Source organism: Dipodomys merriami, unplaced genomic scaffold, assembly GCF_024711535.1.
Source record: "Dipodomys merriami isolate MVZ:Mamm:240054 unplaced genomic scaffold, mDipMer1.0.p SCAF_19, whole genome shotgun sequence".
NCBI classification, from domain to species: domain Eukaryota; kingdom Metazoa; phylum Chordata; class Mammalia; order Rodentia; family Heteromyidae; genus Dipodomys; species Dipodomys merriami.
Genome location: NW_027203270.1, coordinates 25,650,427 through 25,772,322, shown reverse-complemented (window position 1 = coordinate 25,772,322; position 121,896 = coordinate 25,650,427). Strand labels below are relative to the sequence as shown.

At 46.8% G+C, this 121,896-nt stretch overlaps 9 protein-coding genes and 1 pseudogene across 16 annotated transcripts; 8 read left to right on the top strand and 2 right to left on the bottom strand.

Moving 5' to 3' along the window:
- The first annotated feature begins 2,327 nt into the window (after positions 1-2,327).
- Ramp2 (receptor activity modifying protein 2) lies at positions 2,328-4,454 on the top strand. Its single transcript, XM_070027974.1, has 4 exons — positions 2,328-2,703; positions 3,185-3,250; positions 3,723-3,831; positions 3,959-4,454. The coding sequence occupies exons 1-4, from the start codon at positions 2,343-2,345 to the stop codon at positions 4,212-4,214; spliced, it is 792 nt and encodes a 263-aa protein (XP_069884075.1). The 5' UTR covers positions 2,328-2,342; the 3' UTR covers positions 4,215-4,454.
- A 4,668-nt stretch (positions 4,455-9,122) lies between these two features.
- Positions 9,123-14,993, top strand: Vps25 (vacuolar protein sorting 25 homolog). Its single transcript, XM_070027975.1, has 6 exons — positions 9,123-9,226; positions 9,441-9,586; positions 11,217-11,270; positions 11,672-11,760; positions 12,788-12,863; positions 14,346-14,993. The coding sequence occupies exons 1-6, from the start codon at positions 9,174-9,176 to the stop codon at positions 14,456-14,458; spliced, it is 531 nt and encodes a 176-aa protein (XP_069884076.1). The 5' UTR covers positions 9,123-9,173; the 3' UTR covers positions 14,459-14,993.
- Positions 14,994-15,956: 963 nt separating this feature from the next.
- Positions 15,957-35,513, top strand: Wnk4 (WNK lysine deficient protein kinase 4). Of its 5 annotated transcripts, none has more exons than XM_070027964.1 (19): positions 15,957-16,617; positions 18,067-18,239; positions 19,152-19,372; positions 19,660-19,817; positions 20,370-20,458; positions 20,551-20,767; positions 23,168-23,432; positions 23,626-23,747; positions 23,956-24,014; positions 24,115-24,232; positions 24,455-24,571; positions 32,474-32,611; positions 33,095-33,146; positions 33,236-33,831; positions 33,932-33,992; positions 34,100-34,517; positions 34,606-34,805; positions 34,915-35,012; positions 35,158-35,513. In XM_070027964.1, exons 1-19 carry the CDS (start codon positions 16,003-16,005, stop codon positions 35,200-35,202), a joined length of 3,762 nt encoding a protein of 1,253 aa, XP_069884065.1. In that variant the 5' UTR covers positions 15,957-16,002; the 3' UTR covers positions 35,203-35,513. The 5 variants fall into 5 exon arrangements, with proteins under 5 accessions (XP_069884065.1, XP_069884067.1, XP_069884068.1 ...); XM_070027966.1 differs by having other exon boundaries at positions 33,233-33,831; positions 34,915-34,970; XM_070027967.1 differs by having other exon boundaries at positions 33,233-33,831; positions 34,915-34,970; positions 35,119-35,513.
- A 531-nt stretch (positions 35,514-36,044) lies between these two features.
- Positions 36,045-38,180, bottom strand: Coa3 (cytochrome c oxidase assembly factor 3). The gene is made up of 2 exons (XM_070027973.1): positions 37,922-38,180; positions 36,045-36,568 (listed from the first exon to the last, which is right to left on the bottom strand). The coding sequence occupies exons 1-2, from the start codon at positions 38,133-38,135 to the stop codon at positions 36,462-36,464; spliced, it is 321 nt and encodes a 106-aa protein (XP_069884074.1). The 5' UTR covers positions 38,136-38,180; the 3' UTR covers positions 36,045-36,461.
- Positions 38,181-38,221: 41 nt separating this feature from the next.
- On the top strand, positions 38,222-53,047 carry Cntd1 (cyclin N-terminal domain containing 1). Of its 2 annotated transcripts, none has more exons than XM_070027970.1 (7): positions 38,222-38,677; positions 45,933-46,008; positions 47,139-47,313; positions 48,345-48,507; positions 49,952-50,096; positions 51,319-51,415; positions 52,269-53,047. In XM_070027970.1, the coding sequence occupies exons 1-7, from the start codon at positions 38,509-38,511 to the stop codon at positions 52,434-52,436; spliced, it is 993 nt and encodes a 330-aa protein (XP_069884071.1). In that variant the 5' UTR covers positions 38,222-38,508; the 3' UTR covers positions 52,437-53,047. The 2 variants fall into 2 exon arrangements, with proteins under 2 accessions (XP_069884071.1, XP_069884073.1); XM_070027972.1 differs by lacking the exon at positions 38,222-38,677 and adding an exon at positions 45,705-45,709.
- A 19-nt stretch (positions 53,048-53,066) lies between these two features.
- On the bottom strand, positions 53,067-66,242 carry Becn1 (beclin 1). 2 transcript variants are annotated; one of them, XM_070027968.1, is made up of 12 exons: positions 66,106-66,242; positions 65,695-65,823; positions 63,659-63,726; positions 60,330-60,388; positions 59,583-59,673; positions 59,345-59,481; positions 59,002-59,196; positions 57,645-57,791; positions 56,356-56,505; positions 55,297-55,357; positions 54,636-54,778; positions 53,067-53,828 (listed from the first exon to the last, which is right to left on the bottom strand). In XM_070027968.1, the coding sequence occupies exons 2-12, from the start codon at positions 65,819-65,821 to the stop codon at positions 53,660-53,662; spliced, it is 1,347 nt and encodes a 448-aa protein (XP_069884069.1). In that variant the 5' UTR covers positions 65,822-65,823; positions 66,106-66,242; the 3' UTR covers positions 53,067-53,659. The 2 variants fall into 2 exon arrangements, with proteins under 2 accessions (XP_069884069.1, XP_069884070.1); XM_070027969.1 differs by lacking the exon at positions 59,002-59,196.
- Positions 66,243-72,745: 6,503 nt separating this feature from the next.
- Psme3 (proteasome activator subunit 3) lies at positions 72,746-82,355 on the top strand. Of its 2 annotated transcripts, none has more exons than XM_070027962.1 (11): positions 72,746-73,024; positions 73,721-73,753; positions 73,863-73,925; positions 74,104-74,208; positions 76,366-76,414; positions 77,629-77,741; positions 78,007-78,075; positions 78,217-78,284; positions 78,376-78,430; positions 78,538-78,624; positions 80,642-82,355. In XM_070027962.1, exons 1-11 carry the CDS (start codon positions 72,983-72,985, stop codon positions 80,720-80,722), a joined length of 765 nt encoding a protein of 254 aa, XP_069884063.1. In that variant the 5' UTR covers positions 72,746-72,982; the 3' UTR covers positions 80,723-82,355. The 2 variants fall into 2 exon arrangements, with proteins under 2 accessions (XP_069884063.1, XP_069884061.1); XM_070027960.1 differs by lacking the exon at positions 72,746-73,024 and adding an exon at positions 73,478-73,619.
- Positions 82,356-83,631: 1,276 nt separating this feature from the next.
- Positions 83,632-84,594, top strand: LOC138830968 (amine oxidase [copper-containing] 2-like; annotated as a pseudogene).
- Positions 84,595-90,661: 6,067 nt separating this feature from the next.
- LOC138830967 (amine oxidase [copper-containing] 3) lies at positions 90,662-99,883 on the top strand. Its single transcript, XM_070027959.1, has 4 exons — positions 90,662-92,496; positions 94,751-95,036; positions 95,483-95,612; positions 97,655-99,883. The coding sequence occupies exons 1-4, from the start codon at positions 90,897-90,899 to the stop codon at positions 97,928-97,930; spliced, it is 2,292 nt and encodes a 763-aa protein (XP_069884060.1). The 5' UTR covers positions 90,662-90,896; the 3' UTR covers positions 97,931-99,883.
- A 5,123-nt stretch (positions 99,884-105,006) lies between these two features.
- On the top strand, positions 105,007-113,360 carry LOC138830966 (amine oxidase [copper-containing] 3-like). The gene is made up of 4 exons (XM_070027958.1): positions 105,007-106,668; positions 107,545-107,830; positions 111,177-111,306; positions 111,826-113,360. Exons 1-4 carry the CDS (start codon positions 105,054-105,056, stop codon positions 112,099-112,101), a joined length of 2,307 nt encoding a protein of 768 aa, XP_069884059.1. The 5' UTR covers positions 105,007-105,053; the 3' UTR covers positions 112,102-113,360.
- Positions 113,361-121,896: the final 8,536 nt, after the last annotated feature.

Below are 121,896 nucleotides of genomic sequence, written 5' to 3'. Positions count from 1 at the left end.
CAAAGTGATAGAGCACTAGCCTTGAACACAAAGAAGCTCAAAGACAGTGTCCAAGCCCTGAGTTCAAGCCCCGCAATAGACCAAAAAACAAAAACACAGATTCACAGGTCTCAGCCTCCAAAGTAGCTAGGATTATAGGCATGAGCCATAGACACTAGCTTGTCTGTTCTTATTATCAATTTTCCCATACTTCCCCCAGCCCTAACTCATGATGGATTCCTATGCCTTTGACCCCATTAGTAGAAATGGCTTTCCATTGTTCCTTCCCCATTCCTCCCACCATATCATCCAGGAACCCCACTCATTCCTGCTTGAAAAAGGCAACCCTAGGTTGGAGGGAAGGGATAGATTTGGGTTCTAGCCTGGAGAGGCTCAGGGACCACCTGGCTCTTCTACACCATTGCAGGAATGACCCTTATCAGGAGGTCTTTGGGGACTCATGTTAATGGGCCATTTCCCCTCTCTACTTAATGTCTTGTTAACGCAGTCTCATGATTCTAGCTATGAAGGACCACAGGCTATCTGTAGCCAAGAGTCAAGAGCCTCAGATTCTAAGATGACAACTTTAAGAGCAATCATGAAAAATAATTTGTGGGGGACAGGAATCAGCAAACTGGGACAACAGCAGCAGCTGACTCCAAGGGTCAATGTCTGGGAGTAATTAGGAAAGTTTGGTGCTGACAGCTGTGTGTCTGGAGTTTGAACATCATGGCCAAATCAGCTCCTGGGTTCTTCAGGCTAATGAAGCATTGGCCCAGGGCACGGAGGCAGCTGGGCTGTGGAAGAAGGCAGGTCCCTGGGGGCCCAGGCTTAACTTTGAAGCTCCCCATCTTTGTGATCTTAGATAAGTCACTCAGGAAAGGGAGAGAAAAAAAAAGAAAAACCAGTTTTACATGAGAAGCCCATAAGGCAAAAAGTTGACTTTCCAAGTTGTAGAGCTGAGGAGTGGAAGGATAAAATTAGGACCCAGAGCTTCCAAATTCAAATCCTTGGCTCTTCCTATGGATCTTTAGCTTCCTCCTCCGTAAAGTGGTGATAATAATGTGTTCTTCCTGGGGATTGGGAATACAGAAAGTATCCCCATATACCTGGGTTCTATCCCTAGCAATTATAATTATAATTATAACAAGCCTGGTGCTGGTGGCTTATGCTTGCAATCCTGGCTACTCAAGAGACTGAGATCTAAGGATCAAGGTTCGAACCCAGCCAGCCAGCCTGGGCAAGATAAGTCTGTAAGACTTTATTTCCAATTAACCAGCAAAAAGCTAGAAATAGAGCTGTGGCTCAAATGGTAGAGCACCAGCCTTGAGCAAAAAAAAAAAAAAAAAAAAGCTAAAGAACAGCACTCAGGCTCTAAATTCAAGCCCCAGTACACACACACACACACACACACACACACACACACACACACACACACACACACACACACACACACACACACACACACACATTTTTTTTTTTTGGTTCAGTCGTGGGGCCTGAACTCTGGGCCTGGGAGCTGTCCCTCAGCTCTTCAGCTCAAGGCTAGCGCTCTACCACCTGAGCCACAGCGCCACTTCCAGCTTTTTTCTTATGTGGTGCTGAGGAATCGAACCCAGGGCCTCGAGCATGCAAGGCAAGTGCTCTACCACTGAGCCACCTTCCCAGCCCCCCCTCCCCCCCCCCCCCCCCCCCCCCCCACACACACACACATTTTTAAAAGCCAGCCCATCTCATACATGAAGTAGCACACTATTCTAAATCCCTCCCTTTTTTCTAACAACCTTAGTCCTGAAGAGTGTGGCAACCTTCCTCTTGGGAATGTACTCTTCTTAATTTGCGCCCCCCCCCCCCACCGCTGCACCGCCCCCCACATCAGAGTTGTGGGTCTAGGACCCAGGATGTGCCTGTAAAGGAGGGCTTTAAGGGAGGGTATTTAGACTTTGTTTACCCCTCTAACCCATTCTCCAGACGCTTTTTTTCCTCCGGCCTCCGTGGTGCTGGCTCCCCCTTCTCCCGGTTTTGGCAGGCAGGCTGACATCAGAGGGTGTTCCCAGGGAAAAGGAACTCTGAGTCGCGGGCCCAGCTCCAGGCGCCCCTTCCCCCACGGTTCAGGCCAGCTCAACCCCTGGCTTTAAGGTACCCCCTGAGAAGGTGAGAGGCCCTTAGGGTTCCCGCCCCTCCCACCTCCCCTCCAAGGCCGGGGAGCCCTGGACCCCGACCCCTCCCACCCAAGGGGAAGGGGACGACTAGACTCGGGGAGCCTCTGCTGAGACCTGGGACAGTCCGGGGCGCCACACGGTTGGGCCCAGAAAGTGGATCTCGGTTCTGGGGTTCCTAGGGGAGCTGTCCAGCCGCACGGGATGAACGGGATAAGAGCATGGGCCAACGCCCCCAAAGGCGGAGGGAGCCGCGGGCGCCAGGCGCGGGGAGCGGCGGCGACTCCCCCGCCAGCCCGCCGGCCCCGGGCGTCGCCCCCGCCCCCCACGTGGCCGCAGCCGTCCCAGCCCCTCCGAGGAAGCGGCGCGGCTTCCTGCGGCTCGGGCCGGGGATATAGGCGCCCCCGCCCGGGCCCGGCTCAGCGCTGCCCCGCTCCCCACCGACTTCGCCGCGCGATGGCTTCGCTCTGGGCGCAGGGCGCTGCGGGCGGCCCCCGACTCCCCGCGCTCCGCGCCGGGCTGCCGGCCGCGCTCCGCCTCCTCCTGCCGCTGCTGCTGCTGGGCGGTGAGCACGGCGTCCCGGACCCGGGTGGGAGGTGTGGGAGGCCCCCGGGGAGGGGGCGGGGAGGAGGCTGGATTGCTGAGGCCAGCACCGGGCCCCGGGGTGCGAGTGCGGACCGACGTGCGGAGCTGAGCTGTCCTTCAGACGGCCCCGGGGACCCCACCCCACCTCCGGGCGAGTGAAGGCTTGTGGCTCCCCACTTTGGAAAAGTTGGGGCACGGGCCAGGGCCTCGGGGAGAAGTCCTAGGAGGCCAGGGGTGGGCAAGGAGGGAGGGGGTGGGGGCCGGCAGCGAGAGGGAAGCAGCTGGTTCCAGCCCCCACCCCTAGACCCCCTTCTTGCCACTAAGTCACCCTTGGGCCCAGATGGATTGTTTCTCTCCCTCTACCAAGGTGGCCCAAACTTCCCAGGGGCTCAGCTCCTACCCTTTCAAGCAGGCCCAGACTCCCACCATCCCCACCCTTCCCTCCTAATTTCTTTCCACAGCTGTCTTGAATCCTCAGGACTCTCTGGCTCAGCCTTTACCCACCCTGGACAGCTTGATGTCAGAAGGTGGGTACCCCCAGACTATGGGAGGGTGACCACAGCCTTCTCTTGTGAAAGGCAAAAGGAGAGCCAGTTCAAAGGCAAGATCTCTTTCCCACAAGGGAGACCCAGCCCCAGTGGGTGCCCCCACTAAACTCCCTGTTCTCTTCTGGAGTTCTTTGTGATCTTTTCCTCCTCTTATTCCACAATGGTCCTAGCCTGGTTTGAGCTGGCCCTCCCCACATGGGGGCAAGAAGAACCAAGACAAGGTGTATGTATGGAAGAGCTTTTAAGGCTGGGATAGGAAGTGATGGGCACATGGAAGTCATTAAGGGCTACCAGATGCAGGAAGCTCTCCTCACCACAAATGTCTTGTTAGGGAAACTTATGTAGGGGCTCCCATAATTGAAGTCAGGGGCTTCACCTTGAAAGTACACGAGCCCGAGGATTTGGAGGGAGGGCCAGGGGTGTGATCATTGTGTAAAATCTGTACCCACAGGAAAGATGGTGGAGGATTATGAGACAAATGCTTTACACTGCTGGAACAATTATAAGACTCTAATGGACTCCATTGAAAAGGATTGGTGTGATTGGACCAAAATCAGCAGGTAGGGGCAGTCCTGGAAGTTGGCTCAGGCCAGGCCAGGGATTGGGCCTCCTCCTTGTGGGTGAATAGGGGACACTGCTCTCCCTAGACCCATTCCCTCGCTCACTCAAGTCCTCTACTGTCCTCAGGCCTTACAGTGACCTGCAGTATTGCTTAGAGTACAACGCAGAGGAGTTTGGCCTGGGTTTCCCCAATCCCTGGGCAGAGAGGTTCATCTTTAAGACTCACCTGATTCACTTTGCCAACTGCTCCCTGATGCAGCCCACCTTCTCTGATCCTCCTGAGGATGTACTCTTGGCCATGATCATAGCCCCCATCTGCCTCATCCCCTTCCTTGTCACTCTTGTGGTGTGGAGGAGTAAAGACAACGAGGCCCAGGCCTAATGTGGCACAAGCTTTTCAACGGTGATCTTTCTCCCCTTGCCAACAACGCCCCCCCCCCCCCCCCCCCCCGGCCCAGTTACATCCCCTTTCTGCCCTTCCCTCATCCCTGCTGCAGATCCTTGGATTGGTAGAAATGGAAGCCAGGTAGGATCATGGTATAATTATATTTTGTAATCTTCAAAATAAAAATTCTTTTTGTACAATGGCCCCTCCCTAGTGGGGCCTGTGTCCTTCCCATAATCCAGATCATTTCTTAAGACTTTCAACTCTGGAATATGGAGCTGGAAGCATCTAGATGTTCTCACTGTACTGTTCATTTCACCTACCTCCACCTCTACTGCACCCCTATACTCTTTCCTTGCAGGGAGGGGCCTTTCCTGCCCCTATCCAAACTCAGCTCCAGGAAATAAGCAGGAAAAGACTCCCTTCCGGTCTGGACTGCAGCTGGGGGATTGTAACTGGGGAGGTGTTTGGAGGCAGGGCAAGGGTGGAGTCTCTGCTGTGACTCCTGCAAGAAAGAAGAGAAGCTGCCCCTTCTTCGAGCCTCTTTATACTCTCAGATTCTGGGAAATGGACATCTGACTAGCAATGGTAATCCATCGCTAAGAACTTCAGGACCGAGGCCAAAGACATTGGGGGCAAGATTCACCACTCCACTTCCAGGTCTCTGGTCTTTATTCCCCATTGTCCTAAACGGGGTGTGGCCTGGAGCCTGGCTACACACTGCCCCCTGGTGTCCATTGAGGCCAACAACCATATGTGTATGTGATCTGGAAAAAGCTCAGGACTGAGGCATTAGACTTCGGTAGTGAGAACCAAGTTCCTAGTTGGTATATTAGCTTTTCCATTGCTTGTAACAACAACAAAAAAAAACCTGATAAAGGACAAAATATTACATTGGCTCATGGCCTCAGAGGGCTCAGTCCATGGTCACTTGGTTTTGTGATTTCTGGGCCATGGAGAGACAGAATATCATGCTAGGGAACATGTCAAAGCAGAGAGCTACTTACTTCATGATGGTTGGAAAGCAGAGAGAATGCACAAGAGGCTGTGGATAAGATAGGACCTTCAAGGGCATGCCCCTAGTGACCTACTAGTGACCATTAAGTATGAGCTCATCTATGGATAAAACAATGAAGTCAGTGCCCACATGATTCAATCGTCCATCATTAGCACCACTAGCTGGGGAGCAAGCCTTGAATACATGGCCCTTCTAGGGGGACATTTCATCTCAAAACCATACAGTTAGTGGAAAGTGATTACAGGGTTGGTATACGACAAAGGTTGTTTTTTTTTTTTTTTTTTTCTGGGCCGGGGCGCTCTCCCTCAGCTCTTGAGCTCAAAGCTAGCACTCTACCACTTGAGCCACAACGCCACTTCTGGTTTTCTGGTGGTTTATTGGAAATAAGAGTTTCATAGACTTTCCTGCCCGGGCTGGCTTTGAATCCTGATCCTCAAGTCTCAGCCTCCTGAGTAGATAGGATTACAGGTATGAGCCACCAGTGCTTGGCTTGACAAAACTTTTAATGGAGTGCATTCCTCTAAGGGAGAGAGTAGAAAGGGGGATGTGTTAGGATGCTATTGTAGTAATCCATACCAGAGAAAATGAATGCATGCACCAAGGAAGGAATGAATGGAAAATAATTATAAAGTAGGGGATATGATTTAAAGCAATAAAGGGAAAACTTGGGTATGAAGAGGAGGTGAGGAAATGAATGAATTAGGCTTTGAACTTGAGTTACTAGGACACAGATGGCAGCAATAGAAAAGGGTCATTAGGAGGAGGAGGAACTGGTCTAAAGAAAAGGATTTGTTCAAAGTAATTTAAAAATGGAACAAGTGGTCATGTCCTACAAAGATTTAGCAATGGATGTGGCTAGGGTGGAAAGAGATTGGATCTAGAAATGTAGGTTTGGGAGTCTGCTGCACAGAAATGGGATGTGAACCCATAGGAGGGATAAGAACTAAGAGAGAATGTGCATTGAAAAGAGGGTTTCAGTTTGACTCCTAGGAAATACCTTTAAAGAATGAAGGGGGGGTGCTTGTGGTAGAGTGCTTGCCTTGCATGCATGAGGCCCTGGGTTTGATTCCTTAGTACCACATAAGCAGAAAAAGCTGGAAGTGGCACTGTGGCTCAAGTGGTAGAGCACTAGCCTTGAGCTGAAGAGCTCAGAGACAGTGGCCAGGCCCAGAGTTTAGGTCTCACGACCGACCAAAAAAAAAAAAAAAAAAGGACCGAGCGAGCACTGATAGCTCATGCCTGTATCCTAGCTACTTAGGAGGCTGCTATCTGAGGATCAAAGTTCAAAGCCAGCCTGGGCAGGAAAGACCATGAGACTTCTATCTCCAATAAACCACCAGAAAACTGGAAGTGGCACTGTAGCTCCAGTGGTAAGCGCTCGCCTTGAGCTGAAGAGCTGAGGGACAGTGCCCAAGCCCAGAGTTCAAGCTCCATGATGAACAACAACAACAACAAAGAATGAAGGGGAAGCTGGTGTGGTGTCTCATGCCTAGAATCCCAGCATTCAGGAGGGTCATAAGGTTGAGACCAGCCTGGGCTTCATAATGAGACCCTGTCTCAAGAAACAAACAAACAAAAAGAATGAGAAGGGCAAATGAAAACAGAGGGAAAGATCAGAGAAACAGTAGCAGAAAGGATAAAATTATGTTATAGGAACAAAGGTAATGGTGATATCTGAATAACCATTGTCAATGTTCATTCATTCAGCAAATGTTTTTAGTTATATTGTGCACCATGAAGGAGGGAGGAAAAGGTTAAAGGATAGGAAAAAGAGGTGGAAGGTTGGGGATTCATAGGTATGTGTGCACGTGTGTGTATTCATGTATAGTGTGTGGACATATATGTGTGTGTATAGTGGTATGTGTGCCTGTGTGTGTATGTGTGTGCTGGTTGGAACTGGGACTTGAACTCGGGGCCTGTGTGCTGTCCTTTAATTTATTCACTCAAGGTTGGTGCTCTACCACTTGGGCCACACCTCCACTTCCAGCTTTTTTGCTGATTAATTGAAGGTAAGAAGTCTCTAGGATATGTTTGGCCTGGCTGGCTTTGACCTGGGATCCTCAGATCTCAGTCTCCTGATTGGCTAGGATTATAGGGTGAGCCACTGGCACCCAGCTGATATATATATATTTTTTAATTGTGAAAATACTGTACAGAGGGTTTACAATTACATGGGCAAGATAATGAGTACATTTCTTATCAAGCATTGTAGCCTCCTCCTTTGTTTCCCCTTCCTATCCCTTCCCATCCTCCGCTGGTCCCCCCACCCAACTCTCCCCCCATATATATTTTTGAATAGAGATATTCCCATGGTTGTAGCCTGAGAAAGAGAAACCAGGAGAAAGGGAAAGAGCTAAGATGATACAGAGGTCCTAGAAAAAGTTGGAAAGGAGAAACAAGAAGATGCACCAGGGGCTGGGAAGGTGGCTCAGTGGTAGAGCGCTTGCCTTGCATGCATGAGGCCCTGGGTTCGATTCCTCAGCAACACATAATCAGAAGAAAAAAAAAAGCCGGAAGTGGTGCTATGGCTCAAGTGGTAGCTGAAGAGCTGAGGGACAGCGCCTAGGCCCAGAGCTCAGGCCCCACAACTGGACCTCCCCCCCAAAAAAAGAAGATACACCAAAGATATGCCTTATGAAGAGACATTTCTTCTGTTGAAGCAAAATGAAAGAAGGAATAAAAGTGGAGAGTAATTTTTGAGGGCTACAATAAATATGGTGAAAGATGAGGACATTGAACGCCTGGCTTTACTCTCATAAAACAGGAATAAAAGTCACTTAGTAGGAAGTAGAGTGGTGGGGACAAGTGGAATGGCTTGATGAGGATGGAAAAAAATCTGAATAGTTAAATAGAGGGTCGTAAGAATCAATGAAAACAAACAGTCATGGTGTTGCCCGGAGAGTCTAGTAGTGAGATTAGACAGGGAGTCTAGGGCTCAGTAAACATCCATTGATCCTGCCCCCTATGCCTACACCTGGTCCCAGGATTTCTCCATGGCCAAGAGCTATGGCAACTAGCCAGCTGGTAGGCAAGCAAGAAGGTAGAATTGAGTAGTCTGGGCTGGATAAGAAGTCAGGACCTCGAGGAGTTCTTGGAGATAGATGGTAGCTCCAGATCTTTGGAGGGAAAGAGCCATTGCTAAGTGATACAAGCTACAAAATATGCTCCCATGGGTGCTGCAGAAGACTAAGAAATTGTAGAGTCAAAGGACATAGGAATGGAGGAGATTATGGGATCCTGAGAGTTTAAATGAAAAGATAAGTGGCCCAATCCAGTTTCAGTTAGTGTGGTGGCTCAAGCCCGTAATGCATAGGAGATGGGGAAACTAGTTCCATGCCAAGAGATTTCATTTCACTGGCTGGCCTCGGTTGTGCTTGCCTGTTATCCCCACTACAGGAGAAGCACAATGTTTGGATGCCGTGGCTTATTAACATCTCCAGAGACCCTGAAGAGGAAGCACCAAGAGGAGAATGGCAGCATAGGCTTGCCTGAGCCTAAAGGGAGACCCTTTATTGAACATAACCAATGCAAAAAAGAGGTTGGAGGCATGGCTCCAGTGGTACCGCACCTGTCTTGAGTTTAGTCCTCAGTACTGCCAGGGGCTGGGGGATAATAGTTAAAATTAATTAAATCCTAGGTCAGTGGAAACAACCATATCCTGGTGTCTGGAAACCTGGGTTCTACTTGCATTCCACGGCTCCCTCTTCTGAGGCTGAGTCAGAAGACTTTCCTGCCCCAGGCCTTTTCTACTCCACAGAGTAGAGAATTTTTTAGGATCATTGTAGGGTCGTTGAGGACAATGACAAGTCCCCAGACGGACCGTGCCATTCCTGAGACAGGGGCTCCGGAACCTTTCTGCCGTGCTTTCTTTCCGGAAGTATTGAAGTGGAGACAGGAAGTCCCTTGTCGGGAGGTTCCGGGTTTCCTGGGCTACTACGATGGCGATGAGTTTCGAGTGGCCGTGGCAGTATCGCTTCCCGCCCTTCTTTACGTGAGGCTCAGACCCCGAGAAGCCCCGCTGTGCCTCCCTCCCCTCCCCTCCCCTGGGCTCAGCTTTGAGGCTTTATTTGGGGAGGGGGAGAAAGGACCCGCCCGCCACCATCCTCAGTCTCTCGGGTTCTCCCCCAGACGCGTCCCTGGGCAAGTGCTCCCTCTCGTCTCTTCACGCCATCTAATTCTGCGCCCCGCTCCCCTTCACCTGGCAGGTTACAGCCGAACGTGGACACTCGGCAGAAGCAGCTGGCCGCCTGGTGCTCGCTGGTCCTGTCCTTCTGCCGCCTGCACAAACAGTCCAGCATGACGGTGATGGAAGCGCAGGAGAGCCCACTCTTCAACAACGTCAAGCTACAGCGTATCCTCCCTCCGGCTCTTCCACAGCCCACGCACTTTCCCACACGCTCAGACTTCACCCCTTCGCTCCTTCTCCCCATAGTAACAGATTCCTACCCAAGGAGAAAGAGCCAGTATGTGTAGCTGACATGCAGCGTGCAGTACCAAAACCTCTTGTCCCGAGTCATTGATGTGTTTGGCTTTTAGAACGTCTGCCCTGAAACCCAAGTTCCAGGCTTTCCAGCCCGAGCCTTTTTTAGGCTATTTGTATCTCCTGTCCTTCCTGTGTGAAACTCAGACCTGGTACTACCTTTAATAATTTTCCCCACCCATCTCACTTCATCCAGGAAGTAAGGATCATTTGTTTTTGTTGTCTGATTCATCCCTAAAATATCTGTGGAGAAAGGCTGAAGGACCAGTGAGAGGACAGGATGAGGGGAATAGTAATACCTTTAATTTTCCAAAGTTTTTTTTTTTTTTCTTATTGGGGGAAAAAAAAAATTGAGTCTAGTCTTTCACACTTGCCATGTCCCCTGCCCTTGTTTTGGAGATAGGATCTTGCTAACTTTAACCCAGCTGGCCTAGAACTTGAAATTCTCCTACTTGCATTGTAGCTGAGATTATAAGTTTACATTTATATGCCACATCTTCTAATTGAAATCTTTTTTTTCTTGTGTTCTGGTATTGGGGCTTGAACTCAGGGCCTGGGTGCTCACTCAAGGCTGGTGCTCTACCACTTGAGCTACCGCTCCACTTCCAGCTTTTTGCTGGTTAATTGGAGATAAGAGTCATAGACGTCCCTGTCCAGGCTGCCTTTGAATCATGATCCTCAGATCTAAGCATCCTGAATAGGTAGGATTATAAGTGTGAGCCACTGGTGCCCAGTGAAGCCTTTTTAAAAAATCTTTCTCCTGAGCCAGGCTTACACCTGTAATCCTAGCTATTCAGGAGGCTGAGATCTAAAGATCGAAGTTCAAAGCCAGCCTGGGCAAAAAAGTCCGGTAGACTCTTATCTCCAATTAACTACCAGACTGGCAGTGGTACTGTGGCTCAAGTGGTAGAGCGCTGGCCTTGAGCTGAAGAGATCAGGGACAGTGCCCAGGCCCAGAGTTCAGGCTCCATGACTGACAAAAAAAAATCTTTTTATATGTGTTTCTTGAGTGATATCATCAATGTTTTTATAAATATTTACTATGTTTTTCTACTTAGCTTCATCCTTTTGTATTTTAATAAAAATGTCTAAGCTTTAAAAAAAAAATCTTTCTCCCCACAACAGAAAATTTTAATTTCCATCTTTTTTTTTTCCCTTTGTCAGTTGTGGGACTTGAAACTCTGTGCCTGGGCAATGGCCCTGTGCTCTTCAGCTCAAGGTGAGCACTCTACCACTTGAGCCACTTCTGGTGGTTTAGTGGAGATAAGTCTTGCAGACTTTGCTGCCCGTGCTGGCTTTAAACCATTATCCTCAGATCTCAGCCTGCTGAGTAGGTAGGATTACAGGCGTGAGCCACTGTTGCCTGGCTAATTTCCATCTTGTTCAGAAACTTCATGCTTATGTGTGTGGAAAGGAAAGGGTAACTCATTCTCAACGTGCAAGTGACAGATTTTTATCTAATATAATTCATGTGTAAGTCATGCCCTTAACCTTAAACCAGGGAAGCTTCCTGTGGAATCAATTCAGATTGTATTAGAGGAACTGAGGAAAAAAGGTGGGTTCAGTTTCCCAGATTCTTTATTTTTCTTCCTAGTTGGGATTGTCTGTGGGCTGAATAAGTGTTTTCTCACTAATCACTTTTTTCTCTTCCCTGGCTTGAAGCCCGCAGCTTTTTGTACAATAGACAGCCCAATTCCTTGGTCTTCTTCCTCCCTCCCCTAAGTAGTACACAGAAATTGAAATCACTCTTAACTGTACCCTAAACCTGAAAAGAGGTGGGCAAAGGAAAATGAGAACTTAGTAAATAGGATAGTAAAATAGTAAAATAAATATTGACTCTTGATCTGAAAAGTCTCTTCCACTATGTCCCAAGTCTCTTCCACTATGTCCCACCTTGGTATTTACCTCTTGTCCCATTTTTAGAGCATGATGCTTTCATAAGTATCTGTTTTTCAGGGAACCTCGAATGGTTGGATAAGAACAAGTCTAGCTTCCTGATCATGTGGCGGAGGCCAGAAGAATGGGGGAAACTCATTTATCAGTGGGTGAGGCCATCCTGCTGCTAAGTACTAAGCAATGACCTATGGCAAAGGAGAATTTTATCTGTGCCCAACAGATACTTGATGTTCCCAGATCCAGACTTAACAAAGTGGGGAGGGGGCTGAAGGAGGAAGTGTAAATGTCCCAGAGTGACTCAATTTCTGTGGTTGCACAGAACCTCCCTTCTTTGCCTGTAGGAGGCCAAGGCTACATGAGGCTGTGTTTGGAGAATGCAGTACTGGGAACCATCATTGCTATTGTTGGCTGGAGCCTCTGGCCACAGGAGATAAATGGGGAAAGGAAGGGGGTAGGGGAGTAAGAAAAAAAAAAACAACAAAAACAACCTAGTGCCTTTCCCCTATTGTGCCTTTATAGGTCTGTCCACATAAGTGAGGTTTTCTGAACCAGTGTGGGTGTGGGGCCAGAACACTCTCCTAATTCCTCACCACCACCATCCCCAAATATTCCCAAGGGAATGCAGATGGGGGAGGAAGCATCAACAACCTAAATATAACAAATACACACCACCCATTCCTGAAAGGAAAACAACCAGAATGAGAGGTCACTCTTCAGACACGTGAAGAACTGTGGTTTAGAGGTTCCAAATGTGTGTGTACACATACAAATATAGTACCTGTAGGGTTTGTGGGTTTGGCGCCACTGCAGAGGTGACAGCCCTGGTTTGGGAATAGGTACCATCCTGGATTAAAAAAAAAAAAAAAAAGTGGAGTTGAGCAGGGTGCCAGTGGCTCATGCCTTGTATTCCTAGCTACTCAGGAGGCTGAGATCGAGATATCTTAGTTTCAAGCCAAACTGGAAAGAAAAGTTTGTGAGATTCCATCTCTAAAATAACCAGCAAAAAACCAGGCTGGAGGCATAGCTCAAATATTAGAGTGCTAGCCAAACAAGGTGCTGAGTTCAAATTCCAGTACCAGGGGAAAAAAAAGCAGGGGGGCGGTAGTGTTGGTGGGTTTTATGTTCTTCCAGGAGATCCTTGGTTCTTAATTTCTTCCTCATGTTTGATGTCCACAGGTTTCCAGGAGTGGCCAGAACAACTCAGTGTTTACCTTGTATGAACTAACCAATGGAGAAGACACAGAGGAAGAGGGTAATGCTTTTGTTTTCTTCCAATTTTATCATAATTCTCTCTCAAATTCTAGTTTAATTGATATTCTAACCATTTCTCTGTTTCTGAATTCCGTAATATAAAAGTTCTTAATCCATATCCAAAGATACCATAAACTGCCCACATTCACATGCAAAAATACTCTGGTTTTATTTGTGTGGGTGTATGTACTTTTTTTTTTGAGGGTAGAATTACAAGATTTTCAAGGTCCTGAGTGACCAATGAAAAGTTGAGAATTACTGCTATAGAAGCCCAGTTGAGGAACCAGTGCAGGGGATTAATCCTGAAATCTCATTTCTTGCTGACTCAGGCTCTCTTTCACCTTTGCTTCTTTTAGAGGCTCAAGATTTGTGGGTGTCAGCTGAAGAGATTGGGCCAATACCCCCAGCCCATTTAAATACTTTGGGTTCTGGCCAGGAAAGGATTTGTATATGCTTTGATTTTCACACAGTGTAAACACTTTCATAGTTCTTGGCTCCCTGACTCCTTATTCTAATCTGCAGAATCACTAAAAGTTCTAGTCTTCTCTGGAGTAATGTGACGGGGGTGTTTGTCAAGCCTTGGTTGCCCCAGCAGAGTTTAAAGTTCTTGGCTATTCCCCCACTTCCCTGCAGGCTTCTGCTTGCTACTTCACCATCACCCCATGACTTCAGCGCTGCAGCCTGGCCCAGCCCACCACTCAGGCTGAGTAAAACTGGAGGCTTCTCCAGAATGCAAACTTCCCTGACTTGAGCTGGGCTCTCAGAGGGGGTGAGGTGAGCAAGCCTGTTAGGGCTTGCCTACTGCCTGCCTCTCACATCTCTCCACAATATCTTACCGTATCTCCAGCTATTGGCCCTTGGCTCCTAGCCCTGTCCTTTTCAATTAGAAAGGACAGATACTGATACTGGACCTTAACAGTGTCCTAGCTAGAGGTGCTGGCTATACTTTTTGTTAGGACAGGTCCTCCTGATTTGTACAAATGTGCAGTTAAGTTCAGTGTCTACTAACAAGGCCCTAACCTCCCCAAAGCTGATTTCAGGATCCTTTTTCTTCTTCTCTCTCTCTCTCTCTCTCTCTCTCTCTCTGTCTCTCTCTCTGTGTGTGTGTGTGTGTGTGTGTGTGTGTGTGTGTGTGTGTGTGTGTGTTTTAAGGCTTCTTCTTGTGATCCTCAAAGCAGATGGAGATAATTCACCAGACACTAAAGGGAGTAAAGGGGAAGGACGTCTGTGAGCTATGGGGACTGAGGCTGCAGAATGAGGAAGGGGGAAATAAGCAGAGTTCATTTCATATTGAGTCAGGCCTTCTTCCATCCCAGACTCCCAAGGAGTCCCCAGGAGATGTGGGTAGTGGCTGCAGCAGTGTTAATGGCATACACATTTCCTAGCTGGGGAACATCTCAGCTTCCATTTTGACTATTTCCCTCAATCCCCCCCCCCCCCCAAGGTACTGAGTATCCCTGACTACCCATCTGTTCCTATCTAGAGTTCCATGGGCTGGATGAGGCGACCTTACTGAGAGCTCTGCAGGCCCTACAGCAGGAACATAAGGCTGAGATCATCACCATCAGCGATGGCCGAGGTGTGAAGTTCTTCTAGCGAAGACCTGTCTCTCCCTTACTACTTACCTCCCACCTTTCTAGGGCTTGCAAAAGGAGACAGACCTATTGTCTCTACAGACTGGATCTGTGACTCCTCTATACTCAAAGGGCTCCAGGCCTGAAGGCTGGGACCTAGGGATATGTTTCCCTTATCCTCCCTATGTATCTGTCCCTGGGATAGGTTAAGCCCAAGATGCCACAAAGAAAGGCTGTGCTTCTTGCCCTACCTCCCCTCCTATGGTAGACTGTCCCTGAAGTATAGTCTGTAAACCTGTCACTTTACATGTGTCTTCACACGTAAGTACCTAATACACACATGAGCCTGCACAAGCTTCTGTCTCCTCCCCTCCCTCCCCCTTAGCTGCTGTTGCCTCCCTTTATCAGGCTGGTGCTGGATCGTTCCTTCCTAGGGGTTGGGGGAAGCCCTGGCTGCAGGCAGCCTTCCAGGCAATATGAAAACAGGAGGCCCCAGAAGGGGGCTGGCAGTGAGAGGCAGGCCCACACTGATTTATGATATTAAAATCTCAACTCCCTCTGCCTGCCTAAATTACTGCTGGATTGGGTTGGGGAGGGCTGTGAACTGTTCCACCTGAATGAAACTCGGCCAAGGGGAGAGGAAGCCTAGGGCCTTTGAGAAGGAGAAGAGCCTCTGGGCCTAGGGGTTCGAGTGAGCCTGTGGTTTCACATGTGTTGGTGGGCTGTGTGGAGGAGTGCTGATGGAACACAGCTTGGGGACAGACTGCTTGCTCTGTGAACACACTTAATGGCTCCCCCATGGAAGTCCTGAACTATTCTCAAGCCCCTCCCTCCACCCATCTGATCTGGGTGGTGTAGTTGAGGCCAAGGAGAGTTGGGGAGGGGGGGGCGGCAAACCGGATATGGACTTTGGTTTATTGGAGACTTTGGCAAACAGAACGGGGAGGAAGGAGAACCCACAGTGAAAACAGCCACTCTGGCCAAGGCTAGGCTGTGGCTAAGAAGGGCAGAGCTGGTAGGTGGCCTGGGGCACAAGCACCCATCCGTGTGCAGTCCGGAGAGACCAAAGTCAGAAAACTGCCATTCCACTGACCTCTGTTCAGCTTGGGGCTACTCCAGCAGATTAGGACTGGGTAGTGCTGGCTTATCTAGGGTGTACAGGCCGGTGGTGGCCTCCCACTACACACCCCAGGACCATGGTCTGGGGGCCATGGCCACTGTTTCCTCTCCCTGCCGCAATGTCATCTTCCTGCCCTGAAACAGGTTTTGCAGACACAGTGCGGGAGGGAGGTGACGCCACCGCTTCACCACTCAGCTCTTGCGAGGCGGAAAGCGGGTTCTGGGCAGAGCAGGGCGCGTGGCGGCAGCAGAGGCTTGGGCTCTTGGCTGGCTCCGGGCAGGTCCTGGCTCCGAAAGGGCGGCCCTGAGGGGTGAGGGCGGGGCCGGGGGCGGGGTCCCGGGCCGCCCAGCCAGGGGTTGGGGCCCCAGCTGCTCAGCCAGAGCTGCGCACCCGATCGGTCCGCCAGTCCCGCCACCACTCCAGGCTGTGGTGCCCGGCCCTTCCCTATGCTAGCACCGAGGACCACAGAGACCACGGTCCCCATGTCCCAGACGGAGGCTGACCTGGCCCTGCGGCCTCTACAGCTCCTCGCCCCCTCGGGGCCGCCCCGCCTGGGACCCCCGCCTCGCCGCGCGCGCCGCTTCTCCGGGAAGGCAGAACCCCGGCCGCGCTCGTCCCGCCCTAGCCGCCGCAGCTCGGTCGACTTGGGTCTGCTGAGCTCTTGGTCTCAGCCAACCTCGCCCGTTCCGGAACCCCCCGATCCTCCGGACTCCGCTTGTCCGGGCCCCACGAAAAGCCCACCGCCCAGTTCCAAAGAGCCCCCTGAGGGCACGTGGACTGGAGGGAATTCTGTGGAGGCGACAGATCCCGTGCGCCCTGAACTCAAGGGATCTACAGGAGCCCCGGGGCTGGGGGAGCCCCCGAGGGTCCCAGACGCCGCGGCCCAGGAGCGGCGCCGCGAGCAGCAAGAAAAGGAGGACACAGAGACGCAGGCTGTGGCAACGTCCCCAGACGGCCGATACCTCAAATTTGACATCGAGATTGGACGTGGTTCCTTCAAGACCGTGTATCGAGGGCTAGACACCGACACCACGGTAGAGGTGGCCTGGTGTGAGCTGCAGGTGCGGCTGGGCGCCCCCTCAGTGGCACCTCCAGGGTTGGGACCCTGTGGAGGTATTAGGAAGGGAGACCGGGTCAACAGCATCAAGGGAAAGATGTATGTTTCTTGCCACCTGTCTTCCTGTCCTTGCAGGGATCAGCTGTCTGGCTCTGGGTGGGATCAAAAGGAGAAACCCAGGCAGACAGTATTTGGTGGCTCTTCCCCACCTTAGACTGTTCATGGTCGCATGAACATTCTCATTTCCAAGTCTTACAAATCCCGGAGAGTTGGAAAACAGGATGAGAAATTGGGTGGGAAAGCCAGTTTAGATCTGTGGGGAACTGGCCCCACCAGTTTCCTGCCCTAGGTACCTACTGTCTGTTTCTACCTCTCTCTTTCCCCTAAGTCCAGAAATTGCAACTTTGATCCTCTTGCTCTTCCTCCGTCCTCTTCGTAGACGAAGAGACTGGGATACTGCAGGCAGGAGCTGGGCCAGGGTCATTTCCACCTGCAGAAGGATTTTTCTTTTTGGGGGGGGGGGGCAGGTACTTGTGGCAGAATGGTGCTCTCCTAGGCCCCTTCTGGTGCAGACTTCTGGACTTCTCCACAGCTGCAGGGAGAGGGAGGACAGGAAACTCCAGCTCTGAGATCACTCCTGCTTCTACCCTCTGCCTACCTGAGCTGTCTCCTCCCAGATCCAAAGGCCTTAGCTAAGCTCTTGAACTTCAGAAAGATGGTGGTTGGGTCCTTCCTTCCATCGGGGAGCCAGAAAGTTCAGATCCAGCCTGGAGGACAAAGCCTGGGAGAAGAGTCCCTTCACTTTGGCCCTGGCACGGGTCTCAGCCCTTGCGCCTGCCAATGCCACGCCCCAGGCTGTAGGCCAGTCCAGGAGAAGCGGCCAATCTTGGGGAGGGGGGGAGGACAGGGAGGGAGCAGGACAGCCATGGGGGGAGGCGGTCTCTTAGTGCCTAGTTCTGGATCTTTTCTTTCTCTGTACCTTACTCCCCAATCCTCCGCCTTCTTTTTGAATCTACCAGTTCCTACTTTCTGGGGCCAACCCCTTGGCGGCCCCAATTCTCTGCCCGCGGTCCGCCTGCTGCCTGCCTGCCCGCTGCCGGCCCCCAGGCACCCCCCTCCTACCCCGCGGCCGGCCAGGACGGCCACAAAGGCGCTATTGAGTTCCAGGTTCCCGGACCGGGCTGCATAAAGACGCTTGTATCCAGAAAAGGTTCTAGGGGGCCGACCCTGGCCCAGCATGGGTGTATCTGTAGAGCAACCCAAAAGGACCAGGAGCTTGGGGATGTGCAGCCTTTCAGGGGAGTGATCTCATCAACTCGACCACATCGGTGGACTCCAATCCTCATCCTTCCGCAACCCCCCCCCCCCCCCCGCCCCTGCTCTACTCCTAGTCCCCAGCCCTTTCCTTGAGGGTCTGGGTCTGACGCACCCCCCCCCATTACCCATCCCACAGACTCGGAAACTATCTCGAGCAGAGCGGCAGCGCTTCTCGGAGGAGGTGGAGATGCTCAAGGGGCTGCAGCACCCCAACATTGTCCGCTTCTACGACTCCTGGAAGTCGGTACTGAGGGGCCAGGTTTGCATCGTGCTGGTCACGGAACTCATGACTTCGGGCACCCTCAAGACGTGAGCTCTGGCCTGGGTGGGTGGGAGAGGGTGGGACGTCTCTCCACTGCTTCCTAAACCGGTCCCAGTCTCCTCAAAACTCCTTATACCCCTTGTCTAAAATCAGTTTTACCATCCCCCTCCTATCAGATTGGCTGGATGGAGGGATGACAATGTTCACTCAGAATGGCAGTTGAAAACTGGGGTGTCTTAGCTCTGCCACTACCCCAAAACTGATCTCTCTTCCCACTGGGCTTCCACTCTATCCTTGGCCCCACCTTGCTGTCACCTCCTTGACCTAAGCAATTTTATGGGCTCTGCCCTTCCTAGATCTACCCCATCTTCCTGGAGATGAGGATCTTTTCCAGGGGCAAATCTGACCTTCTGACTTGCTCCTTAAAATCTCTGCAAGATTTCCCACAGTCCTGGGGATAAAGTCCACATTGGCTAACTTACAAAGTCCATAGGATCCTACTTCATCTTTCTTCAGCCTAAGTTCCAAACAAAGAATCCCCGGGCATTCCTCCCACCCAGCCTTGTCCCTTGCAACTGTCTGTGCCTTTGAGCATGGTGTCCCTTCCGCCTGGAAAGTCTCCATCCCGTCCCCTCTTCACCCTTGAACTTGTACTCCTCCTTCAAAACGGAAAAGTTATTTCCTCTGTGAAGCCCTCTCCCATGCTTGAGACAGTTAGTCATCCCTTCCTCTGTTCCCACAGCACCTTGGCTGTAGCCCTATCTGCAAATTTACACCAAAATAATTTTGTAACCCCATGTCTATCTACTCAATTACCCTACCCCCTTTCTCTCAAGGGCCCTGCAAAGACGTAGGTTAGAAAATTGAGGGCAAAGGATGCAGAGACAATGTCAAGAATGGGTCAGAGGGAACTTTCCAGCAGGGACCACAATGATCCTAGGTATGCTCCCCTCTCTTAGGTACTTGAGGCGGTTTCGAGAGATGAAGCCCCGGGTCCTTCAGCGCTGGAGTCGCCAGATCTTACGGGGCCTTCATTTCCTACACTCCCGGGTTCCTCCCATCCTGCACAGGGACCTCAAGTGCGACAATGTCTTCATCACCGGCCCCACAGGCTCTGTCAAAATCGGGGATCTGGGCCTGGCCACTCTTAAGCGTGCTTCCTTTGCCAAGAGCGTGATTGGTGCGTCCCTCCTGGAGGGTCCTTGCCGTTACTACATTCCTATACACCTGAGAACCTGGGACCCCCTTCCCTTCTGCAGGACCCCCTTCCCTTCTCCATTCATGGAACTAGGAGACCATAGGGATACTGAGAGGACCCCAATACACACTGTAAGGCCAGGGTTAGTCACTTGCACTCCAGAATTCCTGGGGTTTCCCCCTGGGCTGCCTGACCCATGGGATGCCCAAGTGGAGGGACCAGGCCTGAAGGAAGGCTCAGCAGCCTGAAGCCTGTTGTGGATTCTATAGGGACCCCGGAATTCATGGCCCCCGAGATGTACGAAGAAAAGTACGACGAGGCTGTGGACGTGTATGCATTTGGCATGTGCATGCTGGAGATGGCTACCTCAGAGTATCCCTATTCCGAGTGCCAGAATGCTGCACAAATCTACCGCAAGGTCACTTCGGTGAGAGGGGGTGGGGATTGGGCCCGGTGGAGGAAGGGATTCCAGATGCTTCTCCCGCTTTCTGCTCCAAGCAGCCAGCCCTGAATGCCTTTTACTGTTACAAAGATTGACTAGACACTGAGATACATTGGTGAACCCTGAAGAATTCAGGATGCACACTCATGCCTCCCTCCCCCAGTACAAGCTATTTTAGAAATAATAATAGTAATAATAATGTGTAGTGCTTCCAAGAGTTTATGATTGTTTTTGAACCCTAGTTTGTCCAATCCTTCGAGTTGCCCCTCGAAGTGAGCGTGGCAAAAGTTCTGCCCTGCGTTTTTGTTTTGTTTTTATTTTTGTTTCTTTAAGCAGGAGCCTTGTTTCAAGGTCACACTATGCCTGGAGACTGGGGTTTGAAATGAAATCTTCCATCCTAGTCGCCAAGCTTTGGCGACTTTTACTGCATTGCGGGGACGGTGGAGGTGTCAAGCTGAGAAAGTTGGGACACACAGAAGACCCGCGTGGCCTCTTACAATCCCCTCCTCTACCTCACCCCCACCCCCTTCCCCGCAGGGCACCAAGCCCAACAGTTTCTACAAAGTGAAGATGCCAGAGGTGAAGGAGATCATTGAAGGCTGCATTCGCACGGATAAGAATGAGAGGTGGGGTATAGGGATAGAGCTGGAGGGGGAAAGGGGTGGGAGAAAAAGGCATGGATGGAAACAGGCTCATCTCACTGTCCTGAGGTCCCCAGGTTCACCATCCAGGATCTCTTGGCCCATGCTTTCTTCCGCGAGGAGCGCGGCGTGCATGTGGAGCTGGCGGAGGAGGATGATGGCGAGAAGCCAGGCCTCAAGCTCTGGCTGCGGATGGAGGATGCGCGGCGTGGGGGGCGCCCGAGGGACAACCAGGCCATCGAGTTCCTGTTCCAGCTGGGTCGGGACGCGGCAGAGGAGGTGGCACAGGAGATGGTGAGTAGAAGACAGCTTTACGCTGTGGCCGATTGTGTAAAACGTTTATCCAAAACACCTCCATCGACCAGAACCGGACAGCCTGACGAGGTAGGGGCACTAGAATGGTTGTGAGGTCCCTCTACACCCTAATGGCACGCCTGCAGGTGTCCCCTCCTTCCCTCTGCCCATTCATCCACGCATGGGGCAGCGCAATATTCCTTGGCAGAGCCTGGAACCCTTCCACCTCTTTTGATTTACCTCCTGCTGATGTATTTATCCTAGATCGCTCTTCTAACCAATGTCTCTGTTGTTCCCTTTCTTTCTCCATCTCCCCCTTCTTTTTCTTCCTCCGTGATCAGAACCACGGAGGGCTAGGACTTCAAATAAAACCAGTTGCCAAGCGTTGGCAAGTTTCCGATTTCAACAAGCCTTCGCTTTAGAGTCAAAGTTAAAATACTTCTTTCCCTGTCACTGGGCCCTTGATTACAGCCCCAAGCCGTGGGTCTTGATTTTTTTTATACATTCCAGTCTTCCTTCTCCACTATACTGTAAACTCCCTAAAAGCAAAGAGTGTATTTTTTAAAATTGATTTTTCATGTACTCAGCTCACAATAGGAACTCATTAATAGCCAGATTTTCCAAGGCTTAAAAACACTTCCATGTGCATTTGATCATGGCTACCAATCCTTCATGGATGATAATTTTATTCCATTGATGAGGAAGCGCAAATTTATAGAGGTTGACTGTCTTGTCCAAGGTCTCAAGTGAATAATAAGTCACAAAGCTGGATTTAAACTCAAGTAATTCAGAGTTGAGATCCCATTACCCTGCCCCACTTGCTTGACTTACCCAACAAGGCTAGAGGTTGAAGTGAGTGAGAAGAGGAGACAATGGATGGATGCTGACATAAGTGGAGACAATATATGGGGAGGTAGAGGATGCTGGGACAGAAGCTTGGGACCTGGTTCAGGAAGGTCTTCAGTGGGGGAAGTGTGGGATTCTCAGTAGAGAACCTGAAATTTCGAGGGCAAAGATCATCAGTGATGGGTCAAGAACCTGAGAGTATGTTTGACTACTGGCCCAGTACTTATAATGGATTGTTACTTGGCACTATTGGCATTTTTGTTTGGGTAATATGCTGGATAGTGTAGGATGCTAGGAACAACCTCTCTCCTCCTCCTCCTCCTCTTCCTCCTCCCCCTCTTACCCTTCTTCCTCCTCCTCATTTTCTGCCAGGTCTGGATTTTGAACTCAAGGCCTTGTATTCTTCTGTTGCCTGGCTTTTACACTCAAGACTGGTGCTCTACCATTTGAACCATACCTTCACTTTACATCTGGCTTTTTGATGGTTAATTGGAGATAAGAGTCTCAGGGACTTTTCTGCCCAAAGAATTGCTTTGAACTGCAATCCTCAGATCTCAGCCTCCTGAGTATTTAGGATTACAGGATGAGACACTAGCACCCAGGACAGTAGCACCCAGCAGATGCTAGGTCCTGCCTAAAAGATTTGGTAGCACCTACCTTCTAGTTGTGGCAACTAGATATTGTCACCCCCATTCCCACATACATTGAAACCATTGATTTACTGTGTAATCATGAATTTGTCACTTAATTTTCTTTTCTCTAAAATGGGTGAATAACTATATAAGCCAGATGGGGCAGGTGCTTTACACCTGTAATCCCAGCACTCAGGAAGCTGAGGCAGGAAAATTGAGAGTCTGAGGCTAGACTAAGCTACACACCAAGATTCCATCTCCAAAAAAAAAAAAAAAGGACTATAACACAATGTTATTAACAGGATTTAATTATTCTTTCTTTTTTTGTTGTTGGTCATGGGGCTTGAACTCTGGGACTAGGAGCTGTCCCTCAGCTCTTCAGTTAAAGGCTAGCACTCTACCACTTGAGCACCACTTTGGCTTTATCTGTTTATGTGGTGCTGAGGAATCGAACCCAGGCAAAGCACTCTACCGCTGAGCCACCTTTCCAGCCCAGGATTTAATGATTCTAATGTTAGGAGTCACTAGTTAACCAAGATAATGGGAAATCAATGTGATCATTAACAAACCCTGCTACCAGTTTCCTTCTTCCTAAATCTGTATTTATTTTTATTTTCCTCCCAAACCTTGGAGGTCTCAAGGTGTCCTGACTTTTTTTTTGGGGGGGGGGTGTCCGGTCGTGGGGCCTGAACTCTGGGCCTGAGCACTGTCCCTCAGCTCTTTAGCTCAAGGCTAGTGCCCTACCACTTGAGCCACAGCGCCACTTCCGGCTTTTTTCTTTTTGCTTATGTGGTGCTGAGGAATCGAACCCAGGGCCTCATGCATGCAAGGCAAGTGCTCTACCACTGAGCCACCTTCCCAGCCCCAGGTGTCCTGATTTTTGAGGAGCTCCAAATTGTCTTCCTCACCTTCCTGATTCCAGGTAGCCCTGGGCTTGGTGTGTGAAGCTGATTATCAGCCAGTGGCTCGTGCAGTTCGTGAACGGGTTGCTGCCATCCAGCGAAAGCGTGAGAAGCTTCGAAAAGCTAGAGAGTTGGAGGCCCTCCCACCAGAGCCAGGGCCTCCACCAGCAACTGCCTCCATGGCTCCTGGTCCTTCCACTGCCTTCCCCACTGAGTCTGAGGAGCCAGAGGCAGACCAGCACCAGTCCTTCCTCTTCCGTCATGCCAGCTATTCATCTACCACCTGTAAGTTACCCAGACCTTGGGACTTGGATCCCAGAACATTCAGCCTCTGACACCTCACCAAAGTCTGACCTAGCAACACTGATACTTACCTTGACTTCCCTCTCAGGAAGAACTCTCCCACAGCTCTCTCCTTGCTCACTCAAGCCACCTCCAGGTCTATTTATTTATTCTGATCTGTTTCCTCCTTCATCAGCTGATTGTGAGACTGATGGCTACCTCAGCTCTTCTGGCTTCCTGGATGCCTCAGACCCTGCCCTTCAGCCCCCTGTGGTGGTGCCACCCAGCCCAGCGGAGTCCCATCTGTGCCTGCCCTCGGTGAGAAGGGGTTACGTGACAAGACAGTGACTATTATCATCCTGTGACACCTCTCCCCAAATCTGTCCTTATGTCCCTAAAAGTCTACCACTCTTGTCCTAATCTTCTCCAGATCTATCTCCCTAGTCCTCTGAGCATTCTTACCACCATCTCCTTGGATCCCAACAACTATTGTCCCCTGATCTCATGAACTCTTATCCTATTTCAGGGTTTTGCTTTGTCCATTCCACGATCTGGCCCTGGCAGTGACTTTTCTACTGGGGACAGGTATGTTCTGGTATGAGTTGGAGGGTACCAGAGTGGAACATAGGGAGTGCTGAGATCCCAGTGTCTAGTCAGGCATACCTATCTCCTTGCCCTTTTCTAGTTATGCCTCAGATGCAGCACCGGGCCTCAGTGACATGGGAGAAGGTATGGGACGGATGAGGAGACCTCCAGGGAAGAATCTCCGGCGCAGACCTCGATCCCGGCTTCGGGTCACTAGTGTAAGGAGGGGCAGAGGAGATGGAGAATAATCTACAGGGCCAGAAGGCAACTGTCAGGGGGAGGAGCAGTAGTATGTGTTGGTACCCAGTGAGGCAGCCTGTCTAATTTCTAGTACTGAACTTTTGGGGGTAGAGTCTACTCTCCAAGTCTGTTCTGGCCACCATTACACATGATGAAGACCGGGGCATTGACCTCCTCCTCTCCTGACTTTGACTCCGAAGGTCTCAGACCAGAATGACAGAGTGGTTGAATGCCAGCTTCAGACCCACAACAGCAAGATGGTGACCTTCCGGTTCGATCTGGATGGGGACAGCCCAGAAGAGATTGCAGCTGCCATGGTGAGAAGGAGAGAGATGAGAACATAGTAATTGGATACTGGACAAGCATTGCCACAAGATGTCCACTGAGGCAGGACCACCCCAATCCCATGGGTTTATAAAATACTCATTGACACCACTTAGAATGGTGAGACTGAAGATATTTCATCCTTGTTTGGGGGGAGATTTTCTGTTTATCCAGTTAAGTTTGGCTCCTCAGCTGGGAGCAATTTGAGACTGACATCGGTAGTGATAAGTGCTGTGTGTGTGAGGTGTTTGTAGAAATGTGATACTGTGGTTGAAGATAAAGGATTGGCCAGGACAGCAGGGGAAGGAGTGGGACTTTCCCACTCATCAGTCTTGATTCATGGGTAAGAGAAGTAGAAAAAGATTGTAAGAGCATGCCTATCCAGAAGTGTAGCATAAGACATTGCAAGTAGGGGGTGACTTGGATTATGGCACTGGAAAGACTTCATGAGAAACCACTGCCATTGGAAGTAAGGGCTGTTACAGGAAAGTATGGGAGGTATATATGGGCAGTTAGAGTGGACACAGATCATATAGTATCTTTTTTTTTTTACTCAACCACTTGAGCCACAGCACCACTCTGACTTTTTGATGTTTAATTGGAGATAAAAGTCTTTCCTGCCCATGCTGGTTTGAACCCTGATCCTCAGATTTCAGCTTCCTGACTAGCTAGGATTATAAATGTGAGCCACTAGCACCTAGCAACAGATCTTTTTTTTTTTGGGGGGGGGGGTCTGGACATGGGGCCTGAACTCTGGGCCTGGGTGCTGTCCCTCAGCTCTTCAGTTCAAGGCTAGGGCTCTACCACTTGAGCCACAGCACCATTTCTGGCGTTTTCTGCTTATGTGGTGCTGAGGAATCAAACCCAGGGCCTCATGCATGCAAGACAAGCGCTCTACCACTGAGCCACCTTCCCAGCCCTAGATCATTTATTATCTTAAGCATTAGGTGGAATGTAACATGATGAGAATAGGTTTTATAAAGACCATTCAGACATGGAACATGGGAGGGGATTGTCCATAGGGAATCCAGCTGGGAGGTGAACAAAAGAAGCCAGATGTAGATGTAGATGTGTTGAAGGAGAAAATGGATTATAGGGTCAGGAAAAGAAGGCAGGAATCTGAGGGCTGATTCAGGAAAATAAGTTGTTCTGTAATCTAGCAACCTATTGAAGTAGTACAGTACATATCCCAACAAATATTTGCTGAGTTGATATGATAAGGGGTTAAGAAGAGGGGACATCAAGGACGACTTTTAGTTTGGAAGAAGGAAGAGGAGTAAACCATCCAATGAGAAGGGCAATTGGAAAAGAAATTAGTCTTTTTCAGGGATCATAATGAGCTTGAGTAGTGGTTAGACAAGGTCCTTCACAGCGGTGGGATGTGAGTTGAGACAGAGATAAAGAGAAGTGGACTTAGAAGTTATTGATACAAGCCAGGTGCTGGTGGCTCATGCCTGTAATCCTAATCACTCTGAGGGTCTGGGTTCAAAGCCAGCCTAAGAAGGTAAGTCTGGGAGACTCTTATCTCCAATTAACAACCAGAAAACCGGAAGTGGTGCTGTGGCTTAAGTGGTAGAGCACTCACCTTGAGCTGAAGAACTCAGGTACAGCACCCAAGCCCAGAGTTCAAGCCCCACGACCGAAAAAAAAAAAAAGTTGTTGATACAGAATTGAGAGTGAAGAAACAGGACTGCAAGATCAGAGACATAGAGGATTTGAGATTGTCTCAGTGGATATTATCTGTTCTAGAAAGGGAAGAGCATAAGGGGCAACAAGGCAGCGAAGGACACAGAGATAGTGCCAGAAAGGTAGGAAGATGTTACTAAAAAACTGAGTAATTGGGCCTGGGAAGGTGGCTTAGTGGTAGAGTGCTTCCCTTGCATGCATGAGGCCCTGGGTTCGATTCCTTAGCACCACATAAGCAGAAAAAGCCGGAAGTGGCACTGTGGCTCAAGTGTAGAGTGCTAGCCTTGAGGTGAAGAGCTAAGGGACAGCACCCAGGCCCAGAGTTCAGGCTCCACCACAGACAACAAAAACAAAACAAAACTGAGGACTTTCAAGGAAGTGTCATATGGTAAGCTTGAACACTGGATTTTATTAGGTCTTTATGAACCAGGGGCCCATGGCTCATGCCTGTAATCCTAGCTACTCAAGGGTTGAGTTGTAAGGATCAGGGTTCAAAGACAGTCCAAGCAGATAAATCTGAGAGACTTTTTTTTTTTTTTTTTTTTTTTGTTGGTCGTGGGGCTTGAACTCTGGGCCTGGGCGCTGTCCCTCAGCTCTTCAGCTCAAGGTGAGCGCTCTACCACTTGAGCTACAGCACCACTTCCGGTTTTCTGGTGGTTTATTGGAGATAGGAGTCTCACGGTCTCTCCTGCCCGGGCTGGCTTTGAACCGCGATCCTCAGATCTCAGCCTCCTGAGTAGCTAGGATTACAGGCGTGAGCCACCAGCGCCCGGCGTGAGAGACTTTTATCTCCAATTAACCAGCAAAAAAGCTGGCAGTGGAGGTATATGGTGTAAGTGGTAGGGTGCCAACCTTGAGTGAAAAAGCTAAGCAAGAGTATGAAGCCCTGCTGGGAAGGTGGCTCAGTGGTAAAGCGCTTGCCTTGCATGCTTGAGGCCCTGGGTTCGATTCCTCAGCACCACATAAGCAGAAAAAAAAAAAGCCAGAAGTGGCACTGTGGCTCAAGTGGTAGAGTTATAGCCTTGAGCTGAAGAGCTGAGGGACAGTGCCCAGGCCTAGAGTTCAGGCCCTACGACTGGACCCCCCCAAAAAAGAAAAAGAGTATGAAGCCCTGAGTTCAAATTTTAGCACACACATATAGGTTTTTGTGAGTGGCCATTTCCAATAGAGTGGGGTAGTAGATACCAGCCTGTAGGGTGATGGGAGTAGAAAAGTATCAGACAGCTGTGTGCTGGAGGCTCATGTTTGTAATCCTAGCTACTCAGGAGGCTGAGAGCTGAGGACCGTGGTTCAGAGCCAGCCTGGGCAGGAAAGACCGTGAGACTCCTATCTCCAACAAACCACCAGAAAACTGAAAGTGGCACTTTAGCTCAAGTGGTAGAGCGCTCACCTTGAGCTGAATAGCTGAGGGACAGCGCCCAGGCCCAGAGCTCAAGCCCCAGGACCGACAAAAAAAAAAAAAAAAAATCACTCAGAAAAATCTGGATGTGGAGCTGTGGCTTAGCTGGTAGAGTGCTAGCCTTGAGGAAAAGAAGCTCAGGGACAGTGCCAGTGCCCTGAGTTAAATCCCCAGAACAGGCACAAAAAAAAGGAAAGAAAATAAAAAAAAACAAAAACCATGAGGCATCATCAGCTCTCTTAAATAGCTCCTCTATCACCTTATGTTTAGGACAAAAAAAAAAAAAAATAATGCACCTGACATTGGCTTATCACTTTCTTTCAAGCCTCTTGACTCTTTCAGAATCTTTCTTCCAGTAACACTGGTTTCAGAATGTTCTTCTAGAAAAGCTGAGTTCCAGCCTGCCTCTGCCTCCATCTGTTCAGGGATATCATCTCTTGAGTTTTCTGTCCATTCAGAACCTACACATCCTACGCAATCCTATCCTTGAACCCAGGATCCTTCCCCCTCTTCTCTGTCCTTACATCCACTCTTCTGAAGCAGTGTTCCTGAGATTTAGATCTGATCTTGATACTTTTCACCCTAAAATGTCTAGCCGCTACTTGTGGTTATACAGTGGGATTCAAATTACAAAGCAGGGTCTTAAAAAGCCAGAGCCCTTCCAGCATCTGATTTTCAGAATGTGCCATTCCTCAAATGTTTTAAAACTGTCTTCTGCTCTCCTCTCTTCTTTCTGATGAACAGAAGATAGATTAGACTTTCATTAATACCTGAGTTCAGATTTCAGTGCTAGGGATCAGACCTGAAGCCTTGCACATGCTAGGCAAGTACACTAGCACTGAGTTACATCCCCAGCCCCTCAGGCAAGTTTCCTAACCTCTTTGAGCCTCCATTGCTCATCAAATGATAATACTTGTTTTGCAGAGATGTTCTGATATAATACGGTATAATGCATGAGCAGTTCTACATGTGGTAGGTCCTCAATAAAAGGCTGCTTTTAAGGTTCAGCTTCAAAGACTGTCTGGTGAAAGTGTCAGATTCTGGGGCTAGGAAAGTGGCTCAGTGGTAGAGTGCTTGCCTTACATGCATGAGGCCCTGGGTTCGATTCCTCAGCACCACATAAGCAGAAAAAGCCAGAAGTGGCGCTGTGGCTCAAGTGGTAGAGTGCTAGCCTTGAGCTGAAGAGCTGAGGGACAGCGCCCAGGCCCAGAGCTCAGGCCCCATGACTGGCGAAAAAAAAAAAAAGAAAATAGTGTCAGATTCTGCCCTACCAGGGTTTGATCTGCTCTCTTACTGAAATAATAGCTTTTTTTTTTTTTTTTTTTTTTTTTGTCAGTCATGGGGCCTGAACTATGGGCCTGGGCGCTGTCCCTGAATTCTTCAGCTCAAGACAAGCACTACTTCTGCTTTTCTGGTGATTAATTGAAGATAAGAGTCTCATGGACTTTCCTGCCTGGGTTGGTTTTGAACCATGACCCTCAGATCTCAGCCTCCTGAGTAGCTAAGATTACAGGCATGAGCCACCAGTGTCTGGCAATAGCTTTTTTTTTTTTGGGTCCGGTCGTGGGGCCTGAACTCTGGGTCTGAGCGCTGTCCCTCAGCTCTTCAGTTCAAGGCTAGTGCTCTACCACTTGAGCCACAGCGCCACTTCCAGCTTTTTTCTTTTTGCTTATGTGGTGCTGAGGAATCGAACCCATGGCCTCAGGCATGCAAGGCAAGCGCTCTACCACTGAGCCAACTTTCCAGCCAGCTTTTTTTTTTAAATTTACTTATTTTTTTCTGGTCCTGGAGCTTGAACTCAGAAACTGGACACTGTCCCTGAGCTTCTTTTGCTCAAGGCTAGCACTCTACCACTTGAGCCACAGCACCACTTCTGGCTTTTTCTGTTTATATGGTACTGAGGAATGAACCTAGGGCTTCATGTATACTAGGCAAGCATTCTACCACTAAGCCACATTCCCAGCCCCTCATATTTTTTTTTTTCTTCCAGTATGGGAGTTTGAACCAGGGCCTTGCATTCACTAGGCAGGTGCTCTGTCACTTGAACCTCATCTCTGGTCCCTTTCTGCTGTTATTTTATTTATTTATTTATTGTAAAGAGGGGTTAGTTACATGAGTAAGGTAATGAGTACATTTCCTATCAAGCATTGTTACCCCTTCTTTGTGCTCTTGTTATATTTTCAAATAGGGTCTTGCTTTCTGCCTAGGTTGGCCTTGACCACAATCCTCCTATTTACAATTTCTTCAATGCTGTGTACCATCACATCCAGCTTTTTCTAATTGAAATAGGGTCTTGTGTACTTTTTGCCTGGGCTAGCCTCGAATTGAAATCTTCCTGATTATCTAGGAGCCTTCTGAGTGGCTAGCTTAGAAGTGTATGCTTCTATGGCCAGCTTACCTTTTTTTCTTTTGCCAGTCCTGGGGCTTGAACTCAGAGCCTGAGCGCTGTGGCTGAGCTCTTTCTCAAGACTAGCACTCAACCACTAAGCCACAGCTCCACTTCCAGCTTATGTGGTACTGAGGAATTGAACCCAAGGCTTCATGCATGCTAGACAAGCACTCTAACACTAAGCCACATTCCCAGCCCCATTAGCATTTTTTTTAATTTTAGAAAAATAAAAAAACATTATGAAATTTACCATTCTAACTATTTTTTTGGTGGTGCTGGTGTTTGAACTCAGGGCCTCAGAGTTGCTAGGCAGATGCATTATTACTTGAGTTATACATTTTTAAATGTATGGTTTTGTAGATTCAGCATATTCATATTGTAGTCAAATAGATCTCTAAGTTTTCATCTTGCAAATATGACATGCTAGGTCCAATAGTATTTCTAGTATTTTTTTTTTTGTCATGGGACTTGCAGTCTGGGCCTGGGTGCTGTCCCTTAATTCTTCAGCTCAAGGTGAGCACTCTATTACTTGAGCCACAACGTCACTTCCAGTTTTCTGGTGGTTTATTGGAGACAAGTGTTTCACGGACTTTCCTGCCTGGGCTGGCTTTGAACTGTGATCTTCAGATCTCAGTCTCCTGAGTAGAAAGGATTACAGGTGTGAGCCACTAGAGCCCAGCCTTATTTCTAGTATTTTTATACTCACCCTAGATAGGGTTCTTTTTTTTTTTTTTTTTTTTTTTTGTTGGTCGTGGGGCTTGAACTCTGGGCTTGGTCCCTGTCCCTGTGCTTTTCAGTTAAAGGCGAGCGCTCTACTGCCACAGCACCACTTACTTCCTGTTTTCTAGTGGTTTATTGGAGATAAGAGTCTCTTGGACTTTCTTGCCGGGGCTGGCTTTAAACCGAAATCCTCAGATTTCAGCCTCCTGAGTAGCTAGGATTACAGGCGTGAGCCACCAGCGCCCGGCTGGTAGGGTTCTTGTCTTACCTATCACAGGGTGACTTGCAGTATGTTATGTATTTGACTCTTCCATTAGATTTTGGGTTTCAAGAAGACTAGGACCTTGTTTCATGCTTCCACATATTTCATAGTACCTAGCATAATGCATGTCATAGAGTAGATATTCAGTGAGTATTCATGGAGGGTACCATTTATTTCCCTATTTTATTTTATTTATTGTATAAATAAAATTTTTATTGTTTAGGTGACCATTTGACTTTTGTTGATGTTATTAGTCATGGGGCTTGAACTCAGGGCTTGGGTAGTGTCTCTGAGCTCTTTTGCTCAAGGCTAGTGCTCTACCACTTTGAACCACAGCTCCACTTTCAGCTTTCTGGTGGTTAATTGGAGATAAATCTCATGGACTTTTCTGCCCAGGCTGGCTTTGAACCCTGATCCTCATATCTCAGCCTACTGAGTAGCTAGGGTTATAGGCGTGAGCCACGGGCACCAGGCATGTGTGCTGGTGCAAACCCTATGAGACCAGGAATTGTATCCAAAACCATGCAAGGCACCTGTAGAAAGAACTCAGGCTCTGGCTTTCTGTAGGCTTGGATTCAAATCCTGTGATCTTGGGCACCCTGAAATTAACTTTTTTGAGCCTTGGTTATCTCTAAAATGAGGGTGTTCATATAGATACCAGGAAGTTGTTGGTGTTAAAAGATGATACTTAAGGGGCTGGGAAGGTGGCTCAGTGGTAGAGTGCTTGCCTTGCATGCATGAGGCCCTGGATTGGATTCCTCAGCACCACATAAGCAGAAAAAGCTGGAAGTGGCATTGTGGCTCAAGTGGTAGAGCACTAGCTTTGAGCTGAATAGCTGAGGGATAGCGTCCAGGCCCAGAGTTCAGGCCCCAGACCAGAGGGGGGGAAAAAAAAGATGATACTTAAAGCATTGATATGTAGATACATTGTAGGAATGTTAGTTCCTTTCCTGCTAAGAACTACACAGCACACTGTCACACAACAGATATTTAAGTCAATACCTGTTTTAGGTTGGTAGTTGGCAGAAGGAGTGATATGAATTTTTTTTGTGTAAATATGTGTGTGTGTGTGTGTGTGTGTGTGTGTGTGTGTGTGTTGGTGTCTGAACTGCAACAGTCAGATCTCAGCTTCCCTAGTAGCTAGCATTCATTAACAAGTAGGAGCCACTGACATCCAGCTTTGATTCTTTGTTTGTGGTGTTGGGGATGTGCTTCAGGTTAAGCAAGAGCTCTTACCACTGAACTACATCCCTAACCCTTGGAACTCACCGTATAGCCCAGGCTGGCCTCAAACTTGAAATCCTCCTATTTCCTTAGTGCTGGAGATTACAGGTATATACTACCACACCTAGCTTGAATGGCTGCTTTTAGAGCAGGAGCAGATGGTAGAGATGAGTGAAATAACCAAGACTCCTCCCCATTCTGTTGATCCTTGCCAGGTATATAATGAGTTCATTTTGCCTTCTGAGCGAGATGGATTCCTGAGCCGGATCCGGGAGATTATCCAGCGAGTGGAAACCTTGCTGAAGAGAGACACTGGTGCCACCGAGGTTGCTGAAGATGCACTAACCCCCCAGGTCAGGCCTCTGGACATCTCCAGGAGAAACAGTTGCCCTCAACAGTTCTTGGAGTTGGATTGTTTCCTTTTCATCTCTGGAACTGTAAAACAGTGGCTATTACCCACTTTGGTCTAGAAAAATGTGTTGAATGCATACTTTCAGCTACTTATTTTGAAATAGTTTCAGACTTGCAGAGAAAAGTTGCAATCATCATAGAGAGAACTTCTGAATACCCTTTGCCCAGATTTGCCAACGGTGTTTTCTGACTAGCTTTTCTCTGTATGCATTCATGTTACCCTTCTAGATCACTTGAGAGCAAATTAGTAGGTCATATGCTCCTTTCACCCCTAAGTATTTCAGCATATATACTTGAGTTCCTTAACACTCACGTCTGGAGTCCTAAAGGCTCACAGGTCCTAGCTGAAGAATCCCAGCTTGAAACTTTCCATCTACGACTCAGTTTTTCCCTCTGTGACTGGGGGGTCCCTTTTTTCCCCTCAGGAGTCAGCATCACTGCCTGCCCTCCCAGGCTCCCTCCCTGACCCATCCAGTGGTATGTACTGAGTTCTAACCCTGCTGGGTTGCTGGGAAGGGTACAAGGTACGGAGGACTGGAATCTCAATACTCTTTCCTCCATAGCAGAACTCCAGAGCAGTACCTCCCTGGAACAGAGCTGGGCAGCCTTCTCCACCTCCCTATCTTCTCCTGGAACTCCTGTGTCTCCTGGAAACCCATTTTCCCCTGGAGCCCCCATCTTCCCAGTCCCTATGTTTCCTATCACTTCTCCACCTTGTCATTCTAGCCCCTCCCTATTTTCCCAGATCCCCCCTAGTCCCTTGCCACACCTCCCCAGCTCTCCACCTCCATTCTCTCCCAATGCATCTGAGTTTCCATATCCATCCTCTCCATATCCCCTGAATTCTCTCTCCACCAGTTCTCCACCTCCATTCTCTCCAGGTAGTTCTCAGGTCACTCTTAGTCCTTCTTTTCCTCTCTGTCCCTCTCCTCCACCACTCCCCTCCACCACAGCAGCCCCTCTCCTCTCCCTGGCTAGTGCCTTCTCTCTGGCTGTGATGACTGTGGCCCAGTCTCTGCTGGCCCCCTCCCCTGGACTTCTTTCCCAGGCTCCCCCATCTGTTCCTGGTCCTCTGCCTAGCCTGCCCCTTCCCTCTCCCCCTCCTTTTGCTCCTTATGGTCAGGAGAGCCTTTTACCCCAAACAGCTGAGATGGAGAATGAGGTGAGTAGGAAACCAAGTCCTCTTGACTTGATGTAGAGGGAGGGGGACTCAGTGGCTCCATTTTGGATTATTTCCCATCTCATGAATCCATATCTTGTAGGCTTCCCCAAATCCTGTTCAGCCACTCATGAGTGAAGGAAGACTAGCGCCCATCTCTGAAGGTGAGGCCTCTGATCAGTGACCAACTCCTGGCTATTACCCCCAACCTGCTTCCTATCTTTCCAGATTTCTCCCATCCTCCATGCCTCCCTTCCTTGTCTCCCTACAGAGGGAAAGCCCCAACTTGTTGGGCGTTTCCAAGTGACTTCATCCAAGGAACCAGCTGAGTCTCTTCTCCTTCAACCACCATCCCCAACTTTCTCCAGTTCTATAAAACTTCCAACCCCTCACCTGACCTCAGAGACCTCAGAGAGCTCAGACACAGAAGATAGCACTGGAGGCAGGCCAGAGACCAGGGAGGCTCTGGCTGAGAGTGACCGTGCAGCTGAGGGCCTGGGAGATGGAGTGGATGAGAATGGTGACTATGGGAAGGAACCTGGAGCTGGGTGCAGCTCCCCACCCCTGAGCCATCCCAGCCCAGTGTGGATGAACTACTCCTATAGCAGCCTGTGTCTGAGCAGTGAGGAGTCAGAGAGCAGTGGAGAGGATGAAGAATTCTGGGCTGAGCTGCAGAATCTTCGGCAAAAGTGAGTCTCGGTAGATGGCAGAGTAAGAGGTGAAACTGGGAGAACAAAGTATGTGGCCAGCCCTCTCATGGTCCTTGTGCACCCCTAGGCACTTGTCAGAAGTGGAAGCACTACAGACACTACAGAAAAAGGAAATTGAGGACCTGTATACCCGGCTTGGGAAGCAGCCCCCACCTGGTATCGTGGCTCCTGCTGCCATGCTCTCCAGCCGTCAGCGCCGCCTCTCCAAGGGCAGCTTCCCCACCTCCCGCCGCAACAGTCTGCAGCGCTCTGAGCCCCCTGGCCCTGGTGAGACTGCAGACACCTAGCTTCATCTACTGACTTGGTTTTCTTCCAGGCCCTACGGGGTCTGCCCCTTTCCCTCACTTAGTGCTCTCCCTCCCCATCCTGCTCCCAGGCATCATGCGAAGGAATTCTCTGAGTGGCAGCAGCACCGGCTCCCAGGAGCAGCGGGCAAGCAAGGGGGTGACATTCGCCGGGGATATTGGCAGGATGGTGAGGGCGGGCCCGAGAGAGGGAGAGCCCAGGGAATGGTAACCGGCAGCAGTTTCACCTTCCTCCCATCTTGGAGATTTCTTTAGCATTTTTTTTCCTCCTCTAGTGAAATCAGAACAGAAGCTATATGTCTCCTCCATACCAGGGCCCACCACGGCGCTTGTGCTCTCAGAGTCTGATGCTTTTCTGACCAACTCAATTCAGCAAGGAAGACCCCAGAACTGAGGGGGGAGAAAGTCAAAGGGTATGAAGAGTGTGGCTGTATTACACCGAAGACTCAAACATGTAAAAACGATTTCCTGTGTTGGAAGTGCCAGTTCTGCAGCCTACTGAATTCACCTGCAATCCCTTCCCCGGCCAAGGGTCAACCACTAAGCAATCCCACCCAAGCCTAGATGCTTCTTAAGGGCCCATTCCCAGCTGGGAGAGTAGGTGTACTCAATATCAGAATTAGCAGCAGACAATAAAAAAAATTACTGGAAATAAGGATGTGAGTCTATTAAGTCATGCCTTAGGAACTGGGAACAAAGACTTGTGGGTGTGAAGCAGGGAAAGACTTAGAAAGGATTCCTTCCACAATGGCAGACAAGGTGGAATCTGCCCAGCCTGCTGGCTTCCTGCCACCAAGTCATGAGGAAACTGTAAGGCCAATGATCCACTTGGCCAGGCTAAGATACCCTCCAGACCCAACTCTAGGTCTGTATAGGCAAGCACCAGTGAAAGTTAAAAGAATGAAAATTATTCATCTTAGTCTTCATCCCCCTAACTGGAGATGGGAAAAGGCACTGAAGTTAGCCTTAGAGTGTGTTCTTGAGGATAGAGGGCAGAAGAGTGACCTTCCTTCCCCTAGTTCAGTCTCAAACAGCCCAGTATTCTCTCTCTCAAATCAGGTGGAAAGATCTCACGGAAAAAGTAATTCTAGTTAAACATTTACAGCTACCTGGGGCAAGGCCACAACTGTAGCTACTGCCCATGGAGCTTTCCAGCATGAAGTGCCATGTGTCTCTCTCCACCCCCACACATTAGCTTGGCTTCAGGAGATATGACTCAGTTTATTATTCTTAACTTGACCCTGTCTTTCCCACTTTACACTCCAACCACTGCCCAAAAATTGCCACACCCACTCCCATTACAGTTGGGCCCCTGGGAGGAAAGGAGTAAATCACAAAGGCAGAAAGTTACAGAAAAGCCAAGGCTGCATACATCTCAAACAAGAAACAAAGGAGAGGACTCTGACAGTACAATGCATGTGAAATGTGAAATGTGAAATGTTCTGTTGATAGTGGCCAACATTGCACAGTCTCTAGCTTCTTGGGCTCGATCATGCTCCAAAGTTAGTAACTGGGCCAGAGATGATGTGAGCAACCAACCAATTTCAATAGGGTCATAGGGCACCATCCACCATGTGAGGGTCTCCAGTTGGTTGAAGATATGTAATAATCACCGATTTCAGGGTCCAGATGCCCTTGCAAGAGCTCGGGCTCGGGCAGCTTTGGCTTCATCTTCCAGTTCATCTAGGAAATGCTCCTGGGATACTGAGTAGAAGGTGTAACCATCTGGAGAAATGCGTTTAGGAAATTGCTTGCAAATGGGGACATTCTCTTTGCCTATACCACTTGTTATTCTCCCCAGTCAGTGATTCTGGAGTCCTGACCTCTGCTCTTTTTGAATCCTGACCTCAACTCCATTATTACTATTAAATTATATTAAAAGAGCACACCTTAGAAATAAGGTTAGCCAGGGGCTGGGAAGGTGGCTCAGTGGTAGAGCGCTTGCCTTGCATGCTGGAGGCCCTGGGTTCGATTCCTCAGCACCACATAAGCAAAAAGAAAAAAAGCCGGAAGTGGCGCTGTGGCTCAAGTGGTAGAGCGCTCGCCTTGAGCTGAAGAGCTGAGGGACAGAGCCCAGACCCAGAGTTCAAGCCCCACGACCGACAAAAAAAAAAAAAAGAAAAAAAGAAATAAGGTTAGCCAGCTGGGTGCTGGAGGCTCATGCCTGTAATCCTAGCCACTCAGGAGGCTGAGATCTGAGGATCATGGTTCAAAGCCAGCCCGGGCAAGGAAAGTCCTTGAGACTCTTATCTCCAATTAACCACGAGAAAACCAGAAGTGGCGCTGTGGCTCAAGTGGTAGAGCGCTAGTCTTGAGCTGAAGTACCCAGTACCCAGGCCCAGAGTTCAAGCCCTATGACCTACAAGAAAGAAAGAAAGAAAGACAGAAAGAGAGAAAGAGAGGAAGAAAGGAAGGAAGGAAAGAAAGAAAGAAAGAAAGAAAGAAAGATTAGCTGCTGGTGGCTCATATCATAATCCTAGCTACTCAGGAGGTTGAGGTCTGAGGATCGGGGTTCAAAGCCAGCCCAGGCAGACTCTTATCTCTAACCACCAGAAAAATGGAAGTGGAGCTGTGGCTCTAACTGGTAGAATGTTAGCCTTAAGAGATGGGGGGGGGGGGGGGCGGGTGACTGGGAAGGTGGCTAAGTGGTAGAGTGCTTGCCTTCCATGCATGAGGCTCTGGGTTTGATTCCTCAGTACCACAAACACAGAAAAAGCTGGAAGTGGTGCTGTGGTTCAAGTGGTAGAGTGCAAGCCTTGAGCAAAAGCAGCTCAGGGACAGTGCCCAGACTCTGAGTTCGAGCCCCAGGACTTGCAAAAGAGGAGGGAGGGAGAGGGGGAAGGGAAGAGAGGGAGAAGGAGAGGGAGGTGGGAGGGAGGGAGACAGACAGAGAGAGAGAGAGAGAGAGAGAGAGAGAGAGAGAGAGAGAGAGAGAGAGAGAGAGAGAGAGAGAGAGAGGGAGAGAGGGAGAGAGGTGGGTATTGACCCCAGTTAATCCTACATTAAACTGGCTCAACTCTCCTACACACTTATGTACCTCTGCCCCATTTCCACATGCAGTACAACCAGCACGGATACAAATAGCCAATACCAGGGCCCCGATGCCAAGCCCGGTCACGATGTTTCGGGTCCGCCTCTGTGACAGCGTCTTCTGCCACTGGGCAAGTTGCACCTGCCGCATGAAATGCAACTGTGCTGGAGTCAATTTCTCCCGCGTCAGGTCGATGCGTTGAGCGAATGGGGCCTTTTCATTTTTCGCACCCAGGGGCTCACCAGCTCCCGGCGCCGCCATGTTGCTGCACTGCCCTTCGCAGTCTCTCGGCGCTGGACTCGATGGGAATCGTAGTCCTTGGTTAACGCGAGGGGTTCTGGGAGTTGTAGTGCTGGGCTAGAGCCCGAGCTTTCAGCCCTAGCGGAAGAGTTGGAAAAGCGGGAAGCAGCTTGCTTTCTCATTGGCTGAGGGGTCCCGCAGGCCGTTGGAGCGAGAAAAGCTGGGGAACTCGAGGCTGTGGTGGGCACCGGGTTTTTGTCAGACTTGAAGCGAGAATAGACACGTTAGTGGATGACGAGGAACCCGGGTGTTGGCGGAGGACTGTGGAGTGAAGCTAAAATGGCCGGTTTATGGATCCAGTGAACTGTCGCTGTGCACCAAAAGGCTTCTGAATATGGACCGGCTTTTGAGGCCCAGACTGGGTTCGGTCAGTGACTTCCAGTTTGGAGCGGTTGCCACGGAAACCATCGAAGACACTCTGCTTCACTTGGCGCAGCAGAACGAACAAGCCGTGCAGGAGGCTGCGGGACGCATGGGCAGCTTCAGGGAGACCCGCATCGTGGGTGTGAATGCAGGGACCGGGAGCTGGGTTTATGGGAGTCTTTGAGGCACTGATCTTAAGATACTGTGTGTGTTTATTCTCATATAATTCATGCCAGCTCATGGGGTTACAGTGATTTTGAAGGAGAATCCCACACATCCATCTCAGGGGACCACCCTGGGAGGCAGGCAGGCACAGGAGAAAGATTATTATAAGGTTTATTAGAAGAGCTATATTTCCCCCAAGAGGGAGCCCGTGGCCTCCGTCCCCATCCAGGTAGCAGGAGGTCTGGGGGATAGGAAGTGAGGTAGGTGGGATTTCAGGTGGGTCTGGGTGGAGAGAAGGAGGGACCTGCTGTATGGTGGGAACTCCAGGAATGGGTGGGGGCCCAGGTGTGGGTGGAGCTGAGGACTAAAGATGAGCATAACACTAACATTTAACTAGGCACATCAGCACCTTATCTTACATTTCTTCATGTTTAACGTGCTTGTTATTGACACTGACAGATGAATTAGGAATGGAGTCCTTATTCTTAAACTATGTACCACCTTGTGGGGGGGACAGTAGGGTAAATAGGCCAATGCTAGGTACAAATGTAGTGAGACGATTGGCACAAAAGATAAAACAAGCGTTTGTGGTGAGTTATGAGGTGATAGGAGGAATTGGGGGAGTGGTCCACTTGTGGCATTTGAGGTAGACCTTGAATGAAGGGTGATATTTTGGTTGGTTGTAGGTTGTAAAAAGGGACAACATTTCTACTAAAACAGGATAGCATTAATAAAGCTTAAAGATTGGGGTATGTGGCTGGGGATGTAGCTTAGTGGTAGAGTGCTTGCCTAGCATGCATGGGTTCGATTCCTCAGTACCACATAAACAGAAAAGGTCGGAAGTGCTGCTGTAGCTCAAGTGGTATAGAGTGCTAGCCTTGAGCAAAAGAAGCAGCTCAGGGAAGTGCCCAGGCCCTGAGTTCAAGCCCTGGGACTAGTAAAAAGAGAAAAGAAAAGAAAAGATTGGGGAATATGTAGGTACAGTTATCGACCAAGTTGAACAGAGCATGTAGAAGAGTTGTTGAATTTAAGAACACAGGAGGTTGGAGACATCCCAAATGGGCATACAGACATCAAGAGGGAAGAATTTATACTTTGCTTAGTAGAGAGATGTAAATACATTGCAAGTTTTAAAGTAAGAGAATGTTGTGGCTCTTACTTTTGCCCTGGTAAAAATTATTTTTGATGTGATATAAAGAATAGATTTGATTGGGATAGGAGGGAGACAGACCAGTGGAGTCTATGTTGGTAGCCTAGGTGATAGGGCAAGGGAATAACGAGGAAGGTTGTATTTAAAGTGAAGTAGGTTGTGGCTTAAAGTGGTAGAGCACTAGCCTTGAGCAAAAGAGCTCAGGGACAGCTTCCAAGCCACTACTTCAAGCCCCATGAATGACAAAAAAAAAAAAAAAGAAAATGAATTCAGAGCCAGGCACTGATGGCTCATGCCCTGTAATCCTAGCTATTCAGGAGGCTGAGATCTGCATATCATGCTTTTAAGCCAGACTAGGCAGGAATGTCTGTGGGATTCTTTATCTCCAATAAACCATGCTTCCCCCAAAGCAGCCAGAGTGAATCTGTGGTTCAAGTGGTAGAATGCAAGCCTTGAGCAAAAGTAGCTCAGGGATAGCACTCAGGCCCTGAGTTCAAGCCCTAGGACTGGCACACACACACACACACACACACACACACACACACACACACACACACACACACACACACACACACACACACACACACACACACACACACACACACACACACACACACACACACACACACACACACACACACACACACACACACACACACACACACACACACACACACAAAACAGCCAAAAACATTTCAGAGACAAAAGCTGATTTGGGTGAATTTAAGAAATGAAAATAGAAAAGCGAATTATGCCAAAGGCCTGAGTCTGAGACTAGGAGTGTAGCTGTGCCATTAACACACACACACACACACACACACACACACACACACACACACACACCCCAAAAATAAAAGGAACACACACACACCCCAAAAATAAAAGGAAATGTGGCTTTTGTTTGGGGAAAAGTGCTTTGGGTTTGGATCTGCTAAGTTCATGGTGCTTGAAGAACATCTAGAGGAAGATTTCTAGCAGGCTGCTTAATAAGGTCAGAACTAAAACTAAACTTTTTTAGTTTTCTTCATAACGATATTGTTGAAACTAAGACAGAGATGAACTCCTAGAAAGAGAAAAGAAAAGCAAGTCAAAGACAGTTTCTTGGGAAACACATTGTGTTCAATGATTAGAGAAGAGTCACAAGGGAACTAAATGAGGTAGTTAGGAAGATAAACCAAGGACTTTTGGACTCCAACAGAAGTTTCCAGAAGGAGTATGATTAGAAGTTCCAGATGCTTCTGGAATATCAACAGAAATGAGGATTGTTAAAAGGCCATGATAGGGCTCAGTGGCAAAGCGCTTGCCTAGCAAGTGCAACGTCCTGAGTTCGATCCCCAGTACCAAAAAAGAAAAGACAAAAAAAAATACAGTTAAAGAAAAAGGCCATGATAAATCCTAGCTATTCAGGAGGCTGAGATCTGAGGATTGTGGCTCAAAGCCAAACTGGGCAAGAAAGAACATGAGACTTTTTTTTTTTTTTTTTTTTTGCCAGTTGTGGGGCCTGAACTCTGGGCCTGGGCGCTGTCCCTCAGCTCTTCAGCTCAAGGCTAGCGCTCTACCACTTGAGCCACAGCACCACTTCTGGCTTTTTTCTTTTTGCTTATGTGGTGCTGAGGAATTGAACCCAGGGCCTCGAGCATGCAAGGCAAGCGCTCTACCACTGAGCCACCTTCCCAGCCCCCGGCTTTTTTCTTATGTGGTACTGAGGAATCGAATCCAGGGCCTCGAGCATGCAAGGCAAGTGCTCTACCACTGAGCCACCTTCCCAGCCCCCCCTCCCCCCGCACTCTACCATGTGAGGTACAATGCCACTTATGGCTTTTTCTGCTTTATGTGGTGCAGAGGAATCGAACCGAGGGCCTCATGCATGTGAGGCAAGCACTCTACCACTGAGTCACCTTCCCAACCCAGAACATGAGTCTCTTATCTCCAATTTTCAGAAAACTAGAAGTGGCACTGTGCGTCAGTGGTAGAGCACTAGCCTTGAGCAAAAGAGCTCAGGAACAGTGCCCAGGCTCTAAGTTCAAGCCCCACAACCAAAAAAACCCAAACCAAACCAAACCAAAAAAGGTACTTAACAGTTTGGGATATTTGCTAATTTATGTGCATGTGTTGTATGTATGGAGGAGGCATATGGGGGCACACATGTGTCTGTACATACCAGTACTGGGTCTTGAACTCAGGACCTGGGTGCTGTCTTTGGGATCCTCAGATCTCAGTCTCCTGAGTAGATAAGATTATAGGTGTGAGCCACCAGTGTCCAGTATTTGCTGTTTTTTTTTTTTTGGTCATGGGGCTTGAACGCTGGGCCTGGGTACTGTCCCTTAGCTCTTCAGCTCAAGGTGAGTGCTCTGCCACTTAAGCCACAGTGCCACTTACAGCTTTTTCTGCTTATGTGGTGCTGAGGAATGGAACCCAGAGCCTCATGCATGCAAGGCAAGCACTCTACCACTGAGCCACCTTACCAGACCTATTTGCTGATTTTTGAGATGATCATTTTAGCAAACTGAGAAAGGCAAAAATTAAATTGCAGGCTATTAGGGAGTGAATGATTCAGTGGAAACAGCAGGTGTGTAAACCAGGCTTTCAAGAAATTCACCAGTGGGGCTGGGAAGGTGGCTCAGTGGTAGAGCGCTTGCCTTGCATGCCTGAGGCCCTGGGTTCGATTCCTCAGCACTACATAAAGAAAAAAGCCGGAAGTGGCACTGTGGCTCAAGTGCAAGAGCGTTAGCCTTGAGCTGAAGAGCTGAGGGACAGCGCCCAGGCCCAGAGTTCAGGCCCCATGACCAGACCCCCCCCCCCAAAAAAAAAGAAATTCACCAGTGAGATAGAGAGAATGGAAGCCCTAAATGAAAGAGACTAGAAGGGGAATCTTTTTCCAATACTAGATTTCAGTATTTTTTTGTTTTTGTTTTTTTTTTTTGTCGGTCATGGGGCTTGAACTCTGAGCCTGGGCGCTGTCCCTCAGCTCTTCAGCTCAAGGCGAGCGCTCTACCACCTGAGCTACAGCGCCACTTCCGGTTTTCTGGTGGTTTATTGGAGATAGGAGTCTCACAGTCTCTCCTGCCTGGGCTGGCTTTGAACCGCGATCCTCAGATCTCAGCCTCCTGAGTAGCTAGGATTACAGGCGTGAGCCACCAGCGCCCGGCTTTAGATTTCAGTATTTTTGTAAATAGAGCAGGGAGAGTCAGTTGCAAGGAGAAGATGTAAAAGCATTTTCCATTCCACCAAACCCAAAGCTGTTTCATTGGAAAATTAAAATGGAAAACACACACGCGCGCGCGCGCGCACACACACACACACACACACACACACACACACACACACACACACACACACACACACACACACACACACACACACACACACACACTTAAGTCCAGCACCTAAAAGGACTGGCTTTTAACATACATTTATTGTCCTAGGGCATTTTGTTGAATAGTTTAAAGTAGTCCTGAACTGGACATTGGTAGTGGAGTTGTGGTTCCTATAACTATATGGCAATGCCAAGGGTTTGAACTCAGGGCCCCATGCTAGCTAGGTGGGAGCTCTTACCGAATAACTTCCCTGCCCCGAGTTTGCTGACATTTTTTTTTCCATCATGGAGCTTGAACTCTGGGCCTGGACACTGTCCCTGAGCTCTTCAGCTCAAGGCGAGTGCTCTACCACTTGAGCCATAGCACCACTTATGGTTTTCAGGCCGTTAATTGGAGATAAGAGTCTCTCAGACTTTCCTTGCCCTGGCTGGCTTTGAACTGTGATCCTCATATCTCAGCCTCCTGAGTAGCTAGGATTACAGGCATGAGCCACTGGCACCCAGCAGCTGGTTATTTTTTGACAGGATCTTTCTTCCTGTCCCAATGAGTACCTGAGTGTGATCCAATTAGGCTTCCAGTTGTAACTAGGATATCAGGTGGGAGCTACCACATCCTACTCTGCATTATGAAAAGATCTCAGCCTGCCTCCTCAAGAGGCAGAGACCTAGAAGATCATAGTTTGAAGCCAGCCCAGTTAGAATAGTCCCTGAGGCTATCTCCAAAAATAATCAACAAAATGCCAGACTTGAGGTATGGCTTAAGTGATAGAGTGTGAAATGTAAGTAAGAAAGTCAAGCCAGAGTTTGTGGCTCTGAATTTAAGCTCTGGTACAGGCACACAAAAGGAGTTTTGGAGGCTGGAGGCTTGGTTCAAGTGGTGGAGAACAAGTTGAGCAAGTATGAGGTCCTAAGTTTAAAATCCAGTGTGTTTTGTCTGGGCTGTCTTCAAACAGCCATCCTGCCAAGTACAACTTTCCAAATAGTTACAGACAATAGTAAGGTATTGTGCATTAATCTGTGTGATTTGTGTCAAGTAGATTGTTTAACTATTTGTGCTAGTTTGACAATTTTTTGTATTCTAAGAAATTCAAATGTTCTTTTCTTTTTTCTTAACTCTGAGCCTGGGCACTGTCCCTAAGCTCTTTTGTTCAAGGCTAGTACTCCCACTTTGGGCCACAGCTTCACTTCTGGCTTTCTGATGATTATTTGGAGATAAGAGTTTCACAGACTTTCCTGCCCAGGCTGGGTTTGAATCGCGATCCTCAGATCTCAGCCTCCTGAGTAGCTAGGATAACAGGCATGAACCACCAGCGCCTGGCTAAAATTCAATTTTTCTTTGAAGGCACAATAATTTGGCTATGTGTATACAGGATGAGAATCTAAAAGTTCAAAATTTGAAACATGTCAACATGATCTCCAAAAGTTTTGGATTTTGGCTAGATATGGTGGTAAGCACCAGTAATCCCAATTACTTAATAGGTGGATATCAGGAGGATTTTGTTTTGAGGCTAGTCCAGGCAAAAAGTTAGCAAGACTCCATCTCAACCAATAAACTCAGTGTGGTGGCATACACCTGTGGTCTCAGCTATGTGGAAGATCTTGGTTTGTGGCTGGCCTGGAAGAAAAAGTATCAGAGACTGTATTGGAAAAATAACTAAAGCATAAAAGGACTGGGGAAGGCTAATTATGCCAAAGGGTTTAGCCTCAAAGACTAGAAGTATAGCAGGAGGATGCATGACTCAAATGGTAGAGGATCTGAAAAAAAGGAAAAAACAGTTGGATTTTGAAGCACTTTAGATCTCAGATTTCCAGATTGGGTATGAGAATAATCCAAAATCTGAATAAACTGAAATCCGAAGTCCTGGTCTCAAGCATTTTGGATTAAGAATACTCAAACCTGTAATTCTTTGCTGATCAAAGAAAGCTCTTAGGTCTGCAAGAGCTTTCTTTGGTAAGAACTGACATTTACTCTTCTTTCCACCCTCTAATGATATTGCAAACTAAATAGAATTCTATCTGGGTCTGTTCTTTCAAAGAGAAACAGAAGCAACTAAAATCTTGCCAAGGTACCTTGCCCTTTCAACCCTTGCAATGATTCCTTCCTCCTAAAATTGGGTTATGTTCCCTGAGTGAGGGGATGTTTCTTCAAAACAAGCCACTCCACGGTAACAAACTTGTTCCTGGGGAGAGGCCCAGCCACCATAGATTTACCCAACAAACTGCTAGTGGAGAGGTGGTGTCCAGCTGTAGGGTGAATGATGTTTGTAAAGCAATGGGAGTGCTCCAGAGGGTGGTTACTAAACAAACAGTGTCCTAAAGACTATCAAAGCTCCAGGAGGGACCTTTCTGTTTCTGCCAACATTCCACAGAAAACAATATAGGGGTCAGGGTTTTTATCCATCCAAGAATCATCCTTGAAGCTGGGGGTTACCAGCATGGTGTAGAGGCCAACTAGGCCAGTTGTTATGTTTGTGTGTAACTGGCCAAGGCTTTTATCAGCTGAGACCCACTGGAAGGCTCTAGGGTCAGTGAAGGGACTTGGTAAGCCCTTGAGTTTGGTACTGAGTCAGCCTTCTTTTCATGCCTCTGATCTTCCTGTTGGCAACAAGAGAAACTAAGCTCAGCTTTGGTTGTTTTAATCTCATCTTTCTCACCTTCTGACCCTCTTCTCTTAGCCCCATCATGGTTTTAATAGAATGCCAAAAGTTCACAGAATGGTTTTGGTTGTATCTTATGAAATTTAGCTCTTTTCCTGTTTTGGCAGAATTTGTTTTTCTCCTGTCTGAACAGTGGTGTCTGGAGAAATCTGTCAGCTACCAGGCTGTAGAAATCCTAGAAAGGTAAGGCCCTGTGCATTGGCCCTTGTGAGTGGTGCACCTTAAATTGGCTAGTAAGCCAAAAAAATGTACTGGTTAAGATGAGACAAATATGCCTTCCATTGATAGAATGAATGGTCATGGATCTGGAAAAACAAATTGTGAAATAAAGTAAATATAGTAGAAGACATCCTTATGATGCAGATAGCAACTACATTGGTAAAAGCAATGTCAAATTCATCAAGAAAGCTGAAAGATTTTTTTGGGAAATATACAACTGAAATTAAGCAGAATCTTAAAGAGGAACAACTGTTTAATCCTTTTATGAGCTGTATTTAGAAGCTTGAGAATGGAGTGAAATGTTGTAGCATATTGAAGGTCTCTTCAAAAGTATATCAGCCAGAACTGGGAATGTGGCTTAGTGGTAGAGTGTTTGCCTAGCATGCATGAAGCCCTGGGTTTAATTCCTCAGTACCACGTGAATAGAAAAGCCAAAAGTGGCACTGGGGCTCAAGTGGTAGAGTGCTAGCCTTGAGCAAAAGAAGCTCAGGGACAGTGCCCAGCCCTGAATTCAAGCCCAGGACTGGCACCAAAAAATTATGTCAGTCAGTCACAACTTAGTCTATGCCTCCCCACTCAAAATTTCTAAATAAGTGTCTTTTATTGATTCTATGCTTCCATGTGTATTTCATTTTATTGCTTAAGTATAAAATGTATTTTTTATAGTAAAGAGTTTTGTAAAAATTACTTTGTATAGCATGTCAGCTAGTGGTTGGAGCCTGTAATTCTAGCTATTCAGAAGGCTGAGATTGGAGGATTGTGATCTAACTCAGCCCTGGCAGAAAACTCCAGGATACTCCTTCTCCAATTAATTAGCAAGAAGCTGAAATGGAGGCATAGCTTAAGTAGTAGAGTGCCAACTGCAAGCAAGCGAGAGGGAGTGTACAAGGCACACACACACAAACTTTTTTTGAAGTACTAATAAGGCCAATGGAATAACAAAGTACACAATCTCACTCTCAACTTCCAAATGTAAATTCCCTAGTTAGCATTTGATACCTGAGAGGACAAAAAATATAGTGCCATTTAAAGCACAAACTCCCTTAGGTCTGAGTGACTGTGGGTTGTTTTTCCTCCTGATTCCTCCTTTACAGATTTATGGTTAAGCAGGCAGAGGACATCTGCATGAAAGCCCCAATCCAGCTGAGAGCTAATGAGAAAACAGAGTCTTGGAATTGGAAGGCTCTGAAAGAGCAACTTTTCAACAAGTTTATCCTCCGTCTGGTGTCATGTGTTCAGCTGGCGAGCAAACTTTCCTTCCACTACAAAGTAAGGAGCTGGAGTTGTTCACTGGAGTTGTCCCTATGTTAGAAGGAAACCAGCCCTGTGAGAAACCTACTCCTAAGATAGGCTATGTATTATGCCTCCTAGGCATACTTTCTACACACACACACACACACACACACACACACACACACACACACACACACACACACACACACACACACACACACACACACACACACACACACACACACACACACACACACACACACACACACACACACACACACACACACACACACACACACACACACACACCATTATTAAATAGCCTGGAGTTCTGTTCCCAAAGTATAATTTCTGGACAGATGCCATTATACAGGTCACCTTTCCTACCCTAGAACTCAAGGAGAGTTTGTTTACATAAGGTACCTGAATTACCAACATACCTAGTATTAAAGAAAACCATGCACTTAAAAGAACAAAATGTTTCCGCATCACTGTACAATAAAATATCATTCATTTAGCAAATATTTATTGACTTTCTTCAGTGGCCAGATGCTGTAGTAGGGATCATAGCTACAACAGTAACAATGTTGTCTGTACTCAAAGGAATTCATTATCTAATGGGAACAGACACATAAACAAACAGGATAAAAAGGTGCTGTGGTTAATGCAAATATAGAGGGTTAAGAATGTACCTCATTAGCCTTGGAGAGAGGAGGAAATAGACCCAGAGAAAATGACTTCTTTAAGTAGGTAGGAGGAAGATGGGAGGATACTCAGAAAGAGCAAACAAAGGGAGGGCAGGGAGAAAGAGAAGGAGGGGGTAGGAATTGAAGGTAGGTCTAGGTACTGATAGCAGAGGTGTAGCAGCTGGAAGACAGGAAGGGTATTTGGGGTTTGGTAATTATAAGTAATTCTGTACAGACAAACTTAAGACTTTCAGGTGGACCAAGAGAGAAGATTATCAATAAAGACATGGGTTGAACTGTTTAAGACTTTGTTGTACACTCTGCCAAGGTATGTGATCTGTATCCTGACATTTTTCTTCCTGTTTGGTTTTCTTTGCACAGATAATAAGCAACATTACAGTCTTGAATTTCCTCCAGGCTCTAGGTTATCTGTACACTAAAGAAGAACTGCTAGAATCAGAGCTTGATGTTTTGAAGTCCTTGAACTTTCAGATAAATCTGCCTACACCTCTGGCATATGTGGAGATGCTCCTTGAAGTTTTAGGTACTTCACTGGGACAGAAAATGTGGGTTTGGCCGGGTGCTGGTGCCTCACACCTGTAATTCTAGCTACTCAGGAGGCTAAGATCTGAGGATTGCGGTTCAAAGCCAGCCTGGGCAGGAAAGTCCCTGAGACATCTCCAATTAACCATAAGAAAACTGGAATTGGTGCTGTGGCTGAAAATGGTAGAGCACTTGCCTTGAGCAAAAAGAGTTCAGGGATAGTGCCCAGACCCCAAGGTCAAGCCCTATAACTGACAAAAGATGGGGGGGGAGGGAGGGAGGGAGCAAGGGAGGAAGGACGGAAGGAAGGAAGGAAGGAAGGAAGGAAGGAAGGAAGGAAGGAAGGAAGGAAGGAAGGAAGGAAATGTGGGTTGGATACTTCCCTTGAGGGCAATTTAAAAATGTGTCCAAGGTTTTGGGAATAGCAGGCAGAACCTGCCAATGAGGAGCAGTAGGAAACCAGTGGTGTCTCTGAATAACTCAAAAAGAGTTCCCTCTGACACTTGCCAAAGAAAAGTAGCTTAGGAGTCTCAGCAACTGGTTGCTATTTGGACTCACTAGTCTCTTTCTTCCTTCCCTTCCTTCCCTCCCTCCCTTTCCTCCCTCCCTCCCTCCCTCCCTTCCTCTCCTCTCTCTCTCTCTTTCTCTCTCTCTCTCTCTCTCTCTCTCTCTCTCTCTCTCTCTCTCTCTCTCTCTCTCTCTCTCTCTTCTTTCTTTCTTTCCTTTTCTTCTTTTTTTGTCAGTCAGTGTGGGGCTTGAACTCTGGGCCTGGGTGCTGTCCCTGAGCTCTTCAGCTCAAGGCTAGTGTTCTTCCACTTGAGCAGAGCACCACTTCCAGTGTTCTGGTAGTTTATTGGAGATAAGAGTCTCATGGATCTCAGCCTCCTGAGTAGCTAGGATTACAGGTGTGAGCCACTGGCGCCCAGCTGAAGGCCAATTTTGAAGGACAAAGGGACAGAGAATTTTCCATTTATAGTATATATACAATTACAGTGTATTTGTTCCTCTTGTCTTTATGCTTCTCCATAAGACCAGCTCTCTGATTTTGCAATAAGAAAGTGACTAGTAAGCGGGTGCTGGTGGCTCACACCTATAATCCTAGCTACACAGGGGGATGAGATCTTAGGATCAGGTTCAAAGCCAGTCTGGGCATGAAAAGTCGTGAAACTCTTACCTCCATTAAGCCACCAGAAAACTGGAAGTGGCACTGTGGCTCAAGTGATAGATCACTAGCCTTGAGCTGAAATGCTGAGGGACAGAGCTCAGGCCGAATTCAAGGCCCACAACCAACACAAAAACAACAACTGACCTTCTGCTAAACAAGTTTCTTATAGGATATAGCAACTGGGAAGCATATTAGCTACTAAATAGTGTTGTCATAGACAATGGTGGCTGTGATCAGGAAACAACAGCAATTCATGCTCTCATGCCCATACTCCATCTAGGATACAATGGCTGTTTGGTTCCAGCAACGCAACTACATGCAACCTGCCTGACCCTGCTTGACCTGGTCTATCTTCTGCATGAACCCATATATGAAAGCTTGCTGAGGGCTTCTATTGAGAACTCCACACCCAGTCAGCTTCAAGGGTGAGCAACTCATTTAGGATAGACTCCTTCCAGAAACAGGAAGCAGGGGACAGATCATAAGAATGTGGGGAAGGGGGCTGGGAAGGTGGCTCAGTGGTAGAGTGCTTGCCTTGCATGCATGAGGCCCTGGGTTCGATTCCTCAACACCACATAAGCAAAAAGAAAAAAGCCAGAAGTGGCGCTGTGGCTCAAGTGGTAGAGCACTAGCCTTGAGCTGAAGAGCTGAGGGACAGTGCCCAGGCCCAGAGTTCAGGCCCCAGGACCGGACCCAAAAAACAAAACAAACAAACAAACAAAAGAATGTGAGGAAGTCTGGGGGTTTAGTTCAGTGGTAGAGCACTTGCCTGTCAAATTCAATATCCAGCACCACACCAAAAAAAAAAAAAAAAAGGGGGGGGGATTAAATTACTTTACAAAGGCATTCAGTCCACAGAAAAATCTCCACAGGTTACCTGGTTTTTGTTAACTTCCAACATGTTGATTGAATGTGGATGGCTGAGCCCAATCAGGAAAAACTCAAAAGGCTTTTACTTTTAAATTACTTCAACTAATCATATTTTACAATAATATTACAATAATATTCAAATAATATTTTCTTTCCTAGTTTTTTACAGCAGTTTCTAATTTAAGATTACTGGACTGCTTTTTCTGATCACTTGGGAATAAAAAAGCCAGTCATGGGCTGGGAAGGTGGCTCAGTGGTAGAGCACTTGCCTTGCATGAATGAGGCCCTGGGTTCAATTCCTCAGCACCACATAAGCAGAAAAAAAAAGCCGGAAGTGGTGCTGTGGCTCAAGTGGTAGAGTGCTAGCCTTGAGCTGAAGAGCTGAGGGACAGCGCCCAGGCCCAGAGTTCAGGCCCCACGACTGGACCCCCCCCCCAAAAAAAAAGCCAGTCATAAGAAAAAAGTTAGACACAAGTGTTTGATTACTATAAAGCCAGGTTGGTCAAAAGCCTCAGTTACATCTGTTTCAGAGACAGATGGAACAACAAAAGGCTTATAAACCACTCAGATACAAGGCTCATATTTTAATCCCAGTTGAATTTGGGGATGATGGGAAAGCAGGTTAATTAGCTATCACTGAACAGTTTCCTTCTATGTTTAAAAAAACAACACCAAATGCTCAACATAAACAATTCATAGTTGAAATTCTATGACCCTAGAATTTGAAAGCTCATGTTTCAGTCTAGCTTCAAAATTAATATGGTTTTAATCACTCAGAGAAAAGTTTATCTCAGTGAAAGAAGATTTTATGCTGTTGGCAGTTGGAATCATCGCAGCAAGTGCTTTCATCCAAAACCATGAGTGTTGGAGCCAGGTATGCACCAATGAGCTGGATCCGCATGGCCAGAATTCATTTAATAGAAAGCATTCCTCCATCAGTTAAAGAAAACAAAAGTATCTACAGAAGACAAGTGCCAAGACCCGGGATCAGGATTTGAACTGAGGGCTGAGCAGGCTGAGCTCAGCATGAGAGGGTTGAAAAACTAGGTTAGGACTGAAAAAAAAAACTGGGGGGGCGGTTTGTTGTGGGGCTTAAACTCTAGGTCTGGGAACTGTGCCTGTGCTTTTTCGCTCAATGCTAGTGCTCTACTTTGAGCCACAGCTCCACTTCGTTTTCTGATAGTTAATTGGAGATAAGAGTCTCATGTACTTTCCTGCCCAGGCTGGCTTGAACCACAATCCTCAGATCTCAGCCTCTTGAATAGCTAGAATTATAGGTATGAGTCACCAGCACCCAGATGGGACTGAAATGTGTTTTTCAGTTTTTTTCTTATGAAACTAGAAATAGAGGCCAAGTTCAGTATGTTCATTTTCCTTTATGAGTATGACCCAGTATTATGAAATCCAAAAAGCATACCCCTCTCCCCAAACAGAAAATATGTCAAGGCCCAACTACCCAGGAAACAGCTGATAGATCATGAGAATGTGGGGAAGTTTGGAGGTAATGATAATCCCCCTTAGCTTTCACAAAACTTAACTCTAACAGAGGGAAATAGTTTTCACATTAATGCTTCAGGGCAAAGGCATCCATTTGAAGCTGGATTTAATCTTGCCTGCACATTCAGAGAAATGGAGTTTATTTGGTTGGAAAGAATATCCCAAGCTGTGTGTATACAAAAGCATGTTGAGGTTATTTAATAACAAAAAATCTGTCTCCGTTTCTGAAGGTTGTGGGGCATTTGCAGAGCATCACTGGCATTGCTGTGGAGAGCATTGCTGAGTTCTCTTATGCAATCCTGACTCACAGTGTGGGGGCCAACACTCCAGGACGACAGCAACCTGCTCCTCCCCACTTGGCAGACAGAGCTCGCAGGGGTGCTGCTTCCTCAACATGAGGCAGACTGAGCCCCCCAAATATAAACACCTATCACTATACTCTTCCCTCTATTTGTTTACTTTCATATTCAAGGTACAAAACTTCTAAGTCTCCTTTGAACTGTACTTTGTATTCTAATTCCATGCATATTTTTCTGAATCAGTAAAGTGGACAAGTTTGCCTTTTTTTTTTGGTCCTATCAGACTAAAAATGTCAAAGAACTAAGAAGAAACAGGTTAGTGAAGTTGTTTTTTAACAAGTAGTTCATGGCTTTTCTTTTAACCTCATTTCATGAACAGGGAACATCAGACATGGAGATAAGTATTAACCTGGATCTTAAAAAGACTATTTATTTGGTTGTTGACTATTGTTGAGATTGCCTTTATTTCCCTTTAATTTCCTCTCTGTCATGTTACTGAGATCTATACAAATGGCTTCCTCTACAGTGATCTTCACTAGGTTTTTGTTGTTTTTTGGTGATACTGGGGTTTGAACTCGATGCCTTGTGTTTACCTAGTAAGTGCTTTACCCCTTAAAAGCCACACCTCCAGTACAAATTGTTTTGTAACTAAAATGTCTCTATGCATGTTTCAACAGAACTTCCATATACTTTTTTGGATAAAGAAAAACACAATAGTGCACTTCTGAGTTGTTATCAGACTGTAACAAATCTTTTATTACAAAGAATTAAATCTCTCCATAATGTCTCAAACAGTATCAAACACCATTTCATAACTCTCATATATAGCAGAGTCGGCACTCAGTGCTAGATAGAACTGAGTGAGGAGAAGTGTTGAATTTCAAGCTTCTGATCATATCTCATGTTGACCAGGCAGAGTGTAGATGCCATTTTCCTGTTATTCCTGTTTCATACATTTTATTGTTGCAGTGGAGACCAAAGTTTCATAATTTAAGTCTAGGAAGTTGAGAGATAAAATCTAGTGAAAACATACTAATCTCAATTCAACTCAAAAAAAAAAAGCAAACTTAAGTTAGTTGTTTTGGGGGACAAGAAAGGAAAGGATGGGGTTAAAACCATGACAAGATCTGCTAGACATATATGGAATATTATAACACTGGAATTTGTCATGATATTTTAAAATAAAGTGGCTTTTTGTGAATTTTGTCTCTTTCAGTATTGTAAATGTGGTGTTTAATATCAATCAAATTTAATTTTAAGCATTTTTTCCAAACAAAACAAAATTTAAAACCATCAAGGCAATATCCCCTAAGGAAAAAAAGTCATTTGTTATAAAATTGTGAGGATACCCAAGCAAGACCCCACTTAAGATTTGTCAGCATGAACTTGAGAGCTTTTGTCCACTGTTCCTCAGAATTGAATTGCGTTTTGATGGAGTAGGAGCCACCGCTGCCTCCAGTGTCTTCAATCTTGCCTTTCTCCACATCCATCCTGCAGATGGGCACAGCAGAGCTCAATTAGTAACAGATCTGAGTTAAATCAGTTCAGGCAGATGGGCAAGGACCTGATCACAGACCCATTCACCTCACTTTAGCTCTTTAGAACTCTTAGCTCATTTGGGACTCTTGGCGACAACGGTAGTGTATTTTGGATTTGCTTGAAAGCACCAAACCAAGAAGGCTGTCACAAGAGCCTTATTGTCATTGCAGAATACAAGGACAGGACATACACCCAAACAGATGAGAAGTCTGGAACAGGGTAAGTGAGGGTCACAGTACTCCTCACTGTTTCCTAGGCATCTCTGAACTCAGGGGAAAAAAAGGGAGGCAAAAGAAAATAAATGCTTTGTTTTAGGATAAGAGCAGCTCAAGCTATTTGTATGAATTATTTTTTTTGAGGCAGAGTCATCTGCTTCAGCCTCTGGAGTACTAAGATTATATGGGCCTGTGCTATCACACCTATCAATCTTATACTCTTGAACTGAGTTTCTACCCATCACTAGACTTCTTTAATATCTGACCAAAAGAAGCATTCTTACATATTTCCAAAGACTTTAGTAACAAAAATCCTTCCAGAAAATAGAGAATAGACTTAAGCTCTGTGCCAAGAGAATTTCCCAAACCACCTAAGACAACATTCTTGTATCCAGGCACACTGTCTTGTTTGCAGTGCTATATGTCTTTGCCCATTAGTGCCATGTGATTCTGCACCATTTTTTGCTTTTGCCTCTATTCTTACTGTCCAATTTTGTTCAATTTGGCCCTACTACAAGTTCACTAGGCAATGGGAGATACCAACCTGTAAGGAAGACAAAATCGTGTCTCGCCTTTCTCTACCTCTTCTTTGAACTGCTGCACACAGTCCAGGAAAGCCACCATCGCATGGTCAAACTTGTTGTCCCAGAAAAATCGCAATCCCCCAGAACAGTATAATGGCAGCTCCTATCCAAGAAGAGAACTGCCTATGAGTGTGCACCAAGACAAGTTACCAGATAGAGTTACCAGTTCCTATCTCTCAAGTTGTATTGTGTTTTTAGAAACAAGTATTACTACAGGGATCTATCCATTGTAATCTTGAACAGCTACAAATAATACAGGCACCCAGAACTGTTTCCCCACCAGTGGAATGCACTGAACTTCTACTTCAAAGTAATTCCTTCCCTATCCTCTTACACGTTTTCCTTTGATCTGTCTATATCTCTCAATAGACTATAAAATCCTTTTTTTTCTATAACATTTTCTATAATAAATGGCTCCTTTTGAGATTTCTCAGTCTGAAAAAGAAACTGGATCATGCCAGTATCATTTTTATTTTTTCAGTGCTAGGGAATCAAACTCAGAACTTTGTACAAGCTAGGCAAGGATCTACCTCTGAGCTACATTTCCTGTCCTCAAATGAAACCACTTCGTTGAGTAATAAGCACCTTGTAGTCCAGTGAAAATGGGGCATGCAAAAGTACCTTAGATTTGTCTGTCAGAGACTCCAGATAGGAATGATTTCCATAGGGAACAAGTCGATACCTAAAATAGAAATGTAGACAGTAATGAATATAGGACTCCTCCTGAAGTAGCTGATAGAAAATGTTAACAAGGGCTGGGAATGTAGATTAATGGTAGAGTGCTTGCCTAGCATGGATGAGGCCCTGGGTTTGCTTCCTCAGTACCACATACACAAGAAAAAGCCAGAAATGGCTCTGTGGCTCAAGTGGTAGAGTGCTAGCATTGAGCAAAAGCAGTTTAGGGACAGTGCTCAGGTCCTGAGTTCAAAAAGAAAGGAAAGAGAGGGAGAGAGAGGGAGAAAAAGGAAGAATGGGGGGCGGGGAGAGAAAGAGGGAGGGGGTGGTGGTAACAAGTTGGGCACCTGTAGATCACACCTGTAATCTTAGCTACTCAGGAAGCTGATATCTGAGGATCATGGTTCGAAACCAGCTGGAGCAGAAAAGTCCCTGTGAGACACTATCTCCAACTAACCACTCAAAAACCAAAGTGGTGCTGTGGCTTAAGTGATAGAGTGCTAGCCTTGAGCAAAAAGAGGCTCAGGGACAGCACCCAGGCCCTGAGATTAAGCCCCACAACTGACAAAGAAAATGTTAACAATGATTTTCCAATCTGTATCCTACCCAAAGACTTACTATACCCAACACCTTCCCCTACCTCCCCATAAGATCAATGTTTAAAGAGACTTTATTTAAAAAACAAAAACAAAAACAAAAACACCAAACATACATTTATTATGTAACTATCTGGGGTTGGGGGAGTCTTTCATAGAATAATGTAGAATAATGTAGGTTTTTTAAAACTAAAACTTTCTTAAATACTTAGGCTCTGGAGACTGTAGCTTGGAAACCATTGCTATAGTCACCAGCTTGATGACTGCTCTATCAGTGGGAAGAGCACTGTGATGAAGGGAAAAGTCAGCTGTAGATAGCTTCCAGCCACAATAGAGAGCAGTAGGAAATTCAGACTATGTAAAAAAAAAAAAAACATACCAATCCCCATGGAAGAGCTGTACTGCTTACCTCTGAAATTTCAGACCCATCTTATTGGCCAGGGCATGGAGCAGCAACACTGTCTGGCCCCACGCAGCATTAATCTCATTCCATTCCACAGGAACACTGGGTAGGCGACCCAGTCTGAAGTTATTGATTGTGCCGAACTGCCCACTATGCCTATAGAAAAAAGCAGAATGAAGGGAATACAGTGATTGCTTTTGAGATTTCTCTCTTCCACCTAAAACCTAACACAAATTTCTTATCTCAGATTCGTATGTCCAAATGCTACTTGGCATTTTAAATACATGCCAAAAACTTGAGTTATCATCTTTCAACCTGTTTTTTGAAAGTGCCAAAGCAAACGGGTGTCATCCTTAAACACTTTCTCTCAGCTCCCTAGCCCAAAAAAACAAACCCCACTGATTCTACCTCCTGCATCTTAAAATATGTCCAACTCTCTCCAACTTAAAGTGACTACTCTTTTCCTATTTAGAGTCCCACTAACAAATCTTAATCCCTCCCCCTAAGTCATTTCTCCTATTGAGGTAAAGCTATCATTCACAAACACAAATGTAATTACATCACTCCCCTGCCTAAAATGCTTCTATTGCTTCCTCTCCCCTTTGGACCAATGCCAAACCTCTTAATGAGGCCTATCAGATCCTTAAGAACTGGTACCTCTCCAGTTTCATATCCTGTCATCCACCCCCTCATAATCAATCTTCAGTCACAAAAAGCTCTTTTCTGTTCTCTGAATCCACCACTCCCTTTTTCCTGTTCCTTGCACATAATGTTCTCTCTGCCAGGAATAACTCCCCCTTTGTAAATGACTACTTCACCCCTCAGATTAAACATCAGCCTCCTGAGAAAAACATTCCACACAGACTTCCCAAACTAGGTAGTGTTCCCACAATGCATTGGGCCTACCATTTTCACACTTATTACATTTACCTATTATTTATTGGCCACTTCTACAAAATTGTAAATAACTGGAATATATTGTTCGCTGTAGCCCTCCTGTCACTTTACTCAGTACATACTCAATAGTTATTTGTTAAGTGGATAGGGAAGATATCCAAGCACCAGGCAGCTGGAGGTTTCAGAATTTCTTTCCTAGAATGGGTGATGTTATTGAGCTCAGGAATTCTAATCCCCTGTGCTCATCCCATCACAATAATGACAGAAACCTTACCAAGGTGAAGATGGCCTACAACTTCTCATGTGGGGAAGGAGGGTGTTCTAGTTTAGTACTCTACAGCTAGGGTCCAGATCTTCAGTGCTCTCCAAGCAGACCACATCCTCCAACTCCCCCTTACCATATGTGAAAAGTTGCATTAAAGACATTGGTTTTCTTCAGCTTGTCCAGTTGTATCTGAGCATATCGCATCTGGTTTTCTACACTCTTCAGCTCATCATCGAGCTCCAATTGTTGTCGTTTAAATTCACTGTATTCCCTCTGGTACCTGTGAGCGGAAAAGGGAACCACTGAAGGCTGTTGGGTTTGGGGTTTCTTTTCCACCATACCTCTGAATGATTTGCTCTAGTGATTTTAGATACACAGAATTTTCTGTATTTGGCATAGCTCTCCCAGAGGACCATGTATGTTATGCCTAGAAAGGACAAAAATGTCTTAAAATTCCAGCTGCCCATATGCAAAAATATAGGAGGGGGAAAAGAACTTTTTTTATTTTGAAAGCAGGGTGAATCTGACCTTTCTCCCATAAATTGGCCATAATTAGCACTTCACTTCTATATGTTATTATCCTTTAAGTAGTTAGTATGTACGCCATCTTCAATGAAACTAGTTACACCACTCTGTGTATACTTTTCAACTTTAGTGAATGTGGTCATTTTGCCTTCCACTAGACAGAGGGCTCTTCCAGGTCAGAAGATCCTTGAAATTTTTGAGTGGAGAGAGAACATGTGTAGACTAGCATGCTCATCTTTCCAGATGATGGCTGAAAGGTGGCTGACTTATCTAAACAGGCCCTTTCTTTCCAGGACAGAGTCAAGACTAGAACCCTGGTGTTGAAACTTTTTTTTTTTTTTTTTTGCCAGTCCCGAAGCTTAAACTCAGGGCCTGAGCTTCTTTTGCTGCAGGCTAGCACTATACTACTTGAGCCACAGTGCCACTTCACTTTTTCTATGTGTGTGATACTGAGGAATCAAACCCAGAGTTTCATGCAGGCTAGGCAAACACTACCACTAAGCCATATTTGCTAACACTTTAATCAATAACGTTTTTTCTTTTGATCATGTTGACCCTTCACACATAATCCTCCTGTCTTTTAGCAACAGGGTCTAGAAACACAGAGTTTGAAGCAGACATGCTGCTGAATGACAGCTCTGACTATAGCTTATAAACTAATCAGACACATGCAGTTGGGAGCTATTCCCTCCTAGAGTTGTTTTTTTTTTGGGGGGGGGAGGGTCCAGTCATGGGGTCTGAACTCTGGGCCTGGGAACTGTCCCTCAGCTCTTCAGCTCAAAGCTAGCACTCTACCACTTGAGCCACAGTGCCATTTCCGGCTTTTTTCTTTTTGCTTATGTGGTGTGGAGGAATCGGACCCAGGGCCTCAGGCATGCAAGGCAAGCGCTCTACCACTGAGCCACCTTCCCAGCCCCCTCCTAGTCTTATGGGCAGAAAGACAGATGAGTAAGATAAGCACTCACTGAGCTTCTTCCTGATCTAGTCTCTCGGCTTCAGCCTGGACCTTCTCCAGATTTTCTGCTACTACCTTGCGGTTCTTTTCCACATCTTCCAGCTCTTGGATCAGCCTCTCCTCCTCTAATACCAGCTCCCTCAGCTCCCTCTGTAACTGTTCACTGTCATCCTCATTTACTTGCTCTAGTATCTCCAAACAGCATCTGTAGAAGAAGTAGACGGAATATATATACCAGAGGGAACCTGTCATTCCATGTGCCTGAGTAGAGCAGAATTTCTGGGTAAGAGCCAAGCAGTTTCCCAAATCCAGATCTATCTCAGTTGCCTGGCCCTTGATCTGGGAATACTCACTTGTAGTTCTGACACTCATTTTCAGTGACATTGAGCTGAGTGTCCAGCTGGTCTAAAAGAGTATCTGTGCATTCTTCACACAGTGGGTGATCCACATCTGTCTGGCCTGACATGATGTCAAAAAGGTCCCCAGTGACCTGAAAACATGGGAGAGTCAGAGTAGGGCCTTGTTATGCTAACTGCGCAGCCACCCTTATATCAGCCAGGTCTGCTTGACAACAGAATGAGGCCAACTTGCCTTGAGTCTTCGGCTGAGATTCTCCATGGTGCCACCATCAGATGCCTCCCCAATCAGAGTGAAGCTGTTAGCACTTTCTGTAGACATCATCCTGCAGACAGCCCCCCGCCCATGGGCCACATGAGGGAGCAGAGAGGTCTCCTCCACTTACTTGCTGCCAGTGGCAGAGACTCTCAAGCACTGGCTTTGGGGGCCTCAAGGCATATACCCACTTCTAGCCCAACTGACCTCCCAAGGGTCCCTCTCTCCCAAGAGAAGGCCATGCTGGTCTTCCACAGGGGCACTCAGCACGAGGCTGGCCTGGATGGACTAAGGAAGGAGGGAGAGGGGGCATAAAAAATTGACATGTGTCTATAGCAAAAAAAGGAAGGAGAATTAAGAAAGACCATTTTCAATTATTCTACTCCTCACAAGCAAACTTTACCTGCTGCATCAATGAGAACTAAGAATCTGAACATCTAACATGTACTGTTTTAAAAGTTCCAGAGCCCATTTCAACCATTCCTTCACCATTTTTCAATTTTCCATCTTTAGAGCTACTATCTCTTCCCACACTGTGAATGGTTGCATGAAAAAAATCAATACTGAAAGGTGATGGGCCAGGCCTAAGGGAATAAATATTTTCTAAAAGAGCCAGAGGGTGGTGATTCCATCTTTATCATCTAGCTCCAGGTTTTTAATTCCTGGTTTCAAGTAAAATTCTACTGGCCCCTGGCAAGGAACAGGGGGCTGAGAAGTAGTAGGCACCTGGCTGGGGGGATGAATCTGCGAGAGACACCATCCTGGCGAGTTTCAGTAAATGGCTCCTAGGAAAGAAATAAGAAAGAATTAGAAAGCCAGGCACCAACAGTTCACGTTTGTAATCCATCCTAGGAAGGCTGAGATCTGAGGATCTCAGTTCCAAGACAGCCTGTGCAGTAAAGTCCATGACACTCTTTTTGTGTGTCTTGTCAGTCGTGGGGCTTGAAGTCTGGGCTTGGGCACTGTCCCTGCACTCTTCAGCTCAAGGATAGTGCTCTACCACTTGAGCCACAGCACCACTTCCAGTTTTCTAGTGGTTTATTGGAGACAAAGAGTCTCACAGACTTTCCTGCCCGGGCTGGCTTTGAGCCACGATCCTCAGATCTCAGCCTCCTGAGTAGCTAGGATTATAGGTGTGAGCCACCAGCACTTGGCTCCATGACACCCCTTTTTTTTTTTTTTTTTTTGGTCGGTTGTGGGGCTTGAACTCTGGGCTTGGGCGCTGTCCCTTCACTCTTCAGCTCAAGGCGAGCGCTCTACTGCTTGAGCCACGGCACCACTTCCAGTTTTCTAGTGGTTTATTGGAGATAAAGAGTCTCATGGACTGCCCGGCCTGGCTTTGAACCTCAATCCTCAGATCTCAGCTTCCTGAGTAGCTAGGATTACAGGTGTGAGCCACCAGCACTCTTATGTCCAATTAATCACCAAGAAGGTGGAAGTGGAGCTGTGGCTCAAGTGGTAGAGTACTAGCCATGATCAAAAAAAGGGTCAGGGACAGTGTACAAGCCCTGAATTTAAGGCCTAGATCTGGCACAACGGGGTGAAGAAGGGAGGGAGAGAGGGAAGAGAAGAGGAAGAAGAAGAGAGAATATGAGTTGGCTTGAATTTTGGCAGTTTTGTTTTACAAACAGCCTTGGAATGATCACAACTGTATTTATGGACACATGGTACAAACAATTCCCAAGTCCCATTTGATCACCCCTCCTCTGAACAGCATTTTCTCTTACACATTTATGGTTAAATTTGCATTTTCTCAACACTTACCAATAAGGGGTAGGGGACAGAATGCCCTAAACCATGGTATAAGGGAAATATCAGATCAGATTGGAATAAAGACTGCCACATCATAAAGTAGACAATGTGTTTTCAATATTTTGATGTAATTTATATCAGTGCTCTATGCCTTTTCTCACTCCTCTATCTCCTTGCAGAGAGGTGCTAGCCACAACGAATCCCCAAACCAGCTAAGATTAATGACTGATAGCAGGGGTGACCACTTGGGCCGGATAAATCTCAGGTGTGTATTTAACACCATCCTATTTCACAGGACAATCTTCCTCAGAACAGCTCCGGGTCCCACAGGTGTTACTGGCTTGATCCTGTCCTCTTCCTATCTCATATCCTCTGCTTCCCACTGGAGTTTCTTGGGATCCCATCTCAAATAAATAACTGGTACTAAAAATAGCAGGGAAGCCAGGCACTGGTGGCTCACACCTGTAATCCTAGCTACACAGGAGGCTGAGATCTGAGGACTGTAGTTCAAAGCCAGCTCGGGCAGGAAAGTTCATGAGACTCTTATCTCCAATTAACCACCAGAAAACCAGAAATGGCACTGTGGCTCAAATGGCAGCTCAAACTTGCCTTGAGCGGAAGAGCTCAGGGACAGCGCTCAGGCAGAGTTCAAGCCCCATGACCAACAACAACAAAAAAAAGATAGCAGGGGCTGGGAAGGTGGCTCAGTGGTAGAGCGCTTGCCTTGCATGCCTGAGGCCCTGGGTTCGATTCCTCAGCACCACATAAGCAAAAAGAAAAAAGCCAGAAGTGGCACTGTGGCTCAAGTGGTAGAGCGCTAGCCTTGAGCTGAAGAGCTGAGGGACAGTGCCCAGGCCCAGAGTTCAGGCCCCACGACTGGACCCCCCCCCCAAAAAAAAAAATAAGATAGCAGTGAGGGGGCGGTGCATGAGGGAGGCCAAATAGTATCAAAATACATTGTGTGGATATATGAAGAAGGTATAAGGAAACTCACTAAAGCTGTTGAACAATATAGGGAATAGGGAAGATGGGGGGAAAGTGATAGAAGAGATTAATATGACTAAATTATAATATATGCATGTGTGAAATACTATGGTGAAATACCTTTGTACACTTAATATACATTGGAAAAATTTTTAACTAAATGTCAGAAAAATAAAACCCCTCTGTTGGGGGTAGGGATCAGTGGCACAAGGAGAGCTAACAGAGGTTGAATATGATCCAAATTCGTTATGAGGACATATGAAATAGAACGATGGAACTTGTTGAAATTGCTTTTAAGAAGGGGGTAAAGAAGGATGAGGAAGAGTAATGAAGGGGTAAGTCTGACTGGGTATTTTATCTGTGCATGGAAATGTCTCTATGAAACCTCCTTATACAACAATATATGCTAATTATACATATACATTATATACAAATTATACGTTATATTTACAGCTCTTATAATACCTATCTTTGTCAATACAAATTATCAATGACATATTAACAGTTTAAAAATAATTTGTTCATTGGGCAATAGTAGCTCATACCTATAATCCTAGCTATTCAAAAAGCTAATACCAGAAAATGGTAGTTTAAACCAGCCTAGGCAAAACAGCCTATGAGACTTATCTCCAATTAGCTAGAAAAGTGTCAGAAGGCTGGGAAGTTGGCTCAGTGGTAGAGTGCTTGCCTTGCATGCATGAGGCCCTGGGTTCGATTCCTCAGCACCACATAAGCAGAAAAAAAAAGCCGGAAGTGGCGTTGTGGCTCAAGTGGTAGAGTGCTAGCCTTGAGCTGAAGAGCTGTGGAACAGTGCCCAGGCCCAGAGTTCAGGCCCCACGACCGGACCCAAAAAAAAAAAAAAAAGAAAAGTGTCAGAAGTGGAGATGTGGCTCAAGTGGTACAGTGCCAGCCTTGAGTGGAAAAAGCCCCGATTTCAAGTCCCAGCTCACCCGCACAAAAATATAAAATAAATAAAAAAATGACACGTTCCTTAACACTGACAGAGCAGAATGGCTATGAATAACCTGCTAGAACAGATGCAAACCAAGAATACTCTAATTTTAGGGTCATGCCTTAAGGCATCCATTTTTGAATGGAGGCATTATTCAGTAATTGTGTGATCTCTGGTAAACCAAACATTCAATGTTTTACAGTGAACTGATCATGTAGAGTATCTTTCATAAGCCACATTTTGTGAACCCCCACGGTCTGGGGGTACCCTGCAGAAACCCAGCCTGAATTCCTGTGTTTTCATATCAAGTCTCCCATTTTGTGTATTTCTTCAATGAGGAAGACAAGGGAGAGGGCATTTCTGTTACCTCTCCTGAGTTAGCCTCTTCCTCCTGGGTCTCTCCTGGTTTCACCTGGGTTGTGGTAAGTAATGGCGCTGAAGGCAAGGAAAATACTGAGTCAGAAACACTCTTACCAAGTCAGGGATACTTATCAAAGTATGGGAAAAGTATCTGAAAACCTTCATTAGTATTGTACCCTTAATTTTTTCTTAAAGTATCCTTTACACAAAGAAGAATCTGTTGTCTTTTTTCCTCCCCCAGTGGAATCAGATTAAGGGAGTGTTGAAATTTGAAAGCATAATGAGTGTCATTTTTAAAGAGTCCTCATTTTTTTTAAGTACAGAAATATTTAGGCTTTATAGGCCAGTAATCAATTCAAAACAGTTCAGGATAGAGAGGACGTGACTTACAGATGAAGTATGATCAACTATGTTAGTAATTATTGAAACTAGGTGATGGGTACATAGGGTTTAATTACTGCCTATAAAAATTCTATCATGAAAACTAACATTTCTCCTACAATAACTGGGAAGAAACAAGTGGGAATTTTCTGGTAAAATGAAACCTTTCTACATAATGATCCAGGTTGTATGAGTGTATCCATTTGTCAAAAATGTATTGCTAGGAACCAGATACCAGTAGCTCATGCCTGTAATCCTAGCTACTCCAGAGGCTGAGATCTGAGGGTTGTGGTTCAAAGCCAGCCCAGGTAGGAAAGTTGAGAGACTCTTATCTCCAACTAATTACAAAAAAGAAAGAAAGACAGAGAGAGAAAGCAAGCCAGAAGCATAGCTGTGATTCAGGTGATAGAATATTAGCGTAGAGCACAAAAGCTTAGGGACAGAGCCCAGTGCTATGGACCTGAACAAGGTTCAAGCCAGTGTTCAAGCCCTAGCACCAGCATGGGGGGGAAAAAAAAAAAAGTATTGATGGCATGTACCTTAATGGGCCTCACATGCACAAAACTCAGTTCAATCACCAGCAACACACACAATCACAAACACACATATATAGAGGAAAAAATAACATACATATATAGTTAAACATATAATACTTATTCAGCCCCAAAATAATGAAATCCTTCCATTCTGGGTCACTTTACAGCTTACAGCTTAAAGAAATAAGGCTTAGGGGCTGGGATATGGCTTAGTGGTAGAGTGCTTGCCTAGTATCATCAAGCACTGGGTTTGATTCCTCAGGCACTGTGTCTCAAGTGGTAGAGCTCTAGCCTTGAGCACAGAAAAACTCAGGGACAGAGCCCAGGCCCTGAGTTCAAGCCTGTCTTGAGTTCAAGCCTCAAGACAGGAAAAAGAGAGGGGGAGGGGGGGGAGAGAGAGAGGGAGAACAGGAAGGTAGGGGAGAGGAAGAGGGAGGGAGAGGGGGAGGGAGAGGGGGAGGGAGAGGGAGGGAGAGAGGGAGAGAGAGGGAGAGAGACAGAGAGGGAGAGAGAGGGAGAGAGGGAGAGAGGGAGAGAGAGAGAGAGAGAGAGAGAGAGAGAGAGAGAGAGAGAGGGGGAGAGAGAGAGAGAGAGAGAGAGAGAGAGAGAGAGAGAGAGAGAAATAAGGCTTAGAGGGGCTCATGATTGCCAGTGTTGGCAGGTGGACTCCAGGCCGATGAACGTATTTAAATTTCATATTCATACTTGTCTCTCTCAGAACTTTTGAGACTCTTACTTTTCCACTTAACTGACCTCCCAAAGCTGCAATTCATCAGTAAAATGTTAACGATGGTACTTCTCCACAGGACTGAGGGAGGAACTGAACGACATAATCTATGTAGTTCATAGTACCCGGTAAGTCCTCAACAAATGCTGTTTATTGTGTATTCATTATTCTTTTACGAAGACATCAGCAGGGGGGAAAGCTTTCTTTTCTAGTCAGAATCCCTTCATCTTCCTAATGAGAAAACACGCAGCCACAGAGATGTGACTTTTCTAGATTCACGTGCCAAGTCCATGGCGATCTACTCAGACTACCATCAAAACAAAAACAAGAAAACCCACGGTCTCCAAAGTTGCCCCCTCTCACGTTCCTGACCACCCTCTTTCCACAGGTCTTGCTAACCTGTGAGCTCCTGGATGGTGACACGGTCCAAGATCTTGAAGCTCGTGTCCAATTTCAGGGGCTGGCTACAGCGCTGACACACGAAGCTCACCTGCATGGTGCTGCTGGACGTCTTAGACCCCTCCATCCCTGTGGCAGTGGAGAGAAGGCGGAGTTAGGGAGAATGGGCGCCCCCGAAGCTTCTGCACTGGGTCATCACCACCCGCCTTGGCGGGTTGGGAGTGAGGGGAATTCAGGCTCACGCCGTTCCCTCTGGGCGCGGTGCGATAACCAGGTGGACCTGCTTCCGGACAGCTTCTGGCAAAGGCCGCTTAGATGTGAGGGTCAGAGAATAGGCTGCAACAGGGGCCGTAAAGGTTGGGTTCCCGGGCTTCCTTCTAAGGTCCCGATTCAGCCCCCAACGATCTTTACCTCGGGACCTGGGAGTCCGCCCCCTCGGGACCTCTCTATCGCGGGGGAAACTGCGGCTTCGGGCTGGCCCCAAACACGGCCTCCAGAAATTCCATCGCCCAGCCTGTGGGTACTTCCCGGTCCGCCAACAGAAGACTTCCGCCCGTGACCGGATGTGACATCACGACGAGCCGGCACCGGACGACAGGAAGGTGGGTTCTGGTGCACCGGATGCTGCCCCCGCAGGACGTGCTTGGAAATGCAGAAGATGTTGGGGAGGGGAGGGGCGGTGTCTTCAATTTGCGTGGGGAAGAGAAAGCCCAGGGAAAAAGGGAAGAGGAGAGCCACTGTTCTCTCCTTTAGTGGGGTTACAACAGATTTATCTGGTAAAAATGACCCCAGATGGCGTCACTTTTATTCTTCCTTCAGTGTCGGTTTTTAAAATAAGTTTTCCGTAGTGCCTGGATGTTTTAAATGTTTCTGAGTGAATACAGCATTGTTGAGGACTTACCGGGTACTATGCATTACATGGGTTATGTCGCAACCCCTGTGGAGAGGTACCATCGTTAACATTATTTTACTGATGAATTGCAGCTTAGCCTATATATTTTTTAAATAAAATTTTCATTTACTTTTTTCAAATAGCTTCATCAAGATATAAATGACACACTATAACATTCACCTATTTAAAGTATATAATTAAGTGACTTTAGCATAGTCATAGAATTATGCAGTTAACACACTTTTAGAACATTTTCATTGTTCCTCCAAAATACTTTGTGCCCATTAGCAGTTATTCCTTAGTTGCCTTCAGAGGAAACATGATTCTGATGACATATTTATTATGGATTTCTGGCTTTCAGAAATATAAGACAATAGGGCTGGGGATGTGGCTTAGTGCCTGATAGAGTGCTTACCTAGCATACATGAAGCCCAGGGTTGAATTCCTCAGTATCACATAAACAGAAAAGGCCAGAAGTAGTACTGTGGCTCAAGCACATAGAGGCTCAGGAACAGTGCCCAGGGCCTGAATTCAAGCCCCACGACCAGAAAAAAAAAAAAAATTAGAAGAAAAGAAAGAAATATAAGACAATAAACTAACTTTGTACTTGGCTACCTAGTTTTTGATACTTTGTTGTAGCAACCCTAGAAAATTAATAATAGGTATGGTGTGAATAAAAGCGGGCAATATGATAAAGGATAAGCCAGGTAAGTAGAACCACTTCAACTGGGGAATTCAGAAAGTTCTCTGATGTCTAGCAAACTACTATAAGAAGTAAGTGTGGAAGAGACTATCTTTCTTATCTTTCTGTTTTTTTGTTTTGTTATTGTCAGTCGTGGAGTTTGAACTCTGGGCCTAGGTGCTGTCCCTCAGCTCTTCAGCTCAAGGTGAACACTCTACTAATTTAGCCACAGTGCCACTTCTGGTTTTCTGGTGGTTACTGGAGATAAGAATTTCACACAGCCGGGCTGGGAAGGTGGCTCAGTGGTAGAACGCTTGCCTTGCATGCCTGAGGCCCTGGGTTCGATTCCTCAGCACCACATAAGCAAGAAGAAAAAAGCCGGAAGTGGCGCTGTGGCTCAAGTGGTAGAGCACTTGCCTTGAGCTCAAGAGCTGAGGGACAGCACCCAGGCCCAGAGTTCAAGCCACACAACCAACAACAACAACAACAAAAAGGAATTTCACGGACTTTCTTGCTTTGAACCTCTATCCTCGTATCTCTGCCTTCTGAGTAGCTATGATTATAGGCATGAGCCACCAGTGCCCGGGCTCTTTCTGTGTTTTTTTTTTTTTTTTGGTCCGGTCGTGGGGCCTGAACTCTAGGCCTGGGCGCTGTCCCTCAGCTCTTCAGCTCAAGGCTAGCGCTCTACCGCTTGAGCCATAGCGCCACTTCCGGCTTTTTTTCTTATGTGGTGCTGAGGAATCGAACCCAGGGCCTCAAGCATGCAAGGCAAGCGCTCTACCACTGAGCCACCTTCCCAGCCCCATCTTTCTGTGTTTTTTTAAAAAGCAATTTACAATGTAGAATATGAGAGACACTTGGGATGCTGAGTTGGGAGGATTGTAAGTTTGAAATCAGTCTGGGCTACATAGTAAAGACTTTTTTTCTATTTTTATTTTAATCTCACTTTTTTTTTTTTTTTTTTTGGTTGGTCGTGGGGTCTGAACTCTGGGCCTGGGCGCTGTCCCTCAGCTCTTCAGCTGTAGACTAGCACTCTACTACTTGAGCCTCAGCCCCACTCCGGCTTTTTCTGCTTATGTGGTGCTGAGCAATCAAACCGAGGGCCTCATGCATGCGAGGCAAGCACTCTACCACTAAGCCACCTTCCCAGCCCCTCAGTTTTTTTTTATTATTATTTTTTGTGAACATACTGTACAGAGGGGTTACAATTACATGGACAAGATAATGAGTACATTTCTTATCAAGCATTGCAGCCTCCTCCTTTGTTTACCCTTCACATCCCTTCCCAGCCTCCCCCCGCCCCCCCACAAGCCCCTCACTTTTGAAATACAATTTTGTTGTTATTATTAAGGTGTTGAGCAAAGAAGTATGATACCTGTCTGGGTATCAGAGAGACTCTGTTTTATAAATGACAGAATAGAAAAAAGCATAGAGATCACAGGTATAGAATTTAATAAATTGACAAAATAAATTTACCCATGTAACTAGCATCAACTCCTCTCCCTTAAAACCCCTATCAGTTGAAACTCAACCCAAGAATAAAGAATATCCTCATTTCTGACTAGACTATTTGAACTGGTTTTAAACCTCATTTAAATGGAATCATGCATGATGTATTCTTGTTTCTAGTTCCTTTCACTTAGTATTACCTTATTGAAATACATACATTTTATTTGTGTAGTTTTACTTTATCAGTTGTCAACATATTGTTAGTATTCCATTCCACTATATTAAAAGGTAGATCTATTCTGTTGAGAGACATTTGGGTAGTTTCCAGTTAGGGTTATTGTGAATAACATTAATGTGAGCATTTTTGTTCATGTGTTTTGGTGAATAAATTTATTCATGTCTATTTGGTACATCCTAAAGTTGAGATTTCTGGGTCATATGTATGTGCCCGCATATATTTGTATATATGTATGTAACTTGAATAGATGGAACCATGTCTGTGGTAGAGATTGCAAAGGATAATTTTTGTTGCTTCGTGGAGAATATCATAGTAGGGAGTGGCAAGAGTGGAAATGGAGAGCCCAGATAGGGTTCTGTTGTAAAAGTCTTAGAGAAGGATGACAGTGGCTTTGAATAGAATGATAAATGAGGAGATAGACAAAAGCATACGTACACACCTTCTGGGAAATGAGAAAGTGTGACAGCCATTTGTACTGTGTTTTAAGAAAACTTGTAGGAGCTTGAGCAGTATTGTGCACTCACAATAATTCTGGACATGAATTTAAGGTAAGACCAGTCATTGGTGACTACATGCTATTTATAAAACCCCTAAAATCAATAGTGCTTGTTAAATATAGTGGCACTATTGTTCACTAAACAAATTGGTGGAGTATCATATACAACATTTGGATAGATGAGAAAGAATGTGTGTCTGTCTTCTTACACTTTGCTTGAAAATAAAAACTTTTTTTTTTTTTGTAGGGCTTGAACTTTGGGCCTGGGTGCTTTCCCCTGAGGTCTTCAGCTCAAGGTTAGCGCTCTAGCGCTCTACCACTTGAACCACAGTGCCACTTCCAGCTTTTTCTGTGTATGTGGTACTGAGGAATTGAACTCAGGGCTTTATACATGCTAGGCCACATTCCCAGCCCTCAAAGTTTTTTTGAACAAACATATATATATATATATATATATATATATATATATATATATATATATATATATGCATTTATGTATGTGCATATGTATTTTGGGGGCTACTGGGGTTTTAGCTCACGGTATCCCTGAACTTGTTTACTTGTTTATTTGGTACTCTACTGTCATGGCTATTTGGAGTTGAAGTCTTTTTTTTTGGCCAGTTCTGGGACTTGAACTCAGGACTTGGGCACTGTCCCTGAGCTTCTTTTGCTCAAGGCTAACACTACCACTTCAGCCACAGTGCCACTTCTAGCTGTTTCTGAATATGTGGTATTGAGGAATCGAACCCAGGGCTTCATGCATGCTAGGCAAGAACCCTACCACTTAGCCACATTCCTAGCCTGGAGCTGAAGTCTTATGCACCCGAGGCTCCTGCCTGTAATTCTAGCTACTCGGGAGACTGAGATGTGATGATTGAGGTTGGAAGCCAGCCTAGAGAGGAAACTCCTTGAGACTTTTCCCCGAGTCCTGCAGCAGCTTGAACTCAGGGCCTGGGCATGGTCTCTGAGCTTCTTTAGCTCAAAGCTAGTATAAGCAATATGCCCACCTTTGGTTCTGAGCTCCACTCAGACCTGAGCCCCTCCCTGCCCTGGAGTTCCCACCATACAGCTGGCCCCTTCCTCTCTGCACCCAGACCCACCTGAACTCCCAACTACTTCACCTCCTACCTTTCAGACCCTGCTGCCTTGTGTTCTCTCCCCGGTGAAAATAGCTCTTCTAATAAACTTTGTAATAATCTTTCTCCTGTGCCTGCCTGTTTCTGTGTAGTCCCCTGGGTTGGAAGTGATGGATGCTTCCAGCTAATACTTTACCACTAGAGCCACAGTGCTACTTTCAGCTTTTTCTGTTTATGTGGTATTAAGGAATGGAAGCCAGGGCTTCACACATGCTCATCTACCACTAAGCCACACTCCTAGCTCCTCTTTGAGACTCTTATCTCCAATACGCAAAAAAGCTGGAAGTGGTGCTTCAGCTCAAGTGGTAGAGTGCTGACCTTGAACAAAAGAAGCTCAAGGACAGGGCCCAGGCCTGGAATTCAAGCCCCAAGACCAGCAGAAAAAACAAAAACACAAAGTGCAGGGCTGGGAAGGTGGCTCAGTGGTAGAGTGCTTGCCTCGCATGCATGAGGCCCTGGATTTAATTCCTCAGCACCACAGAAACAGAAAAGGCAGGAAGTGGCACTGTGGCTCAAGTGGTAGAGCACTAGCCTTGAGCTGAAGAGCTGAGGGGTAGCACCCAGGCCTAGAGTTCAAGCCCCATGACCGGGAAAAAACAAAACAAAACAAAACACCAAAATACACACACACACACACAAAACAAAACAAAAACAATACCAAGTGCCAGTGGCTCATGCCTGTAATCCTAGCTACTCAGGAGCCTGAGATCTGAAGCTCAAGGTTCCAAGCCAACCAGAGCAAGAAAGACTTTTATCTCCAATTAATGACCAAAAAGCCAAAAATGGTCCTGTGGCTCCAAGTGACAGAGCACTAACCTTGAACACAAAATCTCAGGGACAGCGTCCAGACTCTTAAGTTCAAGTCTTAGGAACAGCACACACACACAGACACACACACACTCACACAACTTAGCAAGACAGGAGAATATGAAAAAGGTTTATTAGGACACTGGTCAAGACAGACAGGGTAGCTAGCTAGCTAAGAGGCACAGCAATGTGAAAACAGAGTTGGGAGCTGGGTTCTATGTGTTTGGTTAGGTTACTTTGGATTAGTTATTGCATTTTGTGGAACTGATTGATTGGCTGTCTCTTTCTTGCACCATGATTTAAATGTTCACATGAGCAGAATAGCTAGAACCCTTAGTTTCCCAGTGTTCCATCTGGCACATTTCCTTGGTCCTGACCCACTTCCTCATTCCATCTGGATCTTATTATTTGTCTGCCATTTTACCTTAAGCGAGGCCTCTTCCAGATTTCTCATTTGGAACATGCTTCCCGTCTAGGCTTTTGCTAGTTATTTTGGAGCGGAGAACCTCAAGGGCTGGCTTTGGGCCCTGATCCTCTGTATCTGAGCTTCCTAAGTAGCTAAGATTAAAGGCATGAGTCAACAATGCTCAGCTTCCATATTCTTCTATTAAACACATACTCAACTCATTTCTAGTCTCTGGGACAATGCTGTTCTGGAGCCTAGCAGTCGCCCAGTTCATTTTACTGAATAGAATAGACAATGAGATATATGAATTGGTGAGCAAAGAGATACCATTTCGAACTTCCTTTGGGGGAAATGAACAGTTTTTGTCCTAGTGAGAAGATCTGGGTTCTGGTCCAGAATTTGCGGTAAACACCCTGTTGTTTTGGGCAAAGGGCATAAACTTGCCCTTCAGTTTATCTCTGAGGTCAGAAGGTTTATGAAAAGTGGTGCAGAACTATTCCGGGGGATGCCTGATACAACGGAATTTGTTTTCTGTTTGGCTGTAGCTTAAACACTTAGGCCTCGGCCCAAGGAAGAAGGAAGCGGGAGGCGCACTCTAGATCCCAGAACTCAGCACTCAGACCGCCAGCTTCCTCCGGCCTACGTCACTAGGATGCGACAGCAAGGCCTGTTCCAGCTGCGGCTCAGATACCTTCCAAGCAGGCGAGTTCCGGGCTTACAAAAGACCCTATAGTTCCCAAGTCTCAGAAGACTGCTCTCAACAACTCCCGTCCTCCAGTGCCCCCCTTTCATTTCACCACCACCCAAGCACAGACACCTGCGGGGTGTGGGGGGGCTTGTCATGAGCCCCTCCCGGAGCGGCCAGGGCAAAGCTTCAGCGCGGCTGCGCAGAGCACGTGCGCAGCTTCTCAGGAGCCCCGGCCATTGGCTGTGACGCAACTTCCGGCGTGAGCGGCGAAAGCCGGGAGGACGAGCACGGGAGGGAGCAGGCAGCAGGCAGCAGGCAGACCGGCGGGCGGACGGACGGGCGGCACGGAGGGAAGGAACGAGCAAGCAGTGAGAAAGCCAGCGAGGGCGGCCGGGTCCCGAGGGAAGCCGAGATTCCTCAGGTCCCTCTGGCCCCCTCCCCGGAGCCCACAACGCCTCCGGTCTCCAGCGGAGCGGACACGGCCCGGTCCGGCCATGGCCTCGTTGCTGAAGGTGGATCAGGAAGTGAAGCTCAAGGTAGCGGCACCCGTCCATGCCTTCTTTATCCCTCGCTTCGAACCCCCTCAGCAGTCTGAGCGGCTCCTCACACCCCATGGCGTCTTTGTTTCCCTGGGGACACCGGCTTTGAGCTTCCACTCGGCTCAGCCCAGCCCCCCACTCCCGGGGACAGCATTCAAAGGACGATGTATAGTGGCTTTCCGTACTATATGGCTGGTAAAATGGGCGAGCCTAAGGGAGACCTTTGCGGACACGTGTAGAGCTCCGTGCTTTAGGCTTGTGACAGCTGGAACTCTCCCAGCCCAGAGACATCCCCGCCCCTGAATGCTACCGCTGACCCTGCTCCTGGAGGCTGGCCTGCTTCGTATGAGAGGCGAGGTCTGGGTGGGAGATGGCACGTTTGTGAGCTCACATCCCCCAGCCTTTATCTGCTTATCAGATTCAAACAGTTTCAAACACAGGGAGGTAGGGAAGAAGGAGAGAGCAGAGAGGAGACAGCCGGGTGCTACCTTCAAGCCCCAACTTTCCCTCTCCTGAGATGGAGAAATGGGTCCTCAAAAAAATAAAATATTTTAAGTCTGGGGGCCTCTCACCTTCTCATTATAATTTCAAGGTGAGGGAAAATAGCTGATTCCAGTGTTCCCCATCCTTGCCCTTGCTTCTGTTCTGTACTCCATTTCTCTTATTGAAGCATCATTCTCTTGTTGATTTTAGGTTGATTCTTTCAGAGAGCGAATCACAAGTGAGGTAAGTGCAGTAAATAGAAAAATGAGTGTTAATTGCGTTTTCTGAAAAGATAATTATACAGAGAATCTGCCCCACAGTTATTAATTTAGGAATCTTTTCTCTCATCTAGGCGGAAGACTTGGTGGCAAATTTTTTCCCAAAGAAATTGTTAGAACTTGATAGTTTTTTGAAGGTGAGAGATATTTTTTCTAAATTCCTTTTTTTTTTTTTGTCTCTAGTCTTCCTGGAAAATGCAGTAAATTGTATTTTATTTTGTACTGTAAAGCACCCTCATTGCTTTCCCCTCAAATGGAGTACTACTTTGTTCATATTGAAAAAAACTAATGTTTTGGGGTGGGTATCTCTTTCAGGAACCAATCCTAAACATCCATGACCTAACTCAGATCCACTCAGACATGAATCTCCCTGTCCCTGACCCCATTCTTCTCACCAATAGCCATGATGGCCTGGATGGTGTAAGTGTCTTACATTTTCATGTGCTTAAGCAGTAGGTTCTCCTATTTCCTAGTGTCTTTGAGGGTTTACAGAGGGGAAAATGGGATTTTGATGTGGGGATGAATATTCCTGAGAATTTATAGATTTGATGATTATAGTATACTTTTATACCCTAATTGCTACTTTAATATCTAGATGAACACATGTTAATGTTTTCAGTGTTAAGTTTGAGTTTCAAATAAGACTAAATCAACTATAGGTTCCCTGCCATCCCTGCCATGGTTCTCAGCAAGAATTTCTTCTTTTATTTGTGTGTGTGTGTATATATGTATGTATATGTATGTATGCGTGTGTATGCATGTGTGCATGCATAAAGAAATTCTCTTTTTTAGCATATATTCATTGTTCTTACTCTTTTCACTGCTCTGAGTCTTGTATGATACGAACTTGCTCTTTCTATATAACTGCAGTCCCTATCTTTTCTGTGCGCTCTTAAGAACTAGAACTTATCAGTTACCTGTCCACATTCTTATATAACATTAATGAAACTACTTTTTTTTTTTTTTTTTTAAACCAGTCCTGTTTCTTTTGCTTAAGGCAGCACTCTACCACTTGAGCCACAGCACCAATTCCATCTTATATGGTACTGAGGAATTGAACCCAGGGCTTCATGCATGCTAGGCAAACACTCTACCACTAAGCCACATTCTCAGCCCCTGTACTTCTCTTTGTGTTAAGGCAGGAACTGTCTGGTCTCTTGCATTCTCAGCCACAGTATTGGTTTTACACATAGCAAGTGCTGATTACATGTTTGTTGATTGATAGTGTGCTTATTTATAGAGCAAAAATTTGCACATATTTCCTTTATTATTCTTATTTTTGCTTTTGTTGCTTTTTCCTTTTTTTTTTTTTTTTGCGGTCACAGGGCTTGAACTCTGGGCCTGGGTACTGTCCTTCAACTCTTCAGCTCAAAGCTAGCACTCTACCACTTGAGATACAGTACCACTTCTGGCTTTTTCTGTTTATGTGGTGCTGAGGAATTGAACCCAGGGCTCATACATGGGAGGCAAGCACTCTACCACTGAGCCTTCCCAGCCCCATTCTAGTTTTTTTTTTTTTTTTGGTCCGGTCGTGGGGCCTGAACTCTGGGCCTGGGCGCTGTCCCTCAGCTCTTCAGCTCAAGGCTAGCACTCTACCACTTGAGCCACAGCGCCACTTCCGGCTTTTTTCTTATGTGGTGCTGAGGAATCGAACCCAGGGCCTCGAGCATGCAAGGCAAGTGCGCTACTACTGAGCCACCGTCCCAGCCCCCCATTCTAGTTTTTTTTGCAATAATATCCTCTATGTCCCTCAATTGCACTTTTTTTGAGGCTGTCCTGGGGCTTGAACTCAGGGCATAGGCACTGACTTTGAACTTTTTGACTCAAAGCTATTACCTTTTTTTTTTTTTCTTCCTGTTTTTAAAAAATTTATGTGGTACCAAGAAATTGAACCCAGTGCCTCATGCAGACATTGTACTAAGTCACATTCCCAGCCCTGATAGTACTCTTATCACTTGAGCCATGGCTCTACTTCCAGAATTTTGGTGGTTAGTTACAGGAGTCTCATGGATTTTCCTGTTTAGACTGGCTTTGAACCTCAGATCAGATCTCAGTCTTTTGAGTAGCTAGGATTATAGGCACAAGCCACTTGTGCCTGGCTTTCAATTGTTTTTTTTTTTTTCTTTTCTTTTTTTTTTTGGTCAGACATGGGGCTTGAACTCAAGGTCTGGGTGCTATCCCTGAGTTATTCTGCTCAAGGCTAGCTAGCACTGTAGCACTTTGAGCTACATACCACTTCTGGTTTTCTGGAGATTAATTGGAGATAAGATTCTCAGGGTCTTTCCTGCCAGGGCTGGCTTTGAACTGCAATCCTCAGATCTCATCCTCTTAAGTAGCTAGGATTTACAGGCCTGAGCCACCAGTACCTGGACTCAATTGCATTAATGTATTATATTTCTTTCAAGATGTCCTTCCTAACTAGAGTATACATTTCTTTGGGCAAGAACCTTTCTCTAAAGTCTTATATATAATGACAACCTATAGGATTGAGGAAAAGATTAAACTTGCTTGAAGGTTATCTTTTAATGGGCAAGTAAGTGTTGAAGACAATCTAAATCACCCTCTTTGTATCTTTAGCCCACTTATAAGAAACGAAGGTTGGATGAATGTGAAGAGGCCTTCCAAGGTAAGAGCTGTTCCTTCTTTACTTACCTGATCCTACCAACCAACCACCCTGGTCTGCTACAGACAAACCAAGTTCTGGTGTTCTACTGGCGGGAAGCAAGATCTGATTTTATATCTCCAGTCAACACCCACAAGTTCTCCAAATATAGTCATTATCTAGCACTCTACAGAGAGGATTTTAATTTAACTCTGAACTGTCAAAGGAGAATGATTGGAGGTAGAGACCACACATATCCCAGGTTTTTCACAGAAGTCACAGTTTGATGTTTTCCCTTTTCATAGCTGTTGCTGTGTTAAATCTTTTTTTTTTTTTTTTTGGGTCCGGTCGTGGGGCCTGAACTCTGGGCCTGGGCGCTGTCCCTCAGCTCTTCAGCTCAAGTCTAGCGCTCTACCACTTGAGCCACAGCGCCACTTCCGGCTTTTTTCTTTTTGCTTATGTGGTGCTGAGGAATCGAACCCAGGGCCTCATGCATGCAAGGCAAGTGCTCTACCACTGAGCTACCTTCCCAGCCCTGTGTTAAATCTTTATTTATTTATTTATTTATTTTTTGCCAGTCATGGTGCCTGAACCCTGGGCCTGGACGCTGTCCCTCAGCTCTTCAGCTCAAGGCTAGTGCTCTACCACTTGAGCCACAGCACCACTTCCAGCTTTTTCTGCTTATGTGGTGCTGAGGAATCGAACCCAGGGCCTCATGCATGCAAGGCAAGCACTCTACCACTGAGCCACCTTCCCAGCCCCCCTGTGTTAAATCTTTTTTTTTTTTTTTTTTTTTTTTTTTTTTTTGGGTCCGGTCGTTGGGCCTGAACTCTGGGCCTGGGCGCTGTCCCTCAGCTCTTCAGCTCAAGGCGAGCGCTCTACCCCTGGAGCCAGAGCGCCACTTCCGGCTTTTTTCTTTTTGCTTATGTGGTGCTGAGGAATCGAACCCAGGGCCTCATGCATGCAAGGCAAGCGCTCTACCACTGAGCCACCTTCCCAGCCCTAAATCTTTATATGTTTTGTAGTGTCCTATTTTTAAGCCTTTTAGTGTAAGCAATTGATCCATAAACCTATCTCTCTTTTTTAAAAAATGGTGACAGTAGTGACATGTAGGATTGTGACAGATAGATAAAAGGCAGCAATGGAGCATCTCATGGATCTGAGGAAGAAGATAATAAAGTGGAGGGTTCTCTGGGCTTCCTCCCACACTAATCATTTGATCTTCACATCTCTGCCAGGAACCAAGGTGTTTGTGATGCCCAATGGGATGCTAAAGAGCAACCAGCAGCTGGTGGACATTATTGAGAAAGTAAAACCTGAGATCCGGCTGCTGATTGAGAAATGTAACACGGTGAGACGGGATAGTAACCTGTGGGTTGGCCTCAGCTAGCTTTCCTGGAACTATGGAAAATGATGGACTGGGATATTTGTCTAGTATGTGGAAGGCCCTAGGTCATTCCTAGCACTAGAGAGGGGAAAGGAGGGAGAGAAGAGAAAAGAAAAAGGAAAGATAAGAGATGGATGAGGGGCTGGAGGTGAGGTTGCCAGGCTAGGTATCTTGACTCCTAAGCATCAGGCTGTGGCATCATGACTCATACATTCTTCTTGCCCTCCAGGTCAAAATGTGGGTACAGCTCTTGATTCCCAGGATAGAAGATGGGAACAACTTTGGGGTATCTATTCAGGTAATGTGCTTGCATCACCAGCTGGGGAGAACAGTTTGAGATTTGGGAGATCCCCTGCTTGTCTGTGTTCCCTTTCTCTTTGAGGAAACTTTGGGGTTCTGTATGAAGTGGCTTTTGACTCATCTGTTTTTTTTCTCCCAGGAAGAAACAGTTGCAGAGCTAAGAACTGTTGAGAGTGAAGCTGCATCTTATCTGGACCAGATTTCTAGGTAGGTCTGCTTAGGACTGACCCAGGAATTGAGAACGATGAGGTCATCATGGCCAGGGTCTTCAGCTATTGTCTTTTTTCTCTACTTTCAGATATTATATTACAAGAGCCAAATTGGTTTCTAAAATAGCTAAATATCCCCATGTGGTAAGTAAGGGTTTTGTGGCCTGAAGGTGGATTAAAGACCATTATGGGAAATGTCCTATCTGCACAGTTAGGCCTTGGGAACTAGCCTTTTCCTCTGCCACACACAGGAGGACTATCGCCGCACAGTGACAGAGATTGATGAAAAAGAATACATCAGCCTTCGGCTCATCATATCAGAGCTGAGGAATCAGTATGTGAGTATTCTTGATTCTGCTCAGTTACACTTTATTTCTGTTGAGAATTTTGGAAAAAAAAAAGCGAAAAACTGGAGTTGAGAGGTAGAAGGAGTAGAAAGGCACAAGGACATAAATCACAGTTACTTAGGAGGCTGAAACAGGAAGATTGAGAGTTGGAAGTCAGTCTGGGAAACTTTTAATAAAGAGACCCCCATCTTTAAAAAAAAAAAAAAAATAGAGCACATTCTACTTTTTAACCAGATGATGAGAAATGTGAAATCATTGAGCAGCCTGCATGTCTGCCTTCTGTTCTCTTTCTCTTTTGTTCTCTACACAAGTGGCATTAGAATTGAGGACTTCACACTCACTAGGCAGGTGCTTTACCCCCCTAAGATTGCTTGCTTGGGCCAATCTGTGATTCCCCTGTTTGTACTTCTTTGAGTTGTAGAGGTAGCAGGCATACCACTATGCACAGCCATTGTGTTTCCTCTGTAGCTGGGATGATAGGACCACCATGCCTAGATGGGAGTCTCTTGAAGTGTTTTTTTGCACTGACTGGCCTTGAACTGTGATCTCCCAATCACTGCTTCATAAGTTACTAGGATTATAGTTTTGAGTTGCCATGCCTGGCTTTTTTCTTTTCTTTTACACTCTCTTTCTCCTGGCTTTTTTTCTTTTCTCTCTCTACACAGACACACACACACACAAACACACACACAGACACACACACACAGACACACACACACACACACACAGTTCTGGGGCTTGAACTCTTATACTCTTTCTCCTGGCTTTTTTCCTTTTCTCTCGCTACACAGACACACACACAGACACACATACACACACAGACACAGAACCACACACAGACACACATAGACACACAGACACACACACACAGACACACACACACACAGACACACACACACACACGAGTTCTGGGGCTTGAACTCTGGACCTAGGCACCATCCCTGGGCTTCTTTTGCTCAAGGCTAGCACTCTACTACTTGAGACACAGCATCATGTCCAGTTTTTTCTGTTTATGTGGTACTGAGGAATCGAACCCAGGGTTTCATGCCTGCTAGGCAAGCACTCTACCACTAAGCCACATTTCCAGCCCGGGCTATTTTCTTAGTGGGTAGAAGATATATACAAAATATTGTGGGTTTTTCCAGACACTAGTGGCTTATGCCTGTAACCCAAGCTGCTCAGAAGGCTTAAGCCTAAGGATCAAAGGTTCAAAGCCAGCCTGGGCAGGAAAGTCATTGGGACTCTTATCTCCAATAAGCTACTCAGGAAAAGCCAGAAGTGGCATTATGGCACAAGTAATAGAGTGCTAACAGTGAGCAAAAGAAACTCAGGGATAATACCCAAGCCCTGAGTTCAAGCCCCAGTACCAACACAAAAACAAATATATAGCAGGTTTTAGTCAGAAGACTTAGTCCGTTTGAAACCAAACTTACCTGTAATGTGTAGCCTTGACCTTGTTCAAGCTCAGATTTCAAGTTTTTCTCTCTGAAATAGAATTTGAATTCTGAGTACAACACAAAAAGGGATTTAAAATAAGTAAGCTAAACCAGGTGCTGGTGGCTCATATCTGTAATCCTAGCTACTCAGGAGGCTGAGAACAGAGAATCACAGTTCAAAACCAGCCTGGGTAGACTCTTACCTCCAATTAACCACCAGAAAACAGGAAGTGGTGCTGTGGCTCAAGTGATAGAGTGCTCACTTTGAGTTCAAGAGCTGAGGGACAGCGCCTAGGCCCAGAAAAAAAAAAAAAAAAAGCTAGTACATGAAAGTTCTCAATTCTCAGTATATTAAGTGCTAAGGGGTGTTAGACAACTGGGGCTTTAGCAATACCCAGTTGTACCCAGTTTAAGGGTTTAATAGAAGTAATGTAGCCATACTGTATATAGACTCAAGAGAGTGAGATTGAGACGATGTGAATAATTGCTTAGGGATTAGTTGGGGGGATGGTGTCTTCATTTTCATAGTAAAATTGAACAGATATGTGATTTCCTGATCCTTTTTTTCCCAGGTAACTCTACATGACATGATCCTGAAAAACATTGAGAAGATCAAACGGCCCCGGAGCAGTAATGCAGAGACACTGTACTGAGGCCAGGGCCAGGGCCAGGGCCAGGGGACTCTGTGAGTCTGGCTCAAGACCGACATTGCCTTGGTTTGTTACATGACTATCGTGATGGGGAAACTGGCTGGAAATAGTAATCACACCTCTCTGTTTTTAGTTAGAGTCTAATGAAACTCTCATCTAGTTCTGTGATGTGTTACCTCTTTTTTCAGGCCTCAGGAACTCTGTCTTCTTCCCTAATACCCCATACTCAGCCTGCCCTGATTTCTGGAGAATTCCAGATTTGTGTGTGCAGGATATTGGCACAAGAATACTTGTGTTTTCTCTCTCCCCTTCTCTCCTCCTGTGTCTTAGGCTTTGTGTTTTCTTCCTTTTGATGATTGGTTGTTTAAAAGCTGAGGTTGCTATAGGGAAAGTGCTAGATGTTTTTTTTAGAAACTGGGGTGGTGGAGATGGGAGAGACATCTTGCTTCCTGTCAGGCTGTGTCTCTTGCTTCTGTATGGGACATTGGGTGGTCCTCCCTGCCCCATTTTTCCTGGTGATGACTTAGGGTTTCCCATCTATATTCCTCCGACCTTGAACCTGATCTAATAAGGAATATGTAAGGCCTTCAGCCATGTTCCTAATTGATTCTATAACTGGGGTTGTCCCAAACACATGTGTATACATATACACACATATGGATATGAGTATACATTTTCCTATTCCATTACCTAACCTATCCTCTTCCTTCACCACCACCCCCATCTGTCACACAGACAACTTTCAGCTGTCTTAATGTCATCCACCCAGGCAAAAGTCCTGGGCTTATCCTTCCTCCTGATATTGTAGCTACTTGGTGTCCAGGGTAGGTTGAAGGAGAACCAAGAGCTGAGAAGCAGAGGACTGGGGAAGACCTTTTCCTTTGAGACTCAAGTTATTTTTGGTGTTACGTAAAAGCTAGTCCTCTGACTCCTGCTTGCTTTCTTCCAGGGCAGGTGTACATGGGGGTGAGGTGTCTGCAGCTGTGAGGTCCAGATGCTGCCGCTCCTGTTAGGCTTTCCCTTTGGGAAATATTTCTCTTATTTATAGTATTGTGCTTCCAGGGAAAGCAGTAATTAGTGTGTATATGTATGTGCATGCACATACACACGTGCACGCGTGTGTATATGTGTGTAAATATGAGCAGGTCCAAACTATAGAATTGCCTCTTGAATCTTCCAGAAATATCATTTATTGTTACAACTTTTATGTTAATCCTTCAGCTTTTTTATTCTCCCCGCTCACGAGAGTTGATATCTGTGGTCAGCCTACCAGTGACTCAGTGTCTACTTCTGACTTTTACTCTGCCCCATATCTGTCTTCCACCCCTGATCATATTTCCACCCAGGCTGCATCAGTTTTGCTCCCAGTATTCTGTAGAAAAGGAGTCTGGATGCTTTCTTCCCATGAATATGCTCAGTAACAAACCAATAGCATTTTAGTTGAGCAGAACCCCTCACTCACCCTCCAGCCCCAACTAAATCCCTTCCCTCCTCCCACCATGTGTTTCTCCATCTCCCTTTTGGTTTGATTGTTCTACTGCCCCCCTTCGCCCTACCACCCTTGGATCGTAATGTAAAATTCTTTTACAATGTCAAGAAATTATTAAAAATACAGGTACTTTGACCTCTTTCTAAAGCTGTAGACCCTGGTGCCATGCTGTGGTGGCTAGGGACATACTGATGTGTGCATGCATACTTGGATACCACCTCCACAGACACATGTAGCCACCCAATTGTGTATTCTTTTGCCAACTGAGCTGCCTCTTGTCTCTGGGATAAGGAAAGACAGGCTTCTGCTGAGAAAGAGGAGAGGGTGAGTCCTTTGGTTGTGTTCAGTCTGAACTAATAGGAAAGTTAGCTCTTCCAAACCTAAGCTGCCTTCTGTCCTCCCTGCACAAGATCCCAGTTTCTTCCTCAGTGATACCCATGAGCTGCCAGTAGAGGCTGCTGTAGTTCCGTGTGAAGAATTACCTGTTCAACATGTACCCTACCTAGTCATTTTCTTTACCTTATATTAATTCTCCTCTCTGAATAATGTCTTAAATTTCTTGAGGAGACTCCTGGTTTTGGTTTCAAATTACTTGGAGGGCTGCCTAGGATTCTTATCTCCTCTGAAATAAAAGTTTCCTCAACTTTCTACCTTGCAAATAGCTTTCTGGTTTCCAATTAACCCCTCATTGTCTGCAAAGAGTTTTAAGGTCTCCAACGATGGAGGTATATCTGCTGTTTTGTTGCAAGAGATTAGTTACCAATAGCTAGCAACTTTTTACCCTTTGTTGGACTGTTACACACTTGATCTGCTTAGTCACATTTAATCTCTTAAGAATGTGTAGGGTAGTTTTATGCCTTCTCTATGAGTAAGGACTCAGGATTGAGTATCTCCCCTAAAGTCACATAGCTTAGAAATCTGGGATCAGTATACAACTTGAGTTCTAAGCCTAGGCTCTCAGCTACTCATTTCTCACTGACTAGATTTTAAAAAAGCCTTAGACTCCAAAATCAAAGGTTTAGTTAGCTTCAGGTCACAGGCAGAACTCAGTGCTCACTGCTGAACCCAGCAGTGGATCCTAGAGCTGTCGAGGTGTAATGCCTGCTAAGAGGATTAATAAGGATCTATTAGTGTCTACTTATATGCAGGACAGGATGGAGCATTAGAGATTTTTATTCCTGGGTTGAAGGTGAAGTGTAGTATCACTGGTCCAGATGGCTTCTCCTCTGGTCTAAATGAAGAAATAAATGAATAGTTGGTACCAACTGCTACCATTAGGAGTCATTTCATGGGGCAAGGAAAGGACAATACAGGTGGAAGTAATACCCTGAGCCAAATCACAGGACAGAAAATTGGAACAAAATTACATAAATCAAGGTCAGGAATTTCCTGTCCTACCCATAGCATAGAGCTATCTCCATATCTCACCATCCTAATATAAGCCCTGCCTTGATGTCAGAACTGGAAAGAGCTGCTGGGAGTACTTGGCACCTCTTACCATGAATCTCAAGGTGATCCTCATATTCCTGGTACTGTCCTTTGTCATCTTTGTGCTGGCCTATGTTTTGCTGACTAATAAGTAAGGTGGTTTCAGCCCACCTTAACTGCTCCTCGGTATATCCCAGTGGCTAACCTTGGACACACTCCAGCCAGATGTTTGCAGACCTCAGCCCAGAGGAGCTGACAGCTGTGATGGATTTTCTCACCAAAAAGCTGGGGCCAGGGCTAGTGGATGCAGCCTAGGCTTAGCCTTCTGATAACTGTGTCTTCTAAGTGGAGCTGCAGCCTTGGCTCACCTGGACAGAAGGGGCCCCCGCCTGCTCAGGAAGCACTGTCATCGTCTTTGTTGGACAACACCAACCTAGTGTCAGTGAGCTGGTTGTGAGGCTGTTGCCTCACCACTCCTACGTGCAGGTTGTGACTGGCACATCATGGTGGTCTAGTGTTCTGTCACCAACACCCCCACAACTGAAAGTTGTTTGTCCAGATGTGGAAGGCATTTGAAAGAGGTGGAGCTACCCAGGGCACCCAGCTTCCTGGCTTCTGTTTTGAACTACAGTGGCTCCACTTGAACATCTTTGAGTGCCTTTTCTAGTGACTTCTCATGGAACCAGATTACCTGGGTACCTTTCTACCATAACATCTCAGGTTTTGGTCTTTTTCTTCATCCTCTGGGGGCTGGAACTACTGCTGGACCATACAGCCCTGGACCCTGCCCATGGCTGTCCAAAGGTCTTCTACCTGGGTTACTATTATGCAGACTTGGGCCAGTTGGAAGAGGAGTTTAAAGCTGCCCATCTTAGCTGGGCACCGGTGGCTCATGCCCATAATCCTAGCGACACAGGAGGCTGAGATCTGAGGATCATGGTTCAAGCCAGTTCAGGCAAGAAAGTCCAATAAACCACTAAAAAACCAGAAGTAGTGCTGTGGCTCAAGTGGTAGAATGCTTGCCTTGAGCTGAAGAGCTCAGGGGCAGTGCCCAGGGCCAGAGTTTAAGCCCCACGACTGCCAAACAGAAAAAAAGAAGGGAGGGGGGGGGCGCTGGCAATCCAGAAGTTGTTAAAAGTCCCTCTTCCCTCACCAAATGCGCTTGTCCCAAGTTACCCCAGGCCCTCTTCCCCCTCTTCAGTTCTTACCCCAGGGTTTTCAGTACAGTGTATAAGGTAACTTGGTGATATCCCCCTCTGGACTCCCCTTTGGCCATAGGGTTTGGTTCAAGAGCGAGTGAGTAGCCTGTGAAGTCAGTGTTCAGAGTGTCTGCAATGCCAATTCACCCAGATGATAACTCATCAACTTGGCCGGATCAGCTGAGGCTTGGTTCAGGGAATGGTGCCGCTATCAAGGCACAGTAGTGGACATCTGTATTAATTGGGACAGTCCAACTGCTTCTGGGAGCTATGTATTTGAGGAGGCCCAGGGACTACCACTTCAAAGGCACTACAGTTATGTTGGGAGTCATTTCTTCGGTGGTTTGGCCAGCTCAGCCCTGGTGGTCTGTGTCAGCTGTAGGCAATTATGACTACATTTGAGACTTTATATTGTGTACCCAAATGGGGTCCTTGAAGGTGGGTCCATGCCACAGGATATATCAACAGCTTTCCTGAACAGAGGAGTGGAAAGCCTCTTCTTTGGGAACCCTATGGGAGAACAAGTGCTGGGAGTGGTGTGCACATGCCTTCTACTTCAAGGTGGACCTGGATGTTGCAGGTGAGTGCTCTGGGTGAGGACTGAAGGTTGGGAGTGGGGTAGAGGGGAAGGAATCCCCCAGATCAAATCCCAGGGAAGAGGACATTCCAGCTTCAGTGGTTTCCACAGGCAGGAGCAAGGAATCAGTGTGTGCAACTGCAGCCATGGCTTGGTATCTGGCCAAAGGTGAAAGAGGTTCTTGGGCCCAGCCCCCATCTCCGAACCTCTAGTACTGGCTATAATTGTGAAACTAGTATGACTATAATAATGGGTGCCTGGCTGCCAGCTTTGGATGACACTGGGGAAGTTAGCCTAGTCAAAAGTGGATGGAGCTGAGCAATGTATTTTGTTTCTTGCTCACTAATTCTGAACATGGGCAGTGGAGAGCAATCTGGCTCAAGTGTCTTGCCATGGGTGCACCTGGGGCCTTGGCGCAGTTACTCCAGTTAGTACCCCATTCATCCCTGAGAAGGGCTGTCCTGTCAATACAATGAACCCTCCAATACAGTGAACCCTCCAATGTTGAGATAGGTGTGTAACAGGGCTTTCTCAAGTGGTGTTCAAGGCTCGCAGAGCTGGTCCTGATACTGCCAAGGACAGAAAAGAACCTTACCAAGGCCCAGACCTAGATCTAATAAGAAAATTAGAAATCTACCAGGTGGTCTCCATTTTATAGTTGGGGAAACCAAGGCAGGCAGGGGTAGATGGGGCAGGAAGTTTCTGACCAATGTATAAGGCAGTGAAAAATCTTAACCTCGAGCATGAAGGCCATCATATGTGACCTGCAGGTGCTTGGAATTGTGGGGATGTAGGAGACAGAACTAAGAAAATAACATGGTTGGAACAATCATTTTAGCTAGACTGCTCTCTGACATATTTGGACTATGACTTTTCCAGTTGGAAGTTTCTTCAGCATTTTTGGCATTCAAGAACCTTGTTTTGTGAAGTCAAATCAAGTAACATAGGGTACAAGTGTTTTCAGCTCGGGCTGCTGCTATGGGAACTGTGTGTCAGGTGGCTTGTGGCAAGTCACATTTAAAGAGACTAAAAGTCCTCACATTAAATGATCAAGTGCTGTGCTAGGTAATGTAGGCTGTGGGTCCATTAGAAGTCTATACAGTCCTCTTAGACAATTGGCAGATATTGGCAGTCTCTGGAAAGAGACTGTTGAGAAAGTATCAGAACATAGACTCCGAAGGGGGATTAGGTTTTTCCATTTAACTTCCTTGGACAAGTTCCTTTTCAGAATTATAAGAATGTGACTAATCACTTGTAATGTGCTTTTCTATTTATTGAACAGAGCCATGAAACAAATTTTATCATGCCCGATGCAGAGATATCAGAGAAGCAAATGGACCAGGGTTTACTGAGTGGAGCAATATATAAATAGACTTTCTGTGATATACAGGAGCCTCTAGATGAATGTGGCTACTGAATTTTTTATTGTTTTTTGTTTGGGTGTTTTTAGTTTTTCGTCAGTTGTGGGGTTTAAACTCTGAGCTCTTCAGTTCTAAGCTAATGCTCTGCCACTTGAACCACAGCATCACTTCCGGTTTTTGAACAGTTTATTGGAGATAAAAGTCTCATGGGGACTTCTCTCCCCAGGCTGGTTTCAAACCATGATCCTCAGATCTTAGTCTCCTGAGTAGCTAGGATTACTGGTGTAGGCTACCAATGGCTTCTTTATTGTTTTGATTGTATTTTTGAGACTCGTTTTGTTATTGTAGCCCATACTGGCTTTGAACTTTTTTTTTTTTTTTTGCCAGTCATGGGGCCTGAACTCAGGGCCTGGGCACTGTCCCTCAGCTCTTCAACTCAAGGCTAGTGCTATACCACTGGAACCACAGCGCCACTTCTGGCTTTTTCTGCTTATGTGGTGCTAAGGAATCAAACCCAGGGCCTCATGCATGCGAGGCAAGTGCTCTACCGCTGAGCCACCTTCCCAGCCCCTGGCCTTGAACTTTGGATCTTCCTGCCTCCACCTCTAGAGTGCTAGGATTATAGGTGTGCAGCACCCAGTGCAGCAATACTTTGAGTGCTTTCAAATGTAGCTGGCATAACTGAGGACCTGAATTTTAAAATAGCCACATATGAGTAGTAGTTATTGGACAAGGTAAGTTGGAAGAAAATGGGCTAGCACCTGTCCAAAGTTCCCCTCACTGTGTGTTCTCTGATGCCTTTGATTAGGCTAGTGCCCCATGGGCACCAGCTGAACCTTATTGGTGTGGATTTCTTCTCTACTCTGCAGACATGGTGTTTAAACCTGGGCCAGCCCCCTAGAGCCCATAGCATCAGTTGTAATGCCCACAACTAACATGGCAGGTCCTAGGAAGGGAGAACCTGGCAAGTATTTTCCTGGGGAAGCCTTCTTGCCCGCTACCTTTACCTGGTTAGCAACCAGACTAAACCAGCCTAGGGTCACCAGCATGGATACCAAATCTGGATTCACAGCCCCCTTTATATACATGTACCCCTGGAGAGCAACAGGGAGAAGCTCCTCGCTGGGGGAGCTGAGGAGGGTCCTGGGCAGTGGGGAAGGATTCCCTCCCAGCCCTTTAAGAGCTCAACTCACTACCACTTGGCTTACCATTCATCCCTGAACCTTCCCTTAAATACAAGTAGATGAAGGGTGGGAAGTGTGTCGTTCTCCCCCTTACCCCCCCCCCCCCGCCCATCCTGAACTCTGGGCTTGGGCGCGACTGACCCTCAGCTGTTCAGTTCAAGGCTAGCACTCTACCACTTGAGCCATAGCTCCACTTCTGGCTTTTTTCTGCTTATGTGGTACTGAGGAATCGAACCCAGGGCCTCATGCATACAAGGCAAGCACTCTACCACTGAGTCACCTTCCAGCCCACGGGAAGTGGTTTTACAGAATCAAATCCAAAGGACTTCAGGCTAGTAAAGGCTCTTGATGTTTTTCCAACACTGCCTAAAGTTCCTGGTCAGATACCAGCTTGTGATCCAGAGGAAGGAAGAAGAATCATAGCTGTAGTATCCATTACCAGAATGACATCTGAAGCTCCACTACAGCCTTTGCTGACTTCATCAACGATGAAACCCTCTTAAGAGAGGTTGGTAGCTCAAAGGACAAAGTGGAGAAGAAATCCTCTATGGCTGCCCAGGCTCTGACCATAGATGGGAGGGAATGGTTTCCAGTTCTCAGAGTTGGGGGGCCAAGGAATTCTCTGATGACCAATGCAGATCATTCTAGGTAAGCTCTAGAACCCTGTTCCCCGCCCCCAACCTGATTACACAGGCCATTTTGCATGTTTAGTAGAAATGAGGATGGGAGGAGGCAGAAACCAGGCTGAGGCTAGAGGTTGGGAATCATGCTTGAGGAGTAATTGTATCTTACCTCCAGAGTTCTCCAGCTCTGGTGGCTTGTGTTACAGCCAGCTTCCTGCACATTCCCCATACTGAGGCTGTTCCCAACACAATGACCATGGCGAACAACCCTACAACTTCTTTGATGAGGTCCCTTCCATCTTCTCCCCAGGCAGCATCTACCTCCTTGAGAAGGGCCAGGATGCTGGGTGCTGCAGTGTCAATCCTGTGGCATGCACCCCCCACCATCTAGCAGCCTGTGTTCCAGACTTGCCCCTTTTCTCTTACGAGGTCTTCTAGGCCTGAGGGTATGGTGGGACATGGAGGCGTGTGGGATATGCCTCTCTTCCTCCTAGTTCCCTGTGTTTCTGTAACATGTGCTCCCCAGGCCTCCACTTTGAATGTTCCTTAGGAACATTTTTAAATTTAAACCACATGCTGGTGGCTCATGCTACCTAGCTACTCAGAAGGCTGAGATGTAAAGATTACAGTACAAAGCCAGCCAGGACAGAACAGTCCCTAGAGACTATTATCTCCAATTAACTAGTTTAAAAAAGTTAGACTGGAGGGAGGTGTGGTTCAAATGGCAGAGTGCCAGCCATAAGCCAAAAAACTGAGGTGAGATTACCAGGCCCTGCGGTCAAGTCCTAGGACCAACACAAACAAAAACACATTTTGTTGTTGTTGTTGTTGTTGGTTGTGGGGCTCAAACCCTAGGCTTGGGCACTGTCCCTGAGTTCTTCAGCTCAAGGTGATCACTCTACCACTTGAGCCACAGTGCCACTTCCAGTTTCCTGGTAGTTAATTGGAGATAAGAGTCTCACAAGCTTTCCTGTCTGGGCTGGCTTTGAACTGTGATCCTCAGATCTCAGCCTCCTTAGTAGCTAGGATTACAAGTGTGAGCTACTGGTGGTGCCCGGCAATAACCACAATTTTTTTTGCCAGTCCTGGACACTGTCCCTGAGCTCCTTTTGCTCAAGGTTAGTACTCTACCACTTGAGCCACAGTGCCACTTCTGACTTTTTCTTTTTCTTTTTTTTTTCTTTTTTTTGGTCCAGTCGTGGGCCTGAACTCTGGGCCTGGACGCTGTCCCTCAGCTCTTCAGCTCAAGGCTAGCGCTCTACCACTTGAGCCACAGCGCCACTTCCGGCTTTTTTCTTTTTGCTTATGTGGTGCTGAGGAATCGAACTCAGGGCCTCAGGCATGCAAGGCAAGTGCTCTACCACTGAGCCACCTTCCCAGCCCACTTCTGACTTTTTCTATGATTAATTGGAGATAAAAGAGTCTCACAGACTTTCCTATCAGGGCTGGCTTTGAATTGTGATCCTCAGCTCTCAGCCTCCTGAGTAGCTAGGATTATAGGCATGAGCCATCAATGCCCAGCTTCACACACAAAATAATGTTGAAATATTAAAAGTCATAAATCTACATCTCAAAAGTAGTTGGTGTTCACATTATAGAAGGCATTCCATTATAGATGTGCATACAAAAGGAATAGTTATATATAATTGATAATAAAAATTCTTAGAATTTCAAGTGCCTGTATCCTATTTTTAAGTATCTAGAATTCCCATGGGATGGGGGATGGTAGTATTTAGGACTCTGGCCAAGGAAATTAGCACTGAAAAAAGATTGCAAGGGGGTGGATCTGGCCAAGAAAAGTTGCTTGGGAAACTTAAGGGGCTGGAGGTGGGTGTTCCTTGGGAAGAGAACAATAGTTCCCAGTTACAGGAAAAAGAACATCTGGAGAAGGAATAGAGGGAGGGGGCCTTGGGGACAAAGTTGGGCTTGAGGGGCTCAGATGCTGCTGGACAGACCCAGATGCTTACTGGTATGGAATTTTGTATACAGACTGGGTTGCTTCCCTTCCCCCAACTCCAGCTCTCCCTAACTCCAACCCTGACCCAGAGAGCAGAGCCTAATTTGGAGCCTGGCGGACAAGGCCATGTAAGGTCTGAGGAAATCTCTGTGGCCTGCTCAGACCCGCCTCCCAATGCTGGCATGCTCCTCCCCTGGCCGAATCCTCCCAGCTCCTTCCCACCCTAGCATAGGCATCAGTCCACAGGAAACTTCAGCCAGACTCTCAGCGCCCCGATTAACAACAGGCAAGAAGCCCTCATCTTGCTCTAAGAATATATAGCTTTACACTGGTAGGATTTTGCCCTTCCTCAAGGAACAATGACCCAGAAGGCCACCTTGGTGCTCCTTGCTCTGGCTGTCATCACCATCTTTGCTTTAGTTTGTGTCCTGCTAGCCAGCAAAAGTGGAGCTGGGGGTGAAGCTAGCCAGCCTCGCCATTGCCCCTCGATCTATCCCAATGGCCGGCCTTGGAAACACTCCAGCCAGAGCCAGATATTTGCAGACCTCAGCCCAGAAGAGCTGACAGCTGTGATGGATTTTCTCACCCAGGAGCTGGGACCAGGGCTGGTGGATGCAGCCCAGGCTCAGCCCTCCGACAACTGTGTCTTCTCAGTGGAGCTGCAGCTGCCCCCCAAGGCTGCAGCCTTGGCCCACCTGGACAGAGGGGGCCCCCCACCTGCTCGGGAAGCACTGGCCATCGTCTTCTTTGGTGGACAACGCCAGCCCAATGTGAGTGAGCTGGTTGTAGGGCCTCTGCCTCACCCCTCCTACATGCGGGATGTAACTGAGGAACATCATGGAGGCCCGTTGCCCTATTACAAACGCCCTGTGCTGGAAAGAGAGTATTTGGACATAGATCAGATGATCTTTGACAGGGAGCTGCCTAAGGCTGCTGGGCTCCTCCATCACTGTTGCTTCTACAAACGCCAGGGCCGAAACCTGGTGACAATTACCACAGCCCCCCGTGGACTACAATCAGGGGACAGAACTACCTGGTTTGGCCTCTACTACAAACTCTCAGGAGCTGGGGTTTTCCTGCACCCTGTGGGGCTGGAGCTGCTGGTAGACCACAAGGCCCTGGACCCTGCCCACTGGACCATCCAGAAGGTTTTCTATCAAGGCCGCTACTATGACAGCCTGGTCCAGCTGGAGGAGCAGTTTGAGGCAGGCCTGGTGAATGTGGTGCTGGTCCCAGACAATGGCACAGGTGCGTCCTGGTCCTTGAAGTCCCCGGTAGCCCCTGGTGCGGCTCCTCCTCTGCAGTTCTATCCCCAAGGTCCTCGCTTCAGTGTCCAGGGGAGCCAAGTGTCCTCTTCATTGTGGACTTTCTCCTTTGGCCTGGGAGCTTTCAGTGGTCTGAGGATCTTTGACATCCGGTTCCAAGGAAAGAGAGTAGCCTATGAAGTGAGCGTCCAGGAGGCCTTGGCGGTGTATGGTGGGAATTCCCCAGCAGCAATGCTGACTCACTATATTGATGGCAATTTTGGCATGGGCAAGTACTCTACGCCCCTGACTCGTGGGGTTGACTGCCCTTATGTGGCCACCTATGTGGACTGGCACTTCCTTTTGGAGTCCCAGACCCCCAAAACTCTACGTGATGCCTTTTGTGTGTTTGAACAGAACCAAGGTCTTCCACTGCGGCGACACCACTCAGAATTCGACTCTTACTATTTTGGGGGCCTTGTGGAGACAGTGTTAGTGGTCAGATCTGTTTCTACCTTGATCAACTATGACTATGTGTGGGATATGATCTTCCATCCCAATGGGGCCATAGAAGTTAAGGTCCATGCCACAGGCTATATCAGCTCAGCATTCCTCTTTGGTGCTGCCCAAAAGTATGGAAACCGAGTTGGGGAGCACACGCTGGGCACGGTTCACACCCACAGTGTTCACTTCAAGGTGGATCTGGATGTGGCAGGTAAGACATCTTGACAAGGGTTTTACAAAGTTAGCACTTTGCTTTGGGTTTCATGTAAGTTATCAAGGAAAGAATGATGTGATCTTTTTCATGTTTCCCTGTTGGCTGGATGGGAAAGCAATTAGCTACTGAGTTTCATTGGCTCTGTGCACAGTTGTACAAGTTCTTATACATAGTCTTGATGACTATGCTCAGGAAGAAGGCAGGATCTGGATTAACAGGGTTCCCATTGTTTTATTATCTCTTTTGCTCTTTTTTTTTATTTTTATTTTTTGGTGGGTCTTGGGGCTTGAACTCTGGCCTGGGTGCTGTCCCTCAGCTCTTTAGCTCAAGGTGAGTACTCTACCATTTGAACTACAGCGACACTTCCAGTTTTCTGGTTGTTTATTTGAGACAAGAGTCTCATGGACTTTCCTGTCTGGGCTGGCTCTGAACTGCGATCCTCACATCTCAGCCTCTTGAGTAGCTAGGATTACAGGCGTGAGCCACCGGTGCCCGGCTTCTCTTTTGTTCTTATGTGAGCCTCACTTCAGGAATACAGCCATTTATCATCCAGCTCAGTTCTCTATGTCTGGCCTGTGGTACTATGGTGTGGAAGGATCTCTTTGCATCCTGCCAAGTCTCTGGTACCTGTAGGCCCCGTCATGGAAAATCTCAAGTTAGGCATTTCCTTGAGAGATGAGAGCTTTTCCTCCCTGGTTTTCCATTTCTGTCTAGGAGCCATTCACTTTAGTGCAAGGGTTAGAATGGACCTGATAGAGGATTTCAGACAGTCTCTGGAGTTCTTGGTCATGAAGAGAGCCAGTGCTCCATGATTTCTTCAAGTTTGAATCTTTGTCATTTCACGTTCCTTTCCCATGTGAGTCATCACCAGATGTTTTTCTTCTCTTTCTCTGAAATATCTTGGAACTCTCACTGGGTCATACTGCCAGTTGCCTTTGGAAGTGTCACTACTTTAGTGCTGCCTACACTCACAATGTCCTCAGATCGTGTCTACTCCTGCTCCCAGAGGTTCCTACATCCATGGCAGTCTGTGCTCACACAGGCCTCACTTTCCCCAGCACCAGAATGACTACAAGGCCCTTTCCTTCTCAGAACAGCTCTAACCTGCCCAGCAGACTCTCCCTGAGCTCTGCCACAGGGGAACCCACATCCTCCCTGTCTCTGGGCATAAAGCCCATAAGGTATAGTCAGGCATTTTATTTTATTATTTATTATTTTTATTTTTGCCAGTCCCAAGTCTTGAACTCAAGGCCAGGGCTCTATCCTTGAACATCTCTGGCTCAAGGTTAGCACTCTACCATTTGAGCCACGGAGCCCTTCCAGCCTTTTCTGTTTATGTGGTTTTGAGGAATCAAACCCAAGGCTTCATCCATACTAGGAAAGCATTCTATCACTCCTGTGACCTCTTTTGATGAATCATTGAAGGCCAGGAAGAAAAGGTACCTCTAGAGGGTCCTTTTCCTGCCTAAATCTGGATTCCTGGAACCCAGAACCTACCTTACTTGCATCTCTTTCACACTGCAGGCCAGGCAGTGGTTTGCTTGTCTCTATACCCATACCTAGGAGTAAAGCACAGTCTTCTCAGCTAAAGAAAGTTGAAAGAGCACTGAGCACTGGTGGCTCCCGCTGTAATCCTAGCTATTCAGGAGGCTGAGATCTGAGGATCGTGGTTCAAAGCCAGCCTGGGCAGGAAAGTCTGTGAGACTCTTATCTCCATTAGAAAACTGGAGGTGGCGCTGTGGCTCAAGTGGTAGAGGGCCAGTCTTGAGCTGAAGAGCTGAGGGACAGCGCCCAGGCCCAGAGTTCAGGCCCCACAACTGGACCCAAAAAAAAAAAAATTGAAAGGAAGAATGAATAATACCTTTGAAGAAATATTTAAATTTATACGTCAACACCTTTGCCTGAAGGTTTAGAGGTATTTTGGGGCTGGGAAGGTGGCTCAGTGGTAGAGTGCTTGCCTTGCATGCATTAGGCCTGGGTTCAATTTCTTAGCACACATAAGCAGAAAAAGCCAGATGTGGTGTTGTAGCTCAAGTGGTAGAGCATTAGCCTTGAGCTCAAGAGCTGAGGGACAGCGCTCAGGCCCAGAGTTCAGGCAAAAAAAAAAAAAATAGAGATATTTGGGGGCAAGGGAAGCAAAGAAGAGGGCACAAGCATGCTCAGTCCTTGGTTGCTTTTTGGCTTCCACGCTGAAGGCAGGAAAGGCCAATGTTACTGCATGACTAGCCCTCTCCTCATCCGTCTCACACAGGACTAGAGAACTGGGTCTGGGCAGAGGACATGGCCTTTGTCCCTACAGCAGTGCCCTGGAATCCTGAGTATCAGATACAGAGGCTGCAGGTGACCCGGAAGCTGCTGGAGACAGAGGAACAGGCTGCTTTCCCCATGGGAGGTCCCATCCCCCGCTACGTGTACCTGGCTAGCAATCACAGCAACAAGTGGGGTCACCCACGGGGCTACCGCATCCAGACACTCAGCTTTGCTGGGAAACCAGTGCCCCAGGAGAGCTCCATGGAAAAAGCCTTCAGCTGGGGGAGGTGAGTGGCGGGCTGTCATGATGAACATGAGAAGGGAGAGTTGGAGGGGCACTGGAAATAGTTTAAAATTGTACTCACAGCTGGGTGCTGATAGCGTCTATCTATAATCCTATACTCAGGAGGCTGAGATTTGGGGATCCTGGCTGGAATCCAACACTGGGCAAAAAAAGTCCATGAGACTTTTATCTCCATTTAACCAGCAAAAAGCAGGAAGTATCAGTGGAGCCCAAGTGGTAGAGTATTAGACTTGATCATTAGCAGTAGGGTCAACAGGAAGATATAACTCCCACCCCTCACCGGGGTGGCCTTAGTGACTCCACAGCCCCTAGTTGCTGTATGAGTGCAAATGGAAGCTGAGGTGAGAGTACTCAGCGCCCTTCCATCATTCACAATGAGATGGCAGGATATTGTTATTGACCACAGGGATCTAACCAGTACCCCCTTAGGTACCAGCTGGCTGTGACCAAGCGGAAAGAGGAGGAGCCCGGTAGTACCAACATCTTCCATCAGAATGACCCTTGGACTCCCACCATGAATTTTGCTGACTTCATCAACAATGAGACCATTGCAGGAGAGGTGAGTTGTATGGGAATGAGGTAGAATACAAGGAGGAAACTTGCCTTCTTTTAGGAGGATTCTTGAAAATTGTCTCATTTCCTTGGGGGTGAAGCAGATATATTTTGTACTTTAGCTGCTTGGGTCAATATAATCTGTATCCTTCCTGAGCTAGGAAGTCACATGTAAATTCTGGGCAAGGAGCAGGACTGTCCTCATGACCCCATACAGTCCAGAAAGTCCGAGATTTGTGTACTGAGCCCTTTCCAGGCTGGAGGATTCAAGAACTGGAAGTTACCAGGAAAGATCACAACTTTTTATTTTTTATTTTTTTTTTGGTCATAGGCCTTGAACTCTGTGCCTGGGTGTTGTCCTTGAGCTCTGCAGCTCAAGACTAGCATTCTTCCTCTTGACTCACAGCACCACTTCCAGTTTTCTGGTTTATTGGAGATTTGAGTCTCATGGACTTTCCTACCTAAGCTGGTTTTGAACCATGAACCAGATCTCAGCCTCCTGAATAGCTAGGATTATAGGTGTGAGCCACCAGTGCTCAGCTTCTCTGAGCTTCTTTTTTTTTTGGGTCCGGTCGTGGGGCCTGAACTCTGGGCCTGGGCGCTGTCCCGCAGCTCTTCAGCTCAAGGCTAGCTCTCTCAGCTTCTTTTGATCAAAGCTAGCACTCTACCACTTGAGCCATAGCACCCCTTCCAGCTTTTCTGCTTATATGGTGCTGAGGAACCGAACCCAGGGCCTCATGCATGCAAAGAAAGCACTCTACCACTGAGCCACCTTCCCAGCCCCAAGGTCACAACTCTGTGTGTGTGTGTGTGTGTGTGTGTGTGTGTGTGTGTATGTGTGTGTGTGTGTGTGTGTGTGTGTGTGTGTGTGTGTGTGTGTGTGTGTGTGTGTGTGTCTTGGGGCTTGAACTCTGGGCTTGGGTACTATCCCTCAGCTCTTCAGCTCAAGGCTAGTGCGCTACCACTTAAGCCACAGAGCTACTTCTGGTTTTCTAGTGCTTTATTGGAGAAAAGACTCTCACGGACTTTCCTGCCTGGGCTGGCTTTCAACCATGATCCTTAGATCTCAACCTCCTGAGTAGCTAGGATTACAGATGTGAGCCACCGGCCCCCGCCAGGATCACAACTCTTAATACAAAGCTTATCCTAGCCGGGCGCTGGTGGCTCACGCCTGTAATCCTAGCTACTCAGGAGGCTGAGATCTGAGGATCGTGGTTCAAAGCCAGCCCGGGCAGGAGAGACCGTGAGACTCTGAGACTCCTATCTCCAATAAACCACCAGAAAACCGGAAGTGGCACTGTAGCTCAAGTGGTAGTGCGCTTGCCTTGAGCTGAAGAGCTGAGGGACAACGCCCGGGCCCAGAGTTCAAGCCCCACGACAGACCAAAAAAAAAAAACAAAAAAACAAAGCTTATCCTATCCCAACCTTGACCACAGTAGGGTGCATTTCTTCATGTTAGCCAGCTTCTATCTACCAAGCCCTGATTTTCCCTCCTTCATTTTTTTATCCTTAGTTATTGTTTGCCAACTCTTAGAGAAGTAGAAAGAGGGAAGCTGAAGAAGCCTATGGGCGCCACCACTGCAGTGGTAGGTAGAAGGCAGTGTGGTAGGGAATGTAAGAGATGGGAGTATGCAGGTCAGGCTTAGGGAGACAGCTGTTCTTCCCAAATGTGGAGGTTTTTTGTTTTGTTTTGTTGGTGGTGGGGCTTGAACTCTGTGCCAGGGCACTTGAGCCACAATGCCACTTCTGGTTTTCTGGTGGTTTATTGGAAATAAAGAGTCTCACAGACTTTCCTGCCTGGGCTGGCTTTGAACTGTGATCTTCAGATCTCAGCCTCCTTAGTAGCTAGAATTACAGGCATGAGCCACCAGCTCTTCCCAACATGAAATGGACTCTCTGTCCTTTGAGTTCTGAGAAAGGAAGGGAAAAAATGTTTAAAGACTCAAGATTTATGGACTAGGGAGTTGTGTTCCCTGTAAGGCCATTATGGAGGCAGGGTATGTTCCTAGCACAACTTCATGATCCTCTTTCTTCTTCTCCCCTCCTAAGGACTTGGTGGCCTGGGTGACAGCTGGATTTCTGCACATCCCCCATGCAGAGGATATTCCCAACACGGTGACTGTGGGGAATGGAGTGGGCTTCTTCCTCCGGCCCTACAACTTCTTTGATGAGGACCCTTCCTTTTCCTCTGCTGATTCCATCTATTTCCGGGCAGACCAGGATGCTGGGGCCTGTGAGGTCAACCCCCTGGCTTGTCTGTCCCAGACTGCCACTTGTGCCCCCAGCCTCCCTGCCTTCTCCCATGGGGGTTTCTCTCACAACTAGGTGGTATGGGCAATCTGACCAGGTATCCCAGGACCAGAACACTGGTTGTATGGTTAGGCACTGGTGAAGACAGCCTGGTTCTTTCATCTCTTTCCCCACACTTGTAATGTCTATTTTAAGCTCATCTCTCTTCTTCTGTCCTCTCTTGCCTCTCCCTCCCTTGTAAGAATATCTTGAGTCTATGATCCTTGACACAGGAACACATGGCTTTGTTGACCCCAGCTCTGCTGAGTTTCTGTCTAGGGAGAAGACAAATGGTCCAACCAGGAACCTGGAGGGATGGCTTGCTTTTTTCCAGATGCTTTCTGTCTGGCTTTCTAAAAATATTAAGCCATCTCTAGGAACTTTGCAATGGGGATTATATCCTAGAGACTCTATGACAGGGTTCTTATCAATCTTACAAATCTATAAATGAGCTGGAAGGATACACTCTCTCTCTCTCTCTCTCTCTCTCTCTCTCTCTCTCTCTCTCCCACTCTGCAAGTCCCCTCCTCACCTTCTTCCTTTTTGCCTACTCCCTCCTTGAGTTCCTACCTACTCTTAACATTCTGGAATTTCCCTCTAATACCTAACATTCCCTCCAGGCATCATTTCTCAACTTCAGTCTCTTCTGGTCCTGAGCCTGTGGAAGTCTAAAAGATACAATAGGAGCCAGACACTGGTGGCTCACTTCTGTAATTCTAGCTATTCAGGAGGCTGAGATCTGAGGATTTGTGGTTCAAAGCCAGTCTGGGCAGAAAAGTCCCAGTGAGACTCTTGCCTCCAATAAATTACTCAAAAATGCCGGAAGTGGCACTGTAGCTTAACTGGTAGAGTACATGCCTTGAACACAAAGAGGTTTAGGGACAATGCCCGGAATTCAAACCCCAGGACCAGAAAAAAACAAACAAAAAAAACCAATTGGAACACCTCATAGTGTTACATCTGTCACTTATGTGTTGTAGTTGCTCTTATCCCTGTCCTGAAGAGGGTGTTGTCTATCCATTCTGCCTGTCTTAATTTTCTCCCTTGAGGAAAATAGTCTTAGAGACAGTAGTAGCTCAATTTAACATTGCAGTTGGTTTGGGGGTAACATGATCATAACTAATGATCATTTTTAACCCAAGGTTATGTTTGGCCAATGGTCTCTGTGTGCTGAAGCAGCCTGATTGTAGAGCTAGGGAGGAAACGAAGGCTGAGTAAAAAGCAGAAAGTCCTGAGAACTCCACCCCCAGGTCAGAGCTGTACAATAACACGCACACATGCAAATGAGTCTAGATCTCTGGTGAAGTTACAGTTGTCTGATGGGACTTTTCACCACAGCTTTTGCCTTCCTTTGGTCTGGACTTGAGATGGGTACAAAGAAATATCAAGGAATTAAAAACAATAGACATGGGCTGGGAAAGTGGCTCAGTGGTAGAGCGCTTGCCTTGCATGCATGAGGCCCTGGGTTCAATTCCTCAGCACCACATAAGCATAAAAGAAAAAAGCCGGAAGTGGCGCTGTGGCTTAAGTGGTACAGCGCTAGCCTTGAGCTGAAGAGCTGAGGGACAGCGCCCAGGCCCAGAGTTCAGGCCCCACGACCGGACCCTCCCCAAAAAAACCCAAAAACCAAACAATAGACATGCCTTTCCTTAGGGGATTGGTCAAATCTGTTCTGTTGCAACCTTACAGTGCAATATTATACCGATAAAAAAAAATGATTGTAAGTCTTTAAATCCTCTTCCAGTGAAAAAAGGAAAGGTGCAGAAATGTGTATTAGGGAACTTCCCATTCATGTTTTAGAAAGGAGAATATACATATATGAATTTTAATCTATGCATATTTAGAAGAAAAGGGTAACACTGGTTTTCTCTGGGGAGAGGATCAAGTGAAGGAGGGAATTTAGCTTAATATACCTTTCTGAACATTTTGAATCTTAAACCCTATGTCTGTATTGCATAGTAAAAATAAATGATAAATCGGTCCAAACAAGAGTTGACTTTTTTTTTACTTGACATGCTTTTTGGGAACAGATGTGTGTGAGTGAAGGGTATGAAATAAAGTAGAGAGGGGTGCTGGAAGTGTGGCTTAGTGGTAGAGTGCTTGTCTAGCATGCATGAAGCCCTGGGTTTGATTCCTCAGTATCATACAAACAAAAAAGATGGAAGTGGCACTGTGGCGCAAGTGGTAGAGTGCTAGCCTTGAGCAAAACAAGCTTAAGGCCAGTGCCCTGGCCCTGAGTTCAAGCCTCAGGACAGGAAAAAGAAAGGAAGAAAGAAAGAAAGAAGGAAGAAAGAAAAAAGGGAGGAAAGAAAGAAAGAGAAAAGAAAAGAAATAAAGTGGGTTAAAGGTGGGCTCTGAGACTAAGTTCTCAAGTTCTTGAGACTCAGAGATATGGATATGGTCTCCAGTACTTCCTTTTATTTGCTGGTCATGGAGCTTGAACTCAGAGCCTGGATGCTGTCCCTGAGCCTCTCAGTGCTCAAGGCTACTGCTCTACCAATTTGAGCCACAGTGCCACTTCTGATTGTTCTTTTTGTCAGTCATAGGGCTTGAACTCTGGGCCTGGGTGCTGTCCCTGAGCTCTTCAGGTCAAGGTGAGTGCTCTACCACTTGAGCCATATCACCACTTTTGGTTTTCTGGGTGGTTAATTGGAGATAAAAGTCTCTCCAACTTTCCTGCTTGGGCTGGTTTTGAACCACAACCCTCAGGTCTCACCTCCTGAGTAGCTAGGATTACAGGTGTGAGCCACTGGCGCCTGGCTGCACTTCTGGATTTTTTTTTTTTTTGAGTACTTGATTGGATATAAGAGTCTCGCAGAGGGCTGGGAAAGTGGCTTATTGGTAGAGTGCCCGTCTAGCATTCAGAAAGCCCTGGGTTTGATTCCTTAGTACCACATACACAGAATAAGCCGGAAGTGGAGCTGTGGCTCAAGTAGTAGAGTGTTAGTCTTGAGCAAAAGAAGCTCAGGGACAGTGTCCAGGCCCAGAGTTCAAGCCCCACGACTGGCCAAAAAAAAAAGAGTCTCACAGACCTTCCTACCCTTAGTGGCTTTGAACCATAACCCTCAGATCTCAATCTCTTGAGTAGTTAGAATTGCAGGCATAAGGGCTGGGAAGGTGGCTCAGTGGTAGAGCCCTTGCCTTGCATGCATGAGGCCCTGGGTTTGATTCCTCAGCACCACTTAAGCAAAAAGAAAAAAGCCGGAAGTGGCACTGTGGCTCAAGTGGTAGAGCGCTAGCCTTAGCTGAAGAGCTGAGGGACAGCGCCCATGCCCAGACCCCACGACCGGACCCCCCCCCAAAAAAAAAGAATTACAGGCATGAGCCACTGGCGCCTGGCTCTCCTTTGCCCCCCGCCTTTTTTATTTTTAGGAAACATCAAATGCTAGTTTCCCACTTTACCTCACCTCTATCTCTTTTAAAGGAGCAGTCAATGTGAGGCAGTGGGAAAGGGGAGGTTCTATTTGATAGATATAGGACAGGAGGTAAAGTTCCAGAAGGAGTTTAGAATGCCACTCAGCTTACAACATGTTCTGCATCTCAGGTACCACAGAACCTTCCACTGCCTCTGTCTGTCTTGCTCCAAGCCCAGTTTCTCCCTGAGGTCCGTGGAACAATGGAAGGGAAGAGTCAGCATGTGGAGAGAAATCAAATTTCAAAGCTAAGCAGAAAGACTTCAGTAAGGAGCAGGGACCAGCATCTGCTGACTTCATTTATAATGTGGCCAGGGGCAGAAGCAAGAGTAAAGATGGGCAGGAAAGGATGGAGGACAGGACACACTGAGATACCATAGAGGAAAGAAAAGGATGTGTGCCAATTTTTTTTTTGGCCAGTCCTGGGGCCTTAACTCAGGGCCTGGGCACTGTCCCTGAGCTTCTTTTGCTCAAGGCTAGTACTCTACTACTATGAACCACAATGCCACTTCTGGCTTTTTCTGTTTATGTGTTACTGAGGAATTGAACCCAGAGCTTTGTGCAGCTAGCTAAGCACTCTACCACTAAGCCACATTCCCAGCACCTGTGTGCCAATTTTTTATTCACTTGCATTAATTGTACAAGGAGGATTTCATTGTTACATTTCCATACATGCTTATCATATATTTCAGTCAATCTTACTCCTTCTATCACTTTTCCTCCTCCCTTCCCTAAACCATTCAACAGATTTTACTGTTCTCCCATCCCCCTACAACTTTCATTAAGGTTCTTCATGCTGTTTTCACATAGACTCTCAGAGTGTTGCAATTATTCACCCTCTAACTTTTTTCCCCTTCCTTATCTCCTCCTAAGTAGTCTGCTAGTTAAATTCATGCTCTGTGGTTATCCATATAATATATAATATAATTTGTATATATATACACAAGTGTATATGCCTATGAATATATGTGTCTTTTAGGTCTACACATGAGTGAAAACATATGTTATTTTGTTTTTTGTGCTTGTCATGTTTCACTCAATATGCTATTCTGAAATTGCATGACATTTTCCTGTCAATGAAATGATTTCATTTTTCTTTCTGTCCATGTTATATTCCACAGTGTGTGTGTGAATATATACATATACATGTATACACACACACACACATAGACACACATACGCATATATGTCTCACATGCTTGTTAGCCATTCATTGCTGGCACCTTGACTGATCCCATTATTTGGCTATTGTGAAAAGAGCTGTGGTAAACAGTTCTGTGATAGAATTTTCTTTGGAACATAAATCAGAGTGGACTGTGACCTGCCATCTGCACTGGGTCAACAGCTCCTCTCAGCCATCATGTCCTTGGCCCTGTCCTCAGCCTTGTGGGCTGGGGTGGGTTCTGGCTCTCAGCTGATAAATTCATCTTTACAAGTTCAGAAAGGCTGTAGCTGAATTTTTTTTTTTCAGAGAAATATAATCTAGGTCTGGGAATGTAGCTCAGCGGTAGAGTGCTTGCCTAGCATGCGTGAAGCCTTGAGTTCAATTCCTCAGTACCACATATACAGAAAAAGCCAGAAGTATCTCTGTGACTCAAGTGGTAGAGTGCTAGCATCGAGCACAGAGAGGCTCAGGGACAGAGCCCAGGCCCTGAGTTCAATCCCCAGGACTGACAAAGAAAAAAAAAGAAAAGAAAAGAAAGAAGAGAAAAAGAAATATAATCTAAGCCAGGCGCCGGTGGCTCAGGTCTGTAATCCTAGCTACTGAAGATGCCGAGATCTGAGGATCACGGTTCAAAGCCAGCCCAGGCAGGAAAGTCCATGAAACTCTTACCTCCAATAAAACACTAGAAAACTGGAAGTGGTGCCGTGGCTGAAGCGGTAGAGTGCTCGCCTTGAGCTGATGAGCACAGGGACAGTGCCCAGGCCCAGAGTTCAAGCCCCACAACTGACAAAAAAAAAAGGAAGAAAAAGAAAGAAAGAAAGAAAGAAAGAAAGAAAGAAAGAAAGGAAAGAGGTAGAGCGCTAGCCTTGAGCTGAAGAGCTGAGGGACAGTGCCCAGGCCCAGAGTTCAGGCCCCACGACCGGACCCCAAAAAAAAAAAAGAAAAAGAAAGAAAGGAAAGAAAGAAATATATAATCTAGTAGGGAAAGAGAGGTTGTAGTCCCATCTTCTGAGTATTTCTCCCAAGACACACCCCTCCCGCTTTCAACAAGTTTTTAGGCTCATCAGCATGATGATTAATAAAATTAAGGTGAAAAGATACTGGAATGAGCAATGTGAAAGAGAGACAGAAAAAATGGAAATGGTGGTTCCTTTGGAAAGTACCAGTTGACCCATTGGTAACCAAGGCAAAGTCTCAGCCTTGGAACACCTCCTACTTCCCCAATATGAGACCCTGGTGATCCCTCTGACACTGAACATCTTTGACCTCTCCTTGGTACCACGGCTCAAGACAAAGACACGAGCCAGCTGATTCTGTGTTCTCCACTGAAAGTTGGACATGACTTCGCCTTTCTCTCTGAGAGAGAGAGAGGGGGGAGGGGGGGGGGAGAGAGAGAGAGAGAGAGAGAGAGAGAGAGAGAGAGAGAGAGAGAGAGAGAGAGAGAGAGTGTGGCCTGGACCTTGAACTCAAGGCCTGGACACTGTCCCTGAGCACTTTTGCTCAAGGCTAGCATTCTATCACTTAAGCCACAGCTCTACTTCTGGCTTTTTGGTGGTTAATTGGAGATAAAAGTCTCATGGACTTTCCTGTCTGGGCTGGCTTTGAACCATGATCCTCAGCTCTCAGTTTCTTGACCCTGTGTCAAGATTAGTAGCCTTGAATGAAAAAGCTAAGTGTCAGTATCCAGGCCTTGACTTCAAGCTCTAGTAAATGCAGAGAGACAGAGAGACAGACAGACAGAGACAGAGACAGAAATAGAGAGAGAATGAATAAGAGTCTCAGTTACATAGGTCCCACCAACAAAAAAGTGTCAACCTTCTGACTTTCTCTGTACCACAATGATTCTCTCCAAGGACTAAAATACTTGGATCACCGGACTCATCCCTTCAAAGTACCCCCCTCAACACTTCCCAGGTGCTTTATGTTCTCTTCAACTTAGACTGTGTGGCAGAGAGAATTCTGATTGCTGGAAGTTCAGCAGCAGGAGACAGTGTTGAGGAACAGAGCAGAGAAGGTGTTACAAATGAAAGAAAAGAAGGAAGGAAGGAAAAAAGGGAGGATGGAAGGAAGGAAGCAAGCAAGCAAAGGAGGGAGGGAAGGAGGAAGGGAAGGAGGGAAAGATAAGAAATCCAGCTAACAGAGATGGGAGCAGGTAAAGTTGGTCATCAGCCTTGGAAGTAGGAGACTGGTTCCATTTGCAGGGTACTGAAGGAAGAGTCTCTAGGCAGAATGACTTCCCCTTCCTCTTGCCTCCTGCCAGCTGTAGTCTCCAAATCCCACCCCTCTATCCACTTGGCTCCCCACTTCTGTCCCTGAATATGTTGTTTAATTTGGAATGGAAAAGAGAAGCCTCTGTAGGTCATTCAAAGTCTAGGTTCCTATCTGAGCCCCACCACTGCGCATGGCCTGATCCCTATGGCTCCACCCCTCTGCCCCAAGGCTTCTTTTTTTCCTAGTGAGCCTCCAGCTCATTCACAGACCAAGACCCTCTGGAGGGTAAGTAGGAGAACCATCTTGCACCCAGGTCTTGTTTAACCCTTGGCATTTCCATTTCCCATCTGCGTAGAGCTGGAGCCTGGAGATGGCACAGGCTTTAGCTGTGGATGCCTTTATGTTTTTTTGCCTAGTTAGTGTATTGGTGACAGGCACAGGTGAAGGTGAGGCTGAGAGGAGGAAAACCATAGACAGAGAATGTCAACCGGGCCTCTCTCCTCATGGCCCCTGCATCCCTCCCAGTGGCCAGCCGTGGACACTTTCCAGCCAGAGCCAGATATTTGCAGACCTCAGCCCAGAAGAGCTGACAGCTGTGATGGATTTTCTCACCCAGGAGCTGGGACCAGGGCTGGTGGATGCAGCCCAGGCTCAGCCCTCCGACAACTGTGTCTTCTCAGTGGAGCTGCAGCTGCCCCCCAAGGCTGCAGCCTTGGCCCACCTGGACAGAGGGGGCCCCCCACCTGCTCGGGAAGCACTGGCCATCGTCTTCTTTGGTGGACAACGCCAGCCCAATGTGAGTGAGCTGGTTGTAGGGCCTCTGCCTCACCCCTCCTACATGCGGGATGTAACTGAGGAACATCATGGAGGCCCGTTGTCCTATTACAAACGCCCTGTGCTGGAAAGAGAGTACTTGGACATACGCCAGATGATCTTCAACAAAGAGCTGCCTAAGGCTGCTGGGCTCCTCCATCACTGTTGCTTCTACAAACGCCAGGGCCAAAACTTGTTGGCAATGAACACAGCCCCCCGTGGACTACAATCAGGGGACAGAACTACCTGGTTTGGCCTCTACTACAAACTCTCAGGAGCTGGGTTTTTCCTGCACCCTGTGGGGCTGGAGCTGCTGGTAGACCACAAGGCCCTGGACCCTGCCCACTGGACCATCCAGAAGGTTTTCTATCAAGGCCGCTTCTATGATAGCCTGGTCCAGCTGGAGGAGCAGTTTGAGGCAGGCCTGGTGAATGTGGTGCTGGTCCCAGACAATGGCACAGGTGCGTCCTGGTCCTTGAAGTCCCCGGTAGCCCCTGGTGCGGCTCCTCCTCTGCAGTTCTATCCCCAAGGTCCTCGCTTCAGTGTCCAGGGGAGCCAAGTGTCCTCTTCATTGTGGACTTTCTCCTTTGGCCTGGGAGCTTTCAGTGGTCCGAGGATCTTTGACATCCGGTTCCAAGGAAAGAGAGTAGCCTATGAAGTGAGCGTCCAGGAGGCCTTGGCGGTGTATGGTGGGAATTCCCCTATTGCTCTGCAAACCTGGTATATAGATAGTGCCTTTGGCTTAGGCCACTTCTCAACACCCTTAACTCGTGGGGTTGACTGCCCCTACGTGGCCACCTATGTGGACTGGCACTTCCTTTTGGAGTCCCAGACCCCCAAAACTCTACGTGATGCCTTTTGTGTGTTTGAACAGAACCAAGGTCTTCCACTGCGGCGACACCACTCAGAATTCGACTCTTACTATTTTGGGGGCCTTGTGGAGACAACGTTAGTGGTCAGATCTGTTTCTACCATGCTCAACTATGACTATGTGTGGGATATGATCTTCCATCCCAATGGGGCCATAGAAGTCAAGGTCCACACCACGGGCTACATCAGCTCAGTGTTCCTCTTCGGTGATGCCCTAAAGTATGGAAACCGAGTTGGGGAGCACACGCTGGGCACGGTTCACACCCACAGTGTTCACTTCAAGGTGGATCTGGATGTGGCAGGTAAGACATCCTGATAGGGGTAAGGGGATCGGAGGATGCTCCTTGTCCAGCTGTAAGTTTTCATCTGAAACATGAAACATACAAAAGCATATGATGTAGACATGCAAGTTATAATTCGGGTACCTGTGGCTCATGCATGGAATTCTAGCTACTTGGGAAGCTGAGATGAGGAGGTTAGTGATTTGAGGCTAGCCCTTGCAGAAAAGTTCTTGAGTCCCCATCTCAAGTCATAGTAAAGCACGGTTGTCCATGGTAGTCATTCTAGGTACTGGGGAGGCTAAGATTCAGAAGATTGAGGTTTCAGGCCAGCACAGAAAAATTCACAAGATTCCATCTCAGTGGAAGAAGCAGAGCATGGTCATGTGCACCTATCATCCCAGCTATAAAGAAAAGCCTGAAATAGAAGAATAATAGGCCAGAGAGCCTGGCAAGAAATCACACCCTATCTCAAAAACAATTACTGTTACTGGGCACTGGTGGCTCACAACTGTAATTCTAGCTACTTAGGAGATTTAAATCTAAGCCAGCACAGGCAGAAAAGTGTGTGAGACTATTACCACCAGAAAGCCAGGAATGGAACTGTGGCTCAAGTGGTAGAGGACTAGCCTTAAGAAAAAGTGTTCAGGGACAGTGCCCAGGCCCTGAGTCCAAGTCCCAGAAGTGGTATGTGTGTGTGCGCGTGCACGCACACACACACACACACACAAATATTACTAGAAATGCCATAAGGGAGAAAGGCTTTCTCCAAATCTTTGGAGAGGGGGTGATCTTGGAGGGAGAGAAGGGAAGGAAGAGGTGTCCTCATGCTAGGTGGGGGCAGAGATCATACAGGGATGGTTTGGCTACATGACCATCTCTCTCATTCATCTCACACAGGACTAGAGAACTGGGTCTGGGCAGAGGACATGGCCTTTGTCCCTACAGCGGTGCCCTGGAATCCTGAGTATCAGATACAGAGGCTGCAGGTGACCCGGAAGCTGCTGGAGACAGAGGAACAGGCTGCTTTCCCCATGGGAGGTCCCATCCCCCGCTACGTGTACCTGGCTAGCAATCACAGCAACAAGTGGGGTCACCCACGGGGCTACCGCATCCAGACACTCAGCTTTGCTGGGAAACCAGTGCCCCAGGAGAGCTCCATGGAAAAAGCCTTCAGCTGGGTGAGGTGGGTGGAGGGCGGTCCCACAGGGCTGGAGAGGTGGACCCTATACCCCATCGGTGCATATACATGTTCTGTCATTTTACTTTATGGTGATATTGAGGTTCAAACTCAGGAGATTATGCTTACTGGGCAGGTGCTTTACCACTTGAGTTGTGCCTCCAGCCCTTTTTGCTCTTATTTTTTAGATAAAGTCTCACATTTTCCTTGAGCTAGCCTGGTCTGTGAACCTATTTGTACTTCCTATGTATCCAGAATGACACAAGCTATTGTGGCCAGGTTTTTGTTGTTGTTGTTGTTGGTTGTGGGGCCTGAACTCTGGGCCTTGGCACTGTTCCTGAGCTTCTTTTGCTTAAGGATAGCACTCTACCACTTGAACCACAGCTGTACTTCCAGCTCTTCTCTCTCTGTCTGTCTCTCTGTCTCTGTGTCTGTATCTGTTTCTCTCTGTCTCTCTCTGTCTGTCTCTCTGTCTCTCTCTGTCTCTCTCTTCATCAGTCATGGGTGGAGTTTGAACTCTAGGCCTAGATGCTGTCCGTCAGCTCTACATCTCACAGCTAGTGCTCTACCACTTGAGCCACAGTACCACCTCCAGCCTTTTCTGTTTATGTGGTGTTAAGGAACTGAACCCAGGGCCTCATGCATGTGAGGCAAGCACTCCTTCACTGAGCCCCCTTCCCAGCTCTACTTCTGGCTATTCTAATGGTTATTTGGAGATAAGGGTCTCATGGATTTTCCTGCCTAGGCTGGCTTTGACCTGCAACCCTCAGATCTCAGCCTCCTGAGTAGGTAGGATTATAGGCATGAGCCACTGGTGCCTGGCTTCCAACCTCCTCTTAATGATCACCTAGATGGGTATATGGATAAATGGCAAAATATTATGCACTGAAACACAAACAGTAAAATGTTAATGATAAAATCTAGGTTGTGAATATGTGAGTGTTCACAATTCTTCCATTTTTTAAAAAACTGGTACTAGGGCTTGAACTCAGGGCCTTGTGCTCTTGCTTGGCTTTTTTATTAAAGGCCAGTACTCTACTACACCTCCACTTCTGCCTTTTTGCTGGTTAGTTAGAGAAAAGAGTCTCTTGGGCTAGGTGCTGGTGGCTTACGCCTGTAATCCAAGCTATATTCAGGAGGCCAAGATCTGAGGATAGTGGTTTGAAGCCAACTGGGACAGGAAAGTCCATGAGACTCTTTTTTTTTTTTTTTTTTAAATCAGTTGTGGTTCTTGAACTCTGGGCCTGGGCACTGTCCCTGAGCTCTTTAGCTCAAGGCGAGTGTTTTGCCACTTGAGCCACAGTGCCACTTCTGGTTTTCTGGTGGTTAACTGGAGTTAAGAGTTTCAAGGACTTCTCTGCCTGGGCTGGCTTTGAAGCTCGATCCTCAGGTCTCACCCTCCTGAGTAGCTAGGATTACAAGGTGAACCACTGGTGCCTGCTAATCACAGAAAAAGCTGGATTTGCACTGTGGCTTTTGTAGTAGAGTGCTAGCCTTGAGCAAAAAAGGAGTTCAAGGACAGGGCCCAGGCCCAGAGTTCAAGCCCCAGGACAAAAAATAAAAAAGGTCTTTGGATTTGTCTTCCTTGACTGGTTTTGAACCTTGATCCTCAGATCTCAGCTTCCTAAGTAGCTGAGATTACAGATGTGTGCCACCAGCACCCGGCCTTTCAATGTTTCTGTGTGTTTAAAATATTCCAAATAAGCAGGGTGCTAGTGACTCACACCTTTAATCCTAGTTACTCAGGAGGCTGAGATCTGAGGATCAAGGTTCAAAGCCAGCCCGGGCAGGAAAGTCCTGGGAGACTCTGATCTCCAATAAACCACTAGAAACCGGGAAGTGGCGCTGTAGCTCAAGCCGTAGAGTGCTTGCCTTGAGCTGAAGGGTGCAGGGACAGTGCCCAGGCCCAGAATTCAAGCCCCATGACCGACAAAAAAAAAAAAAAAAAAAGGAAAGAAAGAAAGTCTGTGAGACTCTTAACTCCAATTAAATCACAGAAAAAGCCAGAAGTGGTTCTAGGGCTCAAATGGTAGCAAAAGGAGCTCAGGGACAGCACTGAGGCCCAGAGTTCAAGCTCAGGACTGACAAAAAAATCAAAATAAAGGTTGGAGTTAAAAACAAAGAGTAAGCCGGGCACTGGTGGCTCACGTCTGTAATCCTAGCTACTCAGGAGGCTGAGATCTGAGGACCGTAGTTCAAAGCCAGCCCAGGCAGGAAAGTACATGAGACTCTTATTTCCAATAAACCACTTAGAAAACTGGAAGTGGCACAGTGGCTCAAGAGGTAGAGCACTAGCTTGAAGAGCTGAGGGACAGAGTTCAGGCCTAGAGTTCAAGCTCCATGACCAAAAACCCTCCAAAACCCCCCAAAGAGTAAGGCAATATTCCTTCAAAGGCAGGTATTTGAGATCCTGAACCTTACCTTGGGTGAATCAGGGCATTTGTATAAATATGGATATAAGGAACAGGACACACATCAGATTCTGTTCTAGAAGTGTGGATAAAATTTGGATTCTAGGCCATGTGATCTTTGAGGTATACGGTTGAGTGAATGCAGAAATGAACTCCATGGGGTTGGGAAAGAAGAACTGAGCAGAGAATAATAAAGATGCTCAGTACCTTCAAGAACTTTGTGCTAATTTCCTGTTTGTGTTCCCTTTATAATGCAGTTCCCAGCAGTAGGACCAATGGATGACCATGTAGGACTAATCAAAATTGTCCATAGGGCCTTGTCCACATGGCATTATGCCTGTGAAACCCAGCAGAGTGAAACAGGAGGATTGTAGATACAAGACCATTCTGGGCTACATAGTGATTTTAATACAAGCCCAACTTATGCAGCATGATCTTCTCTCAAAAAACAGTTTTTTCGCCGGGCGCTGGTGGCTCACGCCTGTAATCCTAGCTACTCAGGAGGCTGAGATCTGAGGATTGCGGTTCAAAGCCAGCCCGAAAAAAACCGGAAAAAAACCGGAAGTGGTGCTGTAGCTCAAGTGGTAGAGCGCTCGCCTTGAGCTGAAGAGCTGAGAGACAGTGCCCAGGCCCAGAGTTCAAGCCCCACGGCCGACAAAAAAAAAACAAAAAAAACAGTTTTTTCTTTGCCAAGCCCCAGTGGCTTGCACCTGTAATCTTAGTTTCTCAGGGGGCTTAGATCTAAGGATCATGGCTCTGGCAATTTGGGTAGCCAAATCTGAGAGACTCTTATCTCCAGTAGACCACTAAAAAGCCAGAAGTGGAGTTGTGCTAGAGTGCTAGCCTTTGGCAACAAATCTAAGGGAAAGTATGAGGTACTGAATTCAAGCCCTGGTATCAGCACATACCAAAAAAAATAAAAGTAAAATTCTCTTTTGTAGGTATCAGCTGGCAGTGACTCAGAGGAAGGAGGCAGAGTCCAGTAGCACAAGCATCTACAATCTGAATGATCCCTGGACACCTACTGTGGACTTCACCAACTTCATCAACAACGAGAGCGTTGCAGGGCAGGTAAGCTAAGTGGGAGATGAAGGAGGAGGTGGGAATAGGAGCCAGGGAGCGTAGAAGCCAAGAATAAGCTACTCTCGCTCTCTCCCTAGCCTGACTTCTCAGGGATCTTGAGAATTGCCGAAGAAAATTTTATGATTTCACACTTTTTTGGTTTGGAGGACTGCTTCTAGTGGTAGAGCACCAGCCAAGCAAACACAAGGCCCTGAGTTCAAACCCCAGTACTAGCAAGAAGGAAAGAAGGAAGGAGGAAGGGAAGGAGGAAGGGAGGGAGGAAGGAAGGAAGGGAGAGAGGGAGGGTGGGAGGGAGGAAGGAAGGAAGGAAGGAAGGAAGGAAGGAAGGAAGGAAGGAAGGAAGGAAGGAAGGAAGGAAAGAAAAGTTCTATGATTTCATTTTTTTCCCCTGAGATGTTAAAAGAATACAAGCTCTTGAGCAGAGATCTTTTCTGTAAGGCCATTATGGAGGCAGGGTATGTTCCTAGCACAACTTCATGATCCTCTTTCTTCTTCTCCCCTCCTAAGGACTTGGTGGCCTGGGTGACAGCTGGATTTCTGCACATCCCCCATGCAGAGGATATTCCCAACACGGTGACTGTGGGGAATGGAGTGGGCTTCTTCCTCCGGCCCTACAACTTCTTTGATGAGGACCCTTCCTTTTCCTCTGCTGATTCCATCTATTTCCGGGCAGACCAGGATGCTGGGGCCTGTGAGGTCAACCCCCTGGCTTGTCTGTCCCAGACTGCTGCTTGTGCCCCCAGCCTCCCTGCCTTCTCCCATGGGGGTTTCTCTCACAACTAGGTGGTCTCTAGCTAAGAAGGAAATGACTGGGTTTTGTTTAAACTTTTTTTTTTTTTTTTTTGCCAGTCCTGGGGCTTGAACTCAGGGCCTGGGCACTGACCCTGAGATTCTTTTGCTCAAGGCTAGCATTCTACCACTTGAGCCACAGCACCACTTCTGGCTTTTTCTGTTTATGTGGTACTGAGGAATGGAACCTAGGGCTTCATGCATGCTAGGAAAGCACTCTACCACTAAACCACATTCCTAGCCCCTTGTTTAAACTTTTGAGGAATTACCAGACTGGGTTCCAAAATGTATTTCTTTTGTTCTTTTTTTTCTTATATGAAATATACATGATTTTAAGGTGCCATTTCAGCACGAAGTACATTTAGAAGCTTGCTTGGGCTTCTCCCCGACCCTTGGCCCTAGACCTTGAATATGGAAATGGGGATTCGGGAGATGATTCTTGGGCCTGTATCTCAGTCTCCAGTCTTGGGGAGGTGCTTCTCTGTGTTTATCGGATATCATCCTGGCACAGTCCTTCTCCCCCTTTCTCCTTCCTCCTCCTCCCTTCTTCCTGTTCTTCCACTACATTACATTCTGTCCCGGGGGAATGTCCTTGTGGCCACAGGACATTCCTTCATTATCATTCAATTCCAGTGTCCACTGCCTCAGATAGGAAAGCCTTAGACTCATACAGGATGTCTTGTTTAATAGGACAATCCCTCGGTATCTGTGCAGGAGACATAGACTTTTTGTTGTTGTTGTTGGTCATGGGGCTTGACCTCTGGGCCTGGGTGCTGTCCCTCAGTTGTTCAGCTCAAGGCTAGTGCTCTACCAATTAAGCCACAGCATCACTTCTGATTTTCAGGTGGTTAATTGGAGATAAGAGTTTCACAGCCTTTCCTGCCCAAGCTAGCTTTGAACTGTGATCCTCAGATCTCAGCCTCCTGAGTAGTTAGGATTACAGGCATGAGCTACCGGTGCCTGACAAAGCTTTATTCTTTTTTTTTTTTTTTTTTTTTAATTTTTGGGTCCAGGGCCAGTCCTGGGGCTTGAACTCTGGGCCTGGGCGCTGTACCTCAGCTCTTCAGCTCAAGGCTAGTGCTCTGCCACTTGAGCCACAGCGCCACTTCCGGCTTTTTTCTTTTGGCTTATGTGGTGCTGAGGAATCGAACCCAGGCCTCAGGCATGCAAGGCAAGCACTCTACCACCGAGCCACCTTCCCACCCCCCAAAGCTTTATTCTTGTTGCCTCTTAGATTCACTATATGAATAAAATTGTTCTTCCTCTCACCCCTTGTCACCTGTCTACACTGTCAAAGAGTCCTCAAATTGTTGTTTTTGTTTTCTTTTCTTTTTTTTTGTTGGTGTAGGGCCTGAACTCTGGGCCTGGACACTGTCCCTGAGCTCTTCAGCTTAAGGCTAGTGCTCTACCACTTGAGCCATAGCACTACTGCCAGCTTTTTCTGCTTATGTGGTGCTGAGGAATCGAACCCAGAGCCTCATGCATGCAAGGCAAGCACTCTACCACTGAGCCACCTTCCCAGCCCCTCAAATTAGTCTTCTAAGACTACACAAACCATGTAGCATATACTTTCATTTTTCTTCTGGAACTGGGGCTTGAACTCAGGGCCTGAGCACTGTACCTTAGTTTTTTTCCCTCAAGACTAGCACTGTAGCACTAAAGCCACAGTTTCACTTCAGGCTTTTTGGTGGTTAATTGGAGATGAGAATCTCATGGACTTTCTTGCCCAGTCTGGCCTTGATCCTTAGATCTTAGCCTCCTGTGTAACTAGGATGATACAGGCATGAGCCACCAGTGCCTGGCATGGCACATACTTTAATGAAGGGAAGGATGATCTGGTTAGAGCAGCTGCTCAGAGGGTATTGTGAGTGGAATGATCCAGAGCCATCTGTTCTCAGGGCAACAGCCACTGTTCCTCTGTCGTAGCCAGCATGGATGACAAGAAGGTAACTAAGTGTAAGAATGCAGAATTCTCAGGAGCCCAGACATCCAGGACAAGAGTGGCCCTGTCAGGAATGGGCCAGGTACCCAGGAGGACCTTCCTGACCTGCTCAGAACAACATTCTCTGGGGCTGCTGCCCCTCTTGGAGTATGGACTTTGGATAGACATAAATAAATACTGGGATATTCTCCAAAAAGGGGTTTTGGGGTGAGAGTCGGGTGGGGGAGGTGACAGAGCTCAAAGAGCAAGGTTTATGTAGCATGTGGAGTGCGTGCCTCTGCTCCTGGAATTCGCCCACTTCTGTCAGTCAGTGTCTTTCTGGGGGCAGTGGGATCAAGGAGCAAGAGGTTCCTTCCCCATCAGGAAGCCTGAGCTCCCATTCAGCTTTGCAGGGGTATTAACAGCATCTGTCAAGAGGGGAATTCAGGGAAGAAATTTGGGGGTATAGCTCTCAGCTTATGACTGGAAGGAAGTTCTCAAAGCTGGAGCTCAGACTAAATGGAATCTCTTAGTTGATTCTCCCAAATCAACCAAAAGAACTAGAGAGGAATTGTTTGGGCCTAGGGGACCTTCGTACAAAAACGAAAGCACAGAAGCCATGTTCTCTATTGGTGACTCTCAGTAGATATGGTGAAAAGAATGTGTGCTCATGAACGCTGGTAAAAGACTTTGGGTCAGCTCTAATAAAGGCAACCCTCAAGAAACAATGACAACCCTCCCCCCTGCTCCCTCCCCCCTCTCCTCACCCCCGCTTGAGAAAGCCAGTCCAGAGAGATCCAAAGGGTCAGAATGACCAAGTTCCAGGGTGAATCTGGAAGAACACCTTTGGAATTGTGGGACCTCTGAGGACCCTTAGACTGACAGAGTTTGTGTGAGGGGCTTTGACCCTACCTCCTTCCATGATCAATGTTGCTGTCTGGGGGTTCTACAGGTTTGTTTCCAACCCCTTCTTCAGTCTGGCTTAGTCTCCTGGTGGAGCCTGTCTGGGTCCTCGCTCTGATATTTGTCCTATGGCTGATGATTGTCCAAGTTTGCTCCACTCAGGCTCTTGAGAGAGAAGCCCTGAAGCTTTGGGAGAATTCCTCCTTTTTGCCAAATATCTCTCTCTCTCTCTCTCTCTCTCTCTCTCTCTCTCTCTTTCTCTCTCTCTCTCTCTCTCTTTCTCTCTCTTTTCTTTCATTGGTCATGGGTCTTGAGCTCTGGGCCTAGGCGCTGTCCCTCAACTCTTCAGCTCAAGGCAAGCGCTCTACCACTTGAGCCACAGTGCCACTTCTGGTTTTCTGAGTGGTTTATTGGAGAAAAGAGTCTCACAGAACTTTCCTGCCCAGGCTGGCTTTGAACCAGGATCCTCAGATCTCAGCCTCCCGAGTAGCTAGGATTACAGGCGTGAGCCACTGGCTCAAATGTCTCTTTTGGATGCCCCCCAAGTATCCTGCTTTCACTCATGTGGCATGTGCTGCCATTCTTGTTACTATGCCCTAGTGTTTTGGCCTAGTGAACTACGTTCAGTCTAAATATACTTTGATACTCTTTTTCCATTTACCATTTCATTGTAAACATTTTTACTGGTTGCCGTGCAACACCATCACAAAAGATGGTTTTTAAGGGGAATGAGGTGCTCTGTCAAGTTGATAGCAAACAAATCATTCTCCATTAGGTGATTGGGTTGTTTCCAATTTGCTTTCAAGTGGGAGAATGATCCATAGGACCCTGGTTTTGTACAATAGATTTTACATGGCAGTTAAAGTTTCAGAGCTAAAAGAGATGATGGGAGTCATGGTGTCCAGGCTTAGGGTTTCCATGGCTTTGAGTTGATCTGACCCCATTTCCTCACCTAGAATGTGATATCTATTCAAATCAGTTAAAAGACTATTTAGACTCTGTGTGTGTGTGTGTGTGTGTGTGTGTGTGTGTGTGTGTGTGTGTGTGTGTGTGTGTGTGTGTGTGTGTGTGTGTGTGTGTGTGTGTGTGTGTGTGTGTGTGTGTGCGCACCAGTACTGGGGCTTAAACTCAGGATCTCAGTACTGTTCTTAGATTTTTTTTTCTCCCAGTCATGGGGCTTGAACTCAGGGCCTGAGCTTTTTCACTTAAGGCTAGTACTTACTCTACCACTTTGAGCTACAATACCACTTTTGGTTTAGTGGTGGTTAATTGGAGATAAGAGTCTTATGGACTTTCCTGCCCTGGCAGGCTTCAAACTGGGATCCTCAGATCTCAGCCTCCTGAGTAGCTAGGAGTACAGGTATGAAATGCCAGTGCCCAGCTGTCCCTTTTTTGCTCAAAACTGATGCTTTACCATTTGAGCCATATTTCCACTTCACTTCTGGCTTTTTGGGGGGTTAATTAGAGATAAGAGTCTCACAGACTTTCCTATTGTGGCTTAGCTTCAAACCACAATCCTCAGATTTCAGACTTCTGAAAGATTACAGGCTTGAGCTACCCATACTCAGTGATTTTTAGGCTTTGGTAGGGTTTTTTTCTGACATTGGAAGGTTCTTTCACAGTTGTACTTGAAGAAATACTTGAAGAAATACTTGAAGATATTGAGATCTAGATGCATTCTTTCTTTCTTTTTTTTTTTTTGGGGGGGGGGTCCAGTCGTGGGGCCTGAACTCTGAGCCTGAGTGCTGTCCCTCAGCATTTCAGCTCAAAGCTAGCGCTCTATCACTTTAGCCACAGTGTCACTTCCGGCTTTTTTCTTTTTTTGCTTATGTGGCACTGAGGAATCGAACCCAGGGCCTCATGCATGCAAGGCAAGCACTCTACCACTGAGCCACCTTCCTAGCCCCTAGATGCATTCTTTCCATCTTTGACCTATAAAGTGTCCCCTTACCGTTTTGCCTCCTATGGTCAGAATGGCAAAAGAATGCCTGGGCCCTCCTGAGGAGACTTTGGGAGTTGTCTGTGGCAGTGTTGAGCAAAAGCTGCTATTTCATTTGCTTTGACATCAGGTATGGAATTTTTCTGAAAGGCACCAAGTTATATGCTGGGATAGGGACTGTGGAAGGTATGCAGGAAGTCATGTATGTTCCCACTATCTGACTTGACCCAGGAGAGATGTGCCAGAGTAAGAGGAGCTCTGTGAAGCGGGAGCCAGCCCTGAAACCTCATCTGCCCCTTACCTTCCTGTTAATTTTTCACCCAGACTGGCCCTAGCCTCCCTGTAGCTTCCAGAGAGATCTTACAACATGATGTGTCAGATCACACAGCATTCTCAGCTGGGCTCAGGTCTCCAACTATTTCCTACTCCATGTCGTTCATACTCCTTGAATTAATTTACTTCTATGAAGTAAGTGGTTTACATGAATTAATTTCTACTTTGTAATGTATGTTTTCAGTTGAGAAAATACATCATCTATTTATAAAAATAGCTCTTGAAAAATGCCAGTTACAAGACCAAGCTGAGCTAGCATCTCAGGAGACAGATCCGAGAATTGCAGTGCAAAGTCAGCTTGGGCAGGAAAGTTTGTGAGACTCTTATCTCCAAATAATCAACAATAAGTCAGAAGTGGAGATGTAGCTCAAGTGGTAGAGCATCAGCCTTTTTTTTTTGTCGGTTGTAGGGCTTGAACTCTGGGCCTGGGTGCTGTCCCTCAGCTCTTCAGCTCAAGGCTAGCTTGAGCTACAGCACCACTTCTGGCTTTTTCTGCTTATATGGTGCTGAGGAATCGAACCCAGGGTCTCATGCATGCGAGGCAAGCGCTCTACCCCTGAGCCACCTTCCCAGCCCGAGAGTATCAGCCTTGAGTGAAAAAGCTGAGAGCTTAGTTCATGCCCTAGCACTGGCATATAAACACCAGAAGCCCAGATTTAAATCCAAAGAATAGAGAAGGAAAATAGTAATACACATATCTGGATAACAGTATTTTCTCAGCCATGTGGAAAATCCACCACTCTGGATACCTGATATGTAAAAACTCAGTTTTAGAGTCTTGACCAAGAAGCTCTCTTGGCCCTTGGTGTTCAGGATAGATGAAAACAGGATTAGAGACCTAAGCAAAACAATTCAGTGCTGGAGTGCAATAAATGCCCTAAGTTAAGTGCTGAGGTCTTCAGATCAAAGAGATCCTTTACAACTAATGAGGGTGTGAGTCGGTGAGTTGGCAAAGCTTTATCAGCTTGATGTTGAAATATGGTTAGAATCTGAACCATGGGGGCTGGGAAGGTGGCTCAGTGGTAGAGCGCTTGCCTTGCATGCCTGAGGCCCTGGGTTCAATTTCTCAGCACCACATAAGCAAAAAAGAAAAAAGCCGGAAGTGACGCTGTGGCTCAAGTGGTAGAGTGCTAGCCTTGAGCTGAAGAGCTGAGGGACAGCGCCCAGGCCCAAAGTTCAGGCCCCACGACTGAAACCCCCCCCCACAAAAAAAAGAATCTGAACCATGAAGATGGAGAAACTGACATTTCAGATGGAGAGAAGAGCAAATCTAGAAAAACTAAATAAGAATGTTTTAGAAATCCAAACTCATCTAGCCTATCTGGGCCATGAAGGAGAACTTTGGGGCACAAGACTAGAAAGATAAGCTGAGATCTTATTATGGGTGAACTTGAGCTTACCCTATGTTCTGTATAAATAGGGAAGCATTAAAGCTTTTCAGGTTATAAGTGAGAAGAAATACATAAGAGTTTTGCCAATAATTGCTAGGATGGTTTGGGCTAGAGAAGGAAAGTAGACAGTCCTTCTGTGATGAAGGACATAGACACAGGACCTAAAGCTGGGAGCACCAAAAGTAGAAAAATGTATTGCCTGACACTGGTGGTTCACAACTATAATCCTATCTACTTAGAAGGCTGAAATCTGAGGATCACGGTTCCAAGCCACTCCAAACAGTCCATGAGACCCTTAACTCCAGTTAAGTACCAAAAAGCCAGAAGTGGAGCTGTAGCTCCAATGGTAGAGTGCTATCCATGAGCACAAAAACTCAGGGACTGGGCTGGGAAGGTGGCTCAGTGGTAGAGCGCTTGCCTTGCATGCTCAAGGCCCTGGGTTTGATTCCTCAGCACCACATAAGCAGAAAAAAAAGCCGGAAGTGGCGCTGTGCCTCAAGTGGTAGAGCGCTAGCCTTGAGCTGAAGAGCTGAAGGACAGCGCCCAGGCCAGAGTTCAGGCCCCATGACCGGACCCAAAAAACAAACAAACAAAAAAAAAAAAACCTCAGGGACTGTGCCCAGGCACTGAGTTTAAGCCCCAAGTCTGGTACAAAATAAAAAAGGAAACTAAAAACAACACAAAAGTCAAATAAGGTTAGATGATTAAGGAAAAAATAAGGGTAAACAAAAGCAGTTAAGAGATTTGGCAATGAGGTGATCATGGACACCTTCCAAAATTGCAGAGAAAGCTAAAGGTCCATGGGATTCCAGGAGGGAACAACTGGTCCTCTGCTCTCTGGAGTTCATGGTCAAAGAGGTCTCCTGGATTCACATGACTCTGGTTCCAACCATCCTTTCCACTCCAAACCTACAAAAAAGAAAAACCTTTCAAGTGTTGAAAGACAAAATACTGCTTTCCCTTTCTGCCCTACAGGTGATTCAGTGCCTGCTCTGTTTCCCCTTTCTTTCTTTCTTTCTTTCTTTTTTTTTTTTGGGGGGGTCCAGTTGTGGGGCTTGAACTTGGGGCCTGGGCGCTGTCCCTCAGCTCTTCAGCTCAAGGCTAGTGCTCTACCTCTTGAGCCACAGCGCCACTTCTGGCTTTTTTCTTTTTGCTTATGTGGTGCTGAGGAATCGAGCCCAGGGCCTCAGGCATGCAGGGCAAGCGCTCTACCACTGAGCCACCTTCCCAGCCCTGATTCCCCTTTCTGTAGACCCAAGAGATACTGTCTGGGCTGCAAAACCAGGTGCTGGCCAGATGTTTACTTCCTAGCAGAGCCCTGCTGCAATTTCCTGTCTAAAAGTAGACATGGGACACACACACACACACACACACACACACACACACACACACACGTTTACTTCCTAGCAGAGCCCTGCTGCAATTTCCTGTCTAAAAGTAGACATGGGACACACACACACACACACACACACACACACACACACACACACACACACACACACACACACACACACACACACACACACACACACACACACACACACACACACACACACACACACACACACACACACACACACACACACACACACACACACACACACACACACACACACACACACACACACCTTAACAGGGCTGCTCAGGCTACAGGAAGCTCACTAAACTGGCTGTTGTTTTCCTGATAATTCTGGGCATCACCTCTTCCCTTTCCTGCACCGTAGCCTTCCTGTAGGAACTAGGTAAAGTATAGGTTAAAAAAAAAAAGGTCCGGGCTGGGAAGATGGCTCAGTGGTAGAGCGCTTGCCTTGCATGCCTGAGGCCCTGGGTTCGATTCCTCAGCACCACATAAGCAAAATGAAAAAAGCCGGAAGTGGAGCTGTGACTCAAGTGGTAGAGCTCTAGCCTTGAGCTGAAAAGCTGAGGGACAGCGCCCAGGCCCAGAGTTCAGGCCCCACAACCGGATCCAAAAAAAAAAAAAAAAAAAAGGTCCAAAACCCTACTTATTTCCCCCAGCTAGGCTCCAAGAAAAAGGCATTAAACCTTTCATACAGCAAGCATTGTTTCGGTAGGGATGAAATCTTCCCAGTGATTAAAGGTTGCTGAAAGGACAAGGACAGAGCTGGGGGAACAAAAAAAAAAGAAGGTAGAAGGTATGACTCCCATCTGGAAGGCAGCCAGGCTCCAGCTGGGAGCTGACTTTGGCTAGAGACTTTCCAGGGTTCTTTCAAACTCATGAGCAGGTCTGAGCTAGATTCTGGCAGCTATGGTGTTTAGGTGACCAGGCTCAGAAGGAGACTGATTTCATTGGGTATTTGAACATTCTTTGAACCTTGTAAAGGTATTCTTCTTCTTCTTCTTCTTCTTTTTTTTTTTTTTTGGTCTGTTCGTGCCGCCAGAACTTCGGACCTGGGCACTGTCCCTCAGCTCTTCAGCTCAAGGCTTGCACTCTACCATTTGAGCCACAGCGCCACTTCTGGCTTTTTCTGCTTATGTGGTGCTGAGGAATCGAACCCAGGGCCTCATGCATGCAAGGCAAGCACTCTACCACTGAGCCACCTTCCCAGTCCCAAGGTATTCTTTTTGAATATACGTACATATATGTATATGTATATTCATGCTGATACTGGGGCTTGAACTAAAAAATCTGTCACATGCCCTTAGGTGTTTTGCTCAAGGGTGGTAGGTACTCTACCACTTAAGCCACATCTCCACTTCCAGCTTTTTACTAGTTAATTGGAGATAAAAATATCATGGACTTTCCTGCCCAGGCTGCCCTCAAATATCAGTCCTCCTGAGTAGCTAGGATTACAGGTGTGAGGCACCATGACTCAGCCTGATCACATTAAAAAAATGATAATAATATAAGCCTAGAGTCCACCAGAAGACTATTAAAACAATTCATTAAAGTTGCAGGACATGAAACCAACATAGAAAAATTAGTAAGACTGGGTATGAGTGGCTTAGATCTGAGAATCACAGTTCTAAACCAGCCAGGCAGGAAAGTTCAGGAAACTCTTATCTCTAATTAACTACCAAAAAGCTGGAAGTAGAGCTGTGGCTCAAGGGGTAGAGCATTAGTTGTGAGCAAAAAAGCTTAGAAATAGTGGCCAGGCCCTGGGTTCAAGCCCCAGGACAGGCAACCCTCCCCTGCCACCACACAATCAGTAGGATGCGTATACATAATACCAAGATTGCTGGAGAAGGAAATCATGAAAGCAATTCCAATCACAGTTTTGAAATGTCTTTCCCTTGCCTCTGCCTCTGTAGTATACCATCAACCAAGTTCAGTTTCTAATAGG

Bases quoted from the DNA above. Each gene is read 5' to 3' on its own strand.
- Vps25 (XM_070027975.1), top strand. From the start codon at position 9,174: ATGGCGATGAGTTTCGAGTGGCCGTGGCAGTATCGCTTCCCGCCCTTC. The intron at 9,227-9,440 runs GTGAGGCTCAGA...TTCACCTGGCAG, and splicing joins CGCTTCCCGCCCTTCTTTAC to GTTACAGCCGAACGTGGACA. The intron at 12,864-14,345 runs GTAATGCTTTTG...GTTCCTATCTAG, and splicing joins AGAAGACACAGAGGAAGAGG to AGTTCCATGGGCTGGATGAG.
- LOC138830966 (XM_070027958.1), top strand. From the start codon at position 105,054: ATGGCACAGGCTTTAGCTGTGGATGCCTTTATGTTTTTTTGCCTAGTT. The intron at 106,669-107,544 runs GTAAGACATCCT...CATCTCACACAG, and splicing joins GGTGGATCTGGATGTGGCAG to GACTAGAGAACTGGGTCTGG. The intron at 107,831-111,176 runs GTGGGTGGAGGG...TCTCTTTTGTAG, and splicing joins AAAGCCTTCAGCTGGGTGAG to GTATCAGCTGGCAGTGACTC.
- Ramp2 (XM_070027974.1), top strand. From the start codon at position 2,343: ATGAACGGGATAAGAGCATGGGCCAACGCCCCCAAAGGCGGAGGGAGC. The intron at 2,704-3,184 runs GTGAGCACGGCG...TTCTTTCCACAG, and splicing joins GCCGCTGCTGCTGCTGGGCG to CTGTCTTGAATCCTCAGGAC. The intron at 3,251-3,722 runs GTGGGTACCCCC...CTGTACCCACAG, and splicing joins GGACAGCTTGATGTCAGAAG to GAAAGATGGTGGAGGATTAT.
- Cntd1 (XM_070027970.1), top strand. From the start codon at position 38,509: ATGGACCGGCTTTTGAGGCCCAGACTGGGTTCGGTCAGTGACTTCCAG. The intron at 47,314-48,344 runs GTAAGGAGCTGG...TTCTTTGCACAG, and splicing joins AACTTTCCTTCCACTACAAA to ATAATAAGCAACATTACAGT. The intron at 51,416-52,268 runs GTATGCACCAAT...CCGTTTCTGAAG, and splicing joins ACCATGAGTGTTGGAGCCAG to GTTGTGGGGCATTTGCAGAG.
- Psme3 (XM_070027960.1), top strand. From the start codon at position 73,545: ATGGAGAAATGGGTCCTCAAAAAAATAAAATATTTTAAGTCTGGGGGC. The intron at 77,742-78,006 runs GTGAGACGGGAT...CTTGCCCTCCAG, and splicing joins TGATTGAGAAATGTAACACG to GTCAAAATGTGGGTACAGCT. The intron at 78,285-78,375 runs GTAGGTCTGCTT...CTCTACTTTCAG, and splicing joins TATCTGGACCAGATTTCTAG to ATATTATATTACAAGAGCCA.
- LOC138830967 (XM_070027959.1), top strand. From the start codon at position 90,897: ATGACCCAGAAGGCCACCTTGGTGCTCCTTGCTCTGGCTGTCATCACC. The intron at 92,497-94,750 runs GTAAGACATCTT...CGTCTCACACAG, and splicing joins GGTGGATCTGGATGTGGCAG to GACTAGAGAACTGGGTCTGG. The intron at 95,037-95,482 runs GTGAGTGGCGGG...GTACCCCCTTAG, and splicing joins AAAGCCTTCAGCTGGGGGAG to GTACCAGCTGGCTGTGACCA.
- Wnk4 (XM_070027963.1), top strand. From the start codon at position 16,003: ATGCTAGCACCGAGGACCACAGAGACCACGGTCCCCATGTCCCAGACG. The intron at 23,748-23,955 runs GTGAGAAGGGGT...ATCCTATTTCAG, and splicing joins CCCATCTGTGCCTGCCCTCG to GGTTTTGCTTTGTCCATTCC. The intron at 33,993-34,099 runs GTGAGGCCTCTG...GTCTCCCTACAG, and splicing joins ACTAGCGCCCATCTCTGAAG to AGGGAAAGCCCCAACTTGTT.
- Coa3 (XM_070027973.1), bottom strand. From the start codon at position 38,135: ATGGCGGCGCCGGGAGCTGGTGAGCCCCTGGGTGCGAAAAATGAAAAG. The intron at 36,569-37,921 runs GTATCCGTGCTG...GCATTTCTCCAG, and splicing joins GGCCCTGGTATTGGCTATTT to ATGGTTACACCTTCTACTCA.
- Becn1 (XM_070027968.1), bottom strand. From the start codon at position 65,821: ATGGAGGGGTCTAAGACGTCCAGCAGCACCATGCAGGTGAGCTTCGTG. The intron at 59,197-59,344 runs GTGAGTATTCCC...CTTCTTCTACAG, and splicing joins AATGAGTGTCAGAACTACAA to ATGCTGTTTGGAGATACTAG. The intron at 53,829-54,635 runs GTTGGTATCTCC...GCCCATCTGCAG, and splicing joins CGATTTTGTCTTCCTTACAG to GATGGATGTGGAGAAAGGCA.